Source organism: Microchirus variegatus, assembly GCF_963457635.1.
Source record: "Microchirus variegatus genome assembly, chromosome: 17".
NCBI lineage: Eukaryota > Metazoa > Chordata > Actinopteri > Pleuronectiformes > Soleidae > Microchirus > Microchirus variegatus.
Genome location: NC_139818.1, coordinates 7191827 through 7336005, shown reverse-complemented (window position 1 = coordinate 7336005; position 144179 = coordinate 7191827). Strand labels below are relative to the sequence as shown.

At 39.9% G+C, this 144179-nt stretch overlaps 6 protein-coding genes across 6 annotated transcripts; all 6 read right to left on the bottom strand.

The window, feature by feature from the left end:
* Window positions 1-15146: 15146 nt before the first annotated feature.
* LOC310938828 (carbonic anhydrase 4-like) lies at window positions 15147-32495 on the bottom strand (the record flags this gene model as incomplete). Its single annotated transcript, XM_083903451.1, has 10 exons — window positions 15147-15326; window positions 15422-15585; window positions 15680-15758; window positions 16414-16509; window positions 17180-17328; window positions 17486-17656; window positions 18078-18104; window positions 24141-24428; window positions 25806-25894; window positions 32446-32495. 10 exons carry the CDS (start codon window positions 32493-32495, stop codon window positions 15147-15149), a joined length of 1293 nt encoding a protein of 430 aa, XP_083759577.1.
* Window positions 32496-36435: 3940 nt separating this feature from the next.
* Window positions 36436-48451, bottom strand: LOC310938827 (carbonic anhydrase 1-like; the record flags this gene model as incomplete). The annotated part of the gene is made up of 8 exons (XM_083903450.1): window positions 36436-36615; window positions 36713-36876; window positions 36962-37040; window positions 37662-37757; window positions 37848-37996; window positions 38790-38960; window positions 44903-45069; window positions 48300-48451. 8 exons carry the CDS (start codon window positions 48449-48451, stop codon window positions 36436-36438), a joined length of 1158 nt encoding a protein of 385 aa, XP_083759576.1.
* Window positions 48452-84326: 35875 nt separating this feature from the next.
* Window positions 84327-95622, bottom strand: LOC310938823 (uncharacterized protein; the record flags this gene model as incomplete). The annotated part of the gene is made up of 16 exons (XM_083903446.1): window positions 84327-84500; window positions 85733-85896; window positions 86584-86653; window positions 86735-86809; window positions 87471-87560; window positions 87652-87797; window positions 88255-88431; window positions 88516-88545; window positions 90834-90939; window positions 92183-92346; window positions 92804-92870; window positions 93196-93285; window positions 93364-93512; window positions 94764-94934; window positions 95027-95065; window positions 95571-95622. 16 exons carry the CDS (start codon window positions 95620-95622, stop codon window positions 84327-84329), a joined length of 1764 nt encoding a protein of 587 aa, XP_083759572.1.
* A 3059-nt stretch (window positions 95623-98681) lies between these two features.
* LOC310939187 (uncharacterized protein) lies at window positions 98682-106154 on the bottom strand. The gene is made up of 6 exons (XM_083903865.1): window positions 106023-106154; window positions 102128-102228; window positions 101534-101605; window positions 101386-101443; window positions 100548-100584; window positions 98682-99198 (listed from the first exon to the last, which is right to left on the bottom strand). The coding sequence occupies exons 1-6, from the start codon at window positions 106132-106134 to the stop codon at window positions 99177-99179; spliced, it is 402 nt and encodes a 133-aa protein (XP_083759991.1). The 5' UTR covers window positions 106135-106154; the 3' UTR covers window positions 98682-99176.
* Window positions 106155-110552: 4398 nt separating this feature from the next.
* LOC310938822 (transient receptor potential cation channel subfamily M member 4-like) lies at window positions 110553-137158 on the bottom strand (the record flags this gene model as incomplete). The annotated part of the gene is made up of 28 exons (XM_083903445.1): window positions 110553-111016; window positions 111117-111210; window positions 112494-112566; window positions 114074-114206; window positions 114659-114840; window positions 114926-115091; window positions 115253-115427; window positions 116740-116872; window positions 117467-117582; window positions 117688-117920; window positions 118052-118101; window positions 118510-118626; window positions 118717-118829; window positions 119029-119174; window positions 119866-119995; window positions 120139-120267; window positions 122326-122427; window positions 122550-122849; window positions 123420-123541; window positions 123625-123727; window positions 124814-125047; window positions 125145-125209; window positions 125857-126034; window positions 127217-127386; window positions 129350-129530; window positions 131186-131363; window positions 131440-131501; window positions 137069-137158. The coding sequence occupies 28 exons, from the start codon at window positions 137156-137158 to the stop codon at window positions 110982-110984; spliced, it is 3810 nt and encodes a 1269-aa protein (XP_083759571.1). The 3' UTR covers window positions 110553-110981.
* A 3351-nt stretch (window positions 137159-140509) lies between these two features.
* LOC310938820 (uncharacterized protein) lies at window positions 140510-141233 on the bottom strand (the record flags this gene model as incomplete). The annotated part of the gene is made up of 3 exons (XM_083903442.1): window positions 140510-140669; window positions 140880-141032; window positions 141163-141233. 3 exons carry the CDS (start codon window positions 141231-141233, stop codon window positions 140510-140512), a joined length of 384 nt encoding a protein of 127 aa, XP_083759568.1.
* Window positions 141234-144179: the final 2946 nt, after the last annotated feature.

The window sequence follows — 144179 nt, the reverse complement described above, 5'->3', positions numbered from 1 at the left end:
AAGTCAGTGTCAAAAGGGCCATATGTAACCTGATTTATAAAAATGACAGAGACATTACCGTCCAATGTACTTTGATCTATTGTGATACAGTAAGCATGGAGATACATCCATTTTTATCTAAATTTGGGGAAATTACAGAGAGAGGCTCCAGCCAAGACTGGCTGACCGCTGGGAGTCAAGGGAGGTAGATTCTCAAAGGAGAGATACTGCTGCACAGAAACTAGATACATAGACTGCTTTCAGTATAAAAAGCAAGATACTCCTGAATAGTCTTTTGGCCTCTTGCATGTTTTCTTGTTGCTTCTTCTGTTCTTTTTTACAACAGTAACTTTCTGTTTGTCATGTCCTGAAAAACTGTTGACTTCTTGTGGTTGATTGGATGATTCTTCTCAAGTCTGGCAAGCTCTTCTCTTTGCAAAGGCTGCCATGTTTGTTTGTTTTACCAGCTTTAGTTTTAAGAAGGAATGATCCCTAGTTGATGTGGACACTGGAAGCATAACATATGTCTCACTCAGTCATGTTCAGGAAAACCAGATGTGCATTGCTTTCTTTGATAACTGAAAGCATGTTATGACACACACTGACTGGTGAAGGGCATGAATATAAGTTATGAAAGACATTAACCCTATAACACCAAATGTATCATGTGATACAGGAGTTTTTTGTGAGCAGTGTGACAATTTTTTCGCAAAAAAACCCAATGTATAAAATTATGGGAAACCCGACAGAGAAACCCGACAGAGATGCAAGCACTTCGTAGGCCACTTTGCCCATGTGTACTGTTATATTTGTACTTGTACTTGTGAGAAATGCCGAGTGCATCTTTGTCTAAACTGTTTTCAAGCCCATCACTCAAAATAATGAGTAAAAAAATAACTGAAATGTTGTCTTCCAGACTTCCACCCTGCCAGTTCCATTACTGCAATCTTTGTGCCATCTCTTCCCACTGTATCAAATATGATACAAATTAAAACTCTAACTAAACTAAATGGAAATTGAAATTGGGCTCCAGGCAGCCTTCTCTGTAGACCAATACAACATAAAATATAATGTAAAAGTATACATTCCTTCAAACTTCATCTGATCTGCAGTGGGCCAGCCTCTGCAAAACCAATCTACCATTTTGTAGGCTATAGCCAGATCCATGTCATTCTCCTGCAGTGCATTAGAAATAATTGCAGTCACTTGGAAGATTGGACAGGTGAGCTCCAGACACAAGAAGAATTAAAATGTTATGCTCTTGAGAAGGATTGCTGCAGCACCTGCCAAGAGAGTGTTGTTTTTGTGTTATTTCGTCAAGGACCTTGCTTGACAGCTGAGGAAGGACCTCCCCTTCCTCAGAGTCTTAAGGGCAAGTTCTCTGCATCTGACAGCTTCTGCAGCTCCACTGGATGCTGATCGGGGTGTCTTCTTTTTCTATATTTCAATAAATGCTATTTTGACGAGTTGGCCATAAAATGTGCTTGACAGTGGACATACAAGGCCTTTGGATTATGTTTTAGGATCCTTGACTGGAGTCCATTATAGTTCCCACTAATGTTTGCAGCTCCATCATATCCTTGGCCCAGATATTATCTTTTTCGAGGTCTCTTGGATCCATCACTAGATTTGAGTGCATCCCCGCGTGTTGAATGAATATTACACTCATAGACAGATAGATTCTCACCTAGACAAGGGGAAGAGTGCTGTGAGTTCTTTGACTTCGCCAGTGCTTTAAACACCATCCAACCCCTGAAACTGAGTGACAAGCTCCTGCAGATGGATGTGGACGCTCACCTAGTATCCAGGATTACAGACTACCTGACAGAGAGGCCACAGTTCGTCAGACTGAAGCACTGCCTTTCTGACACTGTGACCAGCAACACTGGAGCTCCACAGGAAACAGTGCTCTCCCCAGTCCTGTTCACCCTGCTACAACACAGAGTCATGCCACATGCAGAAGTTTTCGGATGACACTGCAATTGTGGGGTGTATCAGGGATGGGTAGGAGGAGGAGTACAGGAGCCTGGTGGAGGACTTTATGCAATGGTGCAAACTCAACCACCGACAACTCAACAATGCTAAGACCAAGGAGATGGTGCTGGATTTCTATAGGTCTAAGCCCGCTCTGCTGCCAGTCTCCATTGAAGGGGCCAATGTGGAGGTAGTGAACACTTCTGTGTCAGCCAACACAGAAGCACTCTACAAGAAAGGGCAGAGCAGGCTGTACTTCCTGAGGAGGTTGCGGTCCTTCAATGTCTGCAGCAAGCTCCTCTGGATGTTTTACCAGTCTGTTGTCGCCAGCGTCCACTTCTATGCTGTGGGAGGCTGGGGAGGAAGCACGAAGAAGAGGGATGCTGGGCGACTGGACAGGCTGACAAGGAAAGCTGGCTTTGTTGTGGGAGCTGAACTGGAGTTCATCACCTCAATATCAGACAAAAGGACCCTGAACAAACTGTTGAACATTTTGGACAATAACTGGTCATACACTCCGCAGCACTATCACAAAGCAGAACCGACAGACCTTTCACCTGTGAGCTGCTCGAACCAGATGTGTCCGAGGGAGCTGTAGCATCATTCTCTTCTTCTTAGGTAGGAATGTGTCTTATTCCCAGTGTTCCGACTTATACTTACTTACTGACTTATGCTGCCACCCAATGGTGAAGTGGGATACATGACCCTGCCTGACACACGAGTATACCAGAGTCCATGATATTGATATGGGATGCACGATGCGTCATGCGCATGCACCATGTGCACCTAAGTATACCAGGGCCTTGAGTCTGAATAATTATTATGCTGTGCTCCTGATAGGACTCATGGAAGATGAGTGCCAAGCACTGTTGCTTGTGGAGGTTAAAGTAACACTCTGATACACTCTGTGGCGTGTTATCAGTTTGTGACGTGTTTGTGTCTGCACATGTTTTCATGGTGCTAGTAGTTGCTTCCTCCAGGATCGTTTGTGTTGTTTGTGTCTGCAGAAGTGACAAGAGTTACAGGTTTCCTTGAATGTGTCTTGTGGTTGTTCCTCAAAGCTCTGTTCCCATTAAGATTGCTCAGCCAGTTTTATCAATTTCTGCCTCCATCAGTAAGTTTAACGGTGTGTTATTTTATGACTTAACAAAGAGTTTTCACAGGAGTAACTCTGTTTTTTTTTTAACTCATAGTTGGTTTGCTCTCTCTTCAGCTGCAGTCTGCCTCCAACCACTTTATAGCAGCCAAACACACCAGTCCATTTAAGAGGTACGTGGACGACATCAACTTCCGGCTGGTCTCCTATCACTTCTTCACATGCTGTCATGTTTCGGTAAGTTATAATTTAGCTCAAATTCATTAGCTGACATACAAAAAAAAAAAAAACACACACAAAAATCATGTGTCAAATGTGTCACACCATGGGGTATCTCTACTGTAACTACATGTGCTAGCACAACTATTACTGATTATCAACACATACATACACATATTATTATCATTCATTTATTTTTTACTAACAATCTCTGCTGCTGCTTGTATAAATGACAGTAGTTCTATAAACATGTCATCACTGACTCATAACTGTTTTGTCTAAATGTATAACTTACGTATATCTGCTCCTGGTCTCTTTCTTCTGTCTCTACCTCATCTCCCTCTTGTCCCCCATTTCTCCTTTCACCCCCATCGATTGAGGCAGATGCTGCACATCTTTGAGTCTGGTTCTGTCAGAGACTTCTTCTTTTGTTAAAAGGGATTTTTTTTCTTCTGTCCACTGATGCCTAGTGATTGTGTGAATTGTTGGGTTTCTCGTCTCTCTATAATGTAAAGGTTTTTGTCTTCTTATGTACAGTGACTTGAGATGTGTATGTTGTGATTTGGCAGAAAGAAAAGAAGGAACACAATGTGTTGTGTTTCTTGAGACAAAGTTGAGCGCAAATCAATCTTCATTCAGAAATGTTTCAGAGACCACTCGTTACACATGCAAATGGAAAAATAGGTGACTGTGATGGCTGTGCGCAATTAGTGCTTTTTACATATGTACATCTCCTCAAATATATGTCTGACTGATGCTACTTCTCTGAAAGGGCACCACAGTAGTGTTTATTGTGTTATTTAAAAAAAATAAAATATATATATATATATATATATATATATATATATTAATTTTTTCTCTATCACCTCTATCAGGGGTTAAAGCCCATGTCTCTCTGTGCTTATTCCATGTGTTTGAAAATGCTGATAATTTGCCCCACTCTACCAGAGATCCAGAAAATTAAATCACAAAAATCTCTAAACAAACTCCACTCCAGCCCACAATTTCCAACTTAAACATCATTTTTTTTTTCTTACATCAAAACGTTGCTATGTTTGTTGTCTAACCCTGTGTGTTGTTTATATTTTCATATGACTTGCGTTTTTTCTTAAAATGACCTAAAAGCGCAGAGAGTTCTGGACAACGCTCCCATTTTCCCATGTTAAAAAATTCTGATTTGGAGTTTTGAAAAATCAAGACGAGGATGGCTTTAAAGGGACACTGCGTAGTATTTATGAGTTTATATGACCCAAAATCCACCTTTTTTTTCATATTATGTGCTCCTGCCTTGTCTAGTCGCTGTATAATTGTTGTTGTTTCATTTTCGTAGTGTTTCAAAAAGTCATGAAAAATAACACGGTCGCGGGCCGCTGCATTGCCACGACGCCTGTATAGACAAACCTGAGAGAACAAATCGAGCGCCGAGACGAGGCTGAGAGCGGATCTTTTTACGCGTTTAGAATGGAGGAGCACACGTATTTTTCAATGGATAAAGGAACACCAGTACCTGACCGTACGCCCGCACCACGGAGAAAGACGACGAGGACGACAAGTATTTAGCGTGATCTACCCTTACACTTGAACATTAACACAGCTCTGTTAATACTGGAGTGGAACCTTAATTAATGTTACTGGTAATTCCTGTGTTTCATTTGCTGTAAAAAACGTCTATTACGCCCGGTTTATTCATGACATGCTTGAGCATAACATACACATGTTGCATGAATTCGAAACTCATCGACAGATTGTTAATATATAAGACTTTAAGTCGCATTCACTTCATTCCAAATTCACATGATCACAGAATTTGACGGACAGAAACAACAACAGAGGTAAACTTTTGCACAGTACTGTATGCACTGCTGTATTTACTGATTCCGACCTTTTAAACTTGTAACCTTGTCATGTATGTAATGCATTTGTAATTTGCCTTTAGGCCATGTCCATTTCTGAGACCTGGTACACCGTTCAAGATCATGGCGCCAACTACTGCAACCTCTACAATCTAATAGAGGGTAAGATCACACACTGACAGCATTTTATTAAATATTCAAAAATAGTAATCAGTGATATTGATAGGTTTACAAAAAGTGTTTTTTTTTTGTTTTTTTTAAAATCAGTGCTATGATGATATAAGAATATTTGGCACTGAGTCTGTATGAGCCTCAATAAAAAGGAGACTGAAAAAACACAAAGAATCGTACTCGATGCAAATAAAAATTGTATATTCAAACAAAATGATAGAATAAAAATGAGTGAAGCATGCGTCCAAGACAAAAAAAGAAAGAAAATACTACCAATGACAAAGAGCAAATGGTGATGATTTGTGTATTGAGACAACAAGTGTGTGGCTGATAAGAAGAAATACAAGGTCTCCATTGGAAAACAGAATACATGCTAGGTGATGGCAGGCATATGTACAGTTTCAGCTATATTCATTTAACATGCCTATTTCTTGTCGTTTGTCAAACAGGAAGTGGTCTTAATGAAGCACATGGTTATAAAGAGGTGACCAGTGACTTCCTATGTACACAGCGTTCCTCTGCTAACTGCACTGTATACTGACAAACTATGTAAGCGACCAGAGTCCATCAGAATATACTGTACATCAAGAAGAATGACCAGAAAATGTCAATGTTTTGGCTTTCCTCTTCTTTGAATGTTGTAATAAAATCTCCCTGCTTGCTGCTGTTGTCATTTGGAGTACATTTTCTGTGCTCCTTGTGCAATACATGAATAGTAGGTAAACTTAAGTAAACAGTCATATTTTGCATGTATTGTTACATTTTCTTGACAGATATTATGAAAATGTTTTTTCTCTGTCTATTAACAGTTTTGGCTCATAGTTTGTTAGTTGTTGTTAGTATTGATTACATACCAATTCAAGTAAAATTGCTGAATGACTATATTTCATATTTTTATTGCATTAAGAGGAATATTAATGTATTTGTTTAGTTTACGAAATACAGTCCATGGATATTATGTGAAGGGTTCTATACGGCCTGCACAATTTCTGGGGGGGATTTTTATGTATTGACAGTGCTTCCCAGAAGCGGAGCTCTTGTCCTCATTCATGTGTTGTCTACTGCTTTATCCTCTACTTTAAGTTTGTGGGGGTGCTGGAGCCAATCCCAGCTGACATAGGGCAAAAGGCAGATTCAGCTGTCACATATATAGTTCCATTAATTGCAGACAAAGTCCCTTATTTTGAAGTTAGGCCCTTAGTTTGAAATGATTGTTCCTGGTGTATTAGGGACACCTACTGGTTATGTTGGTAATGTGCAAGATCACAATTTGCTCATGCTCAATTTGTGCTGGCATGATGCTGTGAACACAGTTGAAATGGAGGAATAGGCACTCCTCAGTAAATGTGAAGAAAATAAGACTTTATAGGACATTACATATATGGTATGTGTTTTGTTTTCAAGTTATTATATTAAGATGTTGAGGTTTGTGAACTTATTTGTCATTAAAAATCTATGCAGAATGAAAAAGTGAAGATAGACAAAATAATTTCTCTGGTTGAATTTGCTTCACATCACAAACAAACGCTTACACGTTTCAGCTCATAGGTACAGCTCCAACTTCAATCAATCAATCAATCTTTATTTATATAGCCCACGGTTTACAAAACATAGTTTGTCTCACAGGACTTCACAGGGTTGGTAACATCCTGTAACAACGTCCTTAGACCTTCGACCAGGGAAAAAACGTTGTAAAAGGGAAAAAGGGGAGAAACTTTAGGGAGAACCACAGGTGAGGGATCCACTCCCTGGACGGACAGACGTGCAGTAGATGTTACCCAAAACATACAATACACAATGACAAGAATAAAAAGTGAAAAAGTCTTTAAATGCCAGACTCCATCTGGATCACTGGGTTTGTCACAGCCTGTAGTGAAGACTGTTGTGGTCAGAGACTTGAAGATGACGGAGTCCTCTTTCCTGTCCTGACCTCATGTCGTTCACTGGTGTCAGCAGAACTGTACGAGATTAAAATCAGTTAGAGATGTGCTATATGTAGATTTATGTGCTACATCTCATGGGGGTACATCGGGTAAGTGGTGAGGGATGAAAAATCGAGGACGGGGTAGAGAAAGTGCGGCTCGTGCAAAGTCTGTGTGCTCATTCTAAGTGCATGATGGGAAATTCCCCCAGCAGTCTAAGCCTATGGCATAAGATAGACTATTCTAATCAGGAGATACCTGATCTAGCTTCGACTATAGTCTATGTTAAAAAGGTAGGTTTTCAGTCTCACCTTAAAGGCAGAGACCGAGTCAGACTGTCTGACTGAAAGCGGAAGTTGGTTCCACAGGAGAGGAGTCTGGTAGCTAAATGTTCTACCACAGATTCTACTTCTAGTTATTTTAGGAATAACCAGTAGACCTGAGTTCAGGGTCTATTGGGTTGATATAAAGTGATTAAGTCACAAATGTAAGAAGGTGCCTGATTATTCAGGGCCTTGTATGTGAGTAGAAGTATTTTAAAACCGATTTTACTTTTCTCTGGGAGCCAGTGAAGAGAAGCCAAGACAGGAGTTATATGATCACGTCGTCTGGTTCCAGTCAGTATCCGTGCTGCTGCGTTCTGAGTTGAAGGCTTCTCAAGGACTTACTAGGACATCCAGACAGTAAGGAGTTACAGTAATCCAGCCTAGAGGTTATAAAGGCGTGGATTAGTTTCTCAGAGTCTTGTCTTGATATAATGTTTCTAATGTTTCTAATAACTTGCCACGACACACAAGGTGGATCCAGTCGGTAGCAAAGGATATATGGGCACATTGTATTGTTTCAAAAATTCAAATAAAGTGCAGTAGCCTACATGGAAGAGAGTTTAACCATGTTAAATGTCACTACTCACAGAGACTTTCAACGGGAGAGATGGCCACAATTTCCATCTTGAAGTAAAAGTGGTTGTCAAAGAAACACTGCTAGAGATGTCTTTTCAGTGATTCCCGATTGTTACAATGAGTCTCTAAAGTAACGCTAAACTTTAAAAACAGAGGCGCACTGATATGGTAGCATTTACCCAGGGTTGAAATTTATTTGACCCAGCATTTGAAATAAATGTGTAACCCAAAAGCACGGCTCTGAACCTGGACTTCCTCTGTCTGTCTGAAACATGGCTAACTAAATCATCACCTGTAGCCTCGTTTACAATGCCTGGCTACAAGGTTTTCAGAAAAGACAGAAATAAAGGAAGAGGCGGCGGGCTGCTTATGTACGTGAGAGATGACATTAGATGTGAACAAATTGATTTAACATGTGTAAACGAAATTGAATGTATTGCCATCACAATCACCCTGTCCCAACAGATGTCATTTAATGTGATTGCCGTGTATAAACCAACGCCATCTGACATCACGTTTTATGAGCATTTCAAGAACCTGCTTAAAAAAATTGACATAAAGAAAGAATGTATAGTTCTTGGTGATTTTAATTTAAATTGGATTGAAAAAGCAACTACAAAGAAGTTAAAAGCACTTACAAATCAATTTGAACTGACTCAAATAATAGATGGACCCACTAGAATAACAAATGTCTCAAAAACACAAATTGATCTAATTGATCTTTTAGTAACAAACCTGAGAGAATTATTAAATCTTATAATCTTCTCACTGGTTTGTCAGATCACAATATGACGCTCATTGCAAGGAAATGAACAAAAAACAGGTTTATTCACCAACAAAAGATAACTAAACACTCCTATGGAATAAGGAAACAATGCATTCAAGGAAGAACGAAGTCAAACTGACTGGAGAGATGTTTTACTCACAGATGACATAGATGCCTCCTGTGAGTTTTTTATAGGTACAATAAACAGAATTAGAGAAAAATACATAAAAAAACCTTTAAAAATGGACGGCTTAAGAGTAACCTACCCTGGTTTAATGACCACCTATGGGAAAACGTGATTTTGCTCTGAAAGTAGCACTGAAGTCTAAATCAATTACCGACAGACACATTTTTACAAGTTTCCGTAATAAAGTAGTGAATGAATTAAGGAAAGCAAAGGCAACATTTTTTATGGACATTATTAAAGACGGAAAAGGAAATAGTAAATTGATATGGAGGAACATAAATAAACTAACAAAGAAAGACAAGCAAAATCAGGAAAAGAGACATGAGCTGAAAATTCCGGGAAATGTAACGAATGATCCCAGTGAAATTGCCTCTGCATTTAATACTTATTTTACTGCGTCAGTGCAGAATCTATCTCACACATTTGGTGCAAAAATTAAAAACTTAGCTGCACCAGATTTTAATAAGCCGATTTTTAAGACAACCGAAGTCCCTGAAAATAAAGTTTTTAAGATCCGAAGCACTTAAAAGTCCTCAAAGGCAAAAGATACATTTACGTGGGATTCAACATTTCTAAAGAACAATATCCACTCCCTCAGCACCCCCATCACACATCTAGTTAATCTGTCCATAAATCAGTCAATTTTTCCAGCTGCATGGAAGGTTGCAGTCGTAGCTCCCATCTTTAAGGCAGGTGAACCAACTGATGTAGCCAACTATAGGCCTATCAGTATTTTGCCTGTGGTATCAAAGATAGCAGAAAAAGTACTAACTGAACAACTAACTGACTTCCTAAATTCTGGACAAGCCCTCCTTCATCCTATGCAATTTGGCTTCAGAAAGAACCATTCGACCGAAATGGCTACTTGCTATTTTCTTGAAAAAATCAAATCAAAACTAGACGGTGGGAGTGCTGTAGGAGCTGTTTTTTTAGATCTGAAAAAAGCTTTTGATACAGTAAATCATAATGTTCTTCTTTCAAAGCTGTCAAATTTTAATTTATCTAATGATGTAATGAAATGGATGGAATCCTATCTTACTATGAGAAGACAATGCACTAGAGTTGGGAATACAATGTCATCATTCATTAGCTGTTCTGTTGGTGTCCCGCAAGGCTCAATCTTAGGCCCTCTGTTATTTAGTTTATATGTTAACGACCTACCACTTGCATGTCCTGAAGTCGAAACTCAAATGTACGCGGATGACACGGTTATCCTGGCACATGGAAGAGACAGATGTGAAGTAGCAGCCAAATTAACAGCAGCGATGGCCAAAATAGCCACCTGGCTTTCAGAGTCCTGTCTGACACTAAACGTCAGTAAAACTGCATGCAAGTACTTTTATATAAGAAAAAATGGAAATCAGCCAGATATCTTTGTGAATGGGGAAAAGATCCAGACTGTGTCACATTTTAAATACCTGGGAGTGACTGTTGATTCACAGTTGTCTTTTAAGAAACACATAAAGCAGGTGTGTAATACTGTCAAATTCAACCTAAGAAACTTCAGATACATTCGAAATCAGCTACCATTAGATGCTGCCAAATTATATATGCACTCGATGATTTTCTCACATATTACATACTGCATCACAAGTTGGTCACAAACTGGAAAAACAACACTTGCCCCACTACAAATGCTCTACAAACAAACTCTCAAGGTATTAGACAAAAAGCCATCAAGTTATCATCACTGTAACATCATCCAAAAGCATAAATTATTGACTTTTGAAAATTTAGTGTGTCTTGCCGATGTTAGTTGAGTGTCAGTGTATAGGGTAACTCAGAATCTGGCTGCTCCTCCATTAAAGGAGTTCATATCACTTCGCCCAGACAACAAGAGAACAACGAGGACGACTAGCAGAGGTTACTGTGTAGTACAACACAGATGTACTGAGTTTGGCAGATCAGCCTTTTCTGTCAGAGCCACTAATTATTGGAACTCTGTACCAAACAAGATTAGAGACATTAGTACATTTACTAGTTTTACATTTAAGATGAAAATCATGGCTTAAATCTACTCAATAATGCACCCAGCAACCATAAATTCAAATATTAACTCACTATTTTGTAATCTTTTTAGTGATGTATCTTAACACGGTTTTATTGTGTTTTGACATTGTGATTTTGTTTTTGTTGTGTTGTGTTGTACTGTGTTTTGTGTGAAACTGTGGTATCGTTGTTGTTTGTATATGCTAGTCTTTGTTAGATTTATATTTTGTTTGTTTGTTTTTTTCCCTGCCCAGGGACTACAGATGAAATTTAGCTAGTAGCTAATTCTGGTAAGGCTGAGCCTTGCATTGTCCCTGTTAAATAAATAAACAAATAAAATAAAATAAAATAAAATGAATAATCCAAAGGAAGAGTCCAAATGGAAAAATATAATCCCAAACTCAGGACGCTCCAGAGGAGGAAACAAAATAATCCAGCAATAAAAAAAAGAATGCAGCGCCTCACCAGTACAGACTCGTCCTCTGCTGTGACTCCATTTTTAGTTAGACAAGCACACATAGGCATCAATGTGGCATAATTTCCCTGATGCATAACAAGATATAAAAAAATAGCAGGTCAATACAAGTCATTGACAGACCGGCCACAATAGTTGTGCTGGATTTGGATCAACATTATTCTGTTATGCACTACTCTATGAGTTAAGAAGTGACTAAGTGCACTGTAGTGGAAGTGAATGAGTTTTAAAATTAGGGTTAGGGTCAGCATTGCTTTGGGTTTTACATTCTTATCTGTCTGATGTCCCATTCAGTGATTTTGATCAGTATCGAACCGCAGTGTGGAGGGTTGAGACTAGTGTCAGGGGTGACGTGGGACAGAAGAGTAGCAGCTACAGTGAAAGGGAAGGTCTACTGAGGTCTGCTACTTTTATTGGGGACAGTAGAACTGTATAAAAGACAGACGTGGAAGAGCTGAAGTAGTTGAGATTTTCATTGGTAGTGTCCAGGATGGACAGGATTACTGTAATGTAGTTACACTAACTCTTAAGTTTTTGTTTTTAATTTGTTTCCATGTCTTGTCATTAATTCTCCTGTCATTTAAGATCCTGCCTTTCCTCCATGCCACGCAATCGACTCATTTCCCTCTACATTTGCTCATTAGTCCCTCCCTGTATATAGACCAGCCCATTTCTATTCGATCCCTGCCGGATTGCCTTGTGTTAGTTTTTTGCCAAGTGTTCCCGCATTTCTAGTTTGCCTTTCTTGGACTTTGGATTCCTGCCTGCCCCTTCTTAGATTTGTTTGCCTGTTTATGACTGATTTCCTGGTTTTGACTCTGCCTGTTGGACCAAGTAAACTGCCTTTTCCTCTACAATTTGCCTGCCTCATTGTCGTGCTTTTAAGTTCTCCCCTGCCAGTGCTATGAGCGTGACAATTACAAATGAGAATTTCGGAGGAACAGACTTTTTAAGGAGTCTCTGCATCGTTAAGTCTCTATACGGAATATCTAATGAGTCTCCAGTCCATCGCTTATGAGTCTCAACTAAGAATATGGTGACTTTTTACTCTCTGCTACATCTTTAATGAGTCTTTATTCTCCCTAGTGAGACTAAAATTGGTCTTTAGTGGGACTTTACGAAGTCTCTACTGCGTCGTTAAGGAACTTCAGTCTCTAAAAGTGTCTAAAATCCTTACTAACTTTTTATTGAGTCAACTGTCTTCATTGACTTTGCTGATTCTGTACTGCATATTTACTTAGGGCCAATTCCAATTCCTTGCTTAACCCTCAATCTTAACCCTCAATCTAAATGTGCACTCCCTCTAGTGCAAGTGTTCCGATTCTCAGAAAAATTAAGTTGCGGGGCAAGTTTAAGGGCTGCATCGCCTCAATATTGAGTCCACCCTTGGGAGCAAGGGCTACCCAGAATGCATTGCGTGTTTTGACATAACAAATATGGTGCCGAAAGCAGCGAAACGAGTATGCTACAAATTAAGTATTTTCTTTGTTAATAGAGATATAAAAATTATGAAAACCATTGTATTATCTTAGTTTAGGCCCATAGCCTGCCGGTGCGGACAAGCGATCGTTTACTTTTCAATAAGCCTTGGTGTGTGGTAACTGTCAGCTGAATATGTCCGTGGTTGTGGTATTTGTATGAGTATCATCTTATAACTAACTGACAACCTAATAACTTGACTGACAAACGGATCGTAATAAATATTCGTGACGTAAATGTGTTCTTCTTCTTCTTTTTTGGAGTTGACAGACTGGACGCAGCTTTTGCTTTATTCTGCCACCTACAGTCTGAAGATGTATCTGCATTTAAGGGGTGTCCCATTTCTAAGTGACAAAATAACCCTCAACACTTGGTTTTGAGGGCCAGTTAAGATTAAGGGTTGAGCTTGAGGGTTAAGATAGGAATTGGAATTGGCCCTTGGTCCATATTGACTTTAAGGATTCTTTACCAAGTATTAACCAAGTCATTAAAGGGTCATTACAGAGTTAGTGCATCTTGTGTGTGCCCATTCTGACTGTACTGATGCTGCGTTCCAGAGCCCATCCAAACCACTTGGACGTGGACGTTGAATGTTAGAAAACATGGACGATGGCAGTGCTTTCATGACTAACGTCATTAGTATACTTTTACTGTAGCCCTACAAAACCTCATGCTAACAGATAACAACAACGACATAATTTCACGCCATAACATGAAAAACAAGTTGTGATAAAATTGCTGTGTCTAAAACAACTCTACACACAGAAAAGTAAAACTTATAGCCTATTCATGTGACTCCATGGGTGTCGCCATTATTCTCCGATTTCATTTAGGTGAAGTGGGGGTAGGTCGATCAGCCCCGACTTCGCAAGTAGGAGGTCCCACTTCGACGGGCATTCCAGTGCACTTTTTCTAGTTGGAGGTAGGAAAAGTCCCACGTCAAACTGGTTTGGATGGGCTCTGGAACGCAGCATTGGTCTCCACTGATTCTTCAATGAACCATTACTCACATTTTACTGAGTACTAACTGATTCTCTACTGTCTTGACTGAGTCTCCAATTTTACGTGTGTGAATTGTGAAATAATATCAATGTTCATCAAACTGAAAAACGCTGCTCACCTTTAATTGTTCACTGAAATTTGGCAACATTTAGTCTGTTCACAGTATGTTCATCAATCAGAACATCATATAGCATAATATCTGGTTACAAAATTAGGATATATATATAAAAAACATACAACATTAAAAATGATCATATTACTGTTACAGTTACTGCAACCAAGTTACAAGGACCAAAGTTGAGAACAAGTGAGTGATCTTCTTCCATCAAAACCACTGCTCCAGAGGAGCCTGAAGCCATGTTTTTGTAACCCTTTGTATTTTTGTACCCGTATTAGTATTTGTACCCGTACTTTTTAACAGTGTTCCTGAGCGATTTAACAGTTATGGACATAATATGAAATATGAGAAAAAAAAATTACGAAGTTTATTCAGTGCAATCTATCAGCTGGTTCCTCCTGAGCTTTTACCTTACCTGGACAACTAAAGCAGGTCATCAATCTGAGATTCGCGGTACATCCCAGACTATGAGTTGTTGCACTCTAGTCTGTTGAAGCCTATGTATTGCAGCCTATATATTAAAAGAGGACACAAATAAGTTAATAATTAGCAGTTCAAGGTTGTCCAATTTCGTGACAAATTTCACACTATCTACAGTATATTTGTGTGTGTGTGTTTTTGGTCTTTGTTTTGATGTTTTGTTGTAGTTTGAATGGTCCATAAAATTGAGGTGGAGGCTGTTTTGAATTTACTTTAACTGAGAGGACAATGGTAGAACTAGAAACTGAGGGTTGCCAATGTATTAGTTGAAACCATCAAGAGAGCAAATGGAAGAAGTGGTATTGGTCAAAGTCCACTTGTTGTAGATGAAACACCTACATGGGAAAGTTGACTACCAATCATATAACATGACAGATTATAACATAAATCTACTGGTGCACAACTTGAAAGAAAAGTGCTGAGCAACACTTAATCGGCCTAAAATGCTTCATTTTTGTTGCGAAACACATTATACAAGCAAGCAATTGTTTGGACAAGGCTAAGTTCACACATAATCATATGTGAAAGGAATATTTATACACATATCCCCAGTATGAGGCTCAGTGCCATCAGCCCCAGAGAATAAAAGACTGCAGAAGAGGAGTCCGTAGCCTGTGTTGTGACTGGTTGTGCTGGCTGGACGTTTCTGTAGACATTCACCATTAAAGGCGATGAGCTGTTGGTGACATGCACTGTTGTGCTGAAGAGATCAATCTGGATATGGGATATTAAATGAGTTATTTGTAGGAGACTCTGGTGGAGCACATGTACTGGTCACTGTGCTTATAAGGCCCTCAGGGAAAACTCACCAAATCTTTGCTGACTTTGATTGGCTCCTTGAACACAGTCCAGACCACGGCCTCATTGCAGTTGGGGGTGGTTAAGGAGCCCAAGTATCGATAATACTTTGTGCGATTCACTCCTCCCAGGAGATCATCCAGTGAAATCCCAGATGCAAGTGGAACAGAGTCACCTGAGTACAGAAACAAACCTCTGAAGAGACTGCAGCTGACATGTAATTCCAGAACAGACACCACATTTTCCGCAAGAGTAAAATATTTTCTTACCATTGTTTGTGATATTGACCAGGTAAGACGTCAAGGTTTTCCAGCTAGCTGGTTGGCCAGTTTCATCACCTGACATTGCCTGAAAAAACACACACACCATAATAGACTCAGTTGTTTTTCTCGTAGTTGTTCCTGACAGTGACCACCAGATGGAGCTACTATTACAAGAGATCAGCTGGTCATCTTGATGTCACATCGTGCTCTGGCAGGTTTTTCTAAGCAGAGATAACAAATACACTGAGGAAACTACATTCATAGGACATTTTAATTTGAGTGGTTCTGTAGTTCACATAACCTCTTAAGGATTTAAGCTACAAATCTCAGGGTAGTGAGAATGCAGTTTCAACAAGAGATCCCTCAAAATCACCAAAGGACAGTTGATAGTTGTTCTTTTGTGGGCAGTAAGGGAACTTCAACTGCAGTCTGTTCATTAACTTTTGCATTTCACAACCAAAACAAGGATTGGTTCATGTCTTCAAGCTAGCGCACATCACTGGTGAGAGTTTGGTTAACGTTAGCTGCTTGGATTGTTTTTAGAATCTATGACTGGGGACATTCATAGAGTTAATGCATTTCTTAGACCATAACCACCCTTAACCATGGCAACTACACTCATGGGGAGAACATGCCAAAAAAAAGTGTGGCCAAACCAGTGACCTTCTTGCTGTGAGGCAATAATGTATACCACCTTTATACATCATAAATATGTTACCCAAAATGTGAATGCATTTCACCTCAATGAAGAAACCAAGGGCGGCAAGTCCTGTAGGATCTGCAACTGCCAGGGTTGTGTTTCCATTAAGAGATGACTTGATGTTCACAATGTGAAACTGTGGGAGTTACAAAAAAAACATAAAGGTCTGTGAATATGAATGTAACTCGACTAACATGGTGCTTTCAGACCTGTAATTAACATCGTATGAGATCTGATCACCCATATAGGAATTTTTGATATAGAAATCGCTGCACACTAATGAAAACACAATTTCTTTAGTTCAGTGATTAAAATCTTACAATGTTACAGCAGCTTCGAAACTGCTTTGATTGATTTTGTTTCACTGAGCTATCTTTCCTGATCACACACTAATACACAGAGACAAAACCACATTGACTAAAGGAACAGCTGCATTGTCAGACTCATAATAACCCCCTTTTATGTCCAGATAAGTGTGAGATTTGATCACAAGTAGTCACAGAAGAGGCAGCCAGGAAGCAGTTTAATCGGTTTTTGGCCATTTGAAAGATTCCGTTTTTTTTAAATAAATATATATTTCTGTTCTGTTATATCAGCCTTGGTTGTATTGTTTTCTTGATGATGGCCTTTTGTATCTGGCAGAATTCCTGTTGTACTTTGTAGTTATGTAACTTGTGTTGCTGTTCAGTTTGGGATTGTTTGATGTTTGATTTTAACCCCACTTTTGCCATTAATTGTTATCTGCAATTGTTCAATTTGTTAAGCCATTTTAGCACATGGAAGAAAAAAAAAAAGGGAGAAATGACCTCCATGGGGTAACGCTTTCCATCCACAGTGTGCTCAGAGCCAGGAACGGAGGAGCCGTTTCCCCAGTGCAGGTGGAACTGCAGGCCGTCGTAGGCCCCTGGCAGATCTCCTCCTGAAACCTTCACACCACTTCCAAAGCTAATCTTGACTGTAAAAAAGGTAGGATGGACAAATGAAAACCAAACTTAATTGTTTGATCTGCCATTCAGGTGTTGACATGTAACGTTACAATTCAAACATTATCATCTTCTGTTTAAGAAACTTAAAAAGACACCGTCGGAAGTCACAAAGCCATGCCTACATACCTGTTTCGCCAGTGTTCTCGATGCTTGTCAGGGCAGACTTGCTGTCATAGTTTTCAAAGGTGAACTCAGTCAAATTAGAATCAGGTTTGGCAGCTGATGAGACGATGTCTATGGGTGACTGTCTGGTCCCATTACAATATTTAGGAGCAATGGTTGGCCAGTTGGCATCATCTAAAACAAGACACAGGCAATACTCTTGAGGAGCAGCAGCAATGAAGAGGAGCAGACATTTATGTCACACTGTCCTTAGTCAACCTCACCTAAGGTCAAAGGGTAATGACACTCTCTCACTTTGGAATAACCTCCATTTCATTCTCTCATCATCTCTTCACATGAACATGTTACAGGACTCAGTGTTCACCATTCAAAGCCCTTTTAAATGTTTCTGTCAATATTTTTAATCTTCCTGATTCTCATTTACAGCTTTCATTGTTTCGATCTGTTTCTGTATCTTCTTTTAATAGCGTATGGCTTCATCAACTACACAGTAATGGAGTCCTGCAAGGCAGGTGTTTGAAAAGGTGCTTTATAAATGAATAAGTAGTAGTAGTAGTAGTAGTAGTAGCATTGTCACGTTTAGAGGATTACTCACTGCAGGTTGGCAGATGATAACACCAAGCTGCAGAAAAGAAGAAAAAACACTTATTAATGGCTTGTAGTCTCCAGAGAAGCACAGTTTATCCAAGTGTTTACATCAAAGATAAAACAGTCAAAATACCTACCAACTGTACTGGCGGCACAGTGTGTGCTTGATATGAGGGCACAAGCAGCAAACACAGCTCTTAGGAGGAAATTCATCTGTAATTTCAAGTAACAGATCAAAAGTCACTCATCAAAAAACCAGCGAAGAGCCACAGTGAAGAGCCACATTAAATCCTTGGTGCAGAAATAGTCAAATAAACCACAACTATTAACACTCTAAGCACAGACATTTATTTTAATAATTAAAAACAATTATAAACAAATGCACACATTTTTCAGTAAAATTAAAATTAATTAAATAAAAAAAAAGGTGTCAAAAAAGATTTGGAGCAGATATTTGAGCAATTGACCTGAGCAGCAGCAGCGTGTCTTACTGTTGGTCTTACTTACCATTGAAGCACCTGTACCTTTCTGTGTCTCTTCTGTCAAGTGTGGAGCCTCAGTCTCCCTTTTATTCCCCCTGCTGAACCAGCAGCAGCCGAGAATGCTCCTCCCTGCAGGAGTTTTTACACTGAGCGCTCAGTGGTTACTCTTTGGAAAGTAAATGACAATGAGACAATGGTAAATTTAGGACTCTTTTCGTTGCATTGTTGCTTCTTTTTGTAAAAGAAAGAAAAATAAATTGTGTTTGGCATCAACTATTTTCATTTTAGGAGCAGAAGAACAACATTTGTGAACAGAAATAATATAAATATCAAGTTTGGTCCTAAAACTACACAAAAACTAAAAAAATGTGTTTCTACAAGAATTGTTATAGTGGAGAGCTGGGCCTACCTTGTGTATCATGTCAGAAATGTCCTTTCAAAAGTACACAGAGATCGATGACAGAATGATAGACATATAGAAAAAAAAAACCCCAGACACCTATGAGCCAGATACAAATTCTTTAATGACAAGAAGAAGGCACGCAAAGGTGGATCTGTCACCATGACAAGTAAACATGAGATGACAGCTCTGCCTCACATAGCTACACCTTAGTATTTTCCAAAATACATAAATGAAAATGCTTCTGTCCATAAACAAACATAATATTCAGTACTGGTTACCATTCACCATCACAATTTGATTTAATGTTTAAGCAATGTATAATGTTTTTTTGTTTGTTAGTTTGTCAAGTGTTAGTAGTAGTGACCTCCATTTTAAACCGGAACAGTAGCTGACTCTCATTAACCTAAATGGAATGTAGCCACATCATTAATGTCAAAGACAAAGCCTGTTTTTTTCTCATGTTGAAAATAGCTGGTGTGAATAAGGTCAACTATGTTAAGTTTATTCAAGAAATGCTTGAGCAATACATTACAGGTTGTATGCCTTACACTCATTGGAAACTTGTTAAAGGTGCATTATGTAATACATCTAAAGCAACTGACCATAAAATCCTCCTAATATGTCACAGAGACTCAGGAATAATGTTCATATAACAAACTGAACTCACCAACAACAACAGTACAGACAAAATATTTGCAAAAAAAAAAAATATTTTGCAGACTGCAAATCATGTTTACATTCAAAATGGAAATTTGACATATAATCATAGTTTAACATTTACAGGGCCAACAGTACAACTAATGGTGGAGTTTTGGATATTGTTATGCCTAAAATGCGATTGTTATTGTTATCCAATTTTCAAATTTACTGTTAAAAAAAAAAAAAAAAAAAAAAAAACAGAATAGAAAAGAAGATTGTTATTTATTGATTAATATGTCAAATTATAGTTATATACTTGCATTCTTGTTTTAGTGGTTGAATGTTATGCTTGATTAATTTCTGACTTCTCAGAGAAGAAGCTCTTTGAGCTGGCTCACATTTCTGTATAAAAGTTGAGTTTTTTATTTGGCAAACAAATAACAATAATCAGCACATAATCAAACACTTTGATGAGAATGGGGCAACACCACTGTTAAGGAAGAAGAGCTCACAACCACGGCCTCCCAAGTTTATCAGCTGTGAACAGATCGACAGACCTGTGGAATTTATAAAAAACTATGCAGAAGACAATGCCATCATGCTGCCTGGCCGACATCATGGGCTTAAGGATTGGCATGTGAAGTTGCTGCCAACCCATGTTTCCAAGGCCTCAGTGTGGCGTCTATAAATGAGGTCGGCTAATGAGCTTGGTATGTGTAAAAAATGATTTCTATCCAAGAGCCAAATGCTTCTATTGACCGGTAATGTGAAACACGATGAGCCATTAAAATAAACATAAACATAATATTTGTCTTTTCGGGTGAGCGTGCAGTTTGTAAATCAAGCTCAGCAGGTACTGTTTTTATAGTCTTTCATTTATTAGACTGACATGAATAGACACAAACAACTTTCATTCAATCTAATCCTTTTCCCCCTGTCTTCTTCAGATGCACTTTCCCTCAAACCCCCTTCAGCCTGGGCTACTTCAGGCTGTACTTCCTGACTCCACAGAAATGTGGCCTTTTTGGTGTCTCCTGTGAAGGGCTGCAAAAACAGGTACATTTTCTGATTGATGAAGGCATGTCATCAAGTAAAGGGAGCAATGAAGTCATCAGCTACATGCATAATTTCTTTAGCAACTTTGGAGTTGGAGAAACAGATGTGGATCTTCATTGTGACAAAACAAAAACAACTTCATGCTCTGGTACGGTGCCTGGCGGGTTGGACACAAGCTTCACTCCATGCTATGCATCCACTTCCTGAATGTTGGCCACACCAAATTTGCCCCTGGCTGTGGCTTTGGACTAATCAAGCAAGCATTCATGAGGACCAGAGTCAATACTTTGGCAGACATCACTAAGGTTTGTTAATTTTATTTGACTGCAATATGTAATGTGTAAAACGTGTATTTTTAAAAAGTCATGAAAAGTAATATCATTTCCATTGTGGTTTTTGCTGTCAACAGGTAGTGGAACACAGCTCTCCCGAAAGTCGCCTCAATATTCCACAGCTTGTCAGTGATAGTTAAGGCCATCGACTGGCAGACACACTGGCAGAGTCCCTACTTCGAAAGCTCCCACAGATCAAGAGTTATCAGCACTTTAGGTATTTATATTCAAGCTTTATATTCAATTAATGCACATAATAGTGTTCCATGTGGAAACAGTGAGCCATGTTTTAAATATCCTGTTGTGTGCCTCTAATCTGTCACAGCTTTGAACCAGGTGTGGTGCTTGCTGGAACTCACAGTAATACAGAGTCTATCAAGTTTCAGCTTCTGTGCAACACAGGAGTTCTCCCCCCTGCATGGGCAGACGATGTATAGGGACGATTTGGGCGACACCCTACCAACTAGGAGGAGATTTGGAGGAGATTTTTTTTTTTCCTAACCAATTCCAAAGATCCTTAATACTAATATTCCTTTCAGCCGTCTCTGCCAGCAAAAGTAGTTATTATCAGATTCAAGTGTTTTATGGTCCCGCCTCTTTTGGGGCGATTCGGTTGTGGAGAGAATCACCACAGCATTCTCCCATTGACTCATGTTATAAAAAAATGTTTTCGGAAAATTCTCTCTACTCTGTAATGCATTTTCAATGAGGATCTTGAAACACATGCACAAATGTACTTGCGGCATACATAAACTGAGCAAAGAGACCAGTCCCAGCACTACCTGATAAGTACACGTAGTTTTAACAGTGCCACAGAGTTCACGCTTTCATACGTGTTAGCTGTTTATGGCTCGTAGCAGCGGACAGCAGTCATTTTTAAGGTGACGTTTGTTAGCTTGTTTGCTAACATTGTTGATGTTTGTATCAATCAGGCAAATCAGACAATCGGACTGTTTTGTGCAAGAAAGTATTGTAAGATGCATTTAGCAACACATCTAAAGATCCAATTCTGCACTTTCCTTTACACTTAAAGGTGAAGTAAGTCGTTTATAGTGCCATCAAGAGGAGAGGCTGAAATTTACAACAAAGAACTGCTGCTCTGCTCACCCCCTCCCTTCCCTGAGCGCTACGGTATCCGCAGCTGGTCAAGCTGGTCGTCCTCGTCGTCTTTCTCCGTGTCAGCAGATGAGGTTTGTGAGGCGAGGGAGAGGGTGAGCTACCGCGGCCGTAGCAGACGAAGCGGAGAGAGAGGAGGCGGGACTTCCGCTACAAGTAAAGAGACGCTTGATTTGTTCTCTCGCGTTTGTCCTTACAGGCTCCGGTAGAAACATGGCGTCTCGCTGCTAACAGTGGCTATGCAACCGCGGCCCGCGACCATGTTATTTTACATGACTTTTTGAAACACTACGAAAATGAAACAAAAACTATTATACAGCGACTAGACAATGCAGGAGCACATAATATGTATAAAAAGTGGATTTTGGGTCATATAAACCCATAAATACTACACAGTGTCCCTTTAATGAATAATTTGACTGCACTATCTTGTCATATGTTTGTTGTATGTATCTGGTCAAGGTTGTGAAAGATCTTGATCCTTGGTCAGTTAATAAATACTTAACTTGACTTAATATGCTGCCCCTTTCTTTATGTGGTGACACATCTTCTGTCCTTTTAGCTATTTTACATCATAAAATATTAGATTCATATAAATAATTTTTGTTTATGATGTTGATGATGAAGGACTCTGTTAATCATCTAACAGCACATTGCTACCTTCTTGCTTTATGCACCTACTGAATGGGTCACCTTATTATCATTATCAGAAACCCCCCCCCCCTCAAAATTTTCTTCAGGAGCTGCTACTGGCCCCCTGTTGACAGTTTTCCTGTCCTGGCCCCACCTGGACTGACCATGGACAGGCAGGTGTATCTTTTTGAAAAAATCAAAGGTCACAGCACAGAAGAGGAGGCAGAGGATGCAGAGGAGGGTGCGGGTGTGATGTCACCATTTTTGCCCGCGTATCAACTGTGATGGTCAGAGTGGGTACAGCCATGTTGTGGGGGAGGAACATGGTATTGCAGAGGATAATATAGTCCACAGTCTGGAAAATATTGAACTCTCCTTCACACACTTACGGGAGCTTTCACACCTATAGTTGGATTGCTTTTTCTGGGACCCGCCTGGGAACTCTTCATAGAACCCTCTGGGTCCCTTGACCTGCTATTGATAACCGTTGTTCAAACTGCTACAATAGTTTCTGTCCTGTGGGCGAACAGATATCAGATGTCACTGACAGCTTGACTGGGTGGGGGTTGGGACTTTGTAAATGTGATGCAAACGAGCCAGAACTACTGGCTTGGCTTCTTAAGTAGGTCAAGATTTTTCAGACTGAATTTCTCCCTGAAGCAGTTTGAGGAGTGCCTACATTCACATGGCCATGTCTTCTTCAAATATGATACAATTAACATGTGGACATTGTTGGAAAGCTCAGAAATCAGACTTTCATAATCTGTAAATAACTCAAAAAGTCCCTCGGCATACTTGTTCCCAGTTTTGCCATGGTTGGCCACATTTTAGATTAAAAAACATTTTTCGAAGATTTCTAAAATATTTTGTTTTCTCGTTTTTATGACAGTTGGTCTAATAAATTTGCTAAGCACTGTATGTGATAATGATATATCACCAAATAACTTTATATAAGATAAGATAAGATAGACTTTATTTGATTATGTAACTTAGTGTTTGCACTTCTTCTGAAAACAGTAATTAAATATCTTTTTTTAGATGCATTATGATGTGTCTGTGTATTTGCTGTACAGTTGTGATGACGCCCTGTGTTTAAGTCACTAAGAGGATAATTAACAAAAAAGGGTGTTGTTCTTTGACATTTCAATTCGCTATAACCTCATGTACTTTTGACTAAATGTCTTTTTCATGCTAGCGGTGTTTCTAATTACTAATCACTCTTCTCTCTGTCATGAACAAGGTACACATATTCTAATGATTCAGTTACACTGAAAACAACTGCTTTCAAAGGCACGAGTCACTCGTTTGTGTCGCGTGTAAATCGGTGTCAACGCAATTTCAAGCAGGCGTGCTATGATGACTCCCATGTTGAGTAGGTACTTTTTTTGTAGTGGCGCTGCAACCTAAACCGTGCTGTGTCATGCTGAGGCGAGCAGGGATACTCCAGATATGCATAGGACATCTGGGATGCTGTGTTCCTCTGGAGCCTGTCCCTCCATGGAGTGGAGTGCAACTGGTCTTGTCACTCTGGTAGGCCTTGGGAGTGTCATGGTGTGGTCCTGGCTCGGTCAGGCTTGGCCCCCTCTTGGCTGGGGATCTGGGCCGGATTGGGGGTAAGTGGCACTGCCAGTCAGGACACTGGTATCCTTGATGACTGAGAGCTTTGCTGGCTATGAGGGGAACTGGTCCCCCTAACTCTGGAAGAAGTGTCATCCATCTTGAAGGATGCCAGTTACCTGGTACTCAAACTATTCACCCCCTTTCCTTCAGGCATCAAAGCTTCAAAAGTCTTAACTGCAGCTTCTTCCCCCAGGCTGCGAGGTTCATTAACTCCCAGACTTTGGCCATGTCCAGACAGAAATTACACAAAACGTAAAGAATCTTTTTCTTTGCCATTTTCATAAAAAGTTCCCCGCAAAGAAAATGTCATGAAATATCTCTGTCAACATGGAACCTCCTGAAACAACTCAAAATGCGAGTACATATGACACAACTGTAAGTTGCGCTGTAACATTACAACAAAAAAACGGAAGACATTTTACACATTACATGCTAATGCTAATCGTCGCCTCGCTAGCTTACCTTTGGAAACAGATTCGCCAAGTTAGCCGCAAAGTAGTATAACATTCAGTTATTCAGTATAAAGGCCACATTATACTTCTCCGACTGCGTAATGCATTATCCGTCTGCGTCACCACGAAGACCACTCGAGCCTTTATACTTCTGCGTCGTGGTGACGGATAGGCGCTGCAATTTCCCACCCGATCAGTAGGGGTCGCTGCGCAAGGTTGTTGTGCTTTTGGCTACAGTGAGCAATGGCGTCCGAGGGAGAAAGACTGTTGTTGTTGAAACAGTGGCCGTTTGTCACTATTCTGTGTCCCGGAACGCAGTTTTAAGATAATTTGAGGCGAGAAATTGGCCATTTAGAGTCTAAACATGTGCTGTGTGTGTTAAGATATGACGTATTTATAGTTCGGCAGCGAAGTCGGCGGTGTTCAGCTCCGCCCTCTGTGGATGCTCGGTGCTCACTGTGAGCCGGCACAGAGCAGCTTCGCTCGGCCTGTCCTGAGGACCAATCGCAGCTCTTGCCGTCTCCATTATCCCTTGACGGAGTGACGGACACTTAAAAAATATTCCGTGCAGCCGGAGACGACGCAGAGGCTCTACAACAGGTTCTGCGTCGACGCAGAGGACTCTGCGTAACCTACGCAGAGCACTTTACGCAGGAGTATAAATTGGGCTTAACGCCATGTTTTGCGGTGAACCGTGTGAAAATGTCTCACCCTCCCTGAGGACAGCCTCTTCACTCCCACCTCCCTGCTCCAGACAGCGCAGATGCTGATGAGCCGCTGCGTCCAGTGAGACATGCACACGTCACAGACACACAGACACTGCTTTATAGATTGATCCAGGGAAAGTATTTAACCCAAACAAATCACAATGCCCAAATTAGGGCACATTAAGGAGTTTGAGACGTGGTTCCATCCAACAATAATCTTTATTACAATTCTGTAAACATAAAACTGAAACACCATATGAAGCTAAAATAGGGGAGGGGGATAGCTCAGGCTTACCAGCGGTGAGGAAGGCTAAGGAGGGAGCAGATCTGAAGATCTTGATTTGCGTTTGTGTTTTGTGACTTAAGGCCACCTTAGGAGTCACCCTGATTCACACAGACATGCCAGAAAGAAGATCAAAAGGTGCTTGGACACACAGCACATAGAGACGCCATGAGGAACATAGTTAGTCAAGTCTGACCACTAAAATAAACAAAATGCCAAAACAAGATAGTCAGTAAACAATGCAAGTTAATATCATAATATCAATATCATATTAAAATAAGTTCCAACCCAAATGAATTGTACCAATAAAGTAAATAAACAACAACATTGTGGTGCATTAAAAAAAATAAATAACAAGAGACACATGATTACTCAACTAAACTACAAAAAGAAACAAACCTCCTGGAAGTGACTAACCCAGCAATAAACTAAACTAACTAAAGTTAATCTGGCCAAATTCCATCCAGTCCCTTAAAACAGCATAAAACCTAATCGTTTCTTTAAGCCAAGCAAAGCAGGTTATGTTAGTGAGAGACGCAGATTGTCTGCTGTAGAGAATACAGTTTCTAATGTAGTAAGTAGGCGGCTACTTACTACAGGTATAAAAGTGCTGTTATAAATATATAACAGCACTTTTCCTGTAATAAGTAGCCGCCTACCATTGGCAACTACTACAGCAATCAGAATGGGAAAATGTCTATTTGTTGATTTTTGGTGAATTTTTTAAATGTTTAATTTCATACCATTTCACAATAATGGCAGATATCAACAAAACGTTTCATGTAGTAAGTAGCTGTCTACCATTGGCAACTACAACAGCAATCAGAATGAGAAAATATCTATTTGTTGATTGAGAAAATGTCTTTCGAAAACGAATATCCAGCGAATATCAAACCCTACTGCTAACTTATGCACGCTATTAAAGCGACACACTACAAGATCAATGATGGCATCTTACTTCTGCCACATAATGAATGACATCGCAAGAGACAGCTGGAAATATGATGTCATACTTTTCCTAAAGTATCGTGTTCTCTGTCTACACAGAGACGTGAGGTTGGCTGTTTCAGGTCCCCTAAAAAAACGTCTCCATATGGACAGAATGTCTCTCCGGCAAAAAAAAGTATGCATATTCCTGAACCTGTTTCCTTGTAGAAGGTTAGTGTTTTCTACACTAACTGCTACAACTGCACAGTTTAGAAACACTGTTACTATGTATGCTGCTGGACCTGGGTAACCAAACTTTAATCTGAATCATTTGGCTTACAAATGGCAGAATTATGTGGTGGTTGGGATTCTTCAGAATGGTGACACAAAAACACATTTTATTTCCTGATGGTAACCTGATGATCAGCATTGTTTCTTATAATTAATTAGACATGCACATTTTTTTTAAAGGTTGGAACATCAGGTGTTCAAATATGTCAAAACAATCTTGGGTATGACATATCAGGGAACTTGACTTCTTCTTCTACTTAAATCTGTGCAAAATGTGTGGGGATTTTTGTATGCTGCATCATTCATCTGAAAAAGGGCTCGGTCAAACAATAACTCACCTGTCTGAGGGAGTGTTTATAGGTTTTTTTTTTTTTTTTTTTAACTCCTAAGCAGAGTTTTAACATGACAGGAGGTTTGACCAGGTGATTTCAAGAAAAACTGGTTGGTGTAGTGGTTAGCGCTCTCGCGTTTGAAGCAAGAAGACCTGGTTGGAACAACTTCGAGTTGAAACAAGGGCCTTTCTGCAAGGAGTTTGCATGTTCTTGTGGCTGTGCAAAAGCTGAGCACAGATGATGAATGAAATGGAAAGTGCCAACAGGAAAATAGAGGAGACGATGACATCAACGGAGCGCTGATGTGTATGCGTGGGTTTTCAATGGGTTCTCCGGCTTCCTCCCACAGTCCAAAAACATGCAGATTTAGGGATTAGGTGAATTGGTCACTCTAAATTGACCGTAGGTGTGAGAGTGTGAGTGAATGGTTGTTTGTCTCTATATGTGGTCCTGTGATGAACTGGCGATCTGTCCATGGTGTACCCCGCCTATGTCAGCTGAGATAGACACAGCACCCCCCTGGTGGAGCATAAAGCGGTAGATAATGAATGGATGGATTACTCGAAACACTTAGAAAAGTCATAGCACACCATTTACGATACGATGTGTGGGGGTTTTTCTCAAAGCTGCGAGGAAAGAGACAAACTTTCGCGGGAGAAGAAGAAATGCCGAACAATACAAATAGATGCTTGCTTTGTAATGCAAACCAATGTAGAACTATAGGGAGTTCTCATTGGTGTGCGTTGCTAAGCAGGCTCTCTAATAATTGCCTTAAGACTGGATCTGGATCCTGCAACCTGCAAGATGAGGACACAGAGAGAGAGAGAGAGAGAGAGAGAGAGAGCGGGACAGGAGGGAAAGACACAAACTAGGGAGAGAACAAGGTTAATGACGTATAAAGTCAATATTCATACTGAGTGTGAGTATGATCAATGGTGCCAAATGCAGCACTAAGATCTAATATGACAAGTAAAGAGAGATGATCATTATCTGAAGCCAAGGGACCAGAATTGGCATATGCTGTGTCTATGTGTGAACATGCACAATGGAGGGGTAGGGCTAAGTGGTGGAAGCCAGGATTGAAGTAGGAAGTAGTATTTGACACTTCCTTACCTAAATACAAATGAACAAAAGAACAATCTGGACAAAAGTTTATACATGCCATAGAAATGTCCAATGGCATTACAATGCCTTTAATATATGGGTGGTTCTGAAAAGTGAAATCCGAGAAGCTTTCCACTTTGGCGTGTGTCATGCTTCCCTCTTACACAAACCATTGTAGACATGGGAAAGGATGTGAAAAACTTCCTTTCATTTGTAGCATTATACATACTGTATGTTCAATTTTAAATGCTCAATTTGTGACATTGAGGCTACGCTACTGTTTTGGGTTTGGTTTTATAGGACTCAGGGCGCTTTCACCAAACGATCCATTCGAATCAAAAACTCTATTTCGTTTCGTTTTCGTTGGTGTGAAAACATCAATCGCACTCGGGTCCGCACCAAATCAAGCAGACCGAGACCGCCAAAAAGAGGTGGTCTAGTGGAGTCGTCTTCGCCGACTCCAGTGCATCAGCAGATTGTTCTCCAGACGCAGCCGCGACTTATTCTCAAATTGGATATTTTGCCAAAAATGGCCAATACAGAGAATGTAATAAACGAAGATCAGAGCAAGTAGCAATGTGCGAACGTGTTGCTCCATAGTGAGTCAAAATTGGCGCTTTTCTACAGGAATTTATATACACATTGATGAAACGTCAATCGGGCCAATTTTGGTTCGTTTGCTGGTGTGAAAGCGGACCACACTGGAGTCATATATTACATAATAACAATTGTATTGCCTGGTGCGGATCAAATAATCGAACTAGTGGTGTGAAAGCGCCCTCAGACTCACATTATTTGTCATATGCAAATGTGCCTAAGTCTCCAAGCTTTGAATTCATGAATGCTTTATTTTGAACATGTGCAGGTAACATAAGAAAGTCAACTTAAAACAAACAAACAAAACCAATGGGATTAGTCAAAGAATAATAACGATAGTCAAAACAATAATATGAACACAACATGTCTGAAAAGGAGTAGGATGAAGCATGAATGAGTCATTAAGCCTAATTAATTAATTAACATTAATTAGGCTTAATGACTCATTCACAGTCATGAATCACACTGACAGGAAATGAGAGATGTATGACTGGTTGTCATGTTACGTTATGCAAAAGCAAGAGCACAATGTGTGCAAGGCCCGATGACTTTACCACGCCAAACTAAACTGCAGCCACAGCTCAAGAAGAGGTGTGTTGTGTTCGAGGTGCCTTCAGTTATAAATAAGACCTCAAATATTCCAAGACCGTGAGAGAGAGTGACTGAGAGAGGGATGGAGCCTTTTACAGTTGTCTCACCAGTGCTTCTGAAAGTTGTTGTTTATCTGCCTTTCACCGTAGCATTACTTGTTCAGATTGCATCCAGGAAATGATGTGGGGGATAAATGGGTAGAAAATGGATGGATGGATGGATGGATGGATGGATGGATGGACGCTTCTCAGTGTTTTCAACACGGGTGCTGCTGCTCACTGATGTGTGTGTTGCTCTCTTACTCTCTGCGCCCTACTTTCTGATTTATCTCTGACAGTATAATATGTCACATGTGATTTTTTTGTTTACTCAGATGGGGGGAGAGTGAGAAAATTGGTATGGGTGCTAAAATCCCACACTTGAATTTCAAAAGAAAGGCCTTGTCCAGGACAGAATGTGTCCTGTTTTCGAAATAGAAAAATGCATTCTCTTTAAATGTGGCATAGATGAGTTACTGGGTCAGGTGAGGATGCTGTGCACTATTGTTCCAGAGCGTACAAAGTCAGAGGGCTATTTTTTGATTGGGTTAGGCACAAGGAGGTGCAGTACAGGGAAGCTGGCTGGAGTTTCATGAACAGATTAGCGTGGTGGAAACATGAGTGAGAACGATGAGGAGCATAGGGTGAGGACTGGCCCTGCTCCAAAAAAGAAAGGACTATTCCTACATTAAAGAGCAGGAAGAATAGTTTGATTGGGTTAAACCCGTGAGTGGCAATTCAAGCCGACCCTACGACACATTGTGTTGGTGGGATTTTGTGATCAGCTACAACGTCACAAAAGATTTATAATGCCATTTTTCCACAGAGATGCACAAGCAGAAAACACAAGATAAAGGAACTAAAGGAAGACATTTGCATTCCCTGCAGACATTTGGAATTTAGAAGGAGGGTTTAATTTGTGTTTGTGCCGCACCATGTGACCAACCACAAAAACAAGCAAACCAGCAATAGACGGCCCAGCACAAGTAGGGTAAACAAAGAGAAATTGTTTTTTTGTTTTTTTCATTCTTTGCAAGTTGAAATCATGTAGGAGCCACTTCATGCTTCATATCACAGTCTTTAAACCACACATTTTGTACTTGAATTCGGTTTTTTTCATCGCCGTGAACTGATTCCTAGTTGGGGTGTGGTGATACCACATTCAAGTACTTTTATTGGCCAATCAACTGCACAAGGAATCACATGGCTACTTTATATGCAGCCGCTCCTGCATAAGCTAGTTCTGCTACTGCTAGTAGTGCTAGTGTAAGTTACGCAGAGCCCTCTGCGTCGACGCAGAGCCTGTCGGGGAGCCTCTGCGTCATCAAGGGACAACGGAGACGGCAAGAGCTGCGATTGGTCCTCAGGACAGGCCGAGCGAAGCTGCTCTGTGCCGGCTCACAGTGCGTTCCGATCGTCCACAGAGGCGGAGCTGTTCACCGCTGACAATGTTGCTGCCAAACTATAAATACGTCATATCTTAATACACAAACCACATGTTTAGACTCTAAATGGCCAATTTCTCGCCTCAAATTAGCTTAAAACTGAGTTCCGTGACACAGAAAATTGAGAAACGGCCACAACAACAACAGTCTTTCTCTCTCTTTCTCTCTCGGACGCCATTGCTCACTGTAGCCAAAAGCACAACAACCTTGCATTGACCCCTACTGATCAGGTGGGAAATTGCAGCGCGTATCAGTCCACTACGCAGAAGTATGAAGGCTCGAGTGGTCTCCGTGGTTACGCAGTCGGATAACGCTTTACGCAGTCGGAGAAGTATAATGTGTACAATCGGGAAGCCTGAATGCGGCCTGGTCGAAAAAGTGGGGTTCGTAAATGCCTAAAAACCACATGTTGAGGACAAAGGAAAATCCTGACCCACCAGGGGGGCCAGTCTGTGATGGACTCATTCCCCACAAGCCATTGCGGTTCATGACATCAGCAGCAGGCAAACGTTCACCCATTGGTGGGAATCCATGGGGGGTCGGCCCCCCCAGGGGAAACTTTAAAAGCCACAGGCGACCACCACCTCCTCCCTTCCGATCGGACTCGTCTGCGTTAAAGGAGGTGACCACCGTCCCTGAAGATCGGCAGTCTTGCTGGCCGAGTTGAGGATTCTTTTTTTGTCCATCCATGTCCCATTTTTGTTGTTGTTGTTTTTTTGTTGTTGTTCGAGGATCCTGTAAATAACTCTCCCTGCGATTTATACCTGCAGAAGAGGAAGTGGCGATTTGCACATACTCCTATCACTGTCGACCAGCTGTCCCTGTCGTGAGCTGCACGCCATGCATCATACAGCTATAGAGCCGCGTAACGAAGCGCCCGCTCGCTCTCTCCTTTACCTCCATTGATCTACGGATCGAACTGTCGCTGTGGAGCGGAAGCACCACGACTCGCCCAGAGGACGACTTAGAGTAAGAGGAATTGTGTCTGGGCAGATAATTTATTCCAGTGTTTATTATAGAGACGGGTAGTACACACCCGATAATTTCACTGTGTTTCTTTCCATATCACCATGTACATGTTCCACACACGGCTGTAATTTACCTGTGCTAAGATCAGTGAGATCGCGACCAGCGAACTGTATAGTTAACTCAGGTTCTGTATTGTTGATGTTAATGTGCGGCCCCTATTTCATGCGTGTCTTCCCTCTATCTATTGCTGATCATCTGTATGATCCATACTTCCCCTGTTTACCTCCCTTCCTTTTAAATCTCCCTCGTCATCGCTGACTCATTTCCTCCCTCACCCCTCCTCTTTCACTCGGCCCACCTGCCGGTGAGAGGCGAGAGCTGACAGTCGGAATCTGAGTACGGCGCCATCTCGCGTTACCTCAAGGTAATAGCGAGTGACGTCATTTTACGTGACGTATCGATCATTTTAGTAACCCGGAAGTGGTTTTATATCCACATTTTCTCACCAATTATCACCTTAAATCCCAAAACTACGGAAATGCTACGGAAGAAGAAGCCTTAACATGTAGCTGCAAACTTTCTTCAGAGCTTATGTACAACAAACTATACTATACTTTAACAGAGGTACAGTAGTTACTTCTGAGATGATGACATGACACCTGCGATGAAAAGAAAGTCCCAGAACCTCTTATTAACCCCCTATCTTCTTATGGGGTGAGTTTTCATAAATGTCGTTAATCTATGTTCATTCAAAGTCACTTACAAGGATTAAAACATGTTTTTCATGCTAGACACTAACTTTTAATAATCCACTGTGCGTTTTTAAAATGTTTTGTTGCTTACATTGTTATTAGCTAGCTTAGTATTGTCGTTTTAAAATGCAAATGTTACGCACATCTAAACTTGTGTTTGATCAGATGATCGTATTATAAGCTGTAACAGGAGCATGTGATCATCTGCTATTAATATGAATAACAAACCAACCTGATGTTCTTGAATAATGGGTGAATGACACAGCTTTGGTAATAAAGTATTGATTGTGATGCTAATGATTTAACTGAGAGTTAGGACATCATCTGCGAAGGAGCTCAATCAGTAACAGACTGATCCATCCACACTACACCACAGAGCCACTTAAATGTATTTTATATGATATTAGAAATATGTATCTGTCTTTGATCCTATTAACCGTACATTACATACATAAAGTACATTACCTTTCTTGTTTTTCATTATGATGAAATGGATATTTATAATTCTTCATATAACCCTCAGGGTCCCTAGACCTGCTAACCATTGTTCAAATTCTACAATAGTTTCTGTCCTAACAGAACAGGCTAACAGACGTCACTGACAGCTAGACCAGGAGGGGGTTGGACTATATACTTGGTTTCCCTTGGTAGGTGTAAATCTTTGAGGCTAATATTCTCCCTCAACCAGTTTGAGGAGTGTCTGCATTCAAAAGTCCAAATTTTCTTCAAATACTTCAGATTTCCATGTGTTGGAAAGCGTAGAATCCACACTTCATAATCTGTAAATAACTCATAATGCCTCTCAGGAGACTTGTTCCACAGCTGGCCACATATCATATAAACCATTGAGTACACTTTTTTTGTTCCTTGCAACATTAAAGAGCATTTTGGGGGTTAAGATGTAGTTTTAGGGTTAGGGTTGGAATTGGGTTTTGGTTAGATTTAGGGTTAGGGTCACACATTAAGTTGTGATGGTTATGGTTAGGTAAAGGAGCAATAGTGAATGCATTGTCTATGAGTGTCCTCAGTAAGAATGGTGCACGGAAATGTGTGTGTTTGTGTGTGTAATCTGTTCTATTCAGGCGTATTGTGTTGAATATTACCTGCAGAGGAACTTTAACCCCTGGGACATTGGATCACTACATTGCGAAACTTGCTTTTCAAGAAAGCTAAATAAGCCTTGTTTCTGGGAAATTGTTCTTGTTTAAAAAGGATATTCATCTTGGCAAGCAAATTCTGCATGAGAAAATCTCTATTTAAGTGAAAATCTCTTACTTTGCCGTAATAAGATGCTATAGCTTATTTTAAGCTTTAATTATAACTAACACTGGTTTTCACGAAAGGATTGGTGTTTATGAAACACTTTTTTTCAACATTTTTCTTTTTTTACATGTGGCCCTAATACTATTTCATACTCAGACACTACATTACACCAAAAGCAATATTTTATCGACTATGTCTTTGGTTGTATTCCATGTATTCATATTTTTACAGACATAGATGAATAACAAAACTTTGTATGTGTTTAATGAAGACCGATCTCCAGCATATTGAATATTTAGAGAGTATTGAGGTCACATGTCAGAAGTCTGACTTTTTAGTCAGAATTCCTCCCTAATACTCTTCTGTAGAGCAAGACCAGCTCACATCCTGGATCTTCATCTCAGGCTGAGATGAAAATATGTAAGAGACCACACCTTTGTTAGGCGCTTACACACAATAATGACCCACTTTTACAGTACAGTGCATCACATGGTTGTTATTGCCAGTTTCAGCTGTGGGTCACAGATTTCTATCTATGTCAGGTGCAACCATTCCTTTCGGGCCATGACAGGTGTCATAACAGAGCGGAAGATCTCAAAGGATGTGCCATTTAGCTAGATCGAGTACTGTCTATTGTTCCTTGGCTGATGAATGAATTTGCTCTCACTCAGGCCTTACTCTGACAAAGATGTTGTAATTTAAGATCCACGGTGAGCCATAAGTCTCCAGGTCAAAGAATACCGATGTTATTTAAGTAAGTTTGTGGTTACAGCAAAACTTCCTTGTTCCTTGTTTAAAAAAGTTTTCAAGTAGCTAATAGATGAGCTGCAACTGGCTACTGAAAATTGTAAGCACAACATGGAACAACTTAAGCATATTTTCAAGGCTGATCTTTGAAATACAACACAAGAAATGTGACATTTACAACACACTTTTATGTAATCTAATATTATGACAACTTAACTGATGAAACCACAATGGCCGCCTTTCTTTTGTCTCGCTCAAATCCAGTCCGAGTGCAACAAAAGAGCTTCAGTTTCATTCCAAGTTTCAAAAATGCCTACAAGAGGTGACAGTTCTGTTACATGCTTTAACATAGCTGGGGCTGATGGTTGCTCATATCTCAGTCTGGATCTGCCAGACAAGTGCTTGAAAAGTAAAAGTAAGTATGTCTGTTCTGTGTGACTGCAGCATTTCACGAAATGAGATAGGCAGCAAAGCTTTCATAACAAGTGCTTATTGTTGTGACCACATTTCATCTGCTCACAGTGTCTACATCAATGAGGGCAACACAATACAAATCTGGTTACAAAATGAGACATTTTAGAAAGAAAGATATCAAAAGTATCATATTATGCACCAACTATTGGTAATCAAATTGTCAACTTTTGATATTTGAATCATCTCAGATGTTTTAACAAACTCTGATTAATGTAATTAATTTTAGCTACTCAGTAAACTGTGTTCATCCCTTACTCAGGAACCTGAATATAACCTCATCTGGTCAAAATAAACACAAACTATGGGCAAATCGCAGCTGAGCTGCGTACATTTTTTTTCAAAACTTAAAAAAAAAAAATCTTTACAAAATTATAAATATTTCAGCATAGCATTACCATGAATCTGTGATGATGATGCACTTAAAGGAACTGTACTTTAGAAATACATGGTATTAAGTCCCATATTGGGAGTTTGAAGACAGATGCTGAGCGTGGTCTCGACCCACCCCAATCTCTGCCTGGTGCTGACTCACACAAATTGAGCGAATAGGTTTAATGTTGATAAAAATAAAACAGATAGTGAGATAATTTTCAGCACATAAAGTGTACTGTGTACACAATGTGGGAGAGCAAATTTGTTTTGGCAACTACTGGTTCCTAGATTGAAGCAGTTGTAGCAGTAGGTTCACTTTGGTAGAAAGGGTGTGTCATTTTATTAGGGTTCGAGCACGACTGTGCAAGAAACCTATTGAAACTGAAAGAGTTATTATTTTTATTTGTCATTGGGTTCATGTAGGATCTTCAAACTACCTGGCAACCTATTTCTGTTTTACCGGCTTCGTTTTCAAAGCAAGTAGCTGTGGTTTTTACCATTACATGCATATAAATGTTCAGAATAAAAAATCCCATCATAAATTCTGTGTTCAAATGGTATTGCTCAACGGGAAGTTCCTATGTTTTTAAGGCTCAATTATCCGTGGCTGTAAAAAGACTGATGACGTGCATATTGTCTCATAAATTTAGGGCACTACTAATCATGAAATCATAAATCATTGACAAGGCTAAGTTCAGACAAAAATCATATAGGGTAGACAGGTTCACCAGCAACAGTAGTTAGTAACATCTCCCCAGCATTAGGCTCAGAGCCAACAGCCCCATAGACAAGTAGGTTGTAGAAGAAGAATCGGTAGCCTGTGTTGTGACTGGTTGTGCTGGCTGGAGCTTTCTGTAGACATTCAACATAAAGGGCGATGAGCTGTTGGTGACATGTACTGTTGTGCTGAAGAGATCAATCTGGAGACAGGATATTGAATGAGTTAGTTGTGTAAGACAATGATGGAGCACATGTACTGGTCACAGGGTTTTTAAAGGCGCCCAGGATAAAACTCACCACATCACTGGTGACTTTGATTGGCTCCTTGAACACAGTCCAGACCACGGCCTCATTGCATTTGGGGGTGGTTAAGGAGCCCAAGTAGCGATAATACTTTGTGCGATTCACTCCTTCCAGGAGATCATCCAGTGAAATCCCAGATTCAAGTTGAACAGAGTCACCTGAGTACAGAAACAAACCTCTGAAGAGACTGCAGCTGACATGTAATTCCAGAAAACAAATCACATTTGTAAAACATTTCCTTACCTTCGTTTGTGATTCTGCTCAGGTAAGAACTCAAAGACTTCCAGCTATCAGGTTTGCCAGTGGCATCACCTGACATTACCTGAAAGAAAGCACACCATAATGCTCAATAGACCTCTGGACATTACATGACCCATGTTGGATGGCAACGCTCCAGAAAATGTATACCAATGCTGGTTTGAAGCTTTAAGAGTTCACTGTGCACTTTGAATCCATACAGCTCATGCCAAAAAAAATCACAGAACCTGACAGACTGAACATATCTCATCGTTACATCCTTGTCACAAGTATGTAAACAGCCAGAGTGGACATTATTCCAGAGCTACAGCATTACATCCACATCCTTCTGATAAACTTTACCTCATTCTACTCCAGAGAGCACTTACACTTCATAAAGAAAGCATGTACAATTTACCAGATATATAAGTTAATCAGCATTGGCACTTTGAATGATTGCACCCCTAACTTTGTCAAGAAAAAAAAAAAAAGGTTATACTAATGTCATTGTGTGTCTCAAAAACAGTAAGGCTTTACATATACACACTTTAATATCAGTACATCAGAAGTGATCATTGGATGCTACATTTCATAGATGTAGAATATATGTACATCAACATAGACCACTAACTCTCGTTGATAGCTAACGTTAAATACCTATAAATTGGACACAACTACATTTGCACAGAAATGGGATGCATCTCACCTCAATAAAGAAACCAAGAGCAGCAAGTCCCGTAGAGTCTGCAACTGCCGCAGTTAGATTTCCATTATGGGATGACTTGATGTTTACAATGTGCAACTGTGGACATCAAGAAAAGTATGTGAATATGAACGTATTGCTCTCTAATTCCACTCTGTATACATCGGCATTGAAGAAAACTGTGTTTACCTCCATGGGGTAACGCTTTCCATCCACAGTGTGCTCAGAGCCAGGAATGGAGGAGCCGTTTCCCCAGTGCAGGTGGAACTGCAGGCTGTCATAGGACTCGGACAGACCTCCTCCAGAAATCTTCACGCCACTTCTGAAACCAACCTTGACTGGACCAGGTTCAAAAATAGGGAGTAGATATAAAAGTCATTGATTTAATAGGTGCTGTGACCAATTAAGTCCGAGTATAAACACTATGAATGCAACAACACCAGTATCGGGTATCAGAATCTCTTACTGTCCTCATGTAGTCATATTTGTGTTTATAAAACCATTCTGATACCTCCGCACCTGATACAACTATACGAGTCTTCAAGTGGGCTGAGGAGGTGAGCGGCAATATAAAAAGATAAGCGATGCTGACAAAAGTAGAGTGGACTCTACCTGACAAGTGGAGGAGGAGAAAAGTAGCTCCTCAACACAAGTCATTTGATAAAAAGAACCAACAGCATGCACATATTATGTATTGTTAATTTAAATCAAATTCAACTTTCTATTTTTGTTATTTGCTCCTCTGGTGTTCCATTACAAACAACGCTCAACAAACAAACAACAATCTTCTAAATTGTTAAACTTATCTTGATTTAAAGAGCTGGGTATAAAAGCTAAAATACTGTGCCTTATTCTCATCTTTTGATGACAAACCCAAATGTTTACAGTAAAAATAAAGGAATTTTCCTGATGTATTTTTGTTTTCAAAAATCATTTTTTTTAAATGTTTCTGTAATAAGTACTCAGTATCAGTAAGTACTCAAATTTAAGCAATTGTATTAGTACTGAAAAAAGAGGTATCGGTGGTATCAGTGACCCGGGTGTGATTCCACCCATGGTCTTCCTCCTTTTATGTTATACCGTCCTGTCCAGAAGGCAGAAAAGATTATACACAAATACACACAGACACACCTGTCTTTCCAGTGTTCTCGAATTTCTCCAAAGCAGACTTGTCGTCAAATTTAGTGAAGGAGAATTCGGTGAGTTTAGCATCTCCTTTGGCAGCTGAGGACACAATGTCGACGGGTGACTGTCTGCTTCCATTGCAATATTTAGTTGCAATTTCTGGCCACTTGGTATCATCTGTGAACACAGAAAAGACTCTGAGGAGCAGTGACAATGAAGAGGAGACATTTACCTCACATTGTGGACATTTACGGGCAAACAAAGAAGAGAAGATTACTCACCACAGGTTGGCAGATGATAACACCACGCTGAAAGAGGAGAAACAAACGATTTCCATATGAATGGCTGGAGAGTGTAAATCTGAGATAAATCGATCAAAAAAAAAAATCTAAATACCTACCAACTGAACTGTCGGCACAATAGACACTTGATATCAGGGTGCATGCAGCAAACAAAGCTGCTACAAGGACACTCATCTAAAGTAACAGTCAAAAAGTTACTCACCAGATTCATACACAAATGTTAAACGATCAAAAAAGGCGAGCAGATGTTTGAGTAGCTGAATCCAGCTCATGTGATCAATGGCTTACCTTTGATGTGTACCTTGACTTTCCAGTGAGTCTTCAAATAGCTGTGGAGACTCAGGTCCCTCTCTTTTATTTACCTTGTCCATATACACGGAGGCTCCTCCCTACTCTTGTACAGTGTTTATTCACTGCAATCTTCTTTTTTTTTTTTTACATGATCGTAAGCACAATTTTCCAGGAAGAGTCATTGATTAATGCCTGTGATAGAGCACCTTTTGCGTCTCTGTATCTTCTCTATTGCTTGGTTGAGGTATGTCATGCTGTAAAAAAAAAATATATTTTTTTTTTTCAATCAGGAAATCACAAACAATTAAACATTTCCAGACATTAGGAAAAACATTTTCAATGTTGAAATCTACTTCTTTATCATCTGTAAGAGGATTTACTCTTGCCTGTGTGTCCTTGGGCAAGACACTTAACCCTTTGTTCCAGACAGATTAGCTGGCACCGTGTGAAAGGGTATGAAAGATGACTGCCATTTTCAAGTGTGAGTAAATGGATGTGAATGGGTGAATGGCAAAAACTGTAGTGTAAAGGAGCCTTGATTGGTCATCAAGACTAGAACAGCACTATAGAAATACAAACCATTTACCTTTATTATGGGGACATCTTATATTGTCATACTACGACACGACACAACCACTTTTAAACTCTGTTTATCATAATGACTGCTTATGTTATAAATGGCAGTTCTCAAACTGTTCTGTATATTACAAGAAGGGGTTGTCCTCCAAACAATCGTTTCTATTCTCACTCAAATCATGTTTCTACATTACAAGATTCAGTGACTATTGAACCATGTACAACCAGCATGTGTACTGATGTTGGCAGAACTGGTTTGAGGAATTTAAATGCTTTAAATGGAATGAACTCCAAACTGTCCTTAACTTTCAGAGTTTGAAGACAGTTACCCCCATATGAAAATTACTTACTATCTGGGTTGTACATATTGGGGCAGAGGCAATATGATACTCAATATCAGTATTGATCTGGTCAATACTGGTTAAAAATCACTTGGTTGGTTATCGAACAGAGAAAAATCCTATATGTTTTACATGCTACACTATGCACATACTAAAATCAGCAACAGCATTTTAGCTGTTTATGAAATGCATCAGCACAAACTGGCTGTTAACAGCTTCACAGTTTTAAAGGTGTAAAATGACTGTAGCAAACCAATAGAGGGTTTTAACAGCGCTTCATCACAGTGTCATCAAACCGGAAGTCACCATTTTAGATGTACTCTGCAGGTAAACAAAGCACACTCAAGCAGATCCGAATGAAAGGAAATGATGAGTTATTGGCCGTACCAATCGATCATTTGAAAAAACATTTTGAGTTTTATAGACTACCCTTAAAGGACTCGGCAACCAGATGAACTGAATGAAATTTCTTGAAAACGTTTCCAGATGTCTCCATCACACCGGCTGAGTTGGAAAATAGGTCTTATGTCCAAAATTCCGAACTATCACTTTAACTTAACCCTTATAGCACCATAATAATAGATATATTTATATACTTTCAGGGGCAGATCGAATGTATAAAATTGTACGAAGAAGTGAGGAGTTATGGTAATTTGAAATACACCGGTGTCACCAGTGAGTCCCGTGGTTGTAAAAGTGTTTAACTAATTTTCTAGTGTGATGATAATAATATAATTCATATAGTGTATAGTGTATAGAAATATAGACTGTGGTCAGTGGACTAATGCATATCAAACTGTAGGTCCTTGAAATGAAAAACTCTTAGCTAATGTTACACCTTGGGTATTCATGATATCATACAGTTAAGGTTAGGTTGAATAAAGATGTTTTTGACGATATCAGGATAAGCAATAGACGGAAGACTCCCTGGGTCGTCATTAATCCTAGACGAGGGAGCCAACTTGTACGTATCTGCACCACCAATAAACCGTAACTTTTCCAAATATCGTGCCCTTTCCTGCGTACCAAGTCCTTCCCTGTATGCCTTTGCATCTATAACACGTTTTGAGGAGCTTTTATGTGGTTTCTGACATTTATTCATTGCAGTTTTTACCTCAGAGGAGCCTCCGAGTACCTCCAATATGTATCGAACACGAAAATGTGGTATTATATTATCCAGTACATATTATTATTAAAGGGATACTTCACCGATTTGAATAGCAGTAGTATTTTTTAGAAAATGTGCTTCCCTCCCTCAGTTTTTCCCTGACTTGTAAAAAAAATCAGTTTTCCCTTATCCAAATGTGCCCTACTGTGAGTCAAATGACGTGTTTTGCATCACAGTAGGGCAATTTTTTAAAATGGAAAACAGATTTTTTTTTACAACTCAGTGAAAAACTGAGGGAGGGAAGCACATTTTCTAAAAATACTACTGCTATTCTAGCAATACAAAGCCACATTCAAATCAGTGAAGTATCTCTTTAAAGTTCCCATATTATACCTTATTAACCCAAGTTAAACTAGGTCCTGGTGCCCTAATGATCATGTGTGTGTCATGCTTTAGTCAAAATATCATGAGGATGAAGCACAATAGCAGTTCAATAACTCTGCCAAAACAGCCTTTTTCAAAATGCTCGGTTTTGTGCCTGGTCATTTACATGTGAATGAGACCCAGGTAAACACACATCCACTGCTTCCAGGGGAGTGTTGCCACTTATCACCTATTGTCATGCACCGTCGTCACAACCCCCGCTCCATATATCCCATAGTAATGTCCGTTTACCTGTTGTTACTGCTTTCACCGTAATGCATAGTGAGTGACCACGATTTTGGCTACTCGCGATCATAAAAACATTAAAATCGAAGAAAAACGATTAATGCGCCGCGCGGCGCAGCGTGTATGTAAATTCCCATGCTAGAAAAAGACCCTGAACGCACCAGTGTAACTTCGACTGAAAGTGACGTGTGTGGATCAACAACACGAGGAGAGAACGTGGAAACACGACAGAAAGGCAGCCTTTGGTTGAGAAAAAATGTAAGACAACATCTACATCTTTCTGCAGTGCTTTCAAACGCGTGCTCCTCATATCAATGATCCACACGTCACTCGCTAACCGCAGGCACGTAACTGGTGCGTTCAAGGTGTCCCTCCAGCATAGGAATTTACACACACCATCAACAACAAAGGGCTTGTGAAGCTTGTGAACACTTTTTTCATAAATAAAATATATCCACTGGACACAAAAATCCTCTGAGGCTAGAAGTTTGTGTAAAACACTGTGCTCTGCTGTGAAGCCACTCTTCCTACCTCGCCTGCAGTCTCGTATTTCTCAGGGACAAGGAGGAGCTACGGTGGAGCTGTGAAGTACTCTGCCTGGCGGGGTGCCAACATTCACGGTGAAATGTACGCACTGTCGTCATTTGGTCGGGAGGTGTAAACATCGTGTGTTTTGTCGCCTATACTTACACAAAGTGGAACCACTAAAACATGACTGAGTCTTGTTTTTTCACATTTTGGGGACTGGTATGGCCCCCTGAGTCCCAAATATAAGTACTAAAAGTTGATTTTGCACAATAGGGGACCTTTAAGTTTATTGAATTAGGACAGAGCACTTCACAATCAAAATCAATCAAAACGAAGTCGTAAGGCAGGTAATAAAACACACACTTTTAGAGGACAGCACACATTCACACATTCAAATTAAAGTTAGCAAGTAATATGATCGCAATGGGTGATAGTGGAGGTTAGAAAATAACTGGACCTGACATGCGCTAGAACTAGACTGTGTGTGTTTGATTGGCCCATCTGCAGTACAGCATTATATGAAGAGGGGAATTGGTTGATGGCAACACTAGACAATAATATGTACAAATGTAAATGGCCTATATTGCCTAGCAAATATCACACAACAGGCTACTATTTGTTTTTAGACTTCACTGGCAAAATTCACATGGGATTGAGACAGAAAAACTTCTGTATCGTGTTTATTTCTGCAGTGTTGTCAATAAAAAAGTGTTTCCGTCTTTCAGACAGTTTCTCAGATCAACATGCATCAGCCCAGGTTTCGCAATGTTCCGTTGACTCCCAGAGACCCTGAGCTTCCCTGAAAGTGACAATTTTGCCACATTTATCAAATCAGCGTCTTGCTCACCATGGTCGTAGAGCAATCATCTCTGATCTACAACGCCACTCTGTTGTAACTTGGGCAGAGTAATGGCCTGGCATTGTTCTTATTCAGAAAATGTCATGGAGTTTCTGTTAAAAATTCATTGCACATAACCAAAAACTCCACTGTTAGCCTCTGCATCAATGGTACAATCACATACATACAGATCACTCATGTCATTGGTACTGATGCTCCCCCATAAATCACACATGCTGTTTTCTTTTTTTATTTTACCTTCCTCTGATAACAGTCTGGGGGTTATTGTGTGTTTTTTTTGCTTGTTTATGGTTTGGATTGGTAAAGTATGGTACTGTTTGGAATGGTAAAGTTGTGGGTCAGGCTTGTGTTTTGACTGAATACAGTACCTGATAAGTGTGTGGTGTGGGCTGTGACCGATCTCTGTGTCAGTGAGACATGTAGCAGGACATTGTACTGGTGCAAGGAAAATAAACAAAGACACTGAATGAACATCCATTTCTTCTTCATAAACAAGCTAGAACTTGCTCTGACCACAGAACATAATGTATGGATGTATAATTGGGATAATGGTCATTTAGCGATTGTTTACTTTAAAGAGGAGCAGTGTGCTGCTGTAACATTGGTACATTTCTATCAGGAGGCTTTAGTGCGGGCCGTACCCGTACAAAGGCACATGACAGAAACACCATACATTTCCGCATAGAGATAGTTTAGATGACAGACTGATACAAAGACAGGTAGAGACAGACTGATCTGAGCCAGATAGAAATGGTACATGGGGTGGAACTGCTAGAGTGGCATGACTAAAAAATGCCCTGCCTCATCTCGGAAACTTATTTTAAGATCCTGTGATAAGCTGTCATTAAGCATTAATGAGGCACTTATAAAACCAGATCCCTATTACCAACAATAAGTCAAAATAAGTGTTGAAGGTGCATTATGTAATAAATCTAAAGCAACTGGCCTTAAAATCCTCCTAATATGTCACAGAGGACCAGGAATAGTGTTCATATAACATACTGAACTCACCAACAAAAATAGTGCAACAAAAATATTTGCATTAAAAAAAAAATTGTTTTCGCACCACAAAGTTTGTTTATGTTTTGAAATTATGTTTTGGCATGAGGCGCCATCTACTGCGAGTCTCAGCTTCCTGAGAAACCATGGGTTGCCAGTTACGTAGCTACAATTGAAATGAAACGAATGGAAACCTAAAAGACCTCGGTACGAATGTCAAAAACGCCAAGATAAAGTTTGCAGCAAAGCGAGGGTCTATATAGGACATGCTTTTGAACGGTGGAGAGAGTTTAAAGCTGAGAGGAATTTCAAAACGGATGCAGAATGGGCTCTTCTCCTAGACAGGTAAGTTCAGCTTGGCTAACTAGGTTAGCATCATAGCTTGACTGTCGATTTCTGTGTTTTGAACTGTTCCCTCGGTTTGGGAGGCTGCCGTACTGACGCACCGAAGCCGCCCGGAGTGGCTGCCATACCCGCTTTGGTGCGGTGGGAGTTGTGGCACCGGGAAGAACCACTGCGCGTGGTGGTTCTTCCCGGAGCCACAACCCCCGCCGCACCGACCACCGGCAGGTCTGTTCTGTCAGCGCCTGCAGCTGGTTCTGCTCGGCACAGGCTGTGGTGGCAGTTCAGAGGACACAGAGATGCGTCTTTTAGTCACTTTCTAATCTAACCTAATGGTCTTCTTCTGACATGCACAGAGAGAATAACAGCGGTAGCCGCGATACGACTCGCCGCAGTGTTTTGATTTTGAGTGTAGTAACCGTTTTTGGCTGCATTGTTACAGATGGCGCCTTTAAAAAAGTTTATGAACACATTTATTATTGCTTTTAAGACCCTTATTAAAGGTGAAGTAAGTAGTTTATAGTGCCATCTAGAGGAGACGCTGAAATTTACAACAAAGAACTGCTCCTCTGCTCACCCCCTCCCTTCCCTGAGCGCTATGGTATCCTCAGCTGGTCAAATGTCGTCCTTGTTGTCTTTCTCCGTGTCAGCAGATGAGGTTCGTGAGGCGAGGGAGAGGGCGAGCTACCGCGGCCGTAGCAGACGAAGCGGAGAGAGTGGAGGCGGGACTTCCGCTACAAGTAAAGAGACGCTTGATTTGTTATCTTGCGTTTGTCCTTACAGACTCTGGTAGAAACATGGCGTCTCGCTGCTAACAGTGGCTATGCAACCGACCATGTTATTTTACATGACTTTTTGAAACACTACGAAAATGAAACAAAAACTATTATACAGCGACTAGACAATGCAGGAGCACATAATATGTATACAAAAGTGGATTGTGGGTCATATAAACTCATAAATACTACACAGTGTCCCATTAAGGGTTCACATAGTTGTTGGCAACTATATGGCAGAGGCAAACACACTACAACGATCCAAAATGCATGCAGAAGGAGAAAACGAGCTGCATATTCACTAAAACTGCAGAGAACAAAGCACAAAAAAAAAAAATGCAATGTGATAAATGAGAAAATACCAGCAGGAGAGACAACACTAGCAGGAGCGAAAACACCAGCCTATTCAATAACAGAAGTTCTTCCAGTCTGAGGGGGCGCTCGCTGTCATGTAGCTCTACGACCAGCCGTTACGATACTCAGGGACTACTTAATTCTTACTTTATTAAAAGTCCTGGTCATGTTGAACAAAAGAATACAAGTTCTTCTCCTGAAACCCCAATGTTTTTTTTATGATCAGTGTTTTAATTTGACAGTAGTTTGCTCTGGGCATAGTGAGATTTTGTGCTGGACCAAGAAGGTGGCCGCTTTTTGTAAACACGATCCAATCTCAGAAAATAGTAGCAAAGATGAGGCAAATACTCAAGTAGTCCACAAAAAGTAATAAGGGAATCTACTAGAATAAAAACTCAATGAAAATAGTTGAACTTCACGTATGCTATTAAGGAATACTAAATCTATTGTTGATTTAGTCTAAATCTAGTTTAGTCTATCTGATGTCACTGAAACATCTCAGATGACTTAAATGACTTAATATGACTTAAACTAAATGGTATGTTATGTACAAGATTGTATCTAAATCCAAATGTGCTGTCAAAATGAATACTGGACCTGCGTGACAGACGTAGCTTTAGCTTACTTTGGTTGTGTACAAAAAGTGCAGAATGCATGTCAGGTTTGCTCAATATTATCTTGGGCAGAAAATGTGACCCAGCAGCGTTCTACTGTACACAAGCAGGAGGAGGATCCCTCAGGTCTGACAGTGTTGCTTTACAGAGGCTGTTTTCAGATGAAGGATGCATCATAAAAATAATGATACATCGCTTCTGTTCACAAAGACCAAACAGAGGCAGAGAAACAAAAAAAAAGAACAAAAATCAGCACATTTTACACACTGCAACTTGAAGTAAATCAAGTTATCGGCCAGTTATCCAGTTATCATCAATTATGTTGAGGGCTGGTGGTTGAGATGTATGAATAATGCAAGACACAATTAACTGTCATTTTTGAAACCTGATAATCGGCATTGTTTCTTTTACACAGGTAAAAGAAGCAATGTCGACTATCTGGACCATCTGATAGTCTAAGCAAACAAAGTCATCGAGAATGTGACACATCCAGGAACTAGACTCTGTTTAAACATTACAAAATTATATAACTACTGTCTCTTACTGGAATCAATGCACGGAACCGGCTAGTCCTTAACAGTATATGGTAAAGATTACTGCTGTAGTGCTCTGTATTACAATAATTCACTCCGTGGTCAGTGAAAGTATGAAGGCACTTCAATTCAGTCTTTAGTTTGTTGAAATAGCACTTTCTGCTCTACACTGATGATGATCAGACACGACAACTACACTATGAGTTGAAGCAGGTGGAAATGATGGTCACAAAAAATAAGTGATTCCTCTGAGGGAAAAGACATGTATGATTGCATCTGCCAAGTACAATAAGGATTAAAAATTAAAAGTTGTTTCAGAGACAAGCTAGACATTATGATTTAATTATCTGAGTCATTTAATTTACTAATAAATGTATACATAAGATTCATCTCCACAGCATGAAAGATGGGGACATTACCATTTGCAAATACACTATACAAAATACAAGACAATAGCACCGAGCTTGCGTTAAAGTCAAACAACAAGTCATACATAAGCTGGGTTTGAATTACATAGGAGCCTGACATGAGCTCACATGAAAATATTTAAGTCATATTAAAGTCATACATAAATAACCATAACCAACAACCATTAACCAAATAACGCAGAAACATGTAACAACCGGTCCCAGTGCTTGTTACAAACAAAGCACACACACACACACACACACACACACTCACACTCACACACACATTCAGTATACAGTATATATTAAAACAAAAATGTGGATTTTACTTTAGCAATTGAATTAGGAAAGTAGAGAGGGCAAAAAGGAAAGCAATCAGAAAAGCGCTTGGTGAAAGTGTTGTATAATGTCACCTGCCATGTTGCATTCCTGCTCACAAATTCATTTAGTATGAAACAAAACAGAGTAGAACGAAAGTTACGAATGTAACTACGGTTCTATGAGTCCTGTATGACCGCCAGAGGCGGTGCGCATTTCGAGTACCTAATACCAAAACATAGTCACCTGTAACCCTCCACGTGGCACCGGGAAGGCTACAACTTCCGGTGTCGTTAGAGGATCAGTTCCCAGAATTTTATCGCGAAAACACAGGGATTCTGAGTGACTGGAAGCTCTGGCGGTCATCCAGGATTCATAGAACCGTAGTTACATTCGTAACCTTCGTTCTAGTTCATCCTTACTGGCCGCCAGACGTGGTGCGTAAAGCACTGGATGACTCATACCAACAAGGTCACAAAGAATCCAACACCCACCTCACTCATCAGAGGCAGCAGAGCTCGGACGCAGGATCACATCCATGGATGGGGAGCGGCGACGTCGACACGATAAAACCGTGCTAATGTGCCAGGCGATGTCCACGATGCCGCAGCACAGATCAAATCCAAGGGCACCCCTCGCAGCGCTGGCCATGATGTAGAGACGCTTCTGGTGGAGTGGCACCTCACCCCAGATGGCGGGGGGCGGCCAGTGGCCTTATAGGCTTGCATGATGGCATCGACAACCCAGTGGGACAGCTGCTGTTTGGAAAGTGCATAACTTCTGTTAGGGCCACTATGACACAAACAGCTGTTCCGACCGCCGTATACCGGCAGTAGCAGCAACATAAGCTTCTAGTGCCTGGACCGGGCATAGCAGCTCTGACCTACCCTCCTCATACAGGGAGCCAAAGCGTGCGAGCTGGATAGGCTGGTTGAGATGCGTACGTGAAAGCGGGCAGGGATATGCCCAAGTCAACAGGCTCCGAGATAGCGGGAGCAGTTGTGCAGACAGGGTGCCCCCCTGGTGGTTGATCTGGGCAACGGTGGACCTGTTGTCCGATCGAACTAGCACATGCTTGCCTTCCAGTTGAGGCAGAAAGTGAGTGAGTGCCAGCTGCACAGCTTGGAGCTCCAGCACGTTGATGTGCACGTTGTGCCGGGCCGGCCACCAACCCTGGGCAGTCCTGGCCTGCCACACCACGCCCCACCCCGAGAGGCAAGCGTTGGTAGTGACCACCTCCCGGCGGGATGGAATGGCTCCCATCGGTACACCCATGGACAGAGAGAGGAGGCACTGCCGAGACACCCTGACCTTCCGGTACCCGTGCTACTTGGGGTCCAAGTGGACACTGTTCAGCCACATCTGCAGAGGGTGCAGAGACAGCAAGCCCAAAGGCACCACAGACGAGCAGCTGTTAGCCGTAGGAACTGAATAAATGGCACCATTCTGCCAACCCTGAAGAGGGGAAGGCGGAGGAGGATGTCGTCCAAACGCCGAGGTGCCAGAGTCCAGAACCATCCCCAGGTGTACGACCCGTTGGGATGGGTCCAGGCTGCTCTATTGAAAATTCACCTTCAGGCCCAGCCGGGCCACGTGCAAAAGCAGCCGAGCCATATCCACCTGGCTGAGAGTTCTGCCGGGGAACAGCAGAGGGGTCTCTAGGCTCTCTGCAGCAGGCTCAGGTTGAGCCTTCACTGCAGAGTCTAAGTGATGCCTCATTACAGACGTTTGCCTTCATGTCGAGAGAGTTAGGACGCACAATGTCCACCCTTGTCCAGACTCGCCGCCAAGTTTGGCTTGCTCAGTCGCCCCTGTCGGAGTCATGTAGGAAGGTTCTCTGGCTGTGCCGGTGGAACCAGGAGAGCTTTTTGGTCCAGGTGCTTTGGAAGCACTGGAGAGGGTTGCACAAGCTACCAAGATCAGCCAGCACCCCACTAGTTCCTTCTGCTCCATGTCGGCCGCCAAACTGTCCACCTTGGAGGACAGCCCGCCCCTCCCCTTCTGTTTGGGGGGGGCATCCACCGCCGCAGCTCCCTCACGCCGAAGCCGAGAATGGCTGGGCTGATGTGAAGGGAGATGGAGACGGAGGCAAGGAGGGCAGTGGCCATGGCCGTCCTCGGGATCAAGAGGAACCGCACAGGCGACACAAGGATGGGCCATCATGAAGGCAGCCAAAGCAGCGTCACTGGGAATGGGAGCGAACGCATTACCTCCACCAGCTTCAAACGATCGACAGATAAAAAGACGCCTGAGCGTAAACAGAAAGGCAAACATTACCGGGAGCAATACCTTCACCTGTTTAGAAAAGCTAACAGCAAACGGCTAACATACCAACAATAACACACCAAACAATAAATATTTGAATGCAGTCACATCAATTTTCTACATTTATACCCTTGTTTTTCAAAGCTAACTAATTCAGTGCCATTTCAAGGCATTTGGAGGCCCCTTTGGAGGATTGAAAAAAGTGCACAATAACTAAATGCAACATACTTAAACTAACACACACACACACATTTAAATGCTTTTATTTGGATCCAAATTTTACAAAAAGGAGAACAAGATCCAAACATTTTGGGAAGAAATATTGACAAAGTCTCAGGTTAATAAAGCAACATGCCATTACAAGACCAACATGATAAGTTAAAATATTACACCAAACACTTAAGGGTAAACAAAACATCTTTGTCTCCAGATTCGCATGCTACCTATGGTGACTGACACAGAGCAGAATTTAGTTTCTTATGTAACCCACCCAACCACAGTCCTCTCACCACATTTTTGTGGATATGACCTAAGCTTCCAAAGATTAAAGATATAAGTTTACATTGGTAACCTAGTTGACATATAAGACTCAGCAGTGGCTGGTATTTCAGTAGCTTAGAGTGCAGGTGTCCATATACAAATCAAAACAACAACCCACCTCAATAATGATGACATTTTTCAGAGTTTCATTTACAATTACAATGTCAGGAGTGTTTGCTATGTTTTTGAAATAGTCATTGTCATGAACATTGTGATGGAACCAATTCATTTCAACAGCAGTATGCTTAAAGATCTTACAGTCATGTCCTTGATTTATTTTTCCCAGGTCTTTTGTAACCAGGTCAACCAAACGGTCATGCCTGGCCACATACAGTCCTTTGTAATGATTACATCCATTCAGAATGTGCGCAACTGTTTCATTCTCCTGTTGATTTTGATGGAATATGCAATATGGGTTGTGTTTTGACGGGTACCATATTGCGAGGTTGTATTTTGTTGGGAGACATTGCAGTCGCGCTTTAACCATAAAAATTAAAATATCCTCTGGAATGGAAAATTAGTCATTACAGAATGGGAAACAGAATGATCTGCGTAAGGCAGTGCTGCTAACTTCCCTTGCAGTTTTAGGCTCGACCAGCGCTGCACGTTCTGCATTAGTCTGCGCTGGAGAAGAGAAGCTCTTGCGTGTTTGATATGTAGAAGTTGGGGTAAGATCTCGTCGTTCAGGATCACAAGAGTGGAAATCTGCGAGTCCGTTATGATGTTGTCAGTCAGGGGGGCTGTCGCTCCGTCACGGCCTTGCCAGGAAAGTTGTAGTCCGGTGCGATGGCAGAGATCATTGAGATCTAACCAGTCGGAGCACACTCCAAATCCGGCAGCCTTGATGTCAAGTTTTCCATTTTGCTTCAATTTGAATCAGAGAAACTGTGGTTCATTTTGGGAAGCGATGGGTATCTTGCGCCGTTTTAGATGTAAGAACAATGATCCGCGTGCCAGCTCCCTAACTGTCGGGTCGTCATTATTTAGCATGTTCAGGAGATGGCCTATCCTGGAGGAGTTATAGAGCCATTCATGATAGCCTCGATTTTCATGCGTACAGGGAGGGGGGCAGAGTCAATTAGTGTGATTCGCTGGATATATTCTTGGCACAACTCTGTGACCTGTTCATCCCACTCGCCAGCGATGTTGAATTTATGTCCTAAATAAGGATAGGTTTCATGACGATCATACAGTCGGATAGGTGCTTGCATTATTGTAAAATTGGGAAGTTTATCAAGCTTTGCTCTATACCATCTATTTCCTCCCCTCCGTCTTTCATAGAATGCCGCACATTTTGTAAGTTTAATGTCCAGATTCGACCATCCGACAAACTGTTCAGTGTGGAGGAGCATATTATGAATTACGGTTTCATCTCTCAAAACACACACACACACACACACACACACACACACACACACACACACACACACACACACACACACACACACACACACACACACACACACACACACACACACACACACACACACTCACATTAACATTAACTGCAAGGATCACAAACCTAGCTGGTTAGCTGCTCTCAGCAACTACTGAGAGGGGCCCCCCTGGAGGGGGATCCCGATAAGAGTGTCATTGCACCTACTGCATTGACCATCACAGAAATTAAAGGGGCACTCACACAGTTTGTCATTGGATTTTATTCATAACCAGTCGTTTTCTTGGGGTCCCAGGCCAGCTCAGGGCCCCAAGCAATTGCTTGGTTTGCTTGCCTTCTTGTGACGGGCCTGCTCATTTTACCTGGTGATGTACAATGTAGACTGTATGAAAAACAGGAAGCATTATTTAATAGTACAGCAAAGAAATGCATACATCAGCCTAACGATTGCACAGGAGCACACACATGCACACACACATACATACAGCATGTAGTTTACATGATCACCTTAGTGATAAATGACAGGGTTTGACGTCCTTTGTGTCACAGATGAAATGCGGGTGCATGAAAACATGTCATTGTCATCCTGAACAGGTTTGCTTGTTCAGTTAATCATGTTCTAAAATGTCACATTACATTCCAACAGTCAACAGGCAGAACATTACCATGCACAGTCAAGTCAAACTCAACTATACTGTTTGTCTGTACTACTGCCCGTGTCCCATTAGATAAGTAGTGGTTCATTTATCATTTATTACATGAACTAAGTTTCCAACTTGATAGTAATAAGTGGTTTGATTAGTATGAGGTTAGTTGTTAGTGTGTCGAGTGCCATTCACAGGCTTCCTCGCCTCCACTATATTTAAAATATATACATTTTTTATTTATGTATGCCTTTTTAAGGTAATAGAACAAAAAATCAGTCTCATTGTGAAAAATATACCTGCCCCAATTTCAACATATTTTTCTTGCTGCTATCTTATCCTTTTGTGGACCGGCTTCTTCAATTATTTCAAAAGATTAGCCAGGGCATTGAGAATGGTGCCACGTGCACACAGCACTAACATCAGGCTGCAGCTAGCTGTTTTGTTGACAAAGAAAATAATTAGGTTTATTTATGTCTAATTTCATGTAGGGTACATGGCCTCATCATCATATCACTGAAGTGCTTAAACAAAAATTGTTCTCATACCCTCTGGCTAATTGTCAATCAAACAGGTGTGGTATATGGTGAGGCATACAGTAGAAGTAGTACGATAGGATGAGATCACATTATACGGCATACCAGCAGTGAAAGTGCCAATACACACAAGATACAAGAACAAGCTGAGTACATTCTCCCTGTAGACATAGAGACACCCAGAGCCATAAATACCAAGGCTCATAAGATTGACTCATTTAGAGGAGGATGAGCTTCAGGAAAGATCAACACTTGACGTCATTGAGAGATTGTGAGATCATTTGGTTATTAAACTTTGGCGAGCCCTATATTTATGGGAAATTTGCAGACTCTAAGTACCAGAAGGAGTTAAGTATTAACTCTCACAGAGACATTATAGGTAAAGACTGTATTTTAACATGGTTAATATTCAACAGCATCAGCACATGAAAAATTGACAGGCTCCTGTGACTCAAGCGTCTAACCCAAGGACACATCGGTATGCTCCCGTTGAAGGACACATTATACAAATAACACGACATCCTGTATGTTTACGAAGGCCTGACAGAGGCAGAATAATAACATCATGTGTTACATGTATGGGTCAAAGAGTCAAACACGTGCTCAGGTATGATTTGTGGCCAAGATCACACCACATGCGGAGATATGGGCGGCATACGATCTGCCATGTGTTGATGGATGTAACCAAGATAAGATGAGAGATAACCTTCTCTTCTTTCGTTTGCTGTCACATTGCTGTAATTGTGGGGTTTGTCTTGTTGCAACAATCATAATAAATAACAGGGCCCCATTATGAAACTAGTTTATCAAAGCAGCATGTCCAGTACCTGTATGTCACATCTGTTAGCTCATCCTCTGACCCCTACCTGCAGGCATTTCAGTTGCTGTTTCTATGTCATATGGTAACCCATTATGTTCAGGAAACCGGTTGACCTCATAATAATTAGCTGTCACTGTGAATGCCTGAGGGTAATGTGAAGCAGGTAAAACCACGAGAAGCCAACTCCTTGCTATATTGTCAGAGATACAGTCCATCTTATAATTCTTGTAATTTAAGCAACAAAGGACAAGATGGTCAGTATACCACAAGCTTCTTTTTTAGGGATATCTACGAGCCATAAAAAAACCCAACAGTTAAATACACAAGCCATGGTTTGGTTTGGCATCCAAACTGCAATATTTTTGGTGCCTGTGTGTATTCTCTATAAAAAGAATCTGCATGGATTGAATTGTGTGCACAACTGTGTTAATACGCAACTTGGTTTTTTTCCCCGACCTACAGATGCACATGTAGACGTGTACTCAATACTCAACTAGACACACATCATCCATATAATCACATTTAAGGGATTGTTTCAGTTTTTTGGTTTTTTTTTTTTAAGTGAGGATGTATGAGGTAACGCCTCAAGACCTGCACTGGGAACCAGTCTGAGACAGGGATGCTCACTGCCATGAGGAACACAAGGATTTTAGCCATGTGTATTCTCCATAAATATATTCTGCATGGATTGGATTGTGTGCACAACATGTTTATAAGCAACTTGTTTGTTTTTTCCCACGTTTATGAACAAAGCATTAGCTGCCCAATTAACTGTCACAATAGGAATGACAGATACGGAAGCCAAACAATAGTTTACACAACAATAGTCATGGCATGTTTCCACTGGCTCACCTCGCCTCGCCTACTTTTTTAATTACCTGCACTAGCAGGGTTCCGCGCAAGCTGAGCCGATACTATGTGTGACTGCCAGCCACTGATTGGTGTGCCGTCACACTGAAAACAACTGCTTTACAAGTCGCTCGTTTGTGTGTGTGTCAGTAAGTCACTGCAGTTACTTACTTTTACCGTGCCGTGAATGAATGCCCAAATTACGCAGGTCTCACCCAGGCATTTCTGTGGCAGGAACAAGGAAACAAGTTCACTTTCCCACAAATTCAGACAAAATCTGTTGGACTGTTCATAGCCACCGCGTGTATGGGTTTTCTCCGGGTTCCCCGGCTTCCTCCCACAGTCGAGAAACATGCAATATTAGGGATTAGGTAAATTGGTCACTCTAAATTGACCATAGGTGTGAGTGTGAAAGTGTCTCTATGTGGCCCCTGTGATGGACTGGTGAACTGTCCAGTGTGTACCCCGCCTTCCACCCTATGTCAGCTGAGATTGGCACAGCACCCCCCTGCGACCCTCCTGTGGAGGAGAAAGCGGTAGAAAATGGATGGATGGACGATGAAAAGTCTTTTGCCACAATTAGATTTGTTATTTTAGCAATGCCATACAGTACAAAACCCAGCTACTACAGATTTAAGTATTTAGTGTGATCTCTCCTTACACTTGTACAATGACACAACCATCCCACACAGCAACTGTGCAGCTACAACCTTAGTCTTCTCATCCACTCTCCCCACGTCTCATCCACATACACAATCAACTATCTACACAAAAAATACATAAATTAAATATTAATAATCAGAGTCAGCGTGTCTCTCGCCCCATCTTAATCTAATTTCACTATACCAGTGTCTGAAGTATACATATGAGAGGAAGATGAGGATGACGAGAGAGCCTCCTATGAAGAGTCTGTAGCTGACTTAGAAAGCTCAATATTTTCTTAGGTGGTACTTGGTATAAAAACGTTTTAGAACCATTGACATTGACCATACCCATACACACATCAACAAGCTTTTGATCTCCTAATTATTACCACTTTAAATAGTCATGTAATCAAATTATTTTGGCTTCAACTAAGAATAATTTCAAACGCTGGTTCATTTGATCCTTATTTTGGTAGTGTTCAAAGTTCAGAAAATAATCCCAACAAGAACAAGTGTTTTAGTTCAAATTAAGAGCCTTATAGACAGTGTCAAATAGTTGATTGGATTTCATGTTTGTAGACTAAAAAACTAATTATGATGAAGACTAACTCTTGGATTCAGGTGATATTTATTTAGGCGACTACGCAAATCACAGAAATGAACCTCAGTTGTGTTTTCAAAAACACAAGTTTATATGGGTTTGTTGACAGAGGATTCTTAGTACAGCTTACATGCAGACAGCCAAAGAAAAAAAGCTTGCAGTGCAACAGAAGCATCCCTGGAATTTAGCATAATGGGAAAGGCAAGAAATACCCGAGAGCTCATATCTGGTCTCAAGGCAAGTTTTGTCCGACGCAGTGATTGGATGGCACTTCCCAACACAAAAGTATTTCAACTTAAAACACTCCAAATGTATTTCAATATTCAATATGTTTTTTCACAAGACTTGTGTACAAGACTGTTTCAAACCAACATTATTAATACAGTATACCTGTTCAATATGTGCCTGTTTTTTGTGTTGTTGTATTGTTTTAGTTGGTTTTTATTGTATGTCTCCTTCCAGGTATTATTGTATAAGTTCCTTGAATTTATAGAGAGGTGTTAGCAAAAATAATTTTAAAAATAGCGTGCAACCAAGGTGGCGCTCTGACTGTCTTATTTTCAGATAAGGCTACAGTGAATTATCTTCAAGTGTCAGCGGGAGGCCACACCCCTGACCAGGTCCTGATCGCTGAGGGATAACTGTAAGTTTTATGTAAAATAATTAAAAAAGATAAGATAAAATAAAAATTCACCAAAGATGAAGTACAGATTGAACTGGTGCAGAGTAACAGAAATGTGAATATTATGTAAATGTCACACCAAGTAAATTCAGCAATACTATGGAAGAAAATGTGTCATAATATTCACTTGTAATTGTAATTGTTATTAAAGCATTTTATTTTGTCTAAAGTAAATGTCAACATAAGCAAAACCAGTGCTGGTGCTTTTAGTTTGTCATGACTGGTTGCATTGGCTGGATGTTTCTGTAGATCTTGATCATAAAAGGTGATGAGCTGTCAGAGATGTGCACTGTTGTGCTGAAGAGGTCAATCTGGGGACAAGGCAGTGACAGAGTTAGATGTGACACTGGCGGAGCATGTGGACTTGATAACAGCACAAGAAAAGAACCCAAATCTTTACTGACTTTGTAAAAACTCCCTTTAACAGAAGAAGAAATCTCTAACACAGGGGTTTTCAAAGTTTTGATACCTGAGGGCCAATTTAGGAACCCAACATTGGACTGAGGGCCGCCAAAGGAAAAAAAAGGGGGAAAAAAACAGAAATAAATCCCATTTGTAATCATTTTAATGACGGACATTGTTCGCACAAAATGGACTCTGATAAATGTGTAACTAAATCAGAATCAGAATACTTTTTTAATCCCAGAGGGAAATTCTATGTGCCACAGTTGCTCCACCCATTGAAAAACAAACATAGAAATCACTATAAAGTATTCGAAATTAGGATAGTATAAAACTAGAAATAAAGGTATAACAACTAGAATGAAAGTAAATTATCGGAATACATTTAAAATATAAAATAGAAATATTATGATTATAATAATAAAGTAGACAGAAAATGTAAACATTAACTGTAAATTAAAGCATGTATCTCAAAAGTTGTTGGACATAAAATACAGTTTAGGGAGAGAATGTAAGTATGTATATGTATGATACATTGTGTGTGCGTGCGTGCATGCGTGTGTGTGTAACAATTATTTAGGAAAAACATTTAGCTGACACTTTTATCCAAAGCAACTTACATTGATCAATTCTCACATCTGAGAAAGGCAATGGCATTAAGGGCCTTGCCTAAGGGCCCACACTGGGTGAGGGTCCCTTAATTAATGTTTGTTAGTACATTATTAAGCATGCGGAATTAGATTTGTGTCAATATTTTGAAAACAATGCTTTTTGTGTTTGTGGGCGGGCCTCAGGAAGCTGTCTGCTGGAGTGACAGCTCAATGGCCCGGAAGTCGTCACAGGCATAGATATAATACAAGGGTAGTAGAGCTGGGACGACAAGTCCACTTCAAAAATTCGTCAACATGAATATTTTGCGTCAAATATTTTTTTCTGCTGAAGCCCCGTTCCAAACAACCTACTAGATGAACTCTCACTCCAGTCCAGTGGTGGCTGTAAATATGCACTAGAGCGCTCGTCTGCACTCGCGGAGACTCCTGAGTTTAAAACAGAAGAAGAAGAATTCATGACAATGGCAGTGGCGAGCTGTAGCGGGAGCACCGAGGAACAAACAGCAAAAAAAAAACATGTCTACGGTCTGCAAAAGTGTGGGAATTTGTTTACCCTTAACTCTACAATGCGGTTGTTTGCAGACTATGCAAATACTTTGGCTTACCACAGCAGTACAGCAGCGATGCACGAGCATTTGATACGAAAACACCCTGGAGCGATGTTTCAGGATGGCAGTTACTTACTTTTACCGTGCCGTGCCGTGCCAAGGGACCATAGTGGAAAGGGCCAATATTGTCAGTAGAGAACGTCAATTGGAGGACGTCGTTTGAGGCTACACCGTCATCTATTAAATCCTTTAGTGTGGACTGGGGCTTGTCAATAAAACACAGACTATCTGCAAGCATTGTTCAACATGAGTCAAGTCTGGTCACAGTAACACATCTAACATGAATGCCCAAATTACGCAGGTCTCAACCAGGCATTTCTGTGGCAGGAACAAGGAAACAAGTTCACTTTCCCACAAATTCAGACAAAATCTGTTGGACTGTTCATAGCCATAGCCATGGGTTTTCTCCGGGTTCCCCGGCTTCCTCCCACAGTCGAGAAACATGCAATAATAGGGTTTAGGTAAATTGGTCACTCTAAATTGACCATAGGTGTGAGTGTGAAAGTGTCTCTATGTGGCCCTGCGATGGACTGGTGAACTGTCCAGTGTGTACCCCGCCTTTCACCCTATGTCAGCTGAGATTGGCACAGCACCCCCCTGCGACCCTCCTGTGGAGGAGAAAGCGGTAGAAAATGGATGGATGGACGATGAAAAGTCTTTTGCCACAATTAGATTTGTTATTTTAGCAATGCCATACAGTACAAAACCCAGCTACTACAGATTTAAGTATTTAGTGTGATCTCTCCTTACACTTGTACAATGACACAACCATCCCACACAGCAACTGTGCAGCTACAACCTTAGTCTTCTCATCCACTCTCCCCACGTCTCATCCACATACACAATCAACTATCTACACAAAAAATACATAAATTAAATATTAATAATCAGAGTCAGCGTGTCTCTCGCCCCATCTTAATCTAATTTCACTATACCAGTGTCTGAAGTATACATATGTGAGGAAGATGAGGATGACGAGAGAGCCTCCTATGAAGAGTCTGTAGCTGACTTAGAAAGCTCAATATTTTCTTAGGTGGTACTTGGTATAAAAACGTTTTAGAACCATTGACATCGACCATACCCATACACACATCAACAAGCTTTTGATCTCCTAATTATTACCACTTTAAATAGTCATGTAATCAAATTATTTTGGCTTCAACTAAGAATAATTTCAAACGCTGGTTCATTTGATCCTTATTTTGGTAGTGTTCAAAGTTCAGAAAATAATCCCAACAAGAACAAGTGTTTTAGTTCAAATTAAGAGCTTTATGGACAGTGTCAAATAGTTGATTGGATTTCATGTTTGTAGACTAAAAAACTAATTATGATGAAGACTAACTCTTGGATTCAGGTGATATTTATTTAGGCGACTACGCAAATCACAGAAATGAACCTCAGTTGTGTTTTCAAAAACACAAGTTTATATGGGTTTGTTGACAGAGGATTCTTAGTACAGCTTACATGCAGACAGCCAAAGAAAAAAAGCTTGCAGTGCAACAGAAGCATCCCTGGAATTTAGCATAATGGGAAAGGCAAGAAATACCCGAGAGCTCATATCTGGTCTCAAGGCAAGTTTTGTCCGACGCAGTGATTGGATGGCACTTCCCAACACAAAAGTATTTCAACTTAAAACACTCCAAATGTATTTCAATATTCAATATGTTTTTTCACAAGACTTGTGTACAAGACTGTTTCAAACCAACATTATTAATACAGTATACCTGTTCAATATGTGCCTGTTTTTTGTGTTGTTGTATTGTTTTAGTTGGTTTTTATGCAACCAAGGTGGCGCAATGACTGTCTTATTTTCAGATAAGGCTACAGTGAATTATCTTCAAGTGTCAGCGGGAGGCCACACCCCTGACCAGGTCCTGATCGCTGAGGGATAACTGGTTCTTCTTGGTGCTCTCTTTTTTTTATCAGCACCCGCCATCTTTGGTGTGTTATGTAAATGTAAATGTAAGTTTTATGTAAAATAATTAAAAAAGATAAGATAAAATAAAAATTCACCAAAGATGAAGTACAGATTGAACTGGTGCAGAGTAACAGAAATGTGAATATTATGTAAATGTCACACCAAGTACCAAATTCAGCAATACTATGGAAGAAAATGTGTCATAATATTCACTTGTAATTGTAATTGTTATTAAAGCATTTTATTTTGTCTAAAGTAAATGTCAACATAAGCAAAACCAGTGCTGGTGCTTTTAGTTTGTCATGACTGGTTGCATTGGCTGGATGTTTCTGTAGATCTTGATCATAAAAGGTGATGAGCTGTCAGAGATGTGCACTGTTGTGCTGAAGAGGTCAATCTGGGGACAAGGCAGTGACAGAGTTAGATGTGAGAGACACTGGCGGAGCATGTGGACTTGATAACAGCACAAGAAAAGAACCCAAATCTTTACTGACTTTGTAAAAACTCCCTTTAACAGAAGAAGAAATCTCTAACACAGGGGTTTTCAAAGTTTTGATACCTGAGGGCCAATTTAGGAACCCAACATTGGACTGAGGGCCGCCAAAGGAAAAAAAAGGGGGAAAAAAACAGAAAGAAATCCCATTTGTAATCATTTTAATGACCAGATTGCAGTTCTACAGCTTACACTTATTGGTCTGTATCCAGTAATGTCCAATAACCATTTAACAAGCTTAGTAGCTCCTGGATTTAAACTATCAACTGTAATTCGTTGTAATTCATTGCCGCACCAACCAATGCTCTAACAGAACCAGACTCAAGCATGTACAGCATCTGCCTCGACCGGTTGGGGTGAAAGGAAAAATAGGGGACAGAGGAGAGGTGGGGTAGACAGAAAAGAAAGACCAGGAGCAGATATACAAGTTATAAGTTGAGACAGGACAGTTAGAGTCAGTGATGACATGTTTATAGAACTACAATGTAATTTATACACACATTGTGAGATTGTTGATTAAAAAACAACTGAAATGAATGTGGACATTGTTCGCACAAAATGGACTCTGATAAATGTTAAACAAAATCAGAATCAGAATACTTTTTTAATCCCAGAGGGAAATTCTATGTGCCACAGTTGCTCCACCCATTGAAAAACAAACATAGAAATCACTATAAAGTATTCGAAATTAGGATAGTATAAAACTAGAAATAAAGGTCAATCTTCAATCTTTATTTATATAGCCCACAGTTTGCAAAACATAGTTTGTCTCACGGGACTTCACAGGGTTGGTAACATCCTCTGTCCTTAGACCTTCGACCAGGGTAAGGAAAAACTACCAGGGAAAAAAAACCCTTGTAAAAGGGAAAAAGGGTAGAAACCTTAGGGAGAACCACAGGTGAGGGATCCGTCCAGGGATCCAGGGATCCGTCCAGGATAGGTTTTATTTTATGTAAACCTAGAATTTACTTTCATTCTAGGTATAACAACTAGAATGAAAGTAAATTATCAGAATACATTTAAAATATAAAATAGAAATATTATGATTATAATGATAAAGTAGACAGAAAATGTAAACATTAACTGTAAATTAAAGCATGTATCTCAAAAGTTGTTGGACATAAAATACAGTTTAGGGAGAGAATGCAAGTATGTATATGTATGATACATTGTGTGTGCGTGCGTGCATGCGTGTGTGTGTAACAATTATTTAGAAAAACATTTAGCTGACACTTTTATCCAAAGCAACTTACATTGATCAATTCTCACATCTGAGAAAGGCAATGGCATTAAGGGCCTTGCCTAAGGGCCCACACTGGGTGAGGGTCCCTTAATTAATGTTAGTTAGTACATTATTAAGCATGCGGAATTAGATTTGTGTCAATATTTTGAAAACAATGCTTTTTGTGTTTGTGGGCGGGCCTCAGGAAGCTGTCTGCTGGAGTGACAGCTCAATGGCCCGGAAGTCGTCACAGGCATAGATATAATACAAGGGTAGTAGAGCTGGGACGACAAGTCCACTTCAAAAATTCGTCAACATAAATATTTTGCGTCAAATATTTTTTTCTGCTGAAGCCCCGTTCCAAACAACCTACTAGATGAACTCTCACTCCAGTCCAGTGGTGGCTGTAAATATGCACTAGAGCGCTCGTCTGCACTCGCGGAGACTCCTGAGTTTAAAACAGAAGAAGAAGAATTCATGACAATGGCAGTGGCGAGCTGTAGCGGGAGCACCGAGGAACAAACAGCAAAAAAAAAACATGTCTACGGTCTGCAAAAGTGTGGGAATTTGTTTACCCTTAACTCTACAATGCGGTTGTTTGCAGACTATGCAAATACTTTGGCTTACCACAGCAGTACAGCAGCGATGCACAAGCATTTGATACGAAAACACCCTGGAGCGATGTTTCAGGATGGCAGTTACTTACTTTTACCGTGCCGTGCCAAGGGACCATAGTGGAAAAGGGCCAATATTGTCAGTAGAGAACGTCAATTGGAGGACGTCGTTTGAGGCTACACTGTCATCTATTAATGTGTTCTGCGAGTGTTTTTGTGCTTTTTCTGTGTTTTTGTTTTGTTTTTTCTCTTCCTTTTGGGGGTCCACATTCAGTTTATTTCTATGTTTAAGAACTTTATAAATGGCTTCTGATATCCCACATATTGGGTCTTCTGTGAGATTTTTGAGCTGGAATATTAGAGGCATGGGGAGTCCAATTAAGAGATCTAGAATTTTTGCACATTTGAAGCGTCTTAAAGCTGATCTAGTGTTTCTACAGGAAACCCACATGCGCACCAAAGATCAGGTCAGACTTAAATGTCCTTGGGTTTCTGAGGTATTTCATTCGAATTTCAATTCTAAAGCCAGGGGGGTTGCTATTTTAATTGGTAAGTCAATTCAGTTTTCAGCTTCTAAGATTATATCAGACAAAAATGGCAGATACTTAATTGTTACAGGTACACTATTCCATGTTCCTATCGTATTAGTTAACATATATGCCCCAAATTTCGATGATCCGCATTTTATGAATAAGCTTTTTGAATGTCTTCCCTCATTAAATAACAATCTCCTTATAATTGGTGGGGACATGAATTGTGTAATCGATCCCAATTTAGATCGCTCTAACCCGCGAACCCTGACCCCATCATTAATGTCGAGGTCTCTTTCTGATTTCATGTCTAAAAATGGTTGCATTGATCCTTGGAGGTTTTACAACCCTCACATCAAGGAATATTCCTTCTTTTCACAGATGCATCAGTCTTTCTCTCGGATTGATTATTACTTTATAGATTCTAAACTAATTTCTAAAGTACTTACTGTTAACTACCACCCTATTGTTATTTCTGACCATGCCCCTCTTTCTTTGGACATTCAGTTTTCCTCACAACCCCGGTACCCAACACCTTGGAGGTTCAATGCTTTACTTCTTTCAGATGATAAGTTTAATACATTCATTGCAGCTAAGATTGAAGATTTTATTACTATAAATAAAAATGACACGGACCCAGTCTCATGCTCACTGCTCTGGGAATCGTTAAAAGCTTACCTTCGGGGACAAATAATCTCATACTCTGCCCATTTGAACAAGTCCCGTAAGGCCAAATTGCAAGAACTCTCTATTAATATAACTAAATTAGACCAACAACTTGCTACTTGCTTCTCTCCCAGTTTAGCTAAACAACGTGTTGAGCTACAGACTGAATTTGATTTGATCACCACTAATGATGCAGAGCGACTTCTCTTACGATCACGGGCCACATATTATGAACATGGTGACAAAGCAACCCGGCTTCTGGCTCACCAGCTACGTCGCCAGGCAGCCTCACGTATGATTCTCCAGGTAAAAGATTCTTCAGGCACATTGCATAGAGATCCCACCACCATTAATTCGGTTTTTCACTCATTCTATTCCTCTTTATATAAATCTGAGTCTCCACCCGACACTACTGAAATGAATTCATTCCTAGACCGCCTCAATTTCCCAGTGATTAACCCAGACTCTGCTAAAGAACTTGACTCACCATTAACGGTGGAAGAAATTTTTCTCGCTATGAGAAACATGCAAAATAATAAAGCTCCTGGCCCGGACGGATTCCCAGTTGAGTTTTTTTAAAAATTTCAGGATAAACTGTCCCCATTATTGCATGCTGTATATAAGGAATCACTACTACATGGCACTCTCCCTCCCACTTTAAGACAAGCCTCCATAAGTCTCCTCTTGAAAAAAGATAAGGATCCGGTTCTCTGCAGCTCCTACAGACCTCTCTCATTAATAAATGTGGATGCTAAGATTCTTGCGAAAGCTTTGGCCTATCACCTAGAAAATATAGTACCAACTATTGTTTCACCTGAGCAAACTGGATTTGTTAAGGGGCGGCAGCTGTTTTTTAATGTCCGTACACTTCTAAATATTATCTACTCGAAAACTAACACAGCAACACCTGAAGTAGTGATCTCGATTGATGCTGAAAAAGCGTTCGACAGGGTTGAATGGGACTATTTATTCACTGTACTGAAGAAATTTGGGCTGGGTAATGTTTTTATCTCGTGGATACGTCTCCTCTATACATCTCCACAAGCTATTATTTCCACCAATAATACACAGTCTAGTTTTTTCACTCTTGCCCGTGGCACTAGGCAGGGGTGTCCGTTATCGCCCCTATTGTTTGCACTAGCTATAGAGCCCTTGTCAATCTTTCTGAAGTCCTCTTCCATTTTTACTGGGATTTCACGATTGGGCACAGAATTTAAGTTATCATTGTATGCTGATGATTTATTGCTGTATGTCTCGGATCCTGTCCTTTCCATCCCAACAATCGTATCTACTTTTCAGAGATTTGGATCATTCTCAGGCTACAAAGTAAATATATCTAAGAGCGAATGCTACCCTGTCAATGCTTCGGCATCAATGCTCAAACAGTCTGACATCCCTTTTAAATTTAGCCTGTCTGGTTTTAGGTATCTAGGGATCAATGTAACCAGAACCCTTAACTCTCTTTTTTCTGCTAATTTCCTGCCTTTAATGTCCAAAATTAAATCTGACCTCCAAAGATGGGGAAGCTTACCTCTATCGTTAATTGGAAGAATTAATGCAGTCAAAATGAACATTTTGCCCAAATTTCTATTTTTGTTCCAATGTCTCCCACTTTTCCTCCCAAAGCAGTTCTTTAAAACAATTGATCAAACTATTTCTCACTTCCTTTGGTGTGGGAAGGCACCCAGGATCCGCAAGTCCACACTTCAGAGATGTAAATTCAATGGTGGATTGTCACTTCCAAATTTTCAATTTTATTATTGGGCAGCACATATCCACAAGATTTCATTTTGGTTCAAATCAGTTGATTTGCCATGGTGTGATTTAGAGGCACAGTCATGTGTTTCATCCTCCCTAACTGCTTTACTTACCTCTTCTATTCCATCCAACCTCTCTGGCTTTACAAATAACCAAGTTGTTCGCTCCACACTTAGAATTTGGTATCAATTTAGGAAGCACTTTAAATTTAAGTCAACATCTACCTTAGCTCCGTTATTGAGGAATCATTTATTTCGACCTGCACTTACAGATTCAACCTTTTCTGTATGGCATAATAAGGGCCTGAAATGTTTTAAAGATTTTTACAAGGATGGTATTTTTCGCAGCTTTGCAGATCTCTCAGGAGAATTTAATCTCCCACCCTCTCATCTCTTTCGTTACTTTCAAATTAGACACTGCGCTAACGCTTTGTTTCCAGTTTTTCCTTCATTATCACCTGGTCTACAGTGGGAGGAGCTTCTAAGCCACAACCCACTTCAGAAGTCACTCATCTCTAAAGTTTATAATGACATCCTGTCTTTTGATTGCTCACCAGTTACCAAAGTCAAGGCTGCTTGGGAACAAGAGCTCGGTCTACACCTGGGAGATGACTGGTGGGACACTGCTCTTAAGAAAATTTACACTAGCTCAGCCTGCGCTCGTCTCACACTAATACAGTTTAAAGTATTGTTTAGAGTCCATTATTCCAAAACTCGACTGTCACAAATCTATCCCAGTATCTCTGACAATTGCGACAAATGCCATGCTTCACCTTGCAATTTAGCTCATATGTTTTACTCCTGTTCGTTACTTTCTCGTTTTTGGCAGAATTATTTTGATACCATGTCAAACATACTCTCTTTGACCATTAAAGTCTCCCCTCATGTCGCCATATTCGGGCTCCCGGAAGACCACAACCGGTTTACCTCTAACCAATTACATATTTTAGCTTTTACTTCCTTACTGGCGAGACGCCATCTTCTTCTCCATTGGAAGTCAACTAAAGCGCCTTCTAGCACTCAGTGGCTCAATGATACCATGTCTTTTCTGAAGCTGGAGAAGATCAGATATTCAGTGAAAGGTAACTCTGATAAATTTTATAACAAGTGGCTTCCCTTTTTAACATTCTTTCACTCTCTTCAGTCTATGCCTCCTGATTGATGGACCCTCACCTCCTTTCTTTCTTTTTATCATTATTATTATTATTATTATTATGTATGTGTCTGTTTTTTTTTTTTTTTTTTTTTTTTTATTCATTTATTTATTTTCCTTTTCTTCTGTCTTTTGGATTCCCTTGTATTTATGGTTACACCCTGTAGCTTAGAAACACTATTCTGTTTTTACATACAAGTATCCTCTATTGTTATTGTTACTTTATTTTAATTTATTTTTTCTATTAGTATTTGCACATTGTGTGTTGCCGGATTATGTTCCTATTGGGCCACATAGATAAAAAAAGAAAATATCCTAGGAAGCAGACCGTATACCTCACTCTTCATTCATTATGATGCACAGTATTTGTATTGTATCGTCATGTCTACATTTCCAACTATCATGTGGATGTGATGTAATATTCAATGTAATTATAACATTGTTTGCTGTGCTTATGTGCCTTACCTCCTAATAAAAATATAAAAAAAAAAAAGAAAATGGATGGATGGACGATGAAAAGTCTTTTGCCACAATTAGATTTGTTATTTTAGCAATGCCATACAGTACAAAACCCAGCTACTACAGATTTAAGTATTTAGTGTGATCTCTCCTTACACTTGTACAATGACACAACCATCCCACACAGCAACTGTGCAGCTACAACCTTAGTCTTCTCATCCACTCTCCCCACGTCTCATCCACATACACAATCAACTATCTACACAAAAAATACATAAATTAAATATTAATAATCAGAGTCAGCGTGTCTCTCGCCCCATCTTAATCTAATTTCACTATACCAGTGTCTGAAGTATACATATGTGAGGAAGATGAGGATGATGAGAGAGCCTCCTATGAAGAGTCTGTAGCTGACTTAGAAAGCTCAATATTTTCTTAGGTGGTACTTGGTATAAAAACGTTTTAGAACCATTGACATCGACCATACCCATACACACATCAACAAGCTTTTGATCTCCTCATTATTACCACTTTAAATAGTCATATAATCAAATTATTTTGGCTTCAACTAAGAATAATTTCAAACGCTGGTTCATTTGATCCTTATTTTGGTAGTGTTCAAAGTTCAGAAAATAATCCCAACAAGAACAAGTGTTTTAGTTCAAATTAAGAGCCTTATAGACAGTGTCAAATAGTTGATTGGATTTCATGTTTGTAGACTAAAAAACTAATTATGATGAAGACTAACTCTTGGATTCAGGTGATATTTATTTAGGCGACTACGCAAATCACAGAAATGAACCTCAGTTGTGTTTTCAAAAACACAAGTTTATATGGGTTTGTTGACAGAGGATTCTTAGTACAGCTTACATGCAGACAGCCAAAGAAAAAAAGCTTGCAGTGCAACAGAAGCATCCCTGGAATTTAGCATAATGGGAAAGGCAAGAAATACCCGAGAGCTCATATCTGGTCTCAAGGCAAGTTTTGTCCGACGCAGTGATTGGATGGCACTTCCCAACACAAAAGTATTTCAACTTAAAACACTCCAAATGTATTTCAATATTCAATATGTTTTTTCACAAGACTTGTGTACAAGACTGTTTCAAACCAACATTATTAATACAGTATACCTGTTCAATATGTGCCTGTTTTTTGTGTTGTTGTATTGTTTTAGTTGGTTTTTATTGTATGTCACCTTCCAGGTTATTATTGTATAAGTTCCTTGAATTTATAGAGAGATGTTAGCAAAAATAATTTTAAAAATAGCGTGCAACCAAGGTGGCGCACTGACTGTCTTATTTTCAGATAAGGCTACAGTGAATTATCTTCAAGTGTCAGCGGGAGGCCACACCCCTGACCAGGTCCTGATCGCTGAGGGAAAACTGGTTCTTCTTGGTGCTCTCTTTTTTTTATCAGCACCCGCCATCTTTGGTGTGTTATGTAAATGTAAATGTAAGTGTTATGTAAAATAATAAAAAAAGATAAGATAAAATAAAAATTCACCAAAGATGAAGTACAGATTGAACTGGTGCAGAGTAACAGAAATGTGAATATTATGTAAATGTCACACCAAGTAAATTCAGCAATACTATGGAAGAAAATGTGTCATAATATTCACTTGTAATTGTAATTGTTATTAAAGCATTTTATTTTGTCTAAAGTAAATGTCAACATAAGCAAAACCAGTGCTGGTGCTTTTAGTTTGTCATGACTGGTTGCATTGGCTGGATGTTTCTGTAGATCTTGATCATAAAAGGTGATGAGCTGTCAGAGATGTGCACTGTTGTGCTGAAGAGGTCAATCTGGGGACAAGGCAGTGACAGAGTTAGATGTGAGAGACACTGGCGGAGCATGTGGACTTGATAACAGCACAAGGAAAGAACCCAAATCTTTACTGACTTTGTAAAAACTCCCTTTAACAGAAGAAGAAATCTCTAACACAGGGGTTTTCAAAGTTTTGATACCTGAGGGCCAATTTAGGAACCCAACATTGGACTGAGGGCCGCCAAAGGAAAAAAAACAGAAATAAATCCCATTTGTAATCATTTTAATGACCAGATTGCAGTTCTACAGCTTACACTTATTGGTCTGTATCCAGTAATGTCCAATAACCATTTAACAAGCTTAGTAGCTCCTGGATTTAAACTATCAACTGTAATTCATTGTAATTCATTGCCGCACCAACCAATGCTCTAACAGAACCAGACTCAAGCATGTACAGCATCTGCCTCGACCGGTTGGGGTGAAAGGAAAAATAGGGGACAGAGGAGAGGTGGGGTAGAGACAGAAAAGAAAGACCAGGAGCAGATATACAAGTTATAAGTTGAGACAGGACAGTTAGAGTCAGTGATGACATGTTTATAGAACTACAATGTCATTTATACACACATTATGAGATTGTTGATTAAAAAACAACTGAAATGAATGTGGACATTGTTCGCACAAAAAGGACTCTGATAAATGTTTAACAAAATCAGAATCAGAATACTTTTTTAATCCCAGAGGGAAATTCTATGTGCCACAGTTGCTCCACCCATTGAAAAACAAACATAGAAATCACTATAAAGTATTCGAAATTAGGATAGTATAAAACTAGAAATAAAGGTATAACAACTAGAATGAAAGTAAATTATCGGAATACATTTAAAATATAAAATAGAAATATTATGATTATAATAATAAAGTAGACAGAAAATGTAAACATTAACTGTAAATTAAAGCATGTATCTCAAAAGTTGTTGGACATAAAATACAGTTTAGGGAGAGAATGTAAGTATGTATATGTATGATACATTGTGTGTGCGTGCGTGCATGCGTGTGTGTGTAACAATTGTTTAGAAAAACATTTAGCTGACACTTTTATCCAAAGCAACTTACATTGATCAATTCTCACATCTGAGAAAGGCAATGGCATTAAGGGCCTTGCCTAAGGGCCCACACTGGGTGAGGGTCTGTAGCGTTAGACATTTCTGCAGCGGTCTATCGTTACATAGTCTCCAAAGTGGTTAGCTAGCACCGGCTAGCTACTAATATTCACGGGAGAAAAAGGACAGACACACTTCGTCTTTTTCGGTCTGGGAACTCACTGACCATTTATTCTGCACACGCTCAAAAATCGACAGGTGCACGCAGGCACACATGACCTGCATGACGTCATCACGCAGGCTACTCAAACATGTCTTTGCTATGCATATTAATAAATATACTCCCACTCAAAGGCATGTTTATAGCTCTTTTATAGTGGTAATCAAAACAAACCAAAAGAAAATAAATCAATAATGACCCAAAAACATTTGGCATACTGGCAGTGTTCAAAAAAAACAACAAACAAAAACATGTGCCAGTTCACATTACTCTCCAAACAAATACCTCTTAAACGTGTCAAACTTGGCCTTTGTCACTGGTTTGGTAAGGACATCAGCTACCATGTTTGCAGTAGGGCAATATTCAATAGATATTTTCCCTTCTGTGTGTGCAGCCCGCACAAAGTGATACTTTATATCAACATGTTTGCTTCTTTGTCTGCATACTGGGTTCTTGGATAGAGCTATTGCCCCCTGGTTGTCCTCATATATTTTGACTGGTACATGCTGCTTACTACTCTGTATTCCTTTAAGGAGTTGTACAAGGTACATACTTTCTTGAGTAGCAGCTGCTAGTGCCATATATTCAGCTTCACAGGTTGATAGTGCCACGGTTGGCTGTTTCCTACTCTTCCACGAAATAACTGGACCATTCTCAGTTAACCCTGTAAGACCCACGGTTGTAAATTTACAACGTTACTTTAGCCATCCCAAAAAACTATCTGTTATATTTTATCTGTTTTTTTACCACATGTACATAGTCATTGGGTCTTATTGTTCAGTCTAACAATGTTAGTGGATGTTACATTTGTTTATAAGTCCCACTTTATGGCCATGAACGCAGAAAACTTTTCAAGATTTCCTCCGAACAAAACCTCTTTGTTTCATTGGACTGGATTCATCAAATTAAAGTAAGTAAAATGTCTTTTATATTTTTTTTGGATGTTATTATAATGTGTAGAGCATGTACATATTTAGTTATTGTGAAATAGATGCATCAAATTTCATTTAAAGCTTGTTACATAATTGTTGTAATTTTACAACACTGGGTCTTGGTGGTAGCAAAAATAGCAGGCTTGTTTCAATGGACACAAACAGGTTGTATTCACTCCACAACACCACTGCCTGAAACAGAGGATTTTCTTTATACATGAACAGTATACATTACATACATTATACCCTTGTGTTGTGTTCTGGTCAAATTTGACTGTTTTTAAAGTTTTATGTCTAAAAAAATACATAGTTAATTTGATCAGACTGAGCTAAAATCCCATGTCTTTGTCCACAAAGAGGATATCAACAGACAGTTCAGTTCTGGGAAAGGTGTAAATGTTCCTGAATGTGTGGTTTGGATGTAAGTGGGGGTTTGCATGTTTTTCTTTTACTATGATAAGTAGAGACCATAGGCTAAGACAATTACATTTACATTTAGGGCATTTAGCAGATGCTTTAGTCCAAAGCGACTTACAATCAGCAGACAGTATTGTCTGCCTTGAAAGCATTTCTACCTAGAAGACTTGGTCCACCACCCTATCTATTCCTTCAGGTTATGTACTACTATATAAAAAGCATATTTATACATTTTAATTCATTGCTTTTTTTTCCAGAATGCCACCAGCAAGGAGAGAGCCATGATACAGTGTGCAGGGTGTGATCCAAACTGGAGAGAGTGAAGTTGAGATGGAACTCAATGACACTGATGAGGTGATGAAGAGTCAGATGAAGATGTCTGTCAACAAGTGGACAAAGAAAACCAACCACCCATGGACTGTCCAGCTGATAATTACATGGACTTTGAGCCAAAAACAAACGAACACACCATGCACCGTGACAGGTGTCGCTGGCCGGAGAAATATTTCATCAGTCCCAACACTGATTTTTCTGGTCTGGATAGGATCTTAAGGCAAAGAGAGTCCAGCAACACAGACAGTGACATCATGAAGCCTCTGAATGCTCAGAAGAGACCATGCAAGAGATGTGCACACCTGCCATTGGATGTACGTAAAGACATGAAGACAGAGAGAGGATGCTGCAATAAAGGATTCACCAACACACAATGCAGCAAGTGCCTTTGCTTTTCAGAGGACAAGAACTGTTTTTAAGACTTTCACTAACAATGAAAGTTTGTCATGAAAAGAAAAAGGAATGAAGAAGTTGCTAGAAAAAGATAGAGTTTTATCCTGTTTATTTATTTATATATTTATTTTTAATAAATGATTTCATAAAAATATGACTAATGTGTGATTATTTTTAAATGTTATATACATTTATGGAGCTAAGTAAGCAATCAAACTTGCAAATAAACCCTTAGTTGTTGTGAATTTTTGTTCAGACAAAGTGAGCAAAAAGACAGAAATTCTGCTACCACCAAAGCCCAACGTTGTAAAATTACAACATTTCTCTAAAAACGTGCATAAACATTTTTTTTCCAAAAACTCTTTGATTTCTGCATCTAAGGCCTCCTACAACAACATCTGAATGGTCAAATAATTTTTTTTTTAGGTTTTTCTTAATTTGGGTCTTACAGGGTTAAGCTGAAGCAGTATCCAGTTGTGCTCCTCCTGTCATTTTTATCAGCTGCCCAATCAGCATCACTGTATCCTTCAAGCTGTAGGCTTTCTTCACATTTGTGGAAGTGTAGTTCTTGGTCCATAGTACCCTTTAAGTACCCCAGTAGGTGTTTTGCTGTAGTCCAATGCTGTTGTGTTGGTTCTGCTAGGTGTTGTGACAATTTACTAACAACCCAGCTCAGATCAGGTTGTGTACTATCATAATGTAGATCAAACTACCTACTATTTCTCTATATCCTGTTGAGTCAATAACTTCACCCTCACCGTCAAAGTTTAACTTTTGCTCACATGGGGTGGATCTTGGCTTACAGTAGGACATTCCAAAGTTCGCTAACACTTTCTCTATGTGTCTCTTCTGAGTCATTTTGATTTCTCCCTCACTCCGTTTAAAGTCGATACCCAGGAAGTGTTTAAGTGGACCCATATCTTTCATCTTAAACCTTCTTTTGTCTTTTGTATCACCGAGTAAGGCGTTGTTACTCGCAGCGATGATCAAGTCATCTACCCATACTAAAAGAATCACTTTCTCATTCTCACCTTCTCTGCTGTAGACACAATGATCGGCATCATTTTGTACAAAACCATTCTTTGTAAGGTGATCATGCAGTAACATATTCCAGTTACGTCCAGACTGTTTTAAACCATACAATGACTTGTTGAGTTTACACACCAAGTGTTGTCCTGTTTTTGATTTTGTCTCAAAACCTTCCGGTTGTTCCATATATACCTCACAGTGGAGCATGGAGGTAAGCAGTTTTTACATCCATTGGGTGTAGGGTAAGATCCTCTTGTACTGCCACCTGCATCAACGCTCGAACAGAGGTCATGTTGGCTGTTGGTGAAAATGTCTCTTTATCGTCAATTCCTTCCACTTGACCATACCCCTTTGCGACATATCTGGCTTTATAAATCTCAGATCCCTCTGGGCTCTCTTTCACTGCATAAACCCAGCGACCTCCCACTGCTTGCTTGTCTCTTGGCAGTGGAGTCAGAGTGAAAGTCTAATTTTCAGTCAAAGAGTTTATCTCCTCTTTCATTGCGTCGGCCCACATTTTTGATTTCTTAGAGTCCATAGCCTCTTTAAATGTTTTAGGTACACCATAAGCCACTCTGTAGAAATAATCTACATTTTCCTTTTTATCATCATCACACTCAGCTTTACACTGGTACTTCTTTAAGTGTTCTGGAGCCTTTCTCTGTCTTGTAGGATACCTCCTTTCTACCTGTTCTTCTTGAGTACTCTCTGTCTGAGTCAGACTTGCCTCAGCAGTCTCCTCAATACTGGACTCTTTATCCTCCTTAGGCTGCCGCTGTCCCTGGTTGACTATTGTTAATGGACTGTCTCCATAACTGTCAATGTCATAAGCAGTCTGTGTCTGGCTATCTGTACTACCTTTGGTGATGAATTTCACCAGCCTATGTTTTAGGACTTTTCCTGTCTCAGGATAATACACATTATATGCTGGACTATATTTGTCATAGCCTACAAAGACTCCCTTTTTACACCTGGAATCCAACTTCTTTTTATCCTGCTGATAAACATAGCATTCAGAGCCAAATATCTGCATGTTAGATAGGTTTGGTGTTTTTCCTGTGAAAACACGGTAAGGTGTCTGCTCTAGTCACTTACTGTAGCATCTGTTGCGGATTTGAGCGGCTGTTTGTACAGCATATGTCCATAATTGCTTTGAGAGATTACTCTCCAATAGCATGCATCGTGACATTTCGAATAAGGTTCTCCAACCTCTTTCGGCAGTTCCATTCTGATGAGGTGAGTAGGGTGCACTCGTCTCGTGCCTTATCCCATTACTTCTCAGTAGAGACTGGAACTCATGTCCAGTAAATTCCGTGCCATTATCCGATCTTATGCATTTTATCTCTGCATATGGAGCTACGTCTGCTATGAATTTTTCAGTAGCTTTTGTTGTGTCACTTTTTGTTTTGATAAAGTAAGGAAAAATCATCCCACTGTAATCATCAGTAAATGCTATTGCATACCTGTATCCATCTTTATCTGCTGGTTCGATAGGGCCACACAGATCTGTGTGTACTAGCTCTAGTACAGCTGTAGCTTTAGCATCTGCCTGTCTGTTTCTGCTCTGTGTAAACTTGCCCTGTGTGCATATTTCACAGTTTTGATTGGTCTTGTCATGTTTTCCTTTTATTGACATCCCTTCAACCACCTTTTCTAATTTTGCCACATCATCAAAATTACAATGACCAAGTATTTTATGCCACATTTGAATGTCATGACAACCATACACTTCATCTGCATTTTCATCTTCTACTGTGCTAAGGTAATACAGCTTACCATACACATCCATTTTGAACTCGGTACCATCCTTGTGGACCAGCCACACTGTCCTTAAAGTGGATCTCAGCCCCATTGGCTGTTGCTGCTTTGACTGAAAATATGTTTTGTGGAAACGATGGGATGTGGAGTGCTTGCTTGAGCCTCGTCTTCACTCGTCGTCCCTTGCTGTCCAGCAAGTAGACTTCTGCATCTCCCCTCATCTTCGCCATCCCGCTCACCTTGGTCCCGTCAGCAAGCTCTATGATGTGATCCTCGGGTCTGAAGCTCTCATCTACTGTTTTGAACTTTGTGGCGTCGTTGATCATGTGTGTTGTGGCGCCACAATCGACCATGAGACCCTTCTTATTCCCTCTTTGTGTAGGACAATCACTTATCTGGAAGAAACAGAAAGATGTAGGCTCCTCCATGGTGTCTTCATCAGCTTTCTTTACAGAGTCGCGGCCTCGTCCTCGACCACGCCCCCTTCCTCGCTGTTGTGTGTCCCATTTTCGTTCCTCTCGTCTCGCCTGGAATTCGCCAGGACATGTCCTGGCCATATGTCCCTTTTTACCACACGTGTAACACTCGATATCAGCCATGTAAATTTTCTTTCTTCTTCCTCTTCCTCGTGAACTCATTGTCCCGCGAGTGTTCATCACGCCGTCTTCTTCTACATTCACGTCACTCATTCCATATTTTTCAGTATTCTCGTAACTCCGCAGTTTTGTTTTAAACAACGTTACACTGCTATCTGTCTGTGTAATGTGCACGACGAACGGCTTGTATGAGTCAGGTAGCCCCTTCACCACCATGGCTATCTGAAGTCCATCACTAATATGCTCGTCTGCTCTTCTCAATGACGTGAATATAGTCTCTGCGCGAATGATGTAGTCCGTGATAGTTTCATTGCTAGTCTTATGTAGCGAGGAAAGTTCACAGTACAAACTCACAACACGGGGTTTGTCCTTTCCCGCATAGTGCCTGCGGAGAATCTCCAGTGCTCTTCTTCCATCACGCGTCGCTTCCCTCATTATTAATGACAAACTCTTGTTGTCTAAACATTGCACTAGCTCTGCATATGCCTCACCGTTCCTTGTCTCTTCCGAGGGAGCTCCTTCATCTTCCTCGTTTTCCTGCGGTTCCCCCAAGATAACCCGCTGGAGACCGCGTAACTCCATATGCGCTAGGAACCTCGTTTCCCAGAGCTCATAATTCTTCTCATCACCGTCGAATAAGAGTCTGAACCATCTTTGGCCTGCATGACTGGGCCCATAACCTGTAGTGTTAGACATTTCTGCAGCGGTCTATCGTTACACAGTCTCCAAAGTGGTTAGCTAGCACCTGCTAGCTACTAATATTCACGGGAGAAAAAGGACAGACACACTTCGTCTTTTTCGGTCTGGGAACTCACTGACCATTTATTCTGCACACGTTCAAAAATCGACAGGTGCACGCAGGCACACATGACCTGCATGACGTCATCACGCAGGCTACTCAAACATGTCTTTGCTATGCATATTAATAAATATACTCAACAGGGTCCCTTAATTAATGTTAGTTAGTACATTATTAAGCATGCGGAATTAGATTTGTGTCAATATTTTCAAACAACAATGCTTTTTGTGTTTGTGGGCGGGCCTCAGGCATAGATATAATACAAGGGTAGTAGAGCTGGGACGACAAGTACACTTCAAAAATTCGTCAACATGAATATTTTGCGTCAAATATTTTTTTCTGTTGAAGCCCCGTTCCAAACAACCTACTAGATGAACTCTCACTCCAGTCCAGTGGTGGCTGTAAATATGCACTAGAGCGCTCGTCTGCACTCGCGGAGACTCCTGAGTTTAAAACAGAAGAAGAAGAATTCATGACAATGGCAGTGGCGAGCTGTAGCGGGAGCACCGAGGAACAAACAGCAAAAAAAAAACATGTCTACGGTCTGCAAAAGTGTGGGAATTTGTTTACCCTTAACTCTACAATGCGGTTGTTTGCAGACTATGCAAATACTTTGGCTTACCACAGCAGTACAGCAGCGATGCACGAGCATTTGATACGAAAACACCCTGGAGCGATGTTTCAGGATGGCAGCAAAACGTATGCACTGTTGATTTTCCCCCTTGTTTTTGGTCCCAACAATGTGAGGCTTGAGGTCAGTGGCAAACTTGACTCAATGACACTAAAAACCATAGACCAAGCCAGAAATCTTGGTGTAGTTATGGACAGACCTGAATTTTAACAGCCACATAAAGACCATCACTAAATCAGCCTATTATCATCTCAAAAACATTGCACGAATCAAAGGATTTCTGTCTCAACAAGACATGGAAAAACTTGTTCATGCATTTATTCTTAGTAGGTTAGATTATTGTAATGGTGTCTTCACAGGTCTCAGTAAAAAATCAATCAAGCAGCTGCAGCTCATCCAGAATGCTGCTACCAGAGTCCTGACCAACAGCAAGAAAATGGACCATATCACACCTGTCCTTAAATCATTGCACTGGCTCCCTGTGTGTCAAAGGATCGAGTTCAAAATCCTACTACTAGTCTACAAGTCACTGAATGGTCTTGGGCCTAAATACATGTCAGAGCTGCTCGTTGATTATGAAGCGTCCAGACCCCTCAGGTCATCAGAGACAGGTTTACTCAGAGTCCCCAGGGTCTGAACCAAGCAGGGAGTAGCTGCATTTAGCTTCTATGTTCCTCACCTGTGGAACAAGCTCCCTGAACACCTGAGGCGTGCACCTGTCAGCTTGTTTAAATCAGGGTTAAAAACATTATTGTTTACTGCAGCTTTCTAATATTACAAATTTTAACCACTTTAACTTTCCTTTTTAATGATTTTAATAATTTTAAAGTAATGATTTTAAATTGCATTATTTTTTGGTTGTTTAATGTTTTAAATTGTTGATTGTTGATCTTAAATTGTTTAATGTTTTAAATTGTTGATTATTGATCTTAAATTGTTTAATATTTTAAATTGTTTTAATTTCTCAATTGATTGTTGAATTTATTGTGTTTAAATTTCAAATGGTTTTTAATTGCAATTTCTGCTTCATTTTGAGATGTTTTAAATGGTTTTAATTTCTATAATTTATTTTCTAATTGATTGTGTTTTAATTTCAAATGTATTTCCTGCCTGTAAAGCACTATGAATTGCTATGAATTTTTAACAAACCAACCCGATTGGAAATCATGTGCAACTTAGGTTTGTTATTGTGGTTAGTAAAACCTAGCTATATAATGGAAAATATCAATCTTGATAACTTGCGCAGGTAGGCTAGATAATGTAGCCTAGCCGTGATACACAACTAAGTCGTTTTCCGAAGAAAAAGCTGCAATTTCAACATGTTAAAGCATCCAGAATTACAACAACGTTAATAAAGTTTATAATAAACCAAACTGTTTGTAAATCCGTCAAGATTTCAGCGCGATGAGTGTTTACGTTTGTGCAGATCACCAACTTACCTCAGGTTCCACAGATCCCACCAGAGAGATGGACTGGGGCAAGATGGCTGCCAGTGCGGCCATTCAACACTCCGCCATAAAACATCTACCCTGTATTATATCTATGGTCACAGGCTCTGAGTCACTGTCCGTCTGGAGCTCGTTTTCCCCGTTGACATCATGGATGTAGATAATTGTAAGTATCTAACATTTGTCAGATTGTTTATTCGATGGCGTATTAGGGCCAAGTATGAAATTTAAAAAATAAATAAATAAATTATGGACCGGGGGAGGGGGGTAATATTTCGATTTTATTATTAGCTACTTTTTTCTCTAAATATTACCCCCCTCCCCCGATCCGTATTTTTATTTGGGTTTTTTTCCTACTTGGCCCTAATACACCGTTGAGGCATGGAGAGATTATGATGTTACTGTGCACTGTGGAAGACATTATAATAGGCACACTGAGAATAATTCTAAAAAGCATGGTGCTGGACAGAAGGAAAAATCAGTCAGGTCAGGTGGCTGATGCAACGCTGCAGGTTAAGTACACTACTGCCACCATCTGGAGTGAAGAACGTCCGGTTCTTGCCATAAAATGATCACGTTTATTCAATATACACTCAAAAAACACACAAAGAAAAACTTGTGGTTATTGTTGTATAAGGAAACAGAGTAACTATCCCAAAATAACAGTACAACTTTTCAATAAAGTGGCTTTAATTTGGCTCAGTTGTTATTTGTAATTTGGTTGCATAACTTAGTGACACAGAAGTAACATCCTGAGTCATCCAATTACACTAACTACAGGTATGCACAACAATCCGCCCTGAATGTGTCCTCAGATCTAATCACAAAAACCACATTCAGAGGTGTGTGAAGACACATTTGGTCACATTCCTGAGCTGCATGAACACAAACTGGTCAGGTAAGACACTTCCTCCTGCAGATGACGTCCACCCACTCTGTAATCTGAAAGTATTCGTTCCTATAAACAGTGCACATTGATTTATTCGTTGGCAATGCTACATAATTGTTATATTATATTTTTATGATTCATGGAAATATGTCAGAGTCCGCATAGGAAGATGTCTGGGTCCAGATCTGGACTGGGGTCCTCCAGTTCATGACCCCTTGAATCGTGGTCAAAGGTAAAGGTCACTGTTTAATAAACTATTTCAATGGCAAGACAAGTTTATTTGTATAGCGCCTTTCTTACACAAGGCAATTCATAGTGCTTTACAGGCAAGGAAATACATTGGAAATTAAAACAAATTCAATTAAAAAATCAATTATAGAAATATAAACAATTTAAAATAACTAAAACATTGAAATGTAATTTGAAATCATTATTTTGAAATCATTAAACAGGAAACTAAAAGTGGTTAAAATTGGCAACATCAGAAAGCTGCAGTAAACAACAACGTTTTCAACCCTGATTTAGGTGTTGAGGGTTATTTTGTCACTTAGAAATGGGACACCCCTTAAATGCAGATACGTCTTCAGACTGTAGGGGGCAGAATAAAGCAAAAATTGCGTCCAGTCTGTCAACTCCAAAAAAGAAGAAGAAGAACACATTTACGTCACGATTATTTATTACGATCCGTTTGTCAGTCAAGTTATTAGGTTGTCAGTTAGTTATAAGATGATACTCATACAAATACCACAACCACGGACATATTCAGCTGACAGTTACCACACATCACGGCTTATTGAAAAGTAAACCATAGCAAAAGATCGATGAATAATAATAAATGTTACGCAACAATGACGTCAGTAATCCATAATATGGGCCTAAACTAAGATAATGATTTCCATTAAGTGGAATGGTTTTCATCATTTTTATATCTCTCGTTTCGCTGCTTTCTGCGCCATCTTTGTTATGTGAAAACACGCAATGCATTCTTGGTAGCCCTTGCTCCCAAGGGTGGTCTCGGAAAATCTCAATATTGAGGGCGATACAGCCCTTAAACTTGCCCCTCAACTTAATATTTCTGAGAATCGGGACAGCACTTGCACTAGCGGGAGCGCACATTTTTGAGATTGAGGGTTAAGATTGAGAGTTAAGCAAGGAATTGGAATTCACCCTTAAACAAGCTGACAGTTTGTGCACGTCTCAGGTGTTCAGGGAGCTTGTTCCACAGGTGAGGACCATAGAAGCTAAATGCAGCTTCGCCCTGCTTGGTTCAGACCCTGGGGACTCTGAGTAAACCTGTCTCTGATGACCTGAGGGGTCTGGACGCTTCATAACCAACAAGCAGCTCTGACATGTATTTAGGCCCAAGACCATTACCATACCAGTAGCAAGATTTTAAACTCAATCCTTTGACACACAGAAAGCCAGTGATTTAGAGCTCACATAGAGTGGTCCTATCACACATATATGTTAGTTATGGAGGTCTACTTACATACATTAACTTGTTTTTATGGTCAAAAACCTCCTAGTTGCTGTAAATGAGCCGATAGAAATCTCTCCTCAAGCTCTCCTCAGTCGTGCTTCGATTGTTTTGGTTCACACCAGTCTAAAAAATGTTACACTGTAGCAAACAGACGTGGGTACGGTTTGCTTTCACATATGCATGGTTCTAAACTAACCAAAATAGACCGCAAAGACCATCGGCACCGGAACCGGACTAACCCCCGATTTCCACTGGGCACGTCAGCACCACGGAACGTAAGCGCAGCGGTCACCGGAGCTGATTGCTGCCACTCTAATCAATGTGAGCATTTCCACCGGGCATGTCGCGGCTTCTTGTGTGAATGCAGCTGGCTCGCATTAGCGTAACGCGCCCAGTGGGGATTAAAGTGGCAGATAATGGCGCAAAACCGTGCCACTGAGGTTCCAAGGCACTGATGCGCCTGGTGGAAATCCGGGGTTATCCCGTATCTCATACCCACAATGCATTAAACTAGAACGTTTCGTCCCATTTGGTTTGGTTGCTTTCACACCAGAGGGACCGTACCAAAGTAGGTTTACACCAACACTTTTGGTGTGCACCAAATGCTGTAGGTGTGAAAGCACCCTCAGACTGAAATCTCACACCCAGAAGACAGAGTGGCCGTTTCTCAATATCCATACTTGTACGTACTTGTCAGTACTTGCGTACTCCCGTACTTGTGAAAACGTCATCAGCCTCAGTCCAAGTTCTGTTCCTTTTCTCAAGAACGCGAGCAGCGAGTACGGTTCTCATGCCCAGAAGTGTTCTCGCTCCGCCCATTTTACCAAGTATGCATCGGGTGGTGACTTGAGCGTACTTGGGAAAGCCATATATCCCAGAATGCATTTCGGCGGAACACAGCAGGATAAAATACAAATATAAACCTGAAATAAATATTTTTCTGGAACGCAGTTTTGAAATCATTTTAGGCGAGAAATTAGTAATTTAGAATCCAAACGTGGTTTGTGTAATAAGATATGACGTATTTATAGTATGACAGCAGCGCTGTCGGAGGTTATCAGCTCTGCCTCGGCGGATGCTCGGTGCTCACAGTGCCCGGCACAGAGGAGTGTTACCTCGGCCTGTCCTGATGAAATGATCCGCTGGCTCAGACGGCTCCGTCATTACATACTTGGTGTGATCCATAGATTTGTTGTTGACATGTTTTGTTTTTAATGCAAACATTTTGACCTGACAGTGTGAACTTTTGTATAATATTGTTTAATTTATTGTAACTTTGAATTTTAGATTTATATTAAAGTCGCACTGACATTGTATATGTATTTACATATAATGGACAATATTTTATAGTGTATAAAATATTTAAAATGTGAAAATAACAATATATTTATTTATTAAAAGTATTTTATATGTTCATTCATCAACACTGTAGGTGTTGGTAATGAGGCTTAAAACTGCTCCTCATTATCAAAACATTGTTTTAACATTGTTTAAAAATGGCTTCTTCACGACTCCCCGCCACAGTCCTTTTTACGCCTTTGACCCAGAGTCAGACCCAGAGTCAGAAGACACTGTCACTCGTGAAACACCTCCACAACGGACGTTATTCTTCTGCGGTGCAATGTACGCAGCGGGATGTGCCCAGAGCAGGAGGAAATGCTGTTTACGTAACGAGAATGGGTTTATCTTGCTGAGCGCGAGATTACAATACAACACAGCGTTCTCAGCAATGGCTGAACGGTTTGTTTCTTGCTTCCTAAACGAGGTAATGGCGCAGATACCAGCAGTATACTTCAGACACTCTCAATGACTGCAAAGAAAGTGTGAATGGGAGGAGGGCACTCCCACAAACATGAGAACAGAGGACCAACACTTACAGTTTAGATGATGGCTTATATGGCAGCAAAATTACAACTGAATGTGGACACTTGAGTGTTTCCATCATATCAAATACCATTCAAATAATCTAAATGTGCATAAATCTGAAGAATGCTACGGTCAACGGACAATCCCACACTTTTACAAGAGGTCAATGACAGTTGTATACCTTAAATTGATCATGTTTTTTATTAAATCATAAATAAAATTGATTGTGAACACATGTCCCTAAAATCTGGTAAATATAATGCAACTGCAACTTTTATTATCTCACTTCCAATGCAACAATTACTAGGCAAGCGACATTCATACAGATGTCAATTTTTAGTTTTCACAGCATACAATAATATATTTCTTACTAATAAAACATACCATACACACACACTGACAATACTGGGTCGTAAAATAGAATTTCCTGGAGTGTACATTTCTAATCCACACACTAAGGCCAAAGACAAGCAAAGCTTAAGTTTGTTTACAGTAAGCACTAAGCAAACTGTACGAAATCCAGTAAAGTGATTTTAATGTTTGACAATCTTGCAAATTTTCAGTATTTCTACTACTATGGGCAATAATTAGAGATGCACCGAAAATTTGGCAACTGCAAAATTTCAGCCAAAAAACTTAACAGAAACAGGACATTTTGATGCTGCATGCGAGGACTGTGGCCAGCACACACCTGTCTATTCCTGCCTAGAGTCTGTCAAGATCAGTTTGGAACGCCAATAAAATGGTTCCAACAAGACGCGAGTACATGGTGGAACAGCACCTATCAAATGCTGGAAAGTCTCTTTACGCAAAAGGGAACTTTGCTGTTTACGGCGCAGCTTCTGAACTCCCTGTGATATTCCCTACACACCAGATGACATCATCTCTCTTCTGGCCAACTTTGAGCAGCTAACTAAAGAGATCTGCTCATCTGATGCATCTGTGGCAGACCTTATTCCATTAACTGCAGCACTAAAGCGTCATCTACCCAAAGAGGTTGAGACGGACCACGGAGTGAAAACAATGAAAAGTACACACTGAAGAGTCTGTCAACACATTTTACTAAGATATACTCGGATCCCCTTTATCGTGAGTGTACTCGATCCTGGTCATAAAGAGAATTACTTGGATGTAGGGATAAAATAGCACGTAGAGAAATTATCCAGTCTGTGTTGGACACGACGAAGCGCACAGGGTTACAGAATTGGAATAACAATTTCTTTCTGTGTTTCAGTTTCGGCCAACAGTTTTCATTTTGTTGCATCCTAACGATAATGGATAAGGTTATGTTCTGGAGAACACTGCAATTAAAACATGTTTTGACTATCACGTCAAATAACCATTGAAACACAATTTTGCCCATCTTTTATAAATATTAAAATAATCAGAGGAGTGTAAAACGGATAATTAGTGCAAGATACAATTCTACACAGCAGCTCCAGGTTGAGGGGTGCTTTTTTTTTACTGATGCAGATTGAATGAAACAGTGCAGAGAAGCAGCAGCGGCAACAGAAACATGGCAGGTGCATGGCCTGTTGCTGCTGATGCAGTGGTGCTGTAGACTGTCCTGTTGTGAAGAGACTGCACCGGCCGAAACACGTTGCGATATCCTGCTTGAGTCGGGAACAGATTCATCTGGTGGGATTAAGTGAAACGTTAGACTTTCCTAAATGAAAGCTAATAGTTCTCGTCTTTATTTAGACATTGTCACTAATCAATTTGTACTATGCATGTGCTAAAGTGCAACTACTTCCTGATACCACTAATGTATTATTGCAGTTTTTTTACATATATTAATACATTAAAAACTAATACAACAAAAAAATAAAAATGTGACAGCACTTCAGCTGTCCGCAGCTGAAGTGCCCTTGAGCAAGGCACCTGACCCCCTCACTGCTCCCCGAGCGCAGCTGAATGCAGGCAGCTCACTGCTCTGGGTTAGCATGTACTTCACCTCACTGTGTGCTGTGTGTTCACTAACTCACGGATGGGTTAAAATGCAGAGATTGGAAATTTCCCCACTGCGGGACTAATAAGGGAATCTCAATCTCAATCAATCTTCAGCTGAATGACCTCATACCTAAGGGGCAAAATATGTTATTGTTTAAATATCTGTAAATCTGTTATTTGTATCAAATGAAGGAAGTGTTTACACTTTAAGTGTATAATATTGAGTTTGTCAGTGTGCATTTTTGTTCAATATAATGAAGTAGTTTCAAGTGTATGAAGAAAGTCCTGTCGGCTGATATGTTTCATACAAGTGACCTGTGTGTCTGTTCAGAATAAAGTCTGCAGTGAATATGTGACCTACTGAAACAAACAAATATTTTAAGTGATGACACGTGCAAAAAGGTATTTGTGTGTGTTGTTTTGGAGCACAGTGGCGTGAAGACAATGTAAACCATCAAATCTGATCTGTAATTAATCAAATTGGACTAGGATTGGAACATTTTTGCAGGTGACGTGAACTAGAGCTGAAACGATTTTTGAAGCTTTTTTCGTTATTAAAACAAGATTTCTGATTGTTTTAGCTTCTTAAATGTGAATATTTTATTGGTTTCTTTGCTCCTCACAACAAAGAAATCATTAAAACTGAATCATTTTGGTTTGTGAACACAAGACATTCGAGAACATCACGATGTCCAGCTTTGACAAACTCTGATCAATGTTTTTTAACATTTTATGACATTTTATGGACCAAATGATTCATCGATTAATCGAGAAAATAATCGACAGATTAATCGAACACGAAAATAATCGTTAGTTGCAGCTCTAATGAACATAACCATAGACCAAGGCTGATGGCATTTGTGTGGACTGACAATTTATGAGTTTGTGGATTTACAGCATCTCTTCTGTCCACTTACCAGACTTTGGTTCACTTTGAGAGACTCTTTAAAAACTGTCCAAACCACAGCTTCATTACACGAAGGCGTGGTTAATGAGCCGTTGTAGCGGTAGTAGGCTTTTCTATTCACATTACCCAGCAATTCGTCGATGGAGATCTCTTCAGTGACATTAACTTGTTGGCCTGTATTGAAGCAAAGTTGCACATTGTGGTTCATCAACATCTGCGATTGTTTTGTGAAATGATACACATTAAATAGACATTAAGATTAATACAACTGTTTGATAAAATGGCAGTAAAATGTGTTTTTGAGCACAGGAGGTGACATCTCTGGAAGAAATAAAATAAAAAAATACATATGGCCCACATATTAATAACGTGTTATTGAGGGTTAGGGTTACAGTGGGGGATTTTTTGTACTCAAGTATAGTCGACAATCAGCCACAACCTTGTTTTCATCTAAATGCGCTGGGTCATGCTGTGATAGGGGAACGCAGGGACCGCCTACAATGACAAAACATTTGCTTCGTCTGTGCGCTCAAGATGGCTTATTTAAATGAAAATGAGCCGATTGGATGTGATTCGATGTGCGACTAATATCGTTGTTGATAAATGCAGCACACAGGATTGTGATGCCAAAGTCTGCTCCTGGAAACCTTTGCAGAAGAAGAGTGGGAGGTGACATAACGGGGAATGACCATGATCGGATAGCAATTAGATCATGACGTGGATAAGCAGGTGTAAATGCATGTGGTGAAGGGCTATTCAATCACATTCTGATCACAGAAAACGCATTCTAATGCCAGGTGTAAAGGGGGCTTCTGTGTCAATGCCCGACTCAACCACAATTTAAAAAACCCACCCACTCACCAATCGTTTTAATAGCCGAGAGGTATTGGGTCAGCTTCTTCCAGACTTCCATGTCAGATGGTGTACTCGTCTTCAGAGAAAAACAAGATGAGCAATTAAGAACAACCCGACTGTAGTCATGTCAGTTCTCCACACTTACTAGCCCACTTACCTCGGCATGCCCAGAATCGTCATGCCCAGAATCATCATGCCCAGAACTGCTGCTGCTTCTGGTCGTGTCCACAGCCTGAAAAAACAATATTGAAGAAAGGTCTTTGACATATTGGACCCACTTGTTGGATCAAACGTGAACCAGAGAGAACAAAATATATTCATTTATTTCAATCACTGCAGCTGTATGTCTTTTTGTGTGAGAGCCAGTTGGACTTCAGACTCAGTTAATGTGGCAACAAACAACCATCATGTCTCTTTCAGTTTGTGTTGGGTCACTTTTGGTGCAGCAGGTTACAACACAATAAACAATATTCTCTTGTTCTCCTGAACCTGGAATAACACAGCTTCTGTGTGCCTTAAAGGTCCATGTGTAAAATTTGGGTGCAATCATTTTTCTAACAATTTAGTTTTAATGCTAACTGACAGCTACATAGGTTCTCCAACACACTTGGAAGGGAAGGCTGATCAATTCAGCTGCAACTTCCACAATTAATGCTGCTAAATTTGACACACTGGACCTGTAAATCAATTCCAATCAAAGAGAATAATATAGTTAAAGCAAGACTTACAGAGGATCAACATACACATGAAAATGGAACTTTTTTGAACACCATTACATTTTGTTATCAGTTTCAACATCATAAATGAGAACTTGTCCATTGTGGATTCAAGTCCTGTAGTCTACAAACAAATGGAATGAACTACTGAATCATTATCATCAGAGTAAATGTTACCTCAATAAAGAATCCCAGAACTGCCAGGCCATCAGGAGTCTGCACTGCCTCCTCCAAACTCAAATCCTTCCTCTTGTTCACAATATGCATCTAAACAAAGAAATAATCACATTCTGATGGAAACAGACGTGATTACAAACCACTGTCTTTAATTAAACAGTTGAGTTTTTGTTGTGACTACCTCCATTGGGTATTGTTTAGAATCCACTTCATGCTCTGAGCCATGTGATTCTGTGCCCCAGTGGAAGTGGAACTGAAGGGTGGAGTAGACGCGTCCCAAACCTCCCCCCGACACCTCCACCACACCGTCATTCAAAACACATTTAACTGTGAGTTTGCAGAGAAGACAAAGCAATGGTTACACATGGGAATGTTTCAGCTGAAGTGGGGTTGTATGAGATACTTTAGCAAATTCCATTTGCTGTAAGAACTTGGAATTCCCAGAGATCATGAGGTGTTCCCAATCCTGAACTTGGATTTCCAGCTAGGGAAACGTCGTATACTTTGAGTTAGGATTCCAAGATCACGCCCTCATACCAACACCTCTTCCTAATTAACAGCATTTCTGTCTGTTGTACACATAGTGCCATTTAATTGTTATCTCTAGATTTGTTGCTACATGCAATTAGCATGTAAAGCATTGTTAGATGTGTATTTCTAATAATGGCTGGGTTGGTATACGTTTGCGTCTGATATAAAATCACTGATTTGGTATTTGTAAGTGGTTTAGTCCGTGCAGACCATCAGTGTAATATTTTAAAAACCAAAAAGGAAACAGACAAACCTGCATGTCCTGTATTAGTGATATACTTGATGGCGTGTTTGTCGTCAAACTTTGTGAAGATGAAGGCGTCAAGGTTTTTGTCCACCACAGTGTTGCGTGTCTCAATGTTGATGGGTGACTGGCTGTCACCATCGCAATGGGAGTGGTGCAGAAGGTGCCAGTGGGATGGCGTGTGCTCTGTGGGTGTAGAGGGAAAAATCCAGAGCTTGAGACAATCCTCAAAATCCTATTTTGTAACTGTATCAATTCAGTGATTCATACCACAGTGGTCGTCGTAGCACCAAGGATGACCTACAGAAGAGAAGAGCAGACATGTTCAGTGTCAATCTATAAATAATATAGTAGTTGGTGGGCAGAGGTCATGCATCTGCTTTAGTCTCAGGCAATAATGTCCATTCAAGGGAGTTCAAAGACTTCAAAGGTTGAAAGTTTTAATTATTTATTAATTGCATTCCGATTCTCAGTGGATATTCTTGCACATTTTTTTACAAAATCGGAGTCAAAATGTCCATCAAATGTACAGTCATGTGCCGTCAGGCAGACCAATAAGCATGCACTGTGTCTCCAGTAGTGGTTAGCACTCATGCCTTTGCAGCAAGCACACCCGAGTTCGAGCACCGGTTGGAACAATGGTCATATGGGGATTAGATAAATTGGACACTGTTGGCCATAGGTGCGAGTGTGGATGGTTGTTTGTCTCCATATGTGGTCCTGCGATGGCCTCGCGAACTGTCCAGGGTGTACCCCGCCTATCGCCCTATGCCAGCTTAGATGGGCACAGCACCCCCGTGACCCTCCCGTGTAGGATAGATGGAATTTGCCTTTTTATCATCAAATATTGACAGGGACTTAATTTCAACTCATTCTTCTTCAGTTCTAAAGAGTTTAAACACAACTTTTGCAAGAAGCTTAGGTGACCCCTTCCAAATCAGAAATCTATGTGATAAGTTTTGCTTGTCAATCATATTCCAGGTTAGTAACATTTGCTTATGTAATGAAGAGATTAAAGAACAATCATTTCCCTCGTCTCGAATAAATCAGAATATTGACAGAAACACTAGTTGAGCTGTAATATTTGGACATGTATACACCTTAAAAGGTTTATTCCAGTTACCCGATTATTGCCATCATTTTTAATCGTTTTGGTGTGCATGTAAACACACTCATGGATTCATTTGACAGTTGGGACAGCCCATATCACGATGCCTTCGATTTAGACTGAGCAATGTCAATGGTCATACTGTGGGACACTCGGTCCATTGGGATGGACATGATTAGAAACAACCCAACGAAAGCAAGTTTTATTGTTTTCTTCTTAAGATCCTGGTTCAACCAAAGGCTTTTCTGTGTGGAGTTTGCATGTTCTCCCTGTGTGGATTATTTCCTCCAAGGCTTAAACACTGCGTCACCTGCCTTTTATATACTGGCACCTTCACATTCTGATCCACAGGATCCAGAAGACTCTAGATATTGTCTAGAATTGTACCTGCTTATATGCATTATCATCTTACATTGCCCTAATCTGGGTCAGAGCCAGATGAATTGTAGTCTGGTGGTAAAGTCCCATTGAACAAGCTCAGATGGGTTTAGATCTCAGTGATGTCTTAACAGATCAGAATGGATTTTGTCATGTTTATGTAAGATAGTAATAGCTATAAGCAAGTTTTACACAGGTATCAGTAAATCACAAGTGACAGTGTTAAAGCCTAGGTCGGTCTATGCTTTACAAGTGTTGCTTATTTAACATTTGTGACGTTGGTAAAATCACTATATATACACACCCTGTGACAGTGTTCGCTGGTATTAACCAGCAAGTTTGTGGGTGTCAACTTGAATGTTTCCAGAGTTTTTCCAAGGAAATGCGTATTTATTATCACTATGCTACATTACTGTATTGCCTTCTACCTACAAGAAAACTAATGAGTGAGCCCTACTGCCAAGTATGGTCAGAAAGGAACTTCATTAAATCCCTTCATTTGTTGTTAGTGAATTTTGATTTGAATCTCTTAATGGCATTTAATTTCTTTAATGCATTTTATGTACATTACTGCTTGATCAGTGAGACACTGGCCTTTATCCACAGGTGTGTGTAAATAGTGTAAAAGCAATTACTTAGCATTTCTGGTCCTTGCCTTCAGAAAAGTCATTCTCATGATTATATTAAAGTCATAAGCAAATGTACCATTTGGATTGTGTTTAGTTTCTATATTGTGCGTTTGTGTTAAGCATTTTGAATTGCAATTCAAACATCTAAATGATCATGTCTGTTTTTAGTTAAACAGTACTTTATTGTGCAAGGCAGATTTACAACCTTAAGTGTGTCATTTTGACCAAAGATGGAATTTTCCAGCCACTACCAAAAGGGCCTATTTGCTATATTCTGCAGTCCAGCATTTCAGAAAGAAAAATTTACAAAAAAAGTTACCAAAAATATGATATTGCATTCTGTTTATTGGTCAAAAATTGCTTACAAAAGAAACTGGGTCATCCCTCATCAAGGATCATGTAAACAAAACCTCTCATTGGCCCACCATCTGCCTATGGCTGATACCATATATATGTTTGTTTTATTGACTCACTGGGAGGGAGAGGAGTTGCAGGTGAAGCAAACACTTCACGTTTATTGAGGGCTTGCGCAGGCCGATAAATGTTGCTGAGGCCTGTATCTGCAGGAAACCGCTCGACCTAAGAACAAACCAAACAAGAAATAAAGTTACATATTCATTATGATGAATCCAACACAAAATGTATAGATGGTCTTTTGGAAAGACCAAATTCCCAAAATAATTTCTAGAAAGGGAAACCAGAGGTTCCACCAAAAGTCTCATTCATTAATTTGAATGCAACAGTTTGTTTGACCAGAGGCAGTATATTTATCATAACATGTACAATTTCAATACTTTAAGCTCAAGATTTGGACTCAAATCAGCAAATAACATTACTAGACACAAGCGCACTGATTTGATATACATTTTTCCATATACACTGCAAGACCTGTATATGTAAAACAAAACATGGCACAGCAAAACTGTTCAACAGGGACCCTTTTCACTGCACCACACATTTGAGCTTAGCTGAAATAGTAACAGTGTTCGAGTGCAACAAGAGTGTATACAATTATGTTAGCAGACAAATACTCGACTGTGCCTCTCGTGGTACTCACTTAAAATAAGTTAGTTGTACATTGCAAAGCGGTTACAATTTTGAAACACATTTTTGATCATACCACCCTGCACCACTAGATCTCATATAGACTGGTTTACACCTAAAGATTTAGTTGCACGTTTCTACAAAAAAAACCAAAAAAACAAAATCAGGACATAACAGTTTAATTTCAATAAACTGAATCGATTTTTGGCTCTTACGGTGCTGGGAGAAGTGACAATCCAGAAAAGCTATCGAAGCCTGTTGAGACCCACCAACAACTCAAATGTCCACATTAAGCCAGATTAAAAAAAAAAAAACGTGTTTCAGAGACAAAAAGAAATAAAGCATCAACGAGGCGTAGTGGTTTCTGTAGAGATGAACTTGCCTAAATAACTAGTTCTGATCATGCAAGTCCAAATGGTTCTCCAAATTACACTCAACCACTTGTGTTTAAAATCCATCAAGAGGACTATGGATTTTCTGAAGGTATCCTTTTCAGGATGCCACTCAGAGTCCAAGACTCTAAACTGCCACATCCAAGTTCAAAGAGATTCTACATCAGAATACACAGGAGTTAATCCACTGCTGCCTCCATCAGGAAGTTCAAAGGTTTCAGCATTTGAAATGATTTGTTCAGATTTAGTGACACCTAATGTAACCAACAACTTCTTTGTCCCCCCCCCCCCCCCCAGAAAAAGGGGACATTTCCCTTTGGACTTGCCAGGCGTGCGCACAGCACTTTATAGAAAACACAAATCAGACCAGCAAGATTCAAACTCACCAGTTTTTTGTTGATCTTGATTGGCTCATGAAAGACCGTCCACACGACTGCTTCATTGCACTTGGGCGTGGTCAGGGAGCCCAGGTAGCGATAGAACGTTGTGAGGTTGACATTTTTGATTAGGTCATGAATCGATAAGTGATCCCCAATTGGAACCTCGGTGTCTGGCAAAAGTTTTCAAAGAGAGGAATTAAAATAGGCTATACATAAAAACACATACACCCGAAGTGCATCACCTCAGTTGGTTCCTTGGCATTTGAAGGTTAAAATGCTAAATAAATCAGGTTTGATGTTGCCCGTTATACTAATTAGTAACACTTAAGGTATAGAATTTATTTACTCATTGGCTGCCAGTTATTTTCTGTGCAGAACTGCCAAGCATTTTACAGGATTTACATAAACACCAAAAAGAAAGAGTAGACTATTTCAGACAGTCATTGGCAGCGAATGGTTGTATTTGAATTGATGTCTATCGATGTCATTGGCAGGCAAGGAGTTAAAGGCTGCATGAGGATCGGCAGCCTCAGCTGCTTTTTCACAACAAATCCTGCACTGGGTCTTGGACTTAGTCGAGTAGCATTGTATGAAATCATAGAGAGAACAAAATTCCACCTACTGTACCTAGTTTGTTTGTCAGATATGAAGTGAGCGTGTTCCATGATCCCGTCATATCTCCATCTTCTGTTGCCTTCAAGGAGAAACAATAAGTACATTTACAACATGAGAATGAAGAGCAAACCAGACCCCAAACCTCAGTCATGCATGAGGGCATCATCTACACGGGTCTTTTTAGTGGGCCGTCTGCTGAAATCCAGACCAGGGTTTGACCAGTTTAACACCAAACAATTTAAGATTTGTTCATGAACCCAAAATTCCTATTACATCTTCATTGTAGACCTCAGTTTGTAAGCAATGACAAATTTGGCTCGTTTGACACATTAGAGATTACAATACTAGTGTCACTACACCAGCTCTATGCACAAATAGAATTTAGAATAAGTTTGCAAACAAACATTTATGAAAAATCCAAGAACAGCGATCCCTTCCGATTGCGCCGTGGCCTCTTCCACAGAAAGACCTTTCTTCAGACTGACGATGTGCATCTATAAAGGGTGACATAAGTTTGAGGCATGAAATAAATATCAATCAAAGGCAAATAAACATGGCAGAAACATGGATACCTCCATTGGAAATCGGCGTCCGTTGATCATGTGCTCCGAGCCCGGATGATGGTCTGTGTCACCCCAGTGAAAGTGAACCTGGATTGTGGAATATATTCCCTTAAGGCCACCTCCACTCACTTCAACATTATCTCCAACTGTGAACTTAACTGTTAGAAAAGATACAGGAATGTCATTAAGTGGCATCAGTGCATCGCAGGTACTCAAAAGTCAAGAGTGTGGATTTATCACAAGAAAAGAAAAAGAAAAGTTTATTTCAAATAAGTCTTCCTTTGCGTAATTTTAGATGACTTAACATAATTTTTATCTGCACACACCAATCTGTGATTGTGAATTTCCCTTCTGTATTTATCACATCCTTAATGTGAACACAAATCAGGAACAGTTAAGATTCAACGTAAACCATCGTTTTACATTAAAAATAAACTAAATGAGATGCATTCTTTAAATTTGCAGTGACTCCCCTTTAGATGCTTTTAAGCATGAAAACAGGTTGACGCTATGTTTTATTTTAAACTTAGTTTTGATTTTATAGTTTTTTTCCACAAATGAGGTTTCATTTCAATACATGTCATTTCAAATGCCAGCGTCGCCTTCACCATGTCACAAGAGACAGCCTTTCCCTTTGTTTTGAATAAAAACAGCAATAAAACCTGGATTGCTCTATGACAACAAGCGGGCACTTCACTTCCTCTAAAATGTCATAAAATGGTCAAATATGTACTGTTGAATTTACATTTCATGACTAAAAGTGTACTACAACCTGGACTATTTGTTTGGAAAATGTCATTGTAGTGAGCAAGACCGTTTGGATGACCAGTCACAGACAGAAACCACTTTAGATCTGAACACTGGAGCCAATTCTGTCCCATGTGGATTTTGCGAGGACATCTAGAAACATACCAGCCCGTTTAGTCATTTGCTTCGCGATATAGCCCATTTGTTTCATATTATACACTAAATTAAAGGTTTTAAATAATTAAACATACAAAAAAGAACAGAGGGCACAATATGTATAAATAATTTGGCCTGAAATGAGCCTGACCCGTTTCAAAGACCAACAACTGCCACTATTAGTATATAGTGCAACTAAAATAAAACTGTATGCTGCCGTTTATGTTTTGTTGGAGAGAGGCCAAAGATGGTTCTTTTGATGGAGGAGGCAGCAGACCCTCATTAGAAGTCTACAAGGTAGGGTGCTAAACCCAGTAGGTTTAAGAGTGACAATAATATTAGAAATCTTAGCTTTCTAAGCTTAGAAATCACACTTTCAGAATCTGTAAATTACTCAAAATGTCCCTCAGTAGACTTGTGACCAGTTTCGCTATGGCTGGCCACATGTTTGTAGCATATAATCAAGTAAAAGGACAAAATGGCATGAGGAAACCTCGTTTCTGTACCTGTATGTCCATTGTTTATCATGGAGGTGATTTTAGAGGTGAAGTTGAGGTTGAATGCGAGCAGCTTAGAGTCCCTATCGACATATCTGGTGTCTATATCAATAGGAGACTGTCTTTTCCCATCACAGAAAGACCCAGAGATTTCTCCCCAGTGGCTTGGGGTGTATGACTCTATGAAAGGAAGAAAAAAAAACAAGTGTTAAGAAATTCAGGACAAACGTAAACTAATAATCCCTCAGCAAGTTAGAAATCTGTTCTCTTACCACAGCCAGTGTAGCACCAGTCACTTGCACGAGTCGAAACTGAAATATGGAAGATATGCCATGAATACGTCAAGACCAAATGCTGCAAACAATTACTAGATTTGATGAGGACTGATCTGCTTTAAATGTTACAGCTCCAAGAAAAGCCAAAGAGAACACTAGTTGGTTTCTAAGCCCAACCATAGGAAAAAACACATCCAATTTCAGCAGAAACAAGGTTTTAAATTCCATTTTTACTTTATTGTAATTAAAATTTAAATTAGCAACAGTTGTGAGGCATAAGACAAATGTTATAATGAAGTTCACCCTCAGACTACCTTTATCTAAACCCTGAAATGGCTTCTTTAACTAATTTCATGCAATTTTAAAAATCATTCATTCCCTCTAACCGCAATAAAATGCACTTAAATAAAAAGATTAAAACAAATCATTAATAGGATTAAAGTTCCCTTTGGCAAATATACAACAGTCTACTCAGATGTATATAAAATAAATAGCAAAATAAATGGTTAACAAATATTTAAACGTAATGCGTTTTACTCACATATAAGCAAAGCTCCCACAATGGAGCACAGAAGCAGGGAGGAGTGATCCATCTTCAGAAGGAAGGACATTCATTTAAAAAAATTAAGCAACCTCTTACAAGGAAACGTGTCCATCTGATGCTAAATAACTGACTGAGGTGACAAATCTTGTATTTAAAAGTGTTACAGCTTACCTTACAGTCCTGAGGTCAGGTCCCCAAATCTAAAAGACAGGTTATGTAAGAGTGAGGTATCACACAAAGATGTCAATTTTGAAAAGATGAACATTTTTTGAAGGTTGGTGATATAGAGGGGCATGTAAAGGGAGGGGGCCCACTGTGTATACAACACCTTTTTCAACACTGCGTTTGAGAGACATGAAACATGACCTGTTTGTCAGGACACTAACCAAAATACAGGTGTTTAAGGGATAGTTTTGAGTTGTACAGTAAACCCTTGGTTCCAATGGCCAGCCTGTGCTGTAGAGGCTCCTTACTGAAATGTTTCTGCTTAAGAAAACACTCTGGACCATTTCGACCAGGGGTTCTCAAAGTTTTGATACCTGAGGGCCAATTTAGGAAACCAAAATTGGACTGAGGGCCACCAAAGGAAAAAAAAAAAAAACAAGAAATCCCATTTGTAATTTTAATGACCAGATTGTAGTTCTACAGTTTACACTTATTGGTCTGTATCCAGTAGGGGTAGGGAAGAAAAAAAAAAAAGATTCACATAGAAATCGCTGTTCTAACCATCCACGATTCTGAATAAATTATTTTTGGAAAAAAAATTAAATTATTTTAAGTTTCTATTTTTTAAAAACCACACAAAATAAAAGTTTGCGTTATTTGTGCGGGGTTTATTGTTGTAACTTCTTGGAGAAAAAGGCAGCTAGTCTAAGCTTTTATTCATGAAAGTTATTTTTTGGTACAGTAAGTAAGTTTTTATTTGTTTTAGATGAATAAATGTTAACTTGTCTTAAGTTTGCCTTTGTGTGATCACATTATCTTATACAAACGCCATTGTTTTGACTATGCATTGTACCAATCGAATCGTGACCCTAAGAATCGGAATCCAATCGTGAGCCACCCAAAGATTCACATCCCTAGTGTCCAATAAACATTTAACAAGCTTCTTTCAAAAATGTTCCTGCGGGCAGCCATTGGCCCGCGGGCCGCACTTTGAGAACCAATGATTTAGACAGACTAAAATGGCCACCTAGAATCTTTAGTTCCAAACCAAAGAAAATCGAAAGAAACTTTCATCATTTATTTAAGGGGACACAGGAGCTGAGGCAGCTTTACTGCTGCATTGATGGGTCAACTTTGTGGGACTCAAGTAAATCAGAGCTACCGATCAAACACCAAAATCACAAAACATTTTAACTTTGTGATGAGTCTTAGCCAGAAACTCAATCCTAAGTCACTCCGTCAATGTGTGATAGAAAACGTGCTGCATAGAGATGAACTGTACTGATGTAAGTGGTTTGCGAAGTGGCAGTAATGTAGCGTAAATCATTTCAAGTGGCCATCAAACGTAGGAATAAAATTAATACAGATCATTTATACAGACTTCTCCAACTGGAAACTTAATTTTTTTAGTCAATTTGTAAACAAAAACTTTGACAAACTTATTTTGTGGAGAACTCACTTGTGACAAAGTTAAAACATGGCAGCACAGCAGCTAGCACTGTTGCCTTGCAGCACAAACGTTTGTAAACCTGTCAGAACAAGGCCTTTCTGGTGCAAAATCTCCATCAGTCCAAACTGAACTCCATTCAAAACTGACCATAGGTGTGAATGTGACATTGAAAGGTCACCATATGTATGTTTGCTCTGCAATAGGCAATACAGAGCATATCAATGATTTAATGCCAAACAGTCTGTCGCCTTGGGGGTTGTTTGGAGGAGCTTGGTTTAGTCTTTGTTCTAATGGCAGGCCCTGTGCTGGAGGCCTGGGCGGGCCTCAGGTATACACAATTAAGTCATTTGATCTCGACTATGAGAAGACTCTGTGGCGACAGATAAAAGTTTAGACTAAACACCAACACCTTCTTTGGACAGGAAGCCAAAAAGCTGTGTTCACAGTAATGTTTAACCCAACTTCTATTTACATACACACACGACACGCAACACTTGATGTTCTCACACACACAATGACACACCTTATTTAGCCAAGATTCTGTTTGAAAACATGCTGTACTTGAAGATGGAAGGTTTTTTTTTTTTGGTCAAATCCAAATTTGTATCATGACATCACATGTGGCCCCAAACAAAATAGGAAAAAGAAATTGATTTCTTATTTCCTAAAAATTAACAACTTTAACAGACAACTCAACTCATGGCATAACAAAACAAGTAAACCTTCTTCAGATAGTGAGTGCCCAGCCTCTGGCTCCGCCTGTGTTGATCCAACAAAACTCAAAGAGCTTCCCCCTCCCCCCTTTTTTGCCAGGTCACTCAAACATCTATAAGTTTGTTTGTCATTGACAGCCAAGTGGAAATTACCTGAAAGCCTCTCAGCAGGAAAATAAATATCTCAGTGAGAGAGCTCTTCCTTTTATTTCAGCACAAAGCTGGACTTCATCTGTTAATCAGCACGCGATTGGCTGAGCAATCAGCTGCAGGTTGTGCTGTCCACTGCATTTGTGTACGGGACGAAACAATATGTACGTCATTTTATTAAGTGTTGAAGACTCATGGGAATTCATGATCAGGAGAGGGGATTCTCATCTCATCCAGCTGTGTAAAACGTGTTGCAAAATGAATTTAAATCATTAAATCATCTAAATCTTTCATATTTACAGGTGAAACGTGTGCCATGCATCTCACTCGTGCAGTGTTTCTCAAATCTTTCTTAAAGATGGAAAACTATCATCACTCAAAATCACCACGACTACTTCACAGCCATATTTGCAACACCTAATATCATTTTTTAATTGGTAAACTCAGACTTTGGGTATCACTGTACTAAATCATTAAAACTAGTGATGCACCAATGACTCTTTTCTCTGACTGTGTACAACTACGATTACTTATTTGAGCACTTGTCGATACTGATTACTTGGAAAAACTTTGAGTTTGACACGGAAAGATGAATATAAGTCAAGAGGTCAATATTTCAGCTTTTATTTCCAGGTATTTACATCCAGATATGTTCAAAAACTTAGAGGATAGCCTTGTTAATGGAACACATATCCTTATAAATAATACTGATAGTTGCAAATCCTTTGCTGTGTGTCGTGCTGGTTCTTTAGATGTTTATTTTTTAATAAAAGACTTGTGTTGAAGGAGCTACTTTTCTTCTTCTTCTTCTTCTCCTCCTCCTTGACAGTCTCGTAGAGCACAGGTGGTGTCAGGTGGTAAGAGCAGCATCACACCTGATACCCCATACTGGTATCAGTATTTGTGCATCCCTCATGAAAGACTGGACCACAAATATTCCCTTCTCAGCTAAAAGCGTTTTACAATAACTTTCTCATGCATTTTGCATTGAAACTATACAATATTTGGGTCATAAAATGAAGGAAAAGAAGTGAAAAAAAAGTGATTAGGCAGTTAAAAACTGAAATGGTCCGGTTTGTTGCAGGCAGCCAGATTGTGACCAAGTTGTCAAAGTGTCCACCGTGCTCACAGGAGAGAAGCCACACTCCTGAAAAGACAAAGACCCATGAGTCATCACAGGATATGTTACTCAGCTGAGCCAACTCACACCTCACTGTCAGCCTTCATTGAGACTTACACTTGGAGAATTACATTCCTGAGTTACAGAGCTGTCAATCATCCGACTCCCTTGGCTTCAGATTGAAAACAGATGAAAGAGGTGCAACTGAAGAGCCGCTCATTGCTGCTAAGTACTAAGAGAGTACTTAATATACGAAGCAGCGAAAGTCTAACGCCTGTAGGTGTAGTTGGTGAGTACAAGTGTGCAGTCACCTTTGACTAAGTGAAGACTGTGATCTGTACATGTGAAGATTGTGATCAGAACGTGAACAAAACATTGTCGGGGTGAGGATATGATATGATGAAAAACAGCACTAAATGAGCAAAATATGATTAACATATATATATATATATATATACATATATGTATATGTATACATATATGTATATATATATATAATTATTATTATTATATAATATTGAAGAGACAAAACTGCTCAACATTTAAGAAGGTTTTGATGTAATGACACTAAATAAGTGTGTGCTTGGCTTTTATTCAGGTTCTCCGGTTTCAGTCCACATGTCCAAAAACATGCAGAGGTTAATTGGACACTCGACTGCACATTTCCCAGAGGTGAGAGAGTGAATGATTGTTTTTGTCTCTATGTGTTTGTCCTGTGATAGACTGACGATCTGTCCAGGGTGTGACCCTGACCTTTCAGAAAACTATATCGTAAGAACAATCTTTCCCCCTGCGGGTGGTGCTGAAGGACGGTTAAGTACAAACTGTTCCTGTTGACCAAGCTGTGTGTTGTCTTATATCTCACTCCTTCATCTTCTACCGCTTTATCCTCCACATGAGGGGGGGGGGGGGGGCTTTGGTGCCTATTTCAGCTGACATAGGGTGAAAGGTTTGGTCACAACCTGGACAGACCACCAGTCAATCACAGGGATAAATAACCGTCCACTCTCATACTATGGTCAATGTAGAGAGTCCAGTTTGCCTTATGCTTAAATCTGTATGTTTTTGGACTGTGGGAAGAAAACGGGGAAACCAATTTCCAAGAAATGTGTCTTTTTTATTTTTTTATTTTCTTGAAAATGAATTCTTGCATTGAGCAGACTGAAAGTACAGGAAGTGTCCTCATCAGTAGGTAATAGTGCTCTTTGGATTCTCCTGATATATGACACCTGAAATAGTGTCAATCATGTCATGTACTCATATATATATATATATATATATAAACATATATATACATATAAGCATTTATAACCAGCAGCATATGTACTTGGCAGTATGTCAGTGATCAATGTGATTTAAGAAAAGAGAAATCTTACTGATAGAGGGATCCTGTGATCTCATCGATGAGGCCACCTGCAATACATACACATGTTAAGATGTGCCAAAGTTGACAAAAACAAACACAATAGTTCATACACAGCACAAACTAAAAAAAAAAAAAAAAAAAAAAAAGTTCTCAGAGAGTGCAAATTTTCCCACCATGATCCCAATAATCTGTTCCTTCGCCCATCACCTTTCCCTGGAAAATGTTAATCAAATCAATGTGCAGTTTTGGATGCAATCAGTCAATCAATAATTAATATTATTGTCCCATAGAGAAATGTGTGCTGGACTTCATGCTGTGCATCCATCCGTTCATTCATCGATTTTCTACCACTTTATCCTCCACAAGAAGGTTGTGGCGGGTGCTGTGAAAATCTCAACTAACAGGGTGATGGGGGGGTACACCCTGGACAGTTCATCGGTCCATCACACTGACACATAAAGAGACAAACAACCAACCACTTTCACACCTACGGTCAAGCTAGAGTGTCCAATTTACCTAATCCTCCCCCCACAGTTTTTGGACTGTGGGAGACGGCCAGAGAACCTGGAGAAAACTCATGCACACATGGGGAGAACATGCAAACTCCATGCAGCCTGGGGGGGTGTCTGAGCTGCCTTGGCAGAGGTCTGCGGTCTCCGAGTGCTTTTCTAGTTTTTAGTTTTAAAAAAATATACCAACTAAACATAAAAACGTTTTGAGTGTTTTCAACAGCCTGTACCCAAATCTGCAGCCACTCTTGTGTGTGTGACTATTTGGTTTCATATTGTCAGAGCATTATGATAGGAACCAAAAACATAAGGTGACAATCACTGTGAATATTTATATACCTGCTGTGCAAATGGTGTCACATAGTATGGGGCAAAGGTAGCAGGAAGAGCATTCCTCCTGGAAAAAAAGAAGTGCTAACATGAGGAAGTGCTGTCGTAATGGAATACTGCGTAGGATTTGCAGTATTTGCAGGGAGGACGTGCTTACCTGGCAGTGTTCACAGTAATCTGACTCATCTCCCTCTTCACATGGACACATGTCGCAGTCATCGGAGCAGTGCTAGGACACACACACACACACACACAGACACACAAGGGTGAATGCACTAAAAAGGCAATTAACATATTCCCCCGATGCAATTGTGATGTCACAAACAAAACGAGTTGAAGCAAGAATAAAACAACACCACAAGGAAACAAATGTTCAACTTTACAGACACAGAAACCTAAATATGAAATTTACAGTTACTTTAAGCTTTATTTAACTGTTATTTAATGACATTAACAGCATCTTTATAGACCTTTGAGTAGTATACGAATGAATAACTTTAATAACTAACATACCTTTATTGGAGTAGAAGTATTACCCTTTACTCTCAGGTATGCCAAAAAAGGTGAACCAATCATTAGGTAATGATGCAACTAAACAAATAACTAATCCACAATAATTTTACGATCAACTGGTCATAAATGATCTAATCTAAGTACCTCACTAAGCCAATCTTTAGTGAGGTACTTAAATACTATTCGAGGGTAATGATTAGTGTTACTGTAGCTTTATTCATCACTATCATCATTTTACCTTACAAATGGAGCAGATGCTGCACAGAGAGCCGGAGCGGAACTGCGCTATTTCACCTTCAGCCTCCTCTTCTTCCCTCGTGTCGTCATCTTCAGCCTCATCTGTGACAAAGTCAGCAGAGTCAACATCATGTATATTAGTGCAGATATCATATAAGTCATTCCTGAATTGTATGAAAAAGACAACAATCACTTAATGGTACAACTGGCAATTAGTTCAATAATTCCATAATAATCCATAATGCGAAACCTGGTGATTTCTGGCCCATCACGGGAGGCACTGACCAATCACAGGACCGTACAGAACCAGAGGGCGGTTCCTACTTACTGTTATACAGCTACTCTGCATACAGGTCCCTTTTCCAGCACCTGCCTACACTGTAAAGACACAGTTTTTTGTTGTTGTTTTTCAAAATACGTTTTTAAAGGTTTTAAAGGAGAGACACACAAGTAATGTGTGTCTGTCTGAGAGGAACTTGGGCCATAGAGATGTCAGTGTCCACATTACCTTTTTGTTTGTTTGTTTTTGTTTTTTTAAATACTACTCGATATGTCTCATGGTTAGATATGTTTCTTTGTCAATCCTGTTAGTGGCAAGAGAATAACATCGACTGTCTGGCCCAAAAAAAAGTTGCCGCCCTTTTCCAGTAACCATTGATTTTTGGTAGTACTGGCAGTTGGTCAGGTCTAGGTTCAGCAACATTATGTGCCCAGAGAATGAGGTCAGCTGACTACCTGTATATAATGAATTACCAGCTGAATGGATTTTTTTCTTCCCTGATGGCATGGGCATATTCCAAGATGACTATGCCAGGATTCATCAGGCTCAAGTTGTGAAAGAGTGGTTCAGGGAGCATGAGACATCATTTTCACACATGGATTGGCCACCACAGAGACCAGACCTTAACCCCATTGAGAATCTTTGGGATGTGTGCAGTGGTCTGACTCTCCCATCATAAATACAAGATATTGGTGAATAATTAATGCAACAGTGGACGGAAATAAATCTTGTGACATTGCAAAAGCTTATCAGAACAATGCCACAGTGAATGAGGGTCGTAAAGCTAAAGGCGGTCAAACGAAATATTAGAGTGTGTGACCCTTTTTTTAGGTGGCAACTTTTTTTTTGGCCAGGCAGTGTAGTGCAAATAATAATATTTTATATTAGATCTTGCTATTTTACTGTAGCTCTGAATATGACAAAAACGCTGTGTGCGATCACGCTCTGCGGCGTATGATATGGCAACATGTAGCGACTTTTCGTTGACAGTACATTACACTTACACAATACAATACACTCCATTACACTTGACTGGCTGAAATCATGTTTTCCTAGTTTACCCACTGGCAGCCATGTTTTTCAGTGAGAGCGAGTCTCTGTGTTGCACGCTGACCCCGTTATTGCCAGACGTTATATCACATCCATTGACAGTGTGTGGTTCGATTCCCAGCTCTATTAGTCCACATACCGATGCGTCCTCGGGGAAGACACACCCCATGCTCCTGAGTGTGAGTGTGTGAATGGGTATGAAAGATGAGCTGCACATACAGCAGATGTACTGTGTGAGTGAATGGGTGAAACCGTAGTGTAAAGCAGCTTTGAGTGGTCATAGAGACTAGAAAAGTGCTATCTATCTATCTATCTATCTATCTATCTATCTATCTATCTATCTATCTATCTATCTATCTATCTATCTATCTATCTATCTATCTATCTATCTATCTATCTATCTATCTATCTATCTATCTACCAATGGACATTCAGTGATATACTGTATTTTTCCAGTACCCAGGAATAAACCTCATTGAGATTAAAAATCTCTTTTCAAAGATTATCGTGGCCAACACTAGCTAAATTAGGGCATGGATATAACATTTTTGAGCATACAACATGTACAAATAATAAAACCTCTTGCATAATCAGCTATTTTTTTCCCCAATAAAATAGGTAAAAAATGCATTCAGGCAAAACAATCCGATGTTTCTGCCTCCAACACAAGTATTTATAAATACTTTACAAGTATCCAATGAGACCAGATGCTTCAGTTTCAGTCCATTTTGATGGATCTGCTGTAACTGATTCACACACAAACACATTGCCACACAGACACATCTGTACAGTCAGACTCTGTAATAACAGAATTGAATCAATGACATATGGTCACAGAAGATGCATCTAGGACACATTTTAACAGTCATACTTAACACTATCCACATGCAACTGGCTCAGATAAACCCTTTACTCTTGCTTTAAAGAATAAAGGCCGCTATATGAACTACTGATGAGTAAGTGGTTCTCTCTTTTTTTTGGTTATCCCAAAATAGACACAGTGCGGTGCAGGGACCACATGGATAAGCTGGTCTATTTTAAGACTGACATGTGTGACAGACAGAGTTTTGACAAAAACTGCAGCAGGGTCACAATGAAGAACCCCAGATAAACAAGCATTTCTATTATCTACTAACATTTTCTTTATCTGTCTTTGTTACTTTGCTGTTGTTCTTGAGTTACACTATCTGTAGATTCATGTAATTTACTCCGCACTGTTCTTATTTATTCATTTAGGACAACACAGCTTAACATAGTCCTGTAAGTGAGTGAGTTTTATACTAATTACTAATTCTCAGCTCCAGTCCCTAGTTAGGCTTTTGTGTTTAAAATACATTATTAAAAAAATGCATATATGCATAAATACATGACAATACAGAGAAATACATCACAGCACACATACGTCGTTGTGAATTCCATAATTGAAAGCCTCTTACAGAAAAAGCAGAATGTACAAACATAGAGCAATAATGCAGTATTTTTCAGTAACCATTCACACTGCAGTGTTAGCTTTTCTACACTGGCTCCCTGTACAGTTCAGAATTCAGATCAGGCCCCATCATACCTTAAAGCAGAACTATGCTGGATGTTTAACCTAATTTAACAGCTTTGGAGTCATAGTGATGGCTAAATGTCTTGTTGCAGGGAGATCGGGGGCTGTCTCCACTCCACTTACTGTCTGTTAACGGAAAACCAGCCTTGCAAGACTAGACACACACACCTTGACCAGGTAATGGCTATAAGATCAAGGCAAGGCAGGAAGTGAGGAAGAGGAAATGACTGGACAAGGGGCCACGCGCAAGTAAATGGCTTTTTTTCAAATGGCGAGAAGTGAAAACAAATGCACATGACCAGGAGAGGGGAAGCATCAGCAGGAGAGATTTTTAAAAAACAGTTAGGATACAAAGGGTAGACAGTGGATGGATGGATGTTTACGGTGGTGTTGTAAAAATATGTACCACTAAACTGTAGGGGGAGCTCCTCCACTCGTTTTTTCTTTCACCCCAACCAGCCAAGGCAGGTGGCTGCACATCTTTGAGTCTGGTCCTGTCAGAGATTTCTCTGTGTGGTGAATATCGTGATTATTCGTGAAACGGCGTTACCATGGCAATGGTACAAAGTTACAGGGGAATAACAACAGGAAATTGATCCCTAAGGCCAACATGTGCTCAAATACTCACATATATTTTGACACGCTTATCAACAGTAGCACACCTTCATATCTGATGTATGTCATGGCACAATGGCTCCACAGCACGCCACTGTAAAATTTTAATTCAACAGCATTTGCAGTTGGTTTTAACTACACATGTTGATCAGGATGAGATCTACAAAAACTCTCTTGGACACATGATGGCTGACCATTATCGCTGCTTCCAGCTATATTTATTAGTAAAGTTATTATTTGTGTTCATCATTATTATTAGTAGTACTAGCAGTAGTTGTATTCTAAACTAATTTACTGTCTTCTTTTCTCTTCTGATTCTGTTACCTGAGCAGATATGTGCGTTCTACACTACTGTATATTATTTTTATTAAAAGTACTTTGCCAAAAAAAAGGACATACCACCATCTTCCTCTGGCCCAGCTTCATCCTCCTCTTCTTCCACAGCATCTTTAGCTTCCTCTTGCACAGCCACTTCCTCTCCCGCCTCACTTTCAGTTGTGTTTGCCTCCATATCCTCATCTTCTTCCTCCTCGTCATCAGAATCCTCCTCCTCCTCCTCCTCTACTGCTTCATCCTCCTCCTCCTCCTCCTCATTGACCTCATCATCCTCAGCAGTCTCTTCATCTCCCACATCAGAGGTCTCTTCTTCCTCCTCCTCCTCCTCCTCCTCATCATCATCATCATCATCATCAGCCTTTTCAGTCTCCTCTTCCTCAGGAGCATCCCCATCAGAGGTCTCTTCTTCCTTCTCCTCCTCCTCCTCCTCATCATCATCATCATCAGCCTCAGGAGCATCCCAATCAGAGGTCTTTTCTTCCTCCTCCTCCTCATCATCATCATCATCATCATCAGCCTCTTCAGTCGCCTCTTCCTCCGGAGCATCCCAATAAGAGGTCTCTTCTTCCTTCTCCTCCTCCTCATCATCATCATCATCATCATCAACCTCAGGAGCATCCCAATAAGAGGTCTCTTCTTCCTTCTCCTCCTCATCATCATCATCATCATCATCATCAGACTCCGCTTCCTCAGGACCATCCCCATCAGCGGCCTCTTCTTCTTCCTCCTCCTCCTCATCATCATCATCAGCCTCAGGAGCATCCCGATCAGAGGTCTCTTCTTCCTTCTCCTCATCATCATCATCATCATCATCATCATCATCATCATCATCATCATTATCAGACTCTGCTTCCTCAGGACCATCCCCATCAGCGGTCTCTTCTTCCTCATCATCATTATCAGCCTCCGCTTCCTCAACATCTTCATCATCAGAGGCCTCCTCTTCTTCTTCCTCCATCTCCCCTTGTTCCTCTCCTGCCTGCTGTCTCACAGTCTCATCCTCCTCATCTGACTCTTCATCTCCTTCCTCCTCTGCTACCTGTTCATCTTCTTCTTCATCACCTTCACTGGTTCCACCTTCTTCAACCACACTTCTGGCATTAAGTTTTGCATCGGCCTCAGTTAAGTCCTCCTGGGCAACCACGAGCCCAGAGAGTTGTGTGTGGGATGAGCAGAGGAGCAGCAGCAGGAGCTTCACTATCCAGCCTTTCACAGGTGACATCTTGGAGAAGTTACACACCACTGTTAATCTTCAAATCCACGGTGGAGTAATGTCTCAATACAGATTCTTACGGCAAAAAAAAACAAACAATCAGTGGGTTTTTAACACCTCAAAAGTCATAAAATGTACAGTAAACTTAGTTTCAAGCTGCAGAGAGAGCGAAAAGAGAGAGCAAAGAGCGAGGGGGGCGTGTTCAGAGCAGTGTGCTTGTCATGTGCATGAGTGACAGAGGCACATGTCTGGAAAGAATGCTTGTCATGCCCTTAATACACAGTAAGGTGGAGTGTGTGTGTGTGTGTGTGAGTGTGTGTGTGTGTGAGTGTGTGTGTGTTTGTGTGGGGGGGGGGGGTTGAATAATCAATGGAAATCATTTGAATAATAAAGAAGAGACGTTAAATTTCTATTGTGCAAAATCATAATTTGGGTGGAATTATTTTTCATTGGTTGCTGCATTCAAAGATAAAACACTGGACACTCATGCTCACTAGAGTTCCACTGCTTCTTGATCCAAAATGTTATAATTGTTTCTTAAAGAAACTATAAAACTTCTTTGAACAGCACACAGATGTAACCAGCCTCAGTCGTGCAGTCGACCACTACCAAACATTTCCTCCTCAACAAAATAGAGGACTTCCTCCAAGTCTGTGACAAGTCCTTATGGATTCGATGTGGTGCTGATATTTCCTTATTAAGTTCAAACCAACTTCAAAGGATGCTCTGTGTTTCCTCCTCTTGACAGAGGTTGCATTATTTTTCTCGAAAGCTTACATATTTTCTCTTCAGGGCGGCCATTCTGGACCACCTTGTTTTTACAGTAGCCTATAACTTAAGATCCATGTAATGTAAGAGTATTAAACGCCGCTCTCCAAGCAGAAAAACATTTCGTCGCCAAGGATAGTCATTCGAGGCTCGAGGGAGGTCTGAGGGAGCTGTAGCATCGTTCTCTTCTTCTTTGGTAGGGATGCGTCCTATTCCCTGCATCCAGACTTGTACCGCCACAATGGTGAAGTCAGATAATACAGGACATGCAAGTATACCAGGGTCTGTGCAATGTGCCGCGCAATGCACAGTATACTCGGGCCTTTAAAAGTGAGGTGAGGAATATTCAACAGTGTGACTCCATAACAGTCTTGCATAAAATACCAATTATTATAACTCCAATGACTTAATGGACAACAGCAAATAAATAAATGAATAAATAAAAGGCAAACTTAAGCGTGGCTGGTGGCTGATGTGTGTTGATATGTGTTGATATTTGTGATTTTAACAAATCTGGGCAAATTGTCTGTTGTGCTGTACATTGTTCTGCAGCCACTGCAGCAGTTTTCCCCAGGACAAATAGACCCACTGTGGACAATAAGTTACATTTGAAATGATATGATTCAGCTGTCCCCAGCCACAGGAGGGCACATCATTGTACTCATTGTGTCAGTCCAATGGGAGAGTTGTCATAAAAATGCAGGCAGGAGCAACACATTAATTAATTAATTCATTCATTCATTCATTCATTCAAAGAGAAAATAAGGTGGCTGTGCATACATGGCACATGCAATCAACCATTAACCTTGATTAAAACTCACAACCGCCTGTGGCCAGTGCTGAAGCTTTATAGAGGCAAAACATATTATAGAAATGCATATTTAACAAACTGCTGCCCAATAACTGATTTTTTAAAAATACCAAACCAACAGCTCTCACACAAAGTCCTGACTCTGAATGGAATATTTGCTGTTCAGGCACAATGTCAAGTTGATGCATGGGCTGGACGTAAATAGAAAGAAATGGAGATGCTGGTACATCTATATATACACATATGTATGGATATACATACATGTATACATATATGTATGTGTGTGCATATATATAAACATATAGTATATATGGAATACAAATCCTAATGTGTCTATTCTGATGACATGAGGAGCATGGATATGTAAACTTACATTCCTGGCAGTTGCTGGGGGTTGTTTTTTGTTATTACTGTCTTTATATGTGGGTTTCAGGAGAGAGAGAGAGAGAGAGAGAGAGAGAGAGAGAGAGAGAGAGAGAGAGAGAGAGAGAGAGAGAGAGAGAGAGAGAGAGAGAGAGAGAGATCAGAAAATAACATAATCCATGTGTGTGTGTGTGTGTGTGTGTGAGTGAGAGAGAGAGAGACAGATAGAGAGAGCCTCTGACAGGTGACATAGTGACAGGTGGCTCTGCTGGTTATTTACAGTGAGGGCTTCTTCAATAGCCCTGCTCCACGATGTGACCTTCAATAGAACTCTTGCACACTGTAACTTAGCACCACAGTTCACTCTTCACACAAACCATGTCCCCCTCTGTTTGCGTCACATGGTTTTTTGTTACCTTCACAGAGGAGATTATGTTTTCATGGCCGTGGGTTTCTCTGTAAGATTGTCCTTTTGTTGTTTTTACAGTTGCCGTTTATTGTTGGTATTATTGGCAGTTGGTCAGGTCTATAGGTTTAAGCAACACTATGTGCACAAAGAATCAGGTCAGCTGACGACCTGAATATACTGATTATTCCATCAATGTTTTTTTTCTTTTCTTCCCTGATGGCACGGGCATATTCCAAGATGACAATGCCAGGATTCATCAGGCTCAAATTGTGAAAGAGTGGTTCAGGGAGCATGAGACATCATTTTCACATTGGTTGGTCACCACATAGTCAAGATCTTAACCCCATTGAGAATCTTTGGGATGTGCTGGAGAACGCTTTCAACAGTGGTCCGACTCCCACTATCAATACAAGATCTTGGTGAAAAATTAATGCAACACCGGATGGAAATAAATCTTGCGACGTTGCAGAAGCTTATTGGAACAATGCCACAGTGAAGGAGTGTGAAAGGCGGTCTAACGAAATATTATTTGTGACCCTTTTTTTTTTAGATGGCAACTTTTTGGGGGGGCCGGGCAGTGTATGTTCCCATTACATTTTGGTAAGCCACTGATATACATGTATGTATGTCACAGCATACATGTTGCTTTAGACTACAGTTTTAACATTCACACCACTTCACTCACACTTTCATACAGTGCAACTATGTGCAGTGCATTTTCTTTAACTCATCTTTCACACCCTTTCATACTCTGCTCTCATGCGAAGGTGGGGTTTTGCCCATCAGGGTGGAGCCGGTAATAGAACTAAACTCTACCACTGAGCCACTGGACTAGAATGTAAAGAATCTATCTATGTATCCGTCAGTCTATTTCAAGTGTTACTCTCTTAAAATAAACAATTTATTAATTATACTGTGTGTAGAATTTATTGTGCAGAATAAAAAAAGTAACAATGCAAAAATACATCTTCATAATAAACGGAGAAATCTGCCCTTTCTCTTTTCAACAAAGTGTAACGTTGAGCAGCTCTGGAGGAAAATTTCTTTCTCCATAGGATTGAAAGTCCAAATATGACTGAAGACAAAAATTATACAGTGTGCACCAACTGTAACCCCGATAAACAATATCATAGATACAATATAACATATATATCAATAAAAATCCTATAAAACATATAACACCTCAGCTGTCTGAAGCAGTTGAAACTACAACAGCATAGAGAGAAATAGTGTTGCCAAATTAAATACTTAAAAAACATAATTCCAAGTTATAAATACATGTCTTTGGCAATAGAAGAAAAAAGATAGATTGCACATTTGACTGTGAAGTTTCTCCTTTCTTAAGAATCTTTAGTTAAACAAAGAGTCCAGTGTTGTATCCAGTCAGAGTGGATGATTCGTCATTAAAGCCCTCATCTCCGACTGATCCGAACAAGTGAAGGCACCATGGAGGTTGGATCAGGTGGTGGAAGTGGAAGCGGAAGGGAGGACATCTATGTCGTAGAAGAAGAAACACAAAAAGGTTTCTTAGGGTAGAAGGGAGCAAACACACACACACACACATGCAGACTGATGTGTTGTGTGGTACAGTACCTCTGACTGTAGGTGGTGGCCGAGGAGGTTTGAATGTGCTGCTCTGTGCCAAAGTATCCACAATCCAGCTGAGAGCATTAGAGCAGTACTCCATCTGAACAGAAGAAAACATTTTAAAAACTAGCCTTTTTTTTTACTGGATACTGAAGTTTGCAAATACTCCCACACCAAAGTCCATAGAGAAAATCAGTGTATTTTAGCTCGCTGGGACACAGGAGCTGCTGCTCTACTGCGGTCTCGTTAAATCAGTTTGTGTCACTGTGGTAAATCTGACTGAAGGATTGCATACACCAAATTCACAATCTAACATTGAACTCACTGATGGAGGCAGCAGTGGATCAACAACTCCTGTGTGCTGTGATGGAAAATCACTGATTTTCTATATGGACTTTGGTGGTGGGTAATGAATGATTAAAAAAAAATAAAAAATACACAAACTTTAGTTAAGAGTGGATAGACTTTATTAGGAGAGCCAATTGTTCACAGAAAGTGTCAGTGATAATGTCAAACCACATAACAAAAACCTGAACTATGATTTTAAAATAACAGTCTGAGAATCTGGGAAATGTATTCTTTTGTATTCTTGTTGGATCATACTTTTTTATACATAATCAAATGAATAAAATATGCTAAATATTATAGGATGGATTATACTGTATATTAATTAAAAACTACACAGAATCTACAAAGTTATTTTGAAAAAAGTTGCTCAATAACACTTCTTTCATTTTAAGCCTAATTATTCATATTATTTATAGGTAATTTCATTGTTTTTAAACACACATTTAAAATGACTAATAGTACTAAAACAGTTATTATCGGAAATTAAAGGTAATAATTGTACTATTAACAAATAGATATTTTATTCTCGAGTGTATTTACAGTGTATGGTTATTCTCCTTCAAAAGAAAACTTTTCACGGGTGCAGCTTTATACCCACGTATCTCTTATATCATGATACAGCCTAAAAATATCCAGATATTATGTACAAGCCATATCGCCCAGCCTTACAGAAATATTAATAGTGATATATATAGATCTCGTATGATATATATATATAAAAGAAAATATATTGTGATTATTGTTTCCATATTGGCCAGCGCTAACAGAAGTTGCGTTAATATGAGTTTAGCATGTATTTCTATGTTTACCTTTGGCCTGCTAGCATGTAATTGTATGGTTTCACATACAGCCTCAAGGCTCAAAGTGTTGCGTGACTCGCTCCTCACATTTTTCCCTTCACATCTACACCCTGATCTCACACATGACCTGTCTGCAATCTGACTGACAGAATTCCAATGTGGTGACAGATGTTAACCCATAAAAATATTAAAAACATGTAATGAATGATAAAAATGAAGGAATTTTCCACTTTACCTCATTCTCCAGAGCTCTTAGTCTGTGATCAAAGTCTCTGTTTTGACTCACATGCTTCAGCACGCCATCGACTCTAAATGATCAGAAATTCACACTTTTCAAAGAATGTCACTGCTTATGTGCTTAAAAAGGTGTAAGAAAGTGTAAGAAGGTGGAAAGCCCGGGCCGGGCGCACGCCAAAAGTGACGTAATATATTGTGTAGCGCTGGGAGTGGTGACCCAGGGGGAAAAGCCCTCCCGGTGATTCTGGTGGAGCTATCCCAGCTGTCCCAATATGTGAAACACAGATAAACGGACAGTAATTTTGAGGCCAATGTAAACGATATGCGTAAAGTTGTTGTTTACTACTGTTGCTAGGCAGCGGACGTTTATCCAGCAGTGCAAGTTGAATATTTTCGTCGTACGCCCCCATGTCGTTGCGGCGCATACTGCTACGAACAACACGGTGAGTATGAACGCCTCCTGGCGTGTGCGTAGGACGCGCGCCGTCTGCGGCACCCCGGGCCACATCACACGCGCGAGTATGAACAAGGCTTAAGACAGTGTAAGAATGTGTAAGAATGTGTAAGAATTAGGGCTGTCAAAATTACTGCGTTAACGCAGGATGATTAATTTGTGGAATTAACACGTTAATTTTTTTAACGCATTAACGCACTTTCTCACTTTCATCGCGCTACGAGTAGACGTGCAGTTTATGAACAGGCAAGGCGGCGGGCAACTGCTTGGGGCCCCGAGTCGATAGGGGGGCTCCCGGCACTCGGAGCCTAAATGCATCAGTGAGCAGCCGCATCCCCGTCTCCCTTAAACAACAATGGTTGATTTGCAATGACATCTCGGTCAGAAACCTCCCTAAAGGGGCCCCACGTCTCCTCACGTTAACCTGTGTGAAGCTGAAGGAAATGAAGAGGAGTTATCAATCAGGAAGTTAGAAGAGGAAGGAAAAAAAAGAGGATGAAGAAAGAAGAAAGAAAGACACACAGTTGTAAGTGGCGCTGCTGGCGCAGATAAATATATAATCATAACATTAACAGTCACTGTCTAACTAACGGGGACACAGACAGCAGCTAACATTAGCGTCAGAATGCTAGCTGACGCTAACGCTAACTATAAGAAGCAATGCTTCAAAGTGCTGATGAGGAATTTCCTGCTGTGGGTTTAGTACCACAAGAAAACTATTTAACTTCTATACTTTATATTTTGTTTATAATGTGAGTTATTTACAGTGCAATGTATAATAAAAAAATTAAGTTATTTACAGTATTTTATTTTTTCTATTTATTTATATTGTCTTATAATGTGTTTTTTTTTTTTTTACAATGTAATGTTTATTTTTTACTAAGTTTGTATAGGTTTTTACAAGTTATTTACAGTATTTTATTGTTCTTTACATTTATATTTTCACATACTGTATTTATCTCTCCGTTCCTACAACAATTTAAAGAGAAAATTCAATTTTTTTTTTCCATATTTACAAATGGTAATTAATCGTGATTAATCCACAGCTACCCTGTGATTGATCTGATTAAAAATTTTAATCTTTTGACAGCCCAACCTAGTAAGAATGTGTAAGGTGTACTCACTTGACAGACATCCGTTTGAGCCTCTCCGAGTCACTGCTTTTTTGGATCTTGGTCTGTGCAGTCAGGAAATCTTCCTTCTGAATGGTCTCCCATGTCATTAGCCTGTTTGCTGCTTTTCCTTTTAACTGCAATACTGACAGAAGAAGAGAAGGTTTGACACTTCATGACTCTACGGCAATAGGCAGAGTTGGCCCAAGGCACAAGCCCACTAAGCACACACACAAAAAACATTTTAACATACAGTATATCTTTAAATATATTTAGATAGGGGAGGGGGCAACTCAAATTCAGCATAGGACTTGGGCCAATACTGACAATAGGGATGGACAGAAGAAATATTTGTAATGGAGGGAATCCATTTCCTCCACACGTAAAAATTGCTATCCTCAAGGATTCTAAATTGATTAAAAACTTGTTGTATTTATATTATTCTGTTCCTTTATTCTTGTTTTAGTTGTTCTTATTTGGTAGATATTATTCTTTTACTTTTTTGCCACACACCACACTCTGACACACAAAAATGATCTTTTCTGAAGATGTACTTCCACACTAAAAACTGCTTCTTTCTTATGTTTAAGTACTGACCAAAATGGTGGATCTTGATGGAGGGCACTTTGCGGATGGTCCTCTTGATGAAGAGATTGAGGTGAGAGAGGATGATGAAAGGAGGGGCCAGTGAGGGACGAGAGTGATACTGAACTATCAGGTTGTAGCGCTGGAATTTCCAATAGACGTCGCTGTTCGCCTGCACTTCATTGAAAGTGTAGCTGTGTGGACACAAACATAGTGTTTTGCGCAGAGAAATGGCAAACATCAGTGAAACCATAGAGACAGAGCGAGACCAACTTTTACCTGAACATAGCAATGAGCAGGTTGATGAGCAGGATGTTAGTGACCAACAGATAGACGACCAGTAGAATCACCACCAGCCAGTTACTAGACATAGTCCTGCATGGCTCTTCACCACCATCAATCAGTGTCACGTTGTCTGTGCAGGGCATGTCCCAGTCCTTCCCCACTAACATAGATATGAAAATATGAAACGAAAAAAACATCAGTTGTGCGTTTTCAGATAGTTTGAGCTGGTTTGTAAATAATTCCTCCACTAGTTTAAAACCATAACAACATTTTTCCAACTTATATTTACATCATGCACACAAAAAACCCCAGAAAACTCACCATCCATTTCTTCCACAGGAATCTGTCCAAAAATGTGCAAGTACGGCCTGTAGAAAACCCGACGTAAGATGCGATCTGGACGAGGGTCGTAGGAGTAAATCAAAGCTTGGTTGGCTACTCCGTATGCCATGAGCCACACCCCCAGGAAGAAGAGGAAGAAGAAAACGTCCTTCATCTGGAAAAGAGGTAATAAACCAGGTGGATGTGAGAGAAGATACTCATGGCTTCTTCCTTTGGGGATTGACACAGTGGATCATCGGCTTCCATCTTGTCCTCTCCCTTGTGTCCTCTTCTGTTAAACCAATTGTCCTCCTCTTTTCCTCTAGACGGGCAGCTCCATCACCTCCATCCTTTGTCCAATAAAATCACTATCCCTCCTCTGCACGTGACCAAACCATCTAAACTTTCACTCTCTTGATTTATCTCAAAAACATTCAACCTGAGCGGTCCCTCAATATGCTTATGTATAATCCTGTCCATCCTGGTCACTCCAAGCAAAAATCTCAGCATCTACAGCTCTGGCTCTTCACCTCCCTTGTGCACTATCCATTGCTTTGGATGGTTGACCCCAGCTATTTAAACTTTTCCAAGCTGTACTCTTTGCATCTACCACCTGTCTCACTGCCATTAACACACAGGTATTCTGTCTTGCTCCTACTTACTCTTCTCTCCAGCGCAGACGTCCACCTGCTCCCTACTCTCACTTCAGATTACAATATCGTCAGCAAACAACAGAGTCCACGGAGACTCTTGTCTGACCTCATCTGTCAACACCATTGCAAACAGGAAGGGGCTCAGAGCTGATCCACGATGTAATCCCACCTTCACCTTAAACCTTGAATTAGTCACTCTCTCTGCACACCTCACCACTGTCTCACTGTTGAAATCAACAATTGCACAGACATTTTCAGACATTGATCATATTGAGGTAAAAAGATAAGAATAGAAAACTTTGATTTTATTTGATAAAGTTAGGGGCATTATTGATATAAATTAAGATTCCCCCTTAACTTGCCAACCAGGTAACTGCAAATATGGCATCTAAGTTCAGTGTTGAAGCTAATTAACTAAAATAACTTGTTATTGTGATACGTAAGTATTCTCTGGAGTAGAATGAGGGAAAGTTGAAGATAAAATGTTGGAATGCTGGAAAAATGTGCACTACAGATGTTTGCATACTTTCTATACTTGTGAAAAGAACCCAGGGATATAAGATTATATGGTTTTGTGATTCATTGTTTTTTGCTCAATCTTTGTGGATATACAGTGTGCAGTTAACTCTTATAGCTTGAAACCAGCACTGGTACTGTTCATTTTTAAGATACTTTGTCAGCCATCATGAAACTATAAGCAATTGGAATCATGTGACACCCAGAGCTCTATTGATTCTATGTACAGGTTTGGAGAGGATGGTCTCTGGCAGTGGATCCTCCCTCATAAGAGTGATAAAAAGTCAGTATCAGTGGCATCTTGCAGATCTTTCTTACCATCTTGCCAACAATGATGATTTTTGGTCCAAGCTGTTTGTGAATGGCAAAGATGTGAATGAGGCGGAGGGTGAAGACCATGTAGTCCACACACAGGATGTCCCGGCCAAAGCCATACGTCCAGTGGAACATCCTGAAACACAGAGTCATATTCACTGAGGTAACAGCAACACCCAGTGGCCAGCATGTAGAATAACATCATTGCCGAAAACATGGGGTGGAAGAGGAAGTAATATCCTGCAGAAATGCTTTTCCATAAGTTTAAGTTGTTTCATCTTGCCATCAGACAACATTTGTTTGTGTCATTTTTTACATCATGGCACATAGCAATTGTTGATCCATGGCTGCCTCCATCAGCTAGCTCAAATTTCTTATTTTGTGACTTCAGTATTCAAAATATTTGATTCAGATTTACCCCAGTGACAAACTAGGCTGAAGTGGACCAGCAGCTGCCAGAAAAACTTCAGTCTCAGCTTTTCCATTTCAGTGAGAGTGATCTTTTGTAGCTCAAGCATGTTGCAAGCCTGTTACACCTTTCATTTTAAGAGATTATGGTTTTTCTATATGTTCATTCAGTTCAATCAGTTTATTCAATTAAAATAAATAAATAAATGAAAAATAAAAACAATTTGGTTGCTATGACCATGATCACTCAGGTGATAGGGTGTCAATGTGATTTAATACAAGGGGCCGTGACAGCATAATTATACTGTGTGTATAATCCCACCTGCAGATTAGTCCAATGATAAACAGAATGATGGCAGTGAGGTCACACTTGTTCCACACGTCCTGTATGTACACCCTGATCCTCTGACGCCATGTCATAGTCCCCAAAAAGAACGTCTTAAAGAGAAAGAAAAGAGCAACTTTAACATATGGTGCACCAACATGAGCTCTGTACTCCATTTAAAACATCAAACATCCCATTATTCATCTCTCTGAGCTCACCTCCCGGATCTCCTCACACACGATGGTGAACACCCAGAAGTACAGCACATACTCAGTGATGGCTGGACCCGCGGGCGGAGGAGGCTTGAAGTCCACCAACAGCACGTAAGCAAAGAGCAGGAGGAAGAGGAAGTACATCAGGACGTTGCCTAAAAATGAGGTGACAGGTGCAAACCAGAACTGGCGCCATCTTGACACTATGAACGGGCGTTTCGGTGGTCTGTGAGCGATGCCTGTAAGGTAGGTGAAATAGTAATAAGACAATAAATATGATAAATAATAAAATAAATATTTCTGCAAATGGTTTTTGGTCTGTGTGACCCCTCAGTTTCTTTCTGAGCTGCAGTGTTTAAAGATGACTCACCTTTGATGTGTGCTGACCTTGGACTGTTTGCTTCTTGTGAGTCTGCTTCACTGGTGAGACAACAAAATGTTCATGTATCAGCACACTACATCATACAGAAAGCCATTTTTTTTCCAAATCCAAAGCTTCAAATCTCGTGCTCCCCATTCACTTGCTATGAGTAGGGAGCTTTAAAGAACATTCATGACACTACCGCTGCTGCTAGTGATATCATTGTTTTCGTGGATTTCTCTGACAGCACCTTTTAAGTGATAGTTCAGGTTTTTTGTTTGAGAGCTACTTAACATAAACATCTTGCTGTTAGTTTCCTAACCACTACGCCAAGTTTGTGTTGCTGAGGTAAATCCGAACAAAGGATTTCAAATAACCACCCCTTTTAATATATACACAAAATGAATATATACTGCTATATATTGAAACTATTGAAAGCAGCTCGTCTTAGTATAAAGGAGTAATACATGTGCTTGATGTCAGAGAAGGAGAAGATGGTGGTGCCATAGAGGCTATCACTGTCTCTGCCCGGTCCGTCCTCATTAGACTTCCCCTCCTCCTCCTGCTGCTGGTCCTCGTGTTTCCTGCGAGTTTGAGTTAAATTATATAATGTTATGCACTAATCATGAGGATGTCAAAACAAAAACACCATGGGTGGAATATATGCACTTTACCTGAAAGAGATTAAGTTGGTGTAGCAGATTACGGGGCAGAAGAAGGTGAGCAGGAGCTTCCACACCTCTGTGTTCCTCTTCATGTCACCCCACCAGATCTGAGACAACAGAGACTAGAGAAGAAGAGGACATTTTTATTATCTGAAAGTAAAATACTGACAGTCAGCAACTTTTGTCAAGATTTTGCATATAGGAAAGAGTAATATTATTATTATAACAGAAAAATAGCAAATGCACGTACATTGATTCTTTATTCGGTTACAAATGCTAAGACTAAGCTTAAAAAAACAGTTAAAAATCTTGACTATGCACCTGTACTCCATCATTACTGAAGAAAAGTCGTGCGTCGGCACCCATGCCCATCTGCAGACAGGTTGTGCCCCCCCATACTGGAGACTTCCTGATCAGCAGAGTGAAAGAGCGACTCTCATTGCTCCGATAGCAAGAACTGAACAGATCTGAGTGTGGAAGAAAAAACAGTTTATTTTAACGCTTTGTGTTAAAATTAGTAATAGAGCTACAGCAGTGAGCTACAAATGCTGATTTTATTTTTATGGACTTTGGTGCAGGAGAGTGACTCCTTTACAAAATGACACAAACTTCAGTTTATAGTCAGAAAAGGTCAATTGGTGAGATTACGCAATAAATCATAGATCCAGGTGCAGGTTAGATGAGCCCTTTGTGAAGCTGCTTAAAGGTGGAGTAAGTAGTTTATAGTGCCATCTAGAGGAGAGGCTGAAATTTACAACAAGTAAGTAAAAGAACTGCGTGTCTTTACAGGCTCCAGTAGAAACATGGCGTCTTGGTAATGCAACAGCGGCCTGTGACCATGTTATTTTACATGACTTTTTGAAACACTACGGAAATAAAACAAAAACTATTATACAGCGACTAGACAATGCAGGAGCACATAATATGTATAAAAAAGTGGATTTTGGATCATATAAACCCATAAATACTACACAGTGTCCCTTTAAGCAAGCCATGTTTTCAGGAAATGTGCCTCCATGTCTCTAAGTGCAGGAGTTTAATAAGAAAAGTATACTTGTTGCGCAATAGAAAAAGTACTGGGTAGAGTTATGGAGATGTTCAATTTGTGATAATTATTTCTGTGCATTAATGCCATCAGTGGATGTTTAAGAGTCTTACCGTGTGCCAAGTTCTCAAAAGTCTGAGCGAGATCTTTCATGGCGACTTTGGTCTCAGTTTCAGTCTCCAACTTTGACAGTTCTCTGAGGATCTTACAGCCACTCAAAGCACTCAGTACAGACTCTCCTGCCTGAGGGACAACACAGAGGGACAGCAGAGAAACTCCTGCTTTAAAACTTGCTGTCGTAGTGATGGTCAGAAGCAATTTGTTTTCTCCATCTTAAACTGAGGTAGCACAAAAATCATCAAGCAGTAAGTGTCGGGACTTTTTACCATCTCCCAGAAAAAAGTGGCCATCTCGCTGCGGTTCTGTAGGACGGCCCAGATGAAGAGTGAGGCCCAGGGGAAGAGGCAGCGTTTCTCCCGATACAAGCAGTCCCCGCGCAGCACCTTACTCACACGCTAAAATGACAGCAAGAGATAAACATGAGGCTACAGACGCTGGGTTAGTGTGTCTCATAAAACAGCTGTTTATTTGCTTGATTTACAACTCTAATTGGGGTTAGGGTTGACATAACCCCTAACCCTAACCCTTAGGGTTGACATAATACTGAATAACTGTTAATTACTCATAGAGGGTCAACAAAGGACTATCAAAATAAAGTGTTACCTCTTATTCTAACTCAATCCAGTGAGGATGAGCCACAAAATGAAATAATTGTGTTTCAGCAAAAAGAGCAGGTTGTCTAGCAACTAGAAAGTAATAGAGTTTCAATCCCCATAGTGTGTCCACGGGCAAGACAGTTTATGGCAGTTGTGTCATCAGCTTTTTAATGAACATGATAGATTTAAAAAAAAAAAAAAAAAAAAAAAATAAATACTGCATAGATGTTCTGTCTTAATCAGTGTGTCAATGGATGTGAAAGAGCATGTGTTTATAATCTGCACCTCACATTGACAGACAATACCATTGCAATACACATCAATAAATGACAAGATTTGAAACACGAATATATAAAAGCGCTCATTAAAAAATCTGATGGAATAAAAGACGTTCTAAGTCTTGCAGTAAAACACTGAGGCATCACAAGTCGCTTCTGAGGCCATTAAAGCTACTGTATAAAGGATGACCTTTGAAAAAACAGAATTATTTTTAGCCCTGCTTTTCTTCTCCTCCATGACTGAAGCCAATCATGTTGCTCTCCAAGCACAAGAGAGAACAGTAATGAAGGAGTAAGTGGTGAAGTTAGGTGAAGTTTCTCAGTAAGAATAACTTTGACAGTGTTCACTTTCCAGTTTGATTTATAAAAACTACATTTTCAATCTGCTGAGGTACAGTAAATGGTCTGTATTTATAAAGCACTTCTCTCTCGTCTTGATGAACACTCAAAGCTGCTTTACACTTCAGTTGTGCCATTCACCCAGTCACACACATTCACTCACACGGTCATACAGCACATCTATGTGCAGTGTATTTTCTATCACTCATCTTTCATACCCATTCACAGCATGTAGAGCCAGGAATCAAACCCCCAACCTGAGTTGAAAGACGACTCCCTCTACCACTGAGCTACCGTCACCCCTTTTAGTCCTAAGCCAACAGTGGGGTAAGAAAACTTTGCTTAAAACTAGACAAAACTGGGCAAAATTATTTATAACAAGAAAATAAATGCTGTAATATCTCCCTTTACTTAATTAAGCTTTAGAATTCCTTACTTTTGCATTTCATGAAAATCTTTTAGCTGATATAGCATGTTACTGGTAACTGAGGCTCAAAGTAATATCTTACTCCAAAATAGTTTGATTTGTTTCTCCTGAATTTAGATTATTTAGTTCAGAACTTGCTTGCCAATATTATTTTGCCTTCTTGAAAACGAACTTTAGCAGTGCAACGTAACCCTGATCTAAATCCAAGTCTCAACCCTCAAGAAGCCATTTAAAGTAGTGAGGACCATCCAAAATACACTCAAGGGGATACATTTGAATTCTACACTCATGTACACAGACATGCATTCATATGCAGTGCTTTTTCTAACAGGTCATTCACACACATGCTCATGCGGCAGGCAGACCAGAGGAGCCAGGATTACGAAGATACTCTTACATCTGAGCACCTTCTTTACTTTGTACAAAGTGCTCACTCGCACCATGTAGAAATGTATTTTTATTCCATATTATCTACATGAAATGAAAAGTTCATGCTACAGTGATATTCTACCAAGTAGAAGGATGCAATGGTCATTTCTTTACCTCAAACAAGAGCTAACAACAGCGGTGGCTATACCACAACAAAAAATCTCAATGTCTCAATAACTTCAATAGTAATTGAACCATCAGACAGTTGTTGTGATTTTAGTGGTCAATCACCTTGTTAGAGAACAGCATGTTATTCAATAAGGACTGAAACATAACTTAAGTTCACCTGTAACGGTTATAGTGCATTTTAGGTGCATTCTTAAGTTGAATCCAAAAGCCAAACATCCCTTACTTTTGTGAGTAGTGTGTCTTGTATTTCTTTACCTTTAGAGCCCTCCTCTTGGATGTGATCTGTTCCAAGCCCAAAGCATCAAAGTAGAACGCCTGGCACACGTCGCCCATCAACAGTTCCAGCACCCTTGACACCTGAGGTATAAAAATATGTCAGACTTTAATTTGAGATTGAGATTAAATTTATGGTTCTGAGTTGATTTCAGCAGCAGATGAGACACTGAATGCATTATATATTTTTTTTTTTACAAAGGCACCTCAAAAAGAGTGATCTCCATCACTGGCCCACTCTGCATCTTCTCTGCTGCCACTTTAGAAGACGAGCCTTGCTGTTTAGTTAGTGTGGAGACAGGTGCTGCAGTTCCAAGACGTTCCATGATGTGGCGCTGTAGCAGCTGGTAAAGAAGAGTGCCATCAGCCACAGAGCGGTAGAGGCTCTCCAGCCTGCCATAGGTCAGGTAGTCCAGGATGTTGAGGCCATTCTCAGTGAAAAGACGCACAAACTGAGGTTTGTCGTTGATCAGGGCATCTGTCATCGAGTCCTCCAGGTCTTCATACTGTGTGATCAGATTGAAGGAATTGATTTTTGAGCGGGTTTCAATACAATAATGCCAATGCAGATCAATAAAAGTATACTATTGAATCCAAGTAAATTACCCAAGATCAAACCAAGGAGGTATTACTGAATATGCCCTGAAGACCCAGCCTTTACATTCTCTCATAAAGCAGCATGTGATCAAAAGAGCAAAGAGCATCATTGACCAGCATGTCAAGATAATGCCTTAAGCTCAGTGTTTTATAGCTCCAACCACAAACCTTAAGTCCTTCATCCCAGCTGCTAGACTGTTAAACCAAGACCATCTTCTGCAATTGACCATTTCATTTATTTATTTATGTTATTCTGTCTTTGAAACTGCATTAATTTAATTGTCTTGCAAATTGCTGCGAATGCACTTTCAAGTTGCATAGACAAACGACACAGGGGCACCAGCACAACATTTACTAGGACTCTATGGTTTGGGGGACTGTTTTTTTGTGTGTGTCAAGTTCCTTTGGGACAATGTATGTTGTCTGAATCTGGAGTGCTTGTGTGTAACATCTGATGTGTGATCTGTGTTTCCCTTCACCCTCCAGTGTATGTCTCCATTAAAGAGTTCACTCTTGGCAATGTCCACCCTGTTCCATGTGACCGCCAACTTCAGCTCCTCGTTGTAAGGGCTTGCATCGACTGATACGCGGTTCTTAGTAGCTGAAAAAAAAAATAGAATAAAAATGTAACGATGTCATGTAAAACATATGAAAAATGCCATCATATGAGTTTGATTTGGGTACCTCCAACTAATGCTTTCAGCAGAACTGTATCAAATTCATTTGGTCCCTCCTGTTCTCCATGGTAGATCGTGATCAGATCTCTGTTCTGGTAAATACTGAGCACCTGGAGATCAAGAACGGAGACAGAAAAAATCTGAATGAACACTACCCATAAAGTTTAAAAAGATAGTGATGAAGAAAGATCTAGTGACAAAGGAGAATATCAAAAAAACGGTTAAAGCACTGATTACATCACACTGATGAATCAATAATTCAGCCCACATGCTCAGGTCACACATGATTACCAAACATGTCTTTCTAACACTGACAATCGTCATCTTCCTAAAGTAGCGTATTGGTTGAATACATGAAAACGCAAGGGTGGCGTGGGACCTGTTTTCAAAGGAATAGTGTTTCAGGGCTCCAATAACATAGTTCCTGTGTGGATAACACAGATTCAATACTTGTTTGTAAGGATTACATTTTTTCCCACACATACTCAGGAAGGAAGGCAGGAATGTACATTTTATTGAAACCTAGCCAAGGGATGCGTCGATACCGATACCAGTGTCAGGTCCGATGCTGCTCTGTAATCGTGAAACTACTCTGACAATGCTGCACTCTACACCACTTTAGATATCTTCAAGTGAGCTGAGCAGATGTGCAGCAGTAAGTGAATGTGTGGCAATGTCAGCGGTTCGGAAATACTTTAAGATAAGTGATGACGACATAAGTAGAGCAGACAGCTAACCTGTAATACCTTTGCTCACCTAAAATGTCTTCCATTACAAACAAGACTATTCTCAAAGTTATTTAACATATGCAAATGCAAATACCAAATGTTTTACAGCTAAAATAAAGGGATTATCCTAACTCTTGCAATACTTTTTGAAGAAACTGTAAATGTTTATTAAACAGCAACAAAAGTTTCTAATGTTGTATTTTGTTGACAGTCAAAGTGAGGCAAATAGATTTTGTTTGTTTGTATTAGGTACAGAGTAATCAGTATTGTCAAGTACTTACGTAATTCAATTTGAATTAATCGTATTTGTACTCAGAAAAAAGTGGTGCCGGTACTTCCTTGCTCATCACAACAAATGCACACCAGCGGCTGAAACTACAGGATAAAGAAATACCTCACACCTCCTACTTCCTGTTCTGCATGTTAGTAAACACAAAACAATGACACACCACCCTGTCCCGCTCTTACTCGTTCAACTAGTTTGTCCGTCTCCACTTCAGAAGGGAAATGCCTTTTAACCCGCTCTGCCACTCTGTCTTTCAAATCCACACTGGGCGCCGCTTCTACATCCCCCTCACTGGAAGACTGGACAACAGGCAACGATGACAGGTTCTCCAAGACATCGCTCAGGAAGTCGGCCATGCCTCCTGAGCCGGCCAGCACCAGCCAGGGCATGGAGTTCTTCAGGGAGAGATCTACTCTCTGACAGATACCAGAGAAAGAGAGAGGGAGAAGAGGGCATTCTTATATGTAATACAAAACTAAATTGTATTATTATAATGAAAGTGACTGACTGTACCTCCAGCATGCTCGCCTCCCCAGAAACCAGCATACAGAGGACAGGGATGTCAATGCTGCCACTGCCTGCAACAATAGAAGCATTCTTACTCTTAAATGTTCTTACTCTTCCGTGCAAAGATACTATACTACACATTTAGGATGTATACATAGTTATACTGGATAGACAGAACTAACCTGCTAAAGCTTTACATAGTTCACAACGTTATTATACAACCATGAATGGCATAGTACGGTATATTATGACATGATGTTCTTTATGTTAATAGGCAGCACTTGCAATTACATTTTATGCCACATCATGATAATATGATATAAAATGATAATAAAGGTTCCCTAAATCCTAAAAAAATAAATGCACAGCACATTTTTTGGTAATGCCAGAGCTGAGAGAAAGCACAAATGGTGAAAGAACATTGTTACTTGACAGTTCTGTACTTGATTATACACGTTGAACAGCAGCGTCTCTCATTCATGCTGAGGCACGCTATGGCATTTATGCAGTGGATTCCAGAGGTTCACCTCATCATCACGTGCATTTAAGATGGTTCACCACAAGAGGGAAAAGCAACTTGAGGACTTGAAAAGCAGCTTGAAGACATGCCTACCAGTTTCCTATATCTATTTCTACCTGCTATTCTAGTGTATCAGCATAAACAACAATAAAATATTTACACCTTTCATTAGTTTCATAAGTGTAGAGCAGCCCTCACCCCAGATGCCTGTGCGTTGGTGGGAGATGTAGTCCTCCAGTTTAGCCCTGAAGCCCATGTCCACTCCTCTGCGTCCCACACTCCCATCATCCACCAGCAGAAAGGCCTGGTAGTTGTTGTCCAGGCAGCAGGAGTCTCGAGTTGTATTGTTGACGTAGTATTTGGCAGGAAAGCTGCCCTACAAAAACAATGGATAACAGTGTAAATAACTTGAGCTGACATGATTATAGTATGTTACTGCTTCAGTAAGAAAGATGCCGCCTTTTATCACGAAACCTGGTTGTCCACATTAAGGTTTATCTCAAAGTTTATCTTATCTCCATTTGCACATTTTATATGCTGTACATAAAAACTATATTGTAGCATATCCTTGTTTCAGTATTCCATAATTGTTGTGGAATTTATGTATAAAAAAATAAGTAGGCCTGAAATGAGCTTCTCCTGTTCAAAGACCAGCTACCACCACTGAGCTGCACAATATATTGAATTTGTATTAAGAAATGAACATGCACAATGTACATACCATATATGATATACATATCACAAAGACTGCTTAACGTTTGATTAATTGCTGGGCTTTTTGTTTGGCCGAGAACTTAGTGTAAAAGGAGGATGATTGTTTTGTTGTTTTCTTCTCCCAATATTGCAGCCCAGTAAACTTTACTTAAATCTCCCATTCTTATCGCCTTCTTTATCCCATATTGAAACAAAGACTTATTTTGAAATTACGTGAAATATAATCAAAAAATATAATTATATATAGAGCTTCTTCTGTAACTACCTCATATTGAAAATGTCAAATTTTGGTAACTAAGGAGTTAATGTCAGTGAGCTAATAAGCACGCTGCTTGACTTGAACAAGCATGCATGTTGACTGAGATCAAACTGATGCAGCTCATTCCCCCACAGGAAAAGAGAAGACAGGGCTTCACGTGTGTGTGTGTGTGTGTGTGTGCGTGCGTGCGTGCGTGCATGTTTTGAGAGGATGGTGCTTGTTTCATGAAGGTATGACGAGAATATTTAACACATGATAGTGCATGGAATAAATCTGAGAGTAGAGAGTTATTCTCTTATTCTAAAAATGTAATAATGTTACTGTAAGGTGCATGTGATTTTTGATTTGTTTCATAAAATTGGTGAGAAATTTGAGGAACATTTGAGGATTCCCTTGAGAAATTTTTAAAATCTAACTTTCACAGGGAGGAGATAGATGGAGGGAACACTCAACATTATGCCACCAGCCACTGCTGGCATAACAATCTAAAAGACGCATTTTAAGGCTCATATTACAATGAAACGGTTTCCTCTGACAACTGAACAAGACACAGTCATTTTAGAGGGTGAAGAGATGTGTAAAAACCTGAGGGTTGACCAGCTGCTGTCGGTTGTGCACCAGGCCCCAGGGACCTATTCCCAGTGCCACCACCTTGCTGACAGAGATGGATGCGGCTGCAGTGGCGTGATCCCTCACTGCCTCTCCAACACATCTCCCTACACCTTCCCGTAGGCCTGCTGTCAAAATCCACGCACCTAGGTAAAAATGTCAAACAGCAAATGTGAGGGGGGGGGGGGGACTTTTTATTCCGGACAATCTCTCAGCAAATAAGTTAAAGGGATAATTCAGGTTTTTGGAAATGAGGTAGTGTGAGGTACAAACAAATATAATGAATACAACAACAAAAATTGTAACTCAAATCTCTAAAAAGACAGTTCTAAATCAAAGCCACTTGTGCCAAATGTCACACGGGCAATTTTATTACAGACATTTACACAGCATCACCATTTCCAAGAGAAAAGTGATTTTGATGATTAATTAGCAAGAGAAAAGAACTCAGAGCAGTGAATCAGACATTAAACATATTTTTCTGATGGTTTCACAGAAATTAGATGTAAAAAAAAAATTAAAATAAGTGCATCTTGTGTTCACTTCTGTGAGTGAGTCTCCATCTCCAACTGGAGATTCCTCAATTTCATAATTTTTTTAATTTTACGAACCACCTCCTCCTGCTGGACTTGAGTAATGAGTGGGGAGACTGGGAGAAAGCAGGAAAGAGGTGGGGTAGGTTGAAGTTCAGTGACAACCACAGGGGGAGGAGGACTGGCAGCAGCGAAAAGCACAACATAAACAACTTCAAATGATTATATAACGTATGTGTACACATGCTTTAATCGTTTAGCTTTTATCTGTCAGACAATCGTGTCGTGTCTCTTGTTTTCATTTTTACGCCTCAGTGTTTTCACATGCAACCTTATTGTGTTTGACGTGCCACCTCTGGGAGAAAAGCTGAGTGAACTGACCTTAGATGATCCAGATCTCACTCTGCCACCTGTGCTTGGCACGGTAGGCAGGAGGAAATGACCATTGTGGTACCAAATTAAGATCAGACCCAAGAGACTCATGTCATCTCATGATTTATTTTGAAGTACGAGTCTTTGAAAGTAAAGTTAGATGTACAGTAGAGTCCTTATTTTTACATTTGTCAGTTCCTTAGATATGTTTACCCACAATGGTGAGAACAGCCTTGTCTGAGAGCTCCAGTGGAAAATAGCTTTTAGCAATAATTATTAACATATTTGCTTAACGCAATATTTGTCTGCTTACATGTTAATAAGAGTATTCTACACTTGAAAATATTATATTGTTCATTCAGAAAAAACACAAAGCTGAAATCTCATTAATTCTGAAAAAAACACACAACTGAAATTTGTTTTTTTAGGAAATATTGTCATGTTAATACAGAAAAACTGAGCAAAATCCTTTAGGAAACATCACTTTAATTTAGAACAAAACTTTATTTTATGTGAATACAATCCACTTCTGTATATCTACCATGTAATGGGGTTGTCAACATTAACGCGTTAATAACATATTCATTACTTTTAAGCCTTTTAAGTCATTTCTTAATGTCTGATTTACACATGCACATTCTGGTCTTGTAGCTCTTTCAGAATAGATGTGCTTCAACTTTAAAACACAGACAGAAACCGTTGATTTGAAGTGCCAACACACGTACGCACACACCACACACACACACACACACACACACACACCACACACACAGACCACCCAAGACGGTGATTGGAGAATTTTATCTGATAAAGAAGAATCCACCAAGGTAACAATGCATGTTGTAACAATTTTCCTTGTTCACTCTTTTTACTTTAAGGCATAATTTAACACTACGAGGCAGGGAAGGTGAGTCTGTCTGTTAATGTGCCACATACTAGCTTGTTATGCGACACCTGTAAAACTAAAAAAAACAGCTTTGAAGGACTTTTAGAGCTTTTTTTAAGGTTTGGATAAAGGGCAAGTGTTCTTACTAAGAACACTGTACAAGAATGTGTGTGTGTGCATGATGTGTGTACTGATTTTAGTGTAAGCACTGTAAAAGGCTTTGACAATCCTGGCATGTAACCTTTGACCCACCTGCAGGGTATAAGATGTTGATTTAGTTACCTCACAGCCACAGTTTGTTCTTGGTGAAACGTTTACCTGTGCTTTGCGAGGCTTTGACCAGCCCCTGTCTCAGGACCTCCCGGACCCATGTCTTCACCTTTGTCCTTCCTTCTCCGCCCACAACAGAAACCACCAGATTGGGTGCAGGCAGGCCCCAATGGGCTGTCATCAGAGTGTACACCATAGACGGAGGGGTGTCCCATGACAAACGCAGGAACTGAGATGGCCAAGAGAAACAAAATGGACGTTTGATTCATTTTGAGGTAAAAGCAAAATGAGCCCGATATTATACTTTACACTGAATATTACACTGAAACCTTTATGGAATATTACTCACAAGAGAGACTATCGATATATATAGCAATATAAAAAGGGACACAAGGGAGGTTGTATGAGTTACTAACACTTAGTCAGTGAGCTGTGTGCACTCTGCACTGAGCAGTTTGAGCCACAGAAGCTCACTTAAGATCGCAAAAATACATTCTTATCATACAATTAAGGCTTTTGCACATCAACCGTTGCGTGAATAAACTGTACAAACTAGGGCTGGTCAATATGGCCTCAAATCAATATCATGATATATTGAGCAGCTCACCTCAATAACGATAAATGAACGATAAGTTTGAAGTCGCTAAATTGCGTCATCACCTAATTTGCATAATTGACAAAGTGCTTCGGGAGGAGGCGGGGATCCCAGCATCACCCGCTTCTTGTTGAGTACAGTAATTACAGAGGGATACGTGCTTTCATGTGAGAGTCTCCAAACACCACAAAAGTCTCAAATAACACCAGAAAAAGTTCTTCAAAGTCCAAAGGCCAATACTTAGCCAGAGCTAACCGCTAATGCTTAGCAGGAGCAGATGACACCTTGCACCTCTCCAGACAACAACAGGCCGAAATTGAAACAAGGATCGCTAAGATCGCATGCTCCAAAAGACTTGAAAAATCTCTATCTGAAGAACAATACGCGTAGTATGTGGTAGGGAATTCAATCTGCCATGAACTACACGTAGAGCATTGACATGGATGTCAGGTCATGCTACTTGACAGCCTCAACAGTTTTGTATGCTAGGCTTGATCAAAATAACACAGACACCCCCACAAAGGCCCCCTGTGACCCTGTGGACGCTGCACTACAGGTGGCACACACAGGTTGTAAAGGCTCTGAAGAAGGTGAATCCTCGGAAGGCAGCAGGTCAGGATGGTGTTTCACCTGGAGTCCTAAAGGCCTGTGCAGTACAACTGGCAAGTGTCTACAATGAGATCTTCAACCTGTCCCTGAACACAGTTCCTTGAATAGCTGGGCCTCACGCAAATCAACACAGTGATCCCCAAAACCGTTGACCCCCTACAGTTCGCCTACTGTCCTAACAGTATGCAGGTACATATGGCAATAAAGTTCTAGAATATTGAATAAAGAAACATGGAGTAAAGAATAAAAAACAGTTTATCTTCTGTCCATGTTCAGGCAGAGAACAGGACTGTAGCTAAACCAGCTCTGTGATTATGTAGAATATGTCGCTAAACTGACACCAAAACAGTGACAATCAAGCTTCTCCACATTACCAGAGCTTTTATGTTAATATTCTGTACAAACACTGATGAACGTCACAGATTCTGGACCCCACTCCAGTGGACAGACTAGTGTGAGTGTGTGCAACAGCAGCAGTGGCCACACCTCTACCACATCAGAGCACAGAATGAAGGTGATGATATAAAACCTCATTTTTAAACACTTAGCAACTTCTTGATCACTTAAATTTGGTAAGGCAGTTACCAACGTTATGAGTGTGACAAAGTCACGGGGGATATTTTTATCACTTTACAGGGACTTTTTTACAGAATGTTTCTCAGACTGACAGAAGTACTCACATAGCTGTGCCTCTTGCTGGCTCCAGCAAACTGCAGCTCTCCAAAGGCATCAGTTGGGTACTCAGAGGAGTGCTGGGCGCTGTCCCAGTGGTTAATGATCGCTGTGCTGAAATAGTCGCCAAGAGCCACAGAGGCATGTGCATCTCTCACACCGCCACACTGGCAAAGTGATCCATTACTGAGAAAGGTGAGAGTTACATCAGCATGAAAACATCATCATCGTCGTCATAAGTGCAACAATATAATCACTGTACCTGAGAGAATCCTCAACAAAGGTGGTGCATACTCTCTTCTTGATGATCTTGGGGATCCAGCTCTGAAAACATTTTCAGCAGGTTAAACCAATGAAAATAAATGCCTGAATGCTTTGGTAAACACAGGCAACAGCACCGTCATGTGACTAGACTGTGTGTGAGGGTTGATCATGTCCCCGACTCTGCAGTTATCATGTTAGCTGGGTGGACTATTTTTTGTCCACAATGTGGAAAATGATCTTCATCTCCACATAAAAACAAGACATCAGTTAAAATTATAAACAAAGATAGTAAAACTAGGGGCAATTAATTTCAGTTCAGAAATTGCATAATTGGTGCAAAAGATTTCTCATTAAACGTGTTTTGTGGATCATGGAAATCTAAAAAAAAAAAGGAAAAAAGCAGCTTTTAAAAATGTCAACATTCTTCATGGTCCTCAGGCTCTCCGGCAGGCTGTTCCATAAACGAGAAGCGTAATCAGTGTCCACGAGGGTTCATAGGGTAAAAGCAAGTCTGTGAGATAAGAAAGCGCAAGAACATTAAGATATTTATAAATCATTGAAAGGACCCAAGGAGCTAATACAGTAATTTTAAAACCGATGATATATGAGCTCGCTTTCTGATCCTCGTCAACACAAGGAGGGCATTAAAATAGTCAACGCGACTGGAGATAAAAGCACGCACCAGCATCTTCGTGTTGACTCCACAGAGAAATTGGCAGACTCTGGCTATAATCTTAAAATGATAAAAACCCTGTTTTAACTGTTTGCTTAACATGTGGATAAAAACTAAGCTCAGATTCCAAATAACGACCAAGGTTTTTTTTACTTGATTAGACGTCTTAATGACAATGCATGTCATTTTGACAAATGTTTCTCTTTCTTAGACTCAGGACTTCACTTTTGTCCTGGTTGAGTTGCAAGAAGTGTTCTGCCATCCAGGATGGATTAATATCTAAAATGCAGTTAAAAGGGCAGTGATTGGCCATGTGTGTCTTCAGGAGACATGATGATGTATAACTGCATTGGGTCTAGAATTAAGCATTTGGATCCCAAAGGAGCATGCAACAATACTTAGGAGAAAACTTATCTCTGTGAAATTGGAATTGAACCATTTAACAAGAAAAAAAATACATGACTGATTCTGGCTCAGCTCAAATTCTTTCAGTTTTTATGAGGGAACATAACCTCTGCATTGACTTGATAGGGACGTCCCCATCTATCATCAAGAAGCTCAAGAAGCCCAGCTCTTCCAAGAGCATCTTCTGTTCTAGCACTGACCTTACCCCCCTGCACCATCTCCTTATACACTTGGATCCACCCACTCTACCAGTTGCTTTGGATAAAAGCCTCTGCAAAATGCTTAAATGTAAATGTTCTTTCTGTAAATTTAAAATGTCTAACCAAGTATTGACCTCTTCAACAGGTACCCTGTGATTGTATCAGGATGATATCAGTATTGGTAGATAAGCTACTCAGAGTCATGATAGGATCAGACTTTTACAACAACAACAAAAATGCTATGGAGCCGTCTCTATGGAAACCATAGTGTATTGATGTGTACGAAACATTTAAAAAGGACAACTGTTGACTTTGAGTGTGTGAAATACCTGATGATTGGCTGGTGAATTAAGGTGTGTCTAAACACTTGACTGTGATTTCTGACAGGGTGATGCAGTTTCAGAGTGTGTTCATGTGTGTGCTATGTTCCAAAATCAGTATCACAGATCAACATTGATTTCGAACCCTGGATTTATTTACTTTGTTATCTGATAGTTTTCATATAGATAATAACAAAGCAGACTAACAGTCATACTTTGCTAAGAAATGTTTTCTTCTCTTTTGGAAAAATTAAATCAACAACAGGACTTTTTCCTTTTAGAAAGATATGAGATACTTTATATCTTTATGGCAGTTATTATGTTATGGCAGTCATCTTTCTCCCAAATTGAGGGTTTGATTGAGCTTAAAGATTTTTGATTATGGGATCTTAATGATTTATATAATTTATAACACCTGTTGAATTTGAGATATTATGTTGAGGTGAAATGTCTGAAGGGTACGGGGCTGTGAAATGCCAGGAAACACTGGTACACTCCTGATCAAAATTTTAAGACCAGTTGAAAAACTGCAAGAATTTACTTTTTGCACTGCTGGATCTTAAGAAGGCTCCAAATAGTGCTTCAAAGTGTAAAAAGAAGAAATGGGAGTGAGACAAAAAAATTTCAGTAATCAATTTCTTGCAAAAAACCATTAAACTGAAATAGGCTGTTCATCAGCTGATCAAACGTTTAAGATCACAGCCTCTAAAAGTCTAAATCTTCACAAAAATGTGGATTAAGTGTAATTTTCTGTCAGGTATCCACATTGTCATGACCTCCTGATGGCAAAGGCAAAAAATATTTCCTGAGGGTTAAAAGCAGAACAAAAAGGTCATGTAGTAGATCCAAAAATATTTCACCAGCCCTGAGCCGGAGGATCCCATTGGCTGTCCGTCAAGACACGAGACAATCCTCGGTTCAAATTAAGCTTGTCACTGGTGCTAACTACAGTCCCAAAAAACTTCTTCAAAGGCCTCGTCTCCTTCAACGGCACAAAATTTCCCGTTTGGAGTTTGCACAAGAGCACCAAACATGGGACATTGAAAGGTGGAAGAAAGTTTGATTCAATCTACCCAAATTCTCCCATGTGACCCCCCTCTTCCGTGACCTCAACTGGCTTCCTGTTGCGGCCCGCATTAGATTTAAGACCATGGTACTGGCCTTCAAAGCCATCAACCGAACTGCACCAGTCTACTTCCAAACACTGATCAGACCACACACCCCAGCTCGAGCACTTCGCTCTACTACATCAGCCGGCCGTCTGGTACCGCCATCCCTGAGAGCAAACAAAGGCCGATCAACGAAGTCCCGACTCTTTTCTGCTCTGGCACCTCAGTGGTGGAACAAACTTCCGACCAACGCCAGGACAGCAGATTCGCTCGCCATCTTTCGCAAAAGAATCAAGACTCACTTGTTCAGACTTCACCTCGACCCTACATAGCACTAACCTAAAGTACTAATAGGTTCCTACCTTCAGCACTTGTATCATAGCACTTATGGAAAGTTCCTTTCTTGTGACAAATGTACTTATTGTAAGTTGCTTTGGACAAAAGCGTCTGCCAAATGCCCTAAATGTAAATTTAAATGTACTGGCATGACAAGGAGAACCCACGGCACAGTGGACGGGGCTCCATCCTGATCTGGGGGGGTTTTTTCCTTCAATGGAACAATGGAGCTTGAGGTTGTGCAGAGGCGTGAAACTGCAGCTGGCTATGTGGAGATGTTACAGGGGGCATCCCTCATGACTGAAGGCCCATCGTCTGTGTGGGAATGACTGGGTTTTTCAACAGGACAACGCAGCAGTTCACAACAACTTCTTCCAGAGAAATAACATCACTCTTTTGAACCATTCTACGTGTTGCCCTGATCTAAATTAGAACATTTGGGGTTGGATGGCAAGAGAAGGTTACAAAAATGGACACCTGTTCCAGACAGTGGATGACCTCTGTGAAGCCTTCACCACTTGGAGCAACATTCCCACCAGCCTCCTGGTAACACTAGCATCAAGCATGCAGAAACAAATTTTTGAGGTGATGAACAAGAATGGCGCAGCTACTAGTGGTGGGCGGATCGATATTTTTGGATTTTTTGATCAATATCAATACCAGCATAATAATATCGATACTTCAGTTCCTGTCCTGTCAGGCTGCTGCAGAGGCGACCTGTCTGTCTGTTTCTGTGTAAGTGTCGCTGCTGCTGTCACAGCGTGGAGCACAGCCAGACAGGCACACTCTGCTCTACCTCCGTCCTCTTGTGCTTTATTTTCACGTGACCCAGGTAAACAAGCAAGAAGTGCTGCTGGCCAGTGTCCACTACTCCCACAGGTGATGAGAGACGGAGCGGAGGAATGGCGGTCACTAGAAAGAGGAGCGCTGTGTGGCTTTATATTTGAAGTCACAAATGAAACAACAGCATGTGTGTAGTTTGAAAAACGCCTGTAAAATACACTGGCAATACAACTAATTAATACAAACACATGAAAAACCAAAAATTAAAATGCCAAGCTTCAGAGACGGAGAGAGGAGGAGAGAAACCCCCACCCCCTGGCCCCCACAGACCCACACCACCGACCCAGAGACAGCTGTCATTAACAGGGGCCTTTCAGTTTGGCATATCCAGGTAGATAATAGTGATGAAAGTAATATTTTGACCATCTTCGACATTGGATAATACATACTTTTAAGTGCAACTGGTAATTTGTTACTTTAGCCAACTCAATAAAGTATAAAGTATGCCAAGACCTTGAAATAATACATGTATCCCATTGAAACATATTATTTTAATTTTGTTTGTATTTTGTATTCTACTTGAAAGAAAATAATTAGTTTGTAACATTTGGTGTGCAATGATAATGTTTACTTTGTTTGAAAAGAAGTGCACTGAAGGGAGATCATTTGTTTTCATTTGTTCTCAAGTGACAATTGTGTGCACTGTTTTAAAGTATTTTACTTATAAACTGTCCTGGATGGATTACTATTAACTAATAATTAACAAATTAATAATTCAAACGAAAGGGAGGAGGAGCTTGAAAGGAGCGCCATAAGTATCTGTATCGTATCGCCGATACTGACTGGTATTGGATCGGTATCGGATTGATACCAAAATTTGCAGTATCGCCCACCCCTAGCAGCTATTCATTACTGAGTCCTTTTTTGAACATTTTATTTCTATTTTAGGTTTTTTGAAATGTGGTCTTAAACTTTTTTTGTCTAACTCCCATTTCTTCTTTTTGCATTTTGAAGCACAACTTAGAACCTTCTTAAGATCCAACAGCGCAAAATGTAAATGTTTGCAATGTTTCAACTGGTCTTACAATTTCGATCAGGAGTGTAGGTGAAGGAAGAAGAAGGGGGCGTGCGTTAACGGACACAGTGAACCAAGCCAAGCTTGACACTGTTCCATTTAGCTGTGCCAGCAGTGCTCTCTCTGAAGCTAGTAGACACAACACGACTAAAGTGAACGCAGCCATTATTAATGTTACCGTCACCTGTTACGTCTTCACGCTTTTACGTCTTATTATAGTTCTGCTGCGGACGCTGTGTGTGTGTGTGTGAACTTTTGTCAAACAAATGAACGTGATATTGCTGTTAGCGAGTAAAACGGACAGTACATACACACACACACACACACACACACACACACACACACACACACACAGCAGCAGCAGCAGCAGCAGCGCTTGGGCGTTACGCTGTTCCTTTAGGAAGTAGCTTTTCCGCAAAAACATTGAAGGGTTAGCTTAAACTTCCGCTAAAAACAAAGTAACGTAGCCGCATAAAGCGAACATAAACTGGCAAGCATGCGAAGCGTGGAGCAGTGTTTAGTGTTTCAAAGCTCGTGACCACACAGACACTAAAACAGTGACTTTATACTGTCCTCGCGTCTGTGTGACGTCACACGCCGCTTACATTATAACTTCATTACTTGAAATCCCTTCGTCCACTGAAGGATTTGGCAACCGTAGCCTCTGCCAAAACACGGAGACATCTACAAACAAACAGTGAGAGGTTTTATGGAGATCCTACCCACCTGGTCCTTCTCCGATTTACTGCTTTTGCCTCCTCCGCCACCTCCTCCACCACCTCCTACTACTACTCCTACTCCTTGTGCTTCCCTCATGTTTTTTTTTCTTTGCTGTTCCGCTCAGTGGGAACCAGACTGAGTGTGGTGTCCCTCAGGACTCCTCACTGACCATACTTCAGAGACCAGGCTGATGAAGTAAGTGAACCACTGACGATGTTCAGTCTACTCCAGTGTCATCTCCTGGCGTGAGTGAGCACAACAGCAGGAGCACAGCAGGAGGAAGAGGAGGAGGAGGAGGAGCACAGCTCACTCACACAGGTGAGGGTGTGGTTTGACGAGACAGACAAATGGAAAAGGCAAAACCCCCAAACAAACACTGAGACGAGGTGGGGTTTGTCAACACTCACTGTCCAACATTTTTCTGTTTCATTCAAGCTGCAGCTACCTGTTTCGTTTGAAAGCTCGGTTCTGCCACTTGAAAAGTAAATTATGGAAGCCCAGTGTTCCGCCAGTGTAAAAACAAAAAGATCCCACTATCTCAAAATAATGAGATAGTATCTCTAAATATTGACTTAGTATCTCAAAATAATGAGATAGTATCTCAATATACTGACTTAGTATTTCAATATATTGACTTAGTATCTCAAAATAATGAGATAGTATCTCAATATATTGACTTAGTATTTCAATATATTGACTTAGTATCTCAAAATAATGAGATAGTATCTCAATATACTGACTTAGTATTTCAATATATTGACTTAGTATCTCAAAATAATGAGATAGTATCTCAATATATTGACTTCGTATTTCAATATACTGACTTAGTATCTCAAAATAATGAGATAGTATCTCAATATACTGACTTAGTATTTCAATATATTGACTTAGTATCTCAAAATAATGAGATAGTATCTCAATATATTGACTTAGTATTTCAATATATTGACTTAGTATCTCAAAATAATGAGATAGTATCTCAATATACTGACTTAGTATTTCAATATATTGACTTAGTATCTCAAAATAATGAGATAGTATCTCAATATATTGACTTAGTATTTCAATATACTGACTTAGTATCTCAAAATAATGAGATAGTATCTCAATATACTGACTTAGTATTTCAATATATTGACTTAGTATCTCAAAATAATGAGATAGTATCTCAATATATTGACTTAGTATTTCAATATATTGACTTAGTATCTCAAAATAATGAGATAGTATCTCAATATACTGACTTAGTATTTCAATATATTGACTTAGTATCTCAAAATAATGAGATAGTATCTCAATATATTGACTTAGTATTTCAATATACTGACTTAGTATCTCAAAATAATGAGATAGTATCTCAATATACTGACTTAGTATTTCAATATATTGACTTAGTATCTCAAAATAATGAGATAGTATCTCAATATATTGACTTAGTATTTCAATATATTGACTTAGTATCTCAAAATAATGAGATAGTATCTCAATATACTGACTTAGTATTTCAATATATTGACTTAGTATCTCAAAATAATGAGATAGTATCTCATTATTCTCATTATTTTGAGATACTAAGTCAATATATTGAGATACTATTTCATTATTTTAAGACAGTATCTCATTATTTTGAGACACTATCTTATTATTTTGAGATAGTGGGATCTTTTTTTTACACTGCCGCAAATGGGCTTCCATACATAGTAAATATATGTATATTTATATACATATATATACTAATTGTGAGATATTAAATCATAGTTTTGACTCAGTAAGTCATAATTAATAATATTTAGTGTCTTTCACAAGTGTATTCAATATAATAAATATGATGATTTTCAATGCAATAGCCTTTAAAACCAGGAAAATTCATTACAAATACCTTATCACCAAATGACGATATGAAGTTATGTGTTGAGTAATTGGCTGCTGTCGTGGCTGCCTAAAAATATCACTGAGTCAGGCCTGGATTACCACATGGATCAACAAATGTTAGGTTCGCATTTTTAAAGCTGCTGCCCGTGATATCTTCTCGTCCTCATCCACACAGTAACAGAATTTTTCCGAATAGTTTTCCGTAAACGCAGCATGGACGACTCTCATGCTGCAGTCACATGGGACGCAAATCTTTGTATCGCATCATGCAAGATCATGTTTGTGTGAATTCTGGTACATTCAGAGCAACAAATATGACGTTTTGAAACTCACTGACTTTATTCCAAGCTTTTTCTTTTTATCAACAGTCTCTGTAGATCAGGGGTGTCACACTCAAATGACATGAACATCTAGTTTGGTCCAGACGGGACCGTCTAGACCATTGGTTCTCAAAGTGCGGCCCAGGGGCCAATGGCGGCCCGCAGAAACATTTCTGGTGGCCCGCAATGAATTACATAGTTCATGATAGTTTTAATCCAGGAGCTACTAAGCTTGTTAAAATGTTGTTCTATCATTATATCACAAGAAGGATATTCATGGTGATATTTCACAGAAGTAAACATGTTTTTTGTTCTGATATGGAGTGATGTATACGTCACAATAACAACTGCATTTAAAATCAGGTAAATATTATCATGTGGACAATTGTAATTAAAACACCAAACAAGATTGTATATAATTTAATCTATTTAATAATTAAAAATATTAAAACTAACTGTCTTATAATTATTTTTAAAGTATTGCTAACAAACATTTTTAGTATTTAAAGGCCCACCAACTGAATATTGGTGGAGTATTAGTCTGAGGGAGCTGTAGCATCATACTCTTCTTCATTGGTAGGGATGCGTCCTCCAGACTTGTACCGTCACTCTATGGTGAAGTCAGATACTACAGGACCCTGACATGCGAGTATACCAGGGTCCGGGACATGCGACGCACACTCCGGCAGGCACAGCACGTGTGTTGAAGTATACCATATTGGGAAGCTGCATTTGGCCCACGGTCAGCAAGTTACACAACAAACACAAGAAGAGGAAGACGACGGTGACGATATGGCAGCGCAAGAGAGAGCTGGGATTACGACATCGTCGTTTTCCCATAAGCGGTGTATTGGACGAATACACAAAAACACAAGATTTTGCCAGTCTGGCGCCTGTTTTCCAAAAATAGTGTTACAAAAGTTTGGATTCAGTGCAGCTCAATGTTGTTTTTGTGAGATAGTCAAAGAGTCAAAATATGTCCCACTATGAATACTGTACCTAAGAAAAGGGAAAAACACCCTTGCTTTTATGTGAAGTTTAAGAGCAGACTGCGGTTTAAGTAGACGATGTGAGGTGAAACACAGCTATCACTCGAAATACTTGATTATATTATATTTTTTATTATACAATACATTTAAATATTGAGGCAATTATATTTTAAAACATCCCGGCATGAATAAATCTATAACAAGTACCACTCAGCCAGAACGGATACATTTGGTCGTAGAATATAGTGAGTCCATAACTCTTGGTCCTATCTGCCGTATCCCTGTGGGTCACTGGCCTTTTTTGACTCGTCTTTTCCATTCGTTTTGCTGAAGATGAATAAAGTGTTGGCCAGATTGTGAAGCTGACATGTCCCGAGCTGGCAGCCACGCTGAGGTGTGCGTCGAGGACGTAACTTCGCCGCCAACCTGTCAGCGATAGAGAGCAGAGATGTCAAAGGTGGGATCTCAAAATATTATATAAACATTTGTCAAATCTAGTTTTCACTCACTGAATTGATAGTAGCCTACATTAGTAACTCACTACAGACAGTTTCCTAATAATAATAATGATGATAAATATCACAAGCAGACTACTGTGTTCAGTGGTTTGTTTTGAATTTCTATGCAGTTTCTTACTTGTGTTTTAGTGCATCCATATCTAGAAGTTCTGTATGAAAGGGGATGATCCTCAGTGCTGGAGCATGTTCCTCCTGTGTGCCCTGAGACCTTTTCACCCCTGAGGCCTGGTCCGTGTCATCCAAGAGAGCAGTGTTGGTGTGTGAGTCTGACCTGTGGGGTCCAGAGAATAAGGAATCGGTTCTTATGTTCTTTTTTGTTCCCTCCAAGCAAACAACACATGAATCAGACTAATATGAGACAGAGACTCTGTTGTTACTGTCAGCTCTTGTTTTCCACTCACCTGTGTGTTGGTCTCAGTGGTGAGGCAACAGTCAAAGGCACAGTCAGCAGCAGCAGGACAGTTATCTCCATACCGTAGTGGCCTGGAGCAGAAAATAAAGGAATGGTTTTAATGATGGAATAGAATGAAAAAATGACAACAGGTTTTTTTTTTGCTTCTAACAACATTCTACCTTCCCATTCATGCATTCATTTACTTTTAATAGTCTTTGCGTCATACAGAAAAATACATTTTCTGGAAAATGTTTGGGGGAAAAAATCTGTCTAAACTAAGAAAAACTCAAAGAGAAAAATACCCCCAAATTAAGAGATTAAATTTAGAAATGCTGACTTTAATCTCAGAATTTTCACATGTGAACTGTATATAATACTTGGTTTATATATGTCTTGTATATTGTATTCTCAGTTTTTTAATTATCATTATTATATCATTATTATCATTATTATTGACTATTATTATTTTCTCTCTAAAAAATGTTTCATATGTGGCTTTAATCCACAGCATCCGTAGCATCTCCATGTTGTTGTTATTTTTCAGCTTAAAGATGCTGAGACCTCTGACTCATGGTTTCAGGTTTGGGAAACTAGTTAGAAGTCATTGAGGTGGTGATTAAGGTGGTGAATACACCAACTAAGTAACTTTTATACTCACATGCAGTAAATGTAAGATACTCAATACTATTTGTATTATGTGACAGAAAATTTGACCAAAGTCATTTTTGAACATAATTGTTCTTTTACTCAAGTATGGTTTTCCATATTGCATTCTCCATACAAAACAGATGGTCTCTCAAACTCAAAATTAGCTTTGACAACATGGAGACAAAAAGTCAGTTAACATATTCATGTTAGAGATAAATGAAAGAGAGCATTATGCAAACTTACCACAGAGGAAATGTAAAAACCCGCTGTTTCTTTTTGAGTCCAGTATCAACTCAGACGTTCAGTCGCCGTTTCCTGCAGATTTTAGAATGACCTCTGCTCCTTTATAGGGTGGTGGCAGGCTGTGTGTGTGTGGGGGGCGGGGGGGGGGAGAGGGGGGGGGTTGTCTTTAACATCGTCATTATGCCGTCAAACCAACTCCCACACATAATTAATCGGTCATGTTGGCAGTTTTATCCTCTATGTACAACAAGCTTTGATACTAACAAAAACAATCTCACATCACGACATTGTACTTGAAGTGACCTTGTACCTTGACAGATGTTTACATTCATTCTTATGTTTGCTCTTTGCACCAGTGAACCCCTCCACCCTCACCACCACCCCCCACACACACATCCTCCTCCATCCCTCTCCTCTCTCTCTCTCTCTCTCACTCCACTTGCTGCTGAGCAATTGTTCCAAAAATCATTCTTTCATTTCCATCACCTGCAGGAAACACGCAACGCCCAAAATAACCCCAGCTTTTCTTTATCTGCCCCTTTTTGTTTTTCCTGTGGCTTTTTCCATTGAGTCATTTTTGCCACCGGTGTGTTTATTCCTGAAATGTCCTCCGGGTGTTTTTGGAAACAAGAGTTTGATCCATCTCCTTTTCTTGGGAAATTTACAACATTACATTACATAGAACACAGGAGGAAAAAAAGAATGGTGAACTTTTCAGGACTGGTACTTTTCCACCTTCTAACACATCAACAAGGAAATGATACAGTTAATCAGTAAATCCACGGGGGACCAGGGTCATGCTTAGTGTTTTGCAGGGTCCCGACCATTTCTCCCAGCCTCTCTCCTTCTCTCTAAATCACTACTTCCTCTCTGGAGACCATTGTTGACTTTTCCTGTAACTTTACCATCTGGGCAGTTTGTCACATGAGCTCAAGAGCATTAGTAATCAAATAATGAGGCTGTCTCATGATTAAGAAGAGATACACTAAGAACTATGAGTAGTTTTAATGAATAATTTCCTCTGCAAATAATACTACTAGTATGACTGTATGGCATTACGTGCCAAAAGTCAGCAGTCCCTGTGCACCTGCTGCTGTTCCCTCTGCCAAAGACTGAGCATCATTCAAAAGCAAAGGATGGATTTGGATGGATGACGATTTCCAGGCACGTATGTTATGATCCAAGGAAAGCACAACTAAACTAATAGTGCCCACTTTGAAATATGAAAATGCTCTGAGGTCCACATCCAAATCTGATATCAAGACCCTGGTCAGCACACAAGACTGGGGTCAAAATATTATTGGTTTCATGTGCACAATGGGATACAAGAGATTCAGTCCATTCCATGGGATTTCCTAACTTCTTTTGACACAGATTAAGATTCCATTATTAGTCCCACAGTGGGGAAATTTCCATTTTCTGCATTTTAACCCATCCGTGAGTTAGTGAACACACACAGCACACAGTGAGGTGAAGTACATGCCCTCAACAGTTACTGTGGACATAGAGTATTTATGATATATTCTCCACTGTTTCTAAACAGAATATAACTCACGTCACTGATTGCCTGTGGACTTGGAGGGCAAATAAAGCCCCGTCATGCCTATAGTGGTTGAATAAGGTTCTCTCCTTTTTGCCTCTAGAAAAACTCCTATACAAAATAGGCACACACCCTTGGCAGGGACGTCGTTTTGCATCTGCTCTGTATTTTGTGTTGTTTGGTACAATCTACACAGCACGCACATTCATTATGTGCTGTGCTGTGTAGATTAACATTCTTTAATGTTTAATGTCAAGCATTAAAAGGTAAAGTTTGGATGTTTTTGAAATTGAGTTGTATGAAATAGTGGCTTTTATGTCTGAAAAATGACATTTGTGTCACCTTATTAACTCTCTAAAGTCCAAAGTAAATGGTCTCTCTTGCATCACGCTGCACACATGCATTACTGATCCACTGCTGCCTCCATCAGAATGTTCAAATGAAGAGTTTAGTGACTTCTGTGGTTTAAAAAGAAGAAGTTCAGATTTAGCTAAGTGACACAAACTGAGGACCAGTCTCTCCCATGTACCGGTGAGTTAAAAAAAGTAGAATTTCTCTATGGACTTTAGTAAACAAGAGTAAGTGGTAATTAC

What these genes read in the sequence shown, in the direction of transcription:
- LOC310939187 (XM_083903865.1), bottom strand. Translation starts at nt 106,134, where the DNA reads ATGGAGGCAAACACAACTGAAAGTGAGGCGGGAGAGGAAGTGGCTGTG. An exon ending in TGGGCCAGAGGAAGATGGTG is followed by an intron (nt 102,229 to 106,022) that starts GTATGTCCTTTT and finishes ACTTTGTCACAG; the next exon opens with ATGAGGCTGAAGATGACGAC. An exon ending in ATCACAGGATCCCTCTATCA is followed by an intron (nt 99,199 to 100,547) that starts GTAAGATTTCTC and finishes TTGTCTTTTCAG; the next exon opens with GAGTGTGGCTTCTCTCCTGT.